The sequence below is a fragment of the Pleurodeles waltl genome, chromosome 5, assembly GCF_031143425.1.
Source record: "Pleurodeles waltl isolate 20211129_DDA chromosome 5, aPleWal1.hap1.20221129, whole genome shotgun sequence".
NCBI lineage: Eukaryota > Metazoa > Chordata > Amphibia > Caudata > Salamandridae > Pleurodeles > Pleurodeles waltl.
The window spans coordinates 716694839-716839017 of NC_090444.1; positions in this window are offsets into that span (position 1 = coordinate 716694839).

Genomic DNA, 144179 nt, shown 5'->3' on the forward strand with positions numbered 1-144179 from the left:
CCGTAAAAGATGGGAGGACATTCGCCGCTGGAGCAAGAAGACGGCGGAGGCTCAGCTGGGGATGGCCTCCCAACGTGGGAGGGGTGCCCGTCGCACCATGACCCCCCTGATGTTCCGAATCCTGGCGGTGGCGTACCCTGAGTTGGATGGGCGCTTGAGGGCATCACAGCAGACACAAGGGGGTGAGTACACTCTCATTCTGCGGACTTAGCGTGCAGTGGAGGGGTCTGGGTGGGGGAGGAGGGCTGTGGGTTTCCCTAGGCCAGGGCGAGTTCCATAGGCTAGGCCCCTTCGTAAGGCATGGCCCTGTGGCCCCCCACCCCACCTCTGTAGAGTGCCAAGTACAGGTATACATGCCCCTGTGTCATCTATGTAGACAGATGACACTTATAGCCATGTAGGCCATATCCCAGAAATTGCATCTGTAGAGGCCAAGAGCACGGCGTAGTGCAGGGGGCTGCTGTGTCTGTATTGTCCGCCAATGGTAGAGGTAAGCCATGCACTCAACCTGTTTTTCTTCTGTTTCCCCACCCCTTTTTGTGCTCTCCCTGTTCTTTTGTGCATCAGCATCATCAGGCGGAGGTACAGTGGCACCGGAGCACGAGGGAGCAGCATCCCACAAGGCCATGGAGGGCCAAACCACGGACTCCGAATACACCAGTGGGACGGAGGGCGAGGGGAGCTTCACGTCGGTCACCGGATCAGCAACCAGCCACACTGACTCGTTCGCCGATGGGGGCTCCCTTGTGGTGGCGGCACCATCTGTGCCCCCCACTTCTACAGGTACAGCCGCCACCTCCCCTACCAGCCCCGCCCTCCCAGCAGCCCCTCAGCATTTGCCCCGTGCCCGCTCACCCAGGAGGGTGGGTATCACCTTCGCCCCAGGCACCTCAGGCCCTGCCCCAGTCACCCCTGCTGCCCTCAGTGAGGAGGCCATTGACCTCCTCAGGTCACTCACTGTTGGGCAGTCTACCATTGTGAATGCCATCCAGGGTGTAGAACGAGAGTTGCAACACGGTAATGCATTCTTGGAGGGCATTCATTCTGGTCAGGCTGTCCTTCAGCGAACCCTGCAATCTCTGGTCTCAGCAGTGATGGCAGCCATTGTCCCTGTGTCTAGCCTCCCCCCTCCAACTTCCTCCACCCAGACCCAATCTCCTGTACCCCAGCCCATCCCAAGCACACCTACAGACCAGCATGCACACAAGTCAACACACACAAGTAGCTCAAGCAAACATAGGCACCACACACACCACAGGCACTCACGCAAGCCTCACCCACATACAGACACAGCAACATCAACTGCCTCCACTGTGTCCCCCTCCTCCTCTTCTCTCTCCTCCCTCCCAGTCTCGTCTACACACACACCTGCATGCACCACATCTACAGGCACCATGAATCGCACCAGGACACCCAGCACCACAAGCCGCTCACCTGCACTCACCACCTCCACTGCCATTTACACGTCCCCTGTGTCCTCTCCCAGTGTGTCTGTGACGCCCCCTCCCAAAGTACACAAACGCCGGCAATCACTCACCCAACATCCATCCACCTCACTACAGCCTCCAGTACCTGCACCCAAAACAGCTAAAGTGACACCTCTGACAACCACCTCCTCTTCCTCCACTCCCAGACCCCCTCCAGCTACCCATCCCAGTGTTAGTCAGAAACTGTCCCTCTGTAAAGTTGAACTTTTTGCCCCCCCCCTCCAATTCATCAGTCCCGTCGTAGCGCCTCAGCCAAAAAGCCTCCAATACCAATGGTGCCTGTTCAAGGTTTGTGGAGTGCAACGGCCACCTGGGCAGGCAGTAGGACCCGGAGCCAAGGCACTGGCAGCCCACCCCCTGTAAAGGCTCTAAAATTGGAGAGTGGACAACGGGACCGTGTTAAGACTCCTGGTGGGAAAACAACTCACATGGGTTCCAAGGGGATTGGAGAGTCAGCTGTGACTCCACCAAAGGTGGGGAAGGGCCAGAGGAAGTCTGCCCAGCCTGTTGTGAGTGTCACGGCGGAGAAGTGCGCCATCATTTCCGGCGGTCGAGACACAACCACCAGCACCGTTGTCACTGGTCCAGAGACCACCGCCAGAGTCACAGCCCAGGAGGGCCCAAGTATCATCACTGGTCCAGAGACCACCGCCAGAGTCACAGCCCAGAAGGGCCCAAGTATCTTCACTGGTCCAGAGACCACCGCCAGAGTCACAGCCCAGGAGGGCCCAAGTATCGTCACTGGTCAGGAGACCACCGCCGGAGTCAGTGCCCAGGAGGGCCCAAGTATCATCACTGGTCCAGAGACCACCGCCGGAGTCAGTGCCCAGGAGGGCACAAGTATTGTCACTGGTCCAGAGACCACCGCCGGAGTCAGTGCCCAGGAGGGCCCAAGAATCGTCACTGGTCAGGAGACCACCGCCACCGCCGGAGTCAGTGCCCAGGAGGGCCCAAGTATCGTCACTGGTCAGGAGACCACCGCCACCGCCGGAGTCAGTGCCCAGGAGGGCCCAAGTATCGTCACTGGTCGAGAGACCACCGCCAGAGTCACAGCCCAGGAGGGCCCAAGTATCGTCACTGGTCCAGAGACCACCACCAGAGTCACAGCCCAGGAGGGACCAAGTATCGTTACTGGTCCGGAGACCACCGCCGGAGTCACAGCCCAGGAGGGCCCAAGTATCGTCACTGGTCCGGAGACCACCGCCGGAGTCACAGCCCAGGAGTGCCCAAGTATCGTCACTAGTCAGGAGACCACCGCCAGAGTCAGTGCCCAGGAGGGCACAAGTATCGTCACTGGTCCAGAGACCACCGCCGGAGTCAGTGCCCACGAGGGCACAAGTATCCTCACTGGTCAGGAGACCACCGCCACTGCCGGATTCAGTGCCCTGGAGGGCCCCGCCTGCCACAGCCCCGCTGGGCAATGATGGAACGTCATGCCACACACCAATGTCCAGTGTTGAGAACGTCATGCCACACACCAATGTCCAGTGTAGAAGACGTCATGCCACACACCAATGTCCAGTGTAGAGAACCTCATGCCACACACCAATGTCCTTATCAGAACCGCCATGTCAAAGCACCGCTGAACAGGGTAAAGACCGCCATGGCAAAGCACCGCTGAACAGTCCTGAACAGCCATGTCAAAGCACCGCTGAACAGGGCAAAGACCGCCATGGCAAAGCACCGCTGAACAGTCCTGAACCGTTGTGTCAAAGCACCGCTGAACAGGGCAAAGACCGCCATGGCAAAGCATCGCTGAACAGTCCTGAACCGCCATGTCAAAGCACCGCTGAACAGGGCAAAGAGCGCCATGGCAAAGCACCTCTGAACAGGGCAAAGACCGCCATGGCAAAGCACCGCTGAACAGTCCTGAACTGCCATGTCAAAGCACCGCTGAACAGGGCAAAGACCGCCATGGCAAAGCACCGCTGAACAGTCCTGAACCGCCATGTCAAAGCACCGCTGAACAGGGTAAAGACCGCCATGGCAAAGCACCTCTGAACAGTCCTGAAACGCCATGTCAAAGCACCGCTGAACAGGGCAAAGACCGCCATGGCAAAGCACCGCTGAACAGTCCTGAACCGCCATGTCAAAGCACCGCTGAACAGGGCAAAGACCGCCATGGCAAAGCACCGCTGAACAGGGCAAGCACCGGGTAGGAATGAATGGACCGCCACATCAGGCATCCTTATCCCATTTGCAGCTGGGACAGTGACAGGACACGACCTTTCACGGGGAGACTCATCCAGTCTGGGCACCAGTCCCCCCCAGTACCTGTAGAGACCTGCATCAACTTGAGAGACTGTGGCTTTGCACTCCCCAGGATGGCACAGTGGGCAACCCACCCACTGTATAGACTTGAGAGACTGTGGCTTTGCACTCCCCAGGATGGCACAGTGGGCAAACCACCCACTGTAGAGACTTGAGAGACTGTGGCTTTGCATTCCCCAGGATGGCACAGTGGGCAAACCACCCACTGTAGAGACTTGAGAGACTGTGGCTTTGCACTCCCCAGGATGGCACAGTGGGCAAACCACCCACTGTAGAGACTTGAGAGACTGTGGCTTTGCACTCCCCAGGATAGCATAAATGGGCATGGAGCCCCGTCGTGGATCTGGCTTTGCAGTCATCCGGCTGACGTGCCCCCCCTTCCCTTCCCCCTGAGGTGCCTGTAGTATTTGGAGTTCCGGCTCCATGGAGTCCTCGTTTCTCGTGGGATATATTCAGGTGAGCGTTTTCCCATAGCAAAAGCTGTTTCCGCCGTGTTTTTATCCACAGTGAATTCGCCCCGGAAAAGGTGGCGGATTGGCGGGTTGTAATACTGTGGGCGGTACATTGTCTCCCGCCTGCCTGTTGGCGGTGACCGCCGCGCTGCTTGTCTGTACCGCCGTGGCGGGCGAAGTGTTAAAGTGGCTGTCTTTGTTGGCGGTTTCCGCCAGGGTCATAATTCCCTTTTTTTGTCCGCCTGCCTGTTTGCGGTATTTCCGCAGCTTTAACACCGTCCGCCAGGGTTGTAATGACCACCAATATGCCAAAAGTATCTCAGAGGATATACTCCCTTAGGAGGTAAGTAATATACACAAAATATACACACACAAACCAAACCAGGTAAGTAAACAGTTAGAAAAGTAGTGAAAACACTGTAGAACACGATAGAATGCAATAGGGAGAAAAAGGCCTAGGAGCAACACGAACCATATACTCCAAAAGTGGAATGCGAACCACGAATGGACCCCAGGCCTAGTGTAGTGTGTAGAGGGTCACCGGGAGTGTAAGAAAACCCTAAGGGTGTCCAAGATACCCCACCCCAAGACCCTGAAAAGTAGGAGTAAAGTTTCCCTACTACCCCAGAAAGACAGTAACGTTGAGGTAGGGGATTCTGCAAGGACAACGACTGACTGCAAAGCACTGAAGACGGATTCCTGGACCTGAGGACCTGTAAAGGAAGGGGACCAAGTCCAAGAGTCACGCAAGTGTCCGGGGGGGGGCAGGAGCCCACCAAACCCCAGATGAATGTGCAAAAGGGCTGCCTCCGGGTGGAAGAAGCCGAAGATTCTGCAACAACGGAAGGTGCCAGGAACTTCTCCTTTGGTCAGAAGATGTCCCACGGCGTGCTGGAGGATGCAGAGTTGTTTCCATGCAAAAATACCACAAAGAAGCCTTGCTAGCTGCAAGAGTCGAGGTTGAGGATTTTGGGTGCTGCCAGGGCCCAGGAAGGATCCGGAGGTTGCCCCTTGGAGGAGGAGACAGAGGGGGCGTTCAGCAACACAGAGAGCCCATGCAGAAGCAGGCAGCACCCGCAGAAGTACCTGAACAGGTGCTCAGAAGATCTGAGGACAATGGTCGACTCAGAACAACAAAAGATGGTCCCACGACATCAGAGTCCAACTAAGTGAGTTGGGCAATGCAGGACGGAGTGCTGGGGACCTGGGTTAGGCTGTGCACAAAGGAAGTCTTGCAAAAGTGCACAGAAGCCCGAGCAGCTGCAGTTCAAGCAGCACACAGGATTACTGTCTGGCGTGAGGAGGCAAGGACTTACCTCCACCAAATTTGGACAGAAGGGCCACTGGACTTTCGGGGACACTTGGATCCAGTTCCTGTGTTCCAGGGACCATGCTCGTCAAGATGAGAGGGGACCCAGAGGACCGGTGATGCAGAAGTTTGGTGCCTGCATTGGCAGGGGGAAGATTCCGTCAACCCACTGGAGATTTCTTCTTGGCTTCCAGTGCAGGGTGAAGGCAGACAGCCCTCAGAGCATGCACCACCAGGAAACAGTCGAGAAAGCCGGGAGGATGAGGCGCTATAATATTGCTGGTAGTCTTCTTGCTACTTTGTTGCGGTTTTGCAGGCATCCTGGAGCAGTCAGCGGTCGCCTCTTGGCAGAGGTCGAAAAGGGAAGTGCTCTTGCATTCGTTATCTGATGAGATACCCACAGGAGAGACCCTAAAAAGTCCTCAGAGGAGGATTGGCTACAGAGAAAGGTAAGCATCTATCAGGAGGGGTCTCTGACATCACTTGCTGGCACTGGCCACTCAGAGGTTTCCATTGTGCCCTCACACCTCTGCATCCAAGATGGCAGACGTCTGGGACACACTGGAGGAGCTCTGGGCACCTCCCCTGGGAGGTGCTGGTCAGGGGAGTGGTCACTCCCCTTTCCTTTGTCCAGTTTCGTGCCAGAGCAGGCTTGGGGGATTCCTGAACCAGTGTAGACTAGCTTATGCAAGGAAGTCGCCATCTGTGCCCTCCAAAGCATTTCCAGAGGCCAGGAGAGGCTACCCCTCTCAGACCCTTCACACCTATTTCCAAAGGGAGAGGGTGTAACACCCTCTCTCAGAGGAAATCCTTTGTTTTGCCTTCCTGTGACTAGGCTGCCCAGGCCCCAGGGGGGCAGAAACCTGTCTGAGGGTTGGCAGCAGCGGTAGCTGCAGAGAAAACCCCAGAAAGTTAGTTTGGCAGTACCCGGGCTCTATGCTGGAGACCCGGGAATGCATGGAATTCTCCCCCCCCCAATTCCAGAATGGTATTGGGGTGACAATTCCATGATCCTAGACATGTTACATGGCCATGTTCGGAGTTACCATGGTGACGCTACATATAGGTATTGACCTATATGTAGGGCACGCATGTAATGGTGTCCCCGCACTCACAAAGTCCGGGGAAATTGCCCTGAACAATGTGGGGATGCCTTGGCTAGTGCCAGGGTGCCCTCACACTAAGTAACTTTGCACCTAACCTTCACTAAGTGAGGGTTAGACACATAGGTGACTTATAAGTTACTTAAGTGCAGTGTAAAATGGCAGTGAAAAAACATGGACGTTATTTCACTCAGGCTGCAGTGGCAGTCCTGTGTAAGAATTGTCTGAGCTCCCTATGGGAGGCAAAAGAAATGCTGCAGCCCATAGGGATCTCCTGGAACCCCAATACCCTGGGTACCTAGGTACCATATACTAGGGAATTAGAAGGGTGTTCCAGTGTGCCAATCAAAATTGGTAAAATTCATCACTAGCCTGCAGTGACAATTTTAAAAGCAGAGAGAGCATAAACACTGATGTTCTGGTTAGCAGAGCCTCAGTGATACAGTTAGGCACCACACAGGGAACACATACAGGGCATACTTTATGAGCCCTCAGGTCCTGGATAACAGGATACCAGTGACACAGGCAAAAACAAACATACATACAGAAAAATGGGGGTAACATGCCAGGCACTGAAGCATCTGTTTGCACTAGAAACTCCTTGCTATAGTCAGGGGCCAGTAACACTGGCGCTGAAGACATAGCCTGTTTTGGGTGTCAAAAGCTTTCTGACACTCTGGGGTCCAAATGGCCTTCTTGGGCTGTTTCTTGGAGGTAAGCTCAGTCAGAGGGGCCACTATGGTCCCATAATTCTGAACAAACCTCCTATAGTACCGAGTCAGGCCAAGAAGGGCCCTGACCTGAGTTTGGGTTTTAGGAGCCTCCCAATCCAGGATAGTCTGGATCTTGGGCTGCAGAGGTTGTACATGGCCTCCACCAACAAGGTGGCCCAGGTACACAACTGAGCTTTGCCCTATCTGGCACTTACTTGCCTTGATAGTCAGGCCTGCTTGAAGCAGGCCCTGAAGCACTTCCTTCAGGTGGACCAGGTGGTCCTCCCAGGTGGAACTGAATACAGCCATTTCATCCAGATAAGCTGCACTGAAAGATTCTAACCCAGACAGGACTCTATTCACCAACGGTTGGAAGGTGGCAGGAGCATTTTTCAGGCCAAAGGGCATCACCTTGAACTGAAAGTGGCCCTCTGGTGTGGAAAATGCTGACCTCTCCTTAGGTCCTGGACTTAAGGCAACCTGCCAGTATCCTGAGGTCAGATCAAATGTGCTCAGGAATTTGGCAGTCCCCAACCTATCAATGAGCTCATCAGCTCTAGGTATGGGGTGAGCATGAGTCCTAGTGACTGCATTTAGACCTCTGTAGTCCACACATAATCTCAATTCCTTCTTAGCACCATGGGAATTAGGTTTGGGCACCAGTACCACTGGACTGGACCAAGGACTGTCAGAGGACTCAATTACCTTGAGCTCCAACATCTTAGCCACTTCAGCTTTGATATTGGCCTTGACCTGGTCAGACAGCGTGTACAGCTTGTTTTTGACAGGTGAGCTGTCACTAGTGTCAATGTCATGGACACACCAATTAGTGAGTCCAGGGGTCAGGGAGAACAGACTAGCAAACTGCTCCAAATCCTGTCTACAGTCTTTTTGTTGCTGGTCTGTCAACTTGGGAGAGAGTACCACTCACTCCACTGGCCCATCTTGTTCATTTGAGGACAGGAGGTCTGGCGGAGGTTCACTCTCCTCCTCCTTCCCTTCATCAGTGACCATCAGCATGGTCATGTCTGCCCTGTCCTGGTGGGGTTTCAACCTGTTGACATGCAAGATCCTATGAGGATTCCTGGAGGTGCCAAGGTCCACCAAGTAGGTGACCTCACCCTTTTTCTCCACAAAGACTCTCTCACCAAGCACAATGGGCCTCTTACAGGGTGCCCAAACAGCAACCCAAAGGGGCTGAATCCAACCCCTTTCTGTGGCACCTCTCTGTAGGCAAACAGCAGGCATGGGAGGAGAACATCCCTTCTCCTCCTGAGTTTGCCAGACAACCCATGATCATGCCCTTCATGGTCTTATTAAGTCTTTCCACCAGACCATTGGTCTGTGGATGATAGGGGGTGGTGAACTTAAAAGTAACACCACACACATCCCACATGGCTTTCAGATAGGCAGACATACAATTGGTGTCCCTATCTGAGACCACCTCCTTTGGGAATCCTACTCTGGTGAACACACCAAGTAGGGCCCTAGCCACTATGGGAGCAGTGACTGTCCGGAGGGGTATTGCCTCAGGGTACCTGGTGGCATGGTCCACAACCACCAAAATGTACCTGTTGCCTGAGGCAGTTGGTGGGTCTAGGGGACCAACAATGTCAATCCCCACCCTCTCAAAGGGAGTCCCAACAACTGGCAGTGGTATCAAGGGAGCCTTTGGCTTGCCCCCTGCCTTGCCACTGCCTTGGCAGGTAACATAGGAGCTGCAAAACTCATTGACTTTTTCTGACATTTGGGGCCAATAAAAGTGGTTGACCAGCCTGTTCCAGGTCTTGGTCTGTCCCAAATGTCCAGCTAAGGGGATATCATGGCTTAAGGTGAGGAGGAATTCTCTATACTTCTGGGGGACCACCACTGTCCTGGTTGCCCCTGGTTTGGGGTCTCTTGCCTCAGTGTAGAGAACTCCATTCTCCCAGTAAACCTTGTAGGTCCCACTGGTATCCCCTTGTTCTTGCCTGGCAGCAGTCTGCCTTAGGCCCTCAAGAGTGGGGCACTCTCTTTGTCCCTGGCACAACGTTTCTCTGGTGGGCCCACCTGCCCCTTGCAGTTCTGCCAAGTCAGGAAGAGCTTGCAGGGGAAGTGGCCCTCCCTCAGAGGTCAGATCCTCCCCCTCAGATTTGGATTCCTCCTGATCCTCTGTACTTGTGGGGGCTGGCAAGCCAGACCCTGTGCCCTTTCTCTTCTTCTTGGAGGCTTGGCCCATTGTTCCAGGGTCCAAGTGTCTAGCACTTCCCTGTGACACAGCATACACCCAGTCAGGAAGGTCCAGCATCTTTGCATGGACCTTTCTCTCCACCTCTGACCATTCAGATACTTCAAGATCATTTCCCAGCAGACACTCTACTTGGAGGGCAGCAGCTACAGTTATCTTCTTTGGGACAGTCACACCTCCCCATTCCAGGCTCACCGTGGCCATGGGATGGAGTTGGGTTCTGCTATCTGCATAAGTCACTTGGTGGAAGACACCAGGTAAGATCTGTTCTGGAGAAACCAGCCTCTCTGTGACCATTGTCACACTGGCCTCTGTATCTCTCAGAGCTTCCAACTCAGTCCCATTGACTTTAGGCCTCTGCCTATACCTCTCCATGCTGGGAGGGAAGGTGGCCATAGTTGCAATGTCCACCCCACCCACTGATACTAAGGTGACCTCTGTGTACCCTGATCCCAGCCCTGGGCCAACTTCTACCCCCATCCTTACACTAGCAATCCCCTGGGATTGCCCACAAGTGGGGGGCTTCTTCGAGCAGATACCATCTCCTCTTTTGTGTCCAGGTTGATGACACTCAAAACACTTGCCGGCCTTAGCAAGCTCCTGAAACTTTCCTGCTTTATCAGGATCATAATGCTTTCCCTGATACCCTTTCCCCTTAGAAGTGGAAGGGCTCGGGGCTCACCCACCCTGAGAAGTTTTTGGGGACTCTTGTGAGGACTCTTTGGGTTTTTTATCATATTTCCCTTGGATCTTCCCCTGAGAAGAACCATGTCCTCCCTTTTTCTGATCACCTCCTGGGGGTTTCTGATTAACCCTAGTTCTTAACCAGTCATCTGCTGCCTCCCCCAGCTCTCTGGGGTTGGTCAACTTAGAGTCAACTAGATACTGGCGGAGCTTCTTTTGGACACAGTTGGTTAGAAGGAGCTCCCTCATAATCAAATTGTCCAGCCCCTCAAAGGTACTTACCTTGTTGCCCTGTATCCAGCCCTCTAGTGCTTTAACTGAGATGTCAACAAAGTCCACCCAGGACTGGGTGCTTGTCTTTTGGGTGTCCCTAAACTTGAGCCTATACTGCTCTGGGGTCAGACCAAACTTTTTAATCAAACATCTCTTCATACTGGGTTATGAATCTGCCTCCTCCCCCCTCAAGGTTAGAAGCCTATCCCTCCCAGAGTTGGGGACCAACTCCCAAAGAAGTGAACCCCAGTAATGAGGTTTGACTCCTCGTCTGGAGGGCCCTCTCAAAGGCCCCCAGCCACTTATCTATGTCATCCCCCTCTACATAGGCAGGAACCACCCCCTTGGGGAATCTGGGGAAATAAAACACCCATGGACACCTCAGCTTCTCTGTCACTGCCACCATCCCCTTTCCCTTCCCTTGCCCACTTCATCTTTTCTAGGGCCAACTTCTCTGCCTCCAAAGCCATGAATGCTAGCTGGGCCTCCAGCTCTCTTTCCCTGAGGGACAGGTTCTCTCCTCCTGAAGGGACCCCCTTCCCCCAACTAGCTTTGGGTATGACCCTAGTGACTGTGTGTAGTGAGGACTGGTCTTCCTCCTCCTCACTTAGGCTCAGATGCCCTCCCTCCCGTAGTGGTTGTAGCTAGCATCCTCCCCTGCTTCTTTCTCCTCTGGAGCTTCCTCTGAGTCTACCTCTTGGGCCTCAGCCCATGCTGTCAAGGATTTAATCAGGACATGCTTCCTGAGGTCAATGGTTGCAGGCAACCCCCTTTCAGTACACAACCCCCTAAGCTGGACTACTGTTAGTGTGGGTAGGCTAGCCAGATCAAGCTCCATGGTTCCCTAGTTTTGTGTCAACAAATACTTTTTGCAAAAATTTGCACTAGGACAATTTAAAGGATTTTTTATTTGTTTTACTTAAAACTGTAACGTGATACTGAACACAAGTACAGGATCACACGACTGCACACCAAAAATGTTGGAAAATGTGTTATTGGTAAGGGCAGGTAAGTACCTACACTTAGCAATAGGCCACTAACCTCCACTTAGGTCCAGTTAGGTCTCAGTAAATTAAACCCAGCTCAACCCTTGGTATCTTGGCAACGAGTGACAAGGCTTAACTTAGGAGACAGAGTGTAAAGCATTCAAATACCACAAAAGAGTAATTAAATAAAACACAGGAAACAGTATAAAAATCCAAAACCAATTTATAAAAATAGATTATATTTTTATCTTTAAAATGACACAAAAATGAATAAAATCGGACCAGGGGAACTGTAGATATGACTTTTTAAAGGAATTATTGTTTTCTAGCGCCTAGAAACAAAAAGGCCAATCTGGTCATCTGGTCTCACCTCGACCGGGGCAAAGTCAAAGTTTAAGGCCGACCGCGATGGTGCCCTGCTCGGCTACAGCCCGCGGGAGGACCCGGTCAAAAGTTTACATTCGGACTTAGTTGTTTTTCTGAAGATTTTCTTCAGCGGGACGAACCTGCCAGTCCAATCGGAGCTCTTCTCCGGATACGCGTCGCCAGAGCCCTTGGTGGAGATTTTTACTTTTGGACTTAGTTGTTTTTTCAAGGTGAAAATCCTTCGACCGGGGTAAACCTGGATCTTGATCCGACGTCCTTGGAGCCCTCCTCGGATACACTGGCTGGGAGGTCCCGGTCAACTTTCTACGTTCGGACTTAGGGCCTGATTACAACTTTGGAGGAGGTGTTAATCCGTCCTAAAAGTGACGGTAAAGTGACGGATACACCACCAGCCATATTACGAGTCCATTATATCCTATGGAACTCATAATACGGCTGGTGGTATATACGTCACATTTGGGACGGATTAACACCTCCTCCAAAGTTGTAATCAGGCCCTTAGTCTCTTTTTTGGAGATTTTCTTCACCGAGACTAACCTGTTAATCAGGCCGGGTTGCGGGTGAGGCAAGCCAGCTAGAGTTGCCGCAGCGGATCGGTCCCTCTATGGAGCTTTTTTTTTCAAAAGTTCTCCAAACTTCTGGATCTTCTCCCAGATGTTGCTTTAAGGTTCTTTTGGGATCCACAGCTCACCCCAAGGTTCCAGAGGCTCTGAGATAATACTTGGGGGGGGGGGGTGGACTGCAACTCCCAGAATGCACCTGGCGCAAACTCCTTTTTGGCCACTGGACAGTGGTCAGCTGGTTGGTTTCTTCAGGAGTTGGTGCAGGGGACTCTGGTTAGCAATTTTTCACCTGTAGCAAACAGGGAGTCCCTCCTTGAACAAGTTGAAGCCAGGCAAAGTCCTTCTTGTGGTGAAGCCCAAGTGTGCAGCTGGTGTAGTCCTTCAGAGTGCAGGGTCCAGGTGCAGGCCAGGGGTCCAGCAGGGCAGTCCTTCTTCTCCTGTGGTTCTTCCTTGTTGGAATCTGATGGGCATCTGAGGTGTGGGTGCAGGTCTGCCCGTTTTATCCTTGCTCCTGGGTGAAGAACAGGGGGGTCCTGGTTCTCCAATCAGGTGCAGGGTCCTTCCCCCTGTGATGACCACTTCCTGGGAAGTGTGACACAAATCAATCCCAGGAGGCAACATTCCTCAAAAATCCATCATGGCTGATGTGGCTAAAAATCCTAAACACACCCCTCACCTGCCCTCTCCTAATCTAATCAAGGGGGCACCTAACTGTCTGGGTTTTCAGGATGTGGGGGTGTTGCCGGGTTGCTCTGAGTGTCCTTCTCTGCCTTTGAAGACCAGTTTGGCAGCCCTCTCCCTTCCTGCCTCACCATCTGCTGAGGGGAGATCTCCTCCCACAGGCACATCTCTTTGTGTGAAGCCAGGCCACTTCACACCTCATCAAGGCAGCCTGGCCAGGCTGCCAGAGGCTGGCCAATCAGAGCACAGCAGCAAAAACACTGCAGGGCTGAAGTTGGCAACTTTTTAGGTACAGTTTAAAACTCTTTACCTGAACAAGTTATATTAAATCCAACAACTGGAAGTTGTGGGATTTATTATAACAATTCATTTGATACCAAACTCCTTGTATCTCTCACTTAAGGGGACTTATAAAAATCAAAATAAAGTCTCCCCATTCTAGCCTATGGAGGCCATTCACTACAATGAGGGAAAAACTAATTTGGCTGTTTTACCTCACCAGGGCTTATAAAACTATTTTGATAAGGTCCCTGCTTATAATTACATGGCACCCAGCCCTAGGAGCACATAGGGCACACCTTAGGGGTGACTTATATGTAAAAATAAGGTAGTTTAAGACTTTGGAACTACTTTTAACTCCAAAGTCGAATTTGCATGTAACTTTAATTTAAAAGCAGCCAGCAAGGCAGGCCTGCCTTCAAAATGACACTGTACAAGACAAGGGGAAACCCTGTAACTCTACCCTGCCCAGGGTAAATATAGCTCAATCGAGAAAAAGGATGGCAGGTAGAGATCAATTAAATCTTAAATTTAATTAAAGTAACAGACCTATATTCTGTTGCTATTGAGTTTATTTCTTCCTCAAATTTATTATGAACAAATTTTAGCTTGCCAAAACGAATCTATGGTGGTATCTAACAAATGTGCATTTCAAAATGACACTGGGCACCTCAGCAGTGCACCTATGGGGGCACTACCTATGCTGGGGTCCCTAAACCTCCATGCCCTACCATATACTAGGGACTTATAGGTAGGTTAACTTTGCCAATTATAATTAGCCTAATTTGCATATCCACTTTACACAGAGCACTGGCCCTGGGATTGGTAAGCAGTACCCATGGCATAGACAAGAGTCAGTAACCACCAGTACTTGTCCAAAAAGTGTGGGGGTGACCAGGGCAAAAAGGAGGACTTTCCTACACATGCCTTGAGAGACCCCAGGGAGACCCCAGTCACCCAAGTACCAGCCTGGAGGGTCCAGAAAAGTCCCAGGAGAAGGAGAAGAGGAAGCGCAAGAGCATGACATCCTTGTCAGAGAGGTGACGGAGCACCTACATCAGCTCTTTCTCACTTCCAAATTGCCAGTCGGTAGAGAGACGCAATACGGCAGGCAATAGTAGACATAGTCAACAGCATGGCAGAGGTGAAGAGGACTGTCACTGAGTGTAAGAAGCACAGAACCAAGGAGAAACTGGCTAGGGACCGAAAGTCAGCACTGCAGACAGGAGGTGGAAGGCCCGCACCACACAAATACCTAGATGAGCTGGAGGAGATGGTTGCAGCGGTCATCCCGGAGGAGCTGGTCACTGGAATTGCAGGACAGGACAGCGCAGATTACCTAGAACTATCACAAATGCAGGGTAAGTTGCAGGGGGGAATATCCTGAATTTCACAAATTTCAGAAGGGTGAGGCACATAAGACACACTCAATGGATGCTTAAGGGTTGCATCCTGACACATAGGCCATGAATCAAGACATGCCATCCCCACCCAAGTCACACATGTACTGACACTTTAGTTGTGCAATGCACTCCAACATACACCCAACATGGACATAAGCCACCCACAATGCTATACTCCACCATGTGAATATGCAGCACATTGACTGGAAGGGATGTACAAATAGTGTGGCTGTGTGTGTGCCACGACAACACCCATTGCATATTGTGAAAGCCCCTGTACCTACACAACGTAGACATCAGAGAATAGGACTGAAGTCAATACCACCCCAGAGGTGGCGTCAGGGTGGTGTAACTGTCCAAAATGCTCTCCTTCCTCCTTGTTTTATTGCCCTTCTCAAGTGTGCCACATCTTGCAGCACACATTGAAATGCCACCTTAGCATAAATACCTTGTACCTGTGTAGGACGGGACACCTCCTTGCACATAAACAAATTATCCCCTCAAGGCAGACACCCCTTCACCATGCTGCAACAATGCCTGTGTGGGTGCAGGGAGAACAAATCTGTGCAGGCGCAAGGGGAATTTCAGGGCTGTACTGTATTCTGATAAAAAATGGCACATCCCTGCATTTCTAGACTGTGCAGTGTCATGCAACACATATTCCTGCCACATTGTGCTGTACCACTTGAAAATAAATCGGCCCTAAAGCGTGCAGCCTGTGGAACACAACCCCCAGAGGGTGAACCCACAACAACTCACATACAGCTCTCTGCACCATATGCGAATGACCACAAAATAAAACACATATAACACATGGAGCATGTCTGTGAACATCATGTGTGCAGCTGTACAAGTAGCTTCGATCTCACCATCTGACAAGATAGAGGTGGTCATTACAACACTGGCGGTCGGTGTTAAAGCGGCGGTAAAACCGGCAACAGGCCGGCGGTAAAAAAAATGGAATCACGACCGTGGCGGCAACCGCCAACATAGGCAGCCACTTTAACACTCCGAACGCCACGGCGATACAAACAAACACCGCAGAGCTAACCACCAACAGACAGGCGGAGGGCAATGTACCGCCCACAGTATTACAACTCACCAATCCGCCACCTTTTCCAGGGCGGATTCACCGCGAACAACAACATGGCGGAAACAGGACTTGGAAGGTAAAACGCTCACCTCTACACACCCCACGAGGAACCAGGACGCCATGGAACCGGAGCTCCAAATTCTGCCAGCCTTTCTCTTCCTGCTCCTCTACCAGGAGCACGAACGCCGGCGGCGAAGACAACGGTGAGTACTGCACCTACGACACAGGGGAGGGAAAAAACAGTAACACACACGCAACACGCAAAACCCCCACCCCCACCCTCACCCACTACAACACACACACAAGCACATGTTGATACATCACAGTTACACCCCCCAACCCCCTCTGGAAGAATGCAAGGACAAAAGGAAATGAGTCGAATAATTGTGATATATTCAAAGACATGAATCAAAAATATATACAAATATATACATTTATACTATATACAATTATATACACCAAGAACACAAGTCCAAGGGATTCCACCATCATAGTTCGTGGTTCACTGGGCCCAAAAGGCATGGCAAGGCCCACACAAGATATCCGAACAAGACGGAGAGAACACTGCAGGGGCATCAGTTGGAAATAAAACAGGCACCTCAGGGGAAAGGGAAGGGGGGGCACCTCAGCCAGTTGAGTGCACGACGCCAGATACACGAGGGGGCTCCATGCCCACAGTGCAATCCTGGGGAGTGCAAAGCCACAGTCTCTCAAGTCTCTACAGTGGGTGGTTTGCCCACTGTTCAATCCTGGGGAGTGCAAAGCAACAGTCTCTCAAGTCTTTTCAGCGAGTGGATTGCCCACTGTTCAATCCTGGGGAGTAGAAAGCCACAGTCTCTCAAGTCTCTACAGTGGGTGGTTTGCCCACTGTTCAATCCTGGGGAGTGCAAAGCCACAGTCTCTCAAGTTGATAATATTCTCCACTGGTTCTGGAGGGGGGCTTTGTGCCCAGAGTGCTTCAACCTGCCAAGGACAGAGGTAGTGGATGTAAATCTCCACTGGTTCCGGGGGGGGCTTTGCGCCCAGAGTGCTTCATCCTGCCAAGGACAGAGGTAGTGGATGCCTTTCTCCACTGGTTCTGGAGGGGGCTTTGTGCCCAGAGTGCTCCATCCTGCCAGGGACAGAGTTAGTGGATGTAAATCTCCACTGGTTCTGGAGGGGGCTTTATGCCCAGAGTGCTTCATCCTGCTTGTGGCGGTCTCAGTAGCGTCAGAGCTCTTGTCGCTCATTGTCCTGCAGTGCTGGTGGCGGCGGTGTCCTGTTTAGCAGTGCTTGTGGCGGTCTTGTCCTGTTCAGCGGTGCTTGTGGCGGTCTTGTCCTGTTCAGCAGTGCTGATGGCGGCGGTGTCCTTGGCAGCGGTGTCCTTGGCAGCGGTGCTTGTTGTGGCGGTGTCCTTGGCAGCAGTTCAGCTGGTGGCGTTCTTGTCCTGGCCTGTGCGGCTGCTGACGGTCTCCTCCTGGGCAGTGTGGCTGCTGCTGGTGGTCCTGTCTGTGGCAGCGGGGCTGCTGGCAGTCTTCTCCTGGGCAGTGTGGCTGCTGCTGGCGGTCCTGTCTGTGGCAGCGGGGCTGCTGGCGGTCTTCTCCTGGGCAGCGGGCTGCTGCTGCCGGTCCTGTCTATGGCAGCGGGGCTGCTGGCGGTCTTCTCCTGGGCTGCAGGACTACTGCTGGCGGTTCTGTCTGTGGCAGCGGGCTGCTGGCAGTCTTCTCTTGGGCAGTGTGGCTGCTGCTGGCGGTCCTGTCTGTGGCAGTGGGGCTGCTGGCGGTCTTCTCCTGGGCAGTGCGGCTGCTGCTGGCGGTCGCCTTCTGGGCTGCTGGGCTGCTGCCGATCTTCTCCGCTGTGCTGATCTTCCCAGACTTGCCGGTTTTACTGTGTCCCTTCTCCACCTTGGATGGTGTCGCAGCTGCCTTCACACTCTCAACTGTACCCCTGGGGGCAGCTTTGGTGGCTGACTTCTTTCCCCTCTCCCGCCGGGCACTGGCCAACTTTTGATGCTTGACAGGTGGGGGACTGTCCGTGCTCTGGCTCCTTGCCACACTGGCTGCCCTGCTGCCTGGTGCACTCCACAATCCGGTGACTACTGGCACCACTGGTCCCGCTGATGTTGTGGCTGAGGTGCTAGGTTGGGACCTGGAGAGTCGGACACTAGGAGACTGAAGGGGTGGGGGAGGCGAGGGAAAGAGGTCAAGGTTGGACAGGAAAAGTTTTTTGGGACACACTGGGATGGGTAGCTGGAGGGGATTTGGGAGTGGAGGAAGAGGTAGTGGTTGTAGGAGGTGTTCGTTTGGTGACTTTGGGTGAAGGTGCAAGGGCTGGAGGCTGTCGTGAGGTGGATGGCGGTTGGGTGGGTATGTGGCTGCGTTTGTGTACCTTGGGAGGTGGCCTCAGAGACACCCTGGGAGAGGACACAGGGGACGTGTGAATGGTAGTGGGGTGGTGACTGCATGTGAGCGGGGTGTGGTGGTGTGTGTGCTGGTGATGGACATAGTGGCTGAGGATGTAGTACATGCAGGTGTGAGTGGAGACGAGACTGGGAGGGAGGAGGGAGACAAGGAGGAGGGGGACACAGTGGAGGCAGTGGATGTTGGTGTGTCTGCGTGTGTGTGATGCTTGCGTGAGTGCCTGTGGGATGTGTGGTGCTTATGTTTGCCAGAGCTTCCCTTGTGTGTTGAGGTGTGTGCATGCTGGTCTGATGGTGTACTTGGGATAAGCTGAGGTACAGGGGTGTGGGTTTGGGTGGAGGAAGTTGGAGGGGGAGGACAGGGACAATGGCTGCCATCAGTGCGGAGGCCAGAGTCTGAAAAGCTCGCTGAAGGGCTGCCTGACCAGAGTGAATGCCCTCCAGGAATGCATTGGTTTGTTGCAACTGCCTCTCTACACCCTGGATGGCATTCAAAATGGTAGGCTGCCCAACAGTGAGGGACCTGAGGAGGTCAATGGCCTCCTCACTGAGGGCAGCAGGGGTGACTGGGGCAGAGCCTGAGGTGCATGGGGCGAAGGTGATGCCCACCCTCCTGGGTGAGCGGGCACAGCGCAAAAGCTGAGGGACTGCTGGGAGTGTGGTGCTGGTAGGGGGGGTGGCGGCTGTACCTGTAGTTGACACTGTACACAGGTGGGGTGGGGTGCCACAGGGTCTGGCCGGAGAATGGAACTTAACTACCAAACTCGCCCTGGCCTAAGGGAACCCACAGCCCACCTCCCTCACCCAGACACCTCCAATGCACGCTGAATCAGCAGAATGAGAGTGTACTCACCCCCTTGTGGCTGCTGTGATGCTCTCAAGCGCCCATCCAACTCCGGGTACGCCACCGCCAGGATCCTGAACATCAGGGGGGTAATGGTGCGACGGGCACCCCTCCCACGTTGGGAGGCCATCCCCAGCTGGGCCTCCGCCATCTTCTTGCTCCAGCGGCGAATGTCCTCCCATCTTTTCCGGCAGTGGGTGCTCCGTGGACCCCATCCACTAGTTTCTCCAACTCCTCCGTGCTGAAAGCAGGGGCCCTTTCCCCAGACACACGAGCCATTGTCTCTTCCAGACTGAGGTCACAGCAGCACTTGCAGTGTAGGTCGTCTCCTGTCGAAGATCAGGTATCGAGTGATTGAACAGAGAGAAAATGGCGGTCATGTCAGCGGCAGTACTTACCGTCACCAACGGCGTACATCGTCATTGGCTCCTGGGATCTATAGGCTCCAATGTTAACCAATGCAGGATTGCGCTGCGGTCTTCGACTGCCTACTGCGACGGTGTACAACGCCAGCGCAGTTACCTCATATCCCCTTGTCCCACCTTGCAGGTCAGGCAGCCGCCATTTCAGGGGCCCACATGGTTTTATTTTTTACTGCATCACACATACCTAGGCCTTGACTTACCACTCATACAGGCAAATTTCAATTTATGAATATGTTCAGAATAAGCTGTGTTTCCGTACCTCTGATTTGGTTGACTCTGTGCTCGCTGTTCTCCTCCATAGGCACCGTCCACTGGGGCATGTGAGGAGATGGCAGCATCCTCTGGTGTACACACCACTGGTGGACCTATCGACAATGGAGGAAAGACATGTGATCATCACCTACAGGCTTGATTGTGCCACAATCCAGGAATTGTGTGCCCAGTTGGAGCCAGACCTGATGTCAGCTATCTGCCATCCCACAGGAATCCTCCCCTCTAGTGCAGGTGCTGTCAGTACTCCATTTCCTAGCAAGTGGGTCTTTTCAAACAACAGTGGCCATAGCATCAGGGATGTCCCAGCCTATGTTCTCAAACGTGTTGTCCAGAGTGTTGTCTGCCCTGCTGAAACACATGCAGAGCTACATCGTTTTCCCTCAGGTGGAGGAATTGCCTACAGTGAAAGGTGACTTTTATGCCCTGGGACATATCCCCAACATCATAGGTGCAATTGATGGGACACATGTGGCCTTGGTACCCCCCGCAGGAGTGAACAGGTGTACAGAAACCAGAAGAGTTACCATTCCATGAATGTGCAGATGGTGTGTTTGGCAGACCAGTACATCTCCAATGTTAATGCCAAATTCCCTGCCTCAGTACATGACGCTTACATTCTGCGGAATAGCAGCATCCCTTATGTGATGGGACAACTCCAGAGGCACCGGGTGTGGCTATTAGGTGAGCACCTGGACCCAAATCTGTGGGAATAGTTGTATGGGTCTGTGGATGTCCCTATGAGTTAGTGTGTGTCTAACAGTTGTCCCTCGCCATTTGCAGGTGACTCTGGTTACCCCAACCTGTCATGGCTACTGACCCCAGTGAGGAATCCCAGGACAAGGGCAGAGGAACGCTACAATGAGGCCGATGGGTGAACTAGGAGGATTATAGAGCGGACCTTCGGCCTCCTGAAGGCCAGGTTCAGGTGCCTCCATATGACATGTGGTTCCCTATTCTACTCACCAAAGAAGGTGTGCCAGATCATCGTGGCCTGCTGTATGCTTCACAACTTGGCTTTGCGACGACAGGTGCCTTTTCTGCAGGAGGATGGTCCAGATGGAGGTGTTGTGGCAACTGTGGAGCCTGTGGACAGTGAAGACGAGGAAGCAGAAGAAGAGAACATCGCCAACAGGAACACGGTGATCCTGCAATACTTCCAGTGAGACACAGGTAAGAAGACAAACCTACCTGCTACATCTAATTTAAATCTACTACCTCTCTACTGTCTGTCATTTTCACCCAGTGTATGGTCACTGAGTTGACACTTTCCCTTACGATTTCACAGATGTGGGTCCCACTTGTTTCCTCATGGACTAGAGCTGTGTGACATAGGTATGTTGACATTACATTTGAAAGAGCATTTTGGCACTGTAACTGCGAATACAATATTTCGAAATCACAGACAGACTCCAGATTGTTTTATACTGTAAGGGTGTTTATTTAAGTGCTCAATATTGGAGGGGGTTGTAAAATGGTGAGGGGTGATGGTGGAGGAATGTCCATGGCAGAGTCCATTCTATTAGTCTCACAGGTGCATTGTCCAAAGGGGCATAGGGAGTGGAGCTGGGGCAGTTTAAGTGTGGACAGGGTGACAAGGTGGGACAGAAGGATGACAATCAGGGTGGTCTCATTTCTTGGAGCGGGTCTTGGCATCATTCTCTGTCTTTGTCCTGGATCTCAGGGACAACTTGCGGGGTGGTTCTCCCTCTGCAGGGGGTGGGGTGCTGGTGTGGTGGTCCTGTGGCGGTGCCTCCAGTCCACTAGCACCGGCGGAGGTGGTGGGCAGTTCATCGTCCAGGCTAGTGTCAGGGGCCCCTTGTAGTGCCACAGTGTCCACCCTGGTGTTCACGAGTTCCTTCAGCACCCCTACAATGGTGTCTAGGGTGGAATTGATGGATTTGAGTTCCTCCCTTAACCCCAAATACTGTTCCTCCTGCAGCCGCTGGGTCTCCTGAAACTTGGCCAGTACCGTTGCCATCGTCTCCTGGGAATGGTGGTAGGCTCCCATGATGTTGGAGAGGGCCTTGTGGAGAGTGGGTTCCCTGGGCCTGTCCTCCCCGTGTCGCACAGCAGCCCTCCCAGTTCCCCTGTGTTCCTGGGCCTCTGTCCCCTGAACCGTGTGCCCACTACCACTGCCCCCAGGTCCCTGGTGGTGTGTTAGCCTGGGTTACCTGTAGTGGTGGACACAGTGCTGCTTGACGTGTCCTGTGGACAGAGGTATGGGCCAGCTGTGTTGGTGATGTGTGGGGTGGTATGTGTTGTGATGTGTGGGGTGATATTTAGTAGTGTGTTGTGTGAGGTGCGTGGATGTTGTGTGAGTGATGGTGTTGAGTGCCTATGGATGCTGGTTTGTAGATGGTGGTGTTTCTCTGTGGCCTTCAGTCACAATTGTGGTCGTAGGGGTTTGTGGGTGATATGGGTGTGTGTTTTATATTGTATTGGGTGTGTTGGAGTGGTGTGTGTATGTGTCTCAGGTGTGTGTATTTTGAATTGTCCAATGTGATAGTGTTTTGTATATGTGTGTGTATTTTGAGCGCAGCGGTGTGTACCGCCAATGGAATACCGCGGTTGAAAGACCGCTGCGTGGATTCGTGGGTCATGATAGTGTGGGCATATTTCTGTTGGCGTGGCGGTGGAGGTTTTGTTATCGCCAGTTTATCACTGACCTTTGGTGTGGCGGACCTGTGTGGGGGTCTAGATTTTGGCGGATTGCGGCCTTTGGGTTATAATGACCGTGGCGGAATTCCGCGGTCGCGGCGGTGTTTTGGCAGTCTTCTGCATGGCGGTATACGGCTTTTACCGCCAATATTGGAATGATCCCCAGAGTGTCTTGTGTGAAAGGCTGGTATACTGCTTAATGGCACATTGAACATGCGTGATAACTGGCACAATTGGCATCAATGTTGCACTACTGGCACACCATCACTAGCATGTAATGCAACTGTATAATTATTCTAATAGTAGTCGATATGGAACCAAGCTGCACATTTCCCAGTGTCCAAAATTCAACATCCTTACACCAACACATGCCTTTTGCTGATATCTTGTGTGCAAGAAAATGTTACAAAGTTAGGGAGGGACAATCTAATAGGGCAGACAATCCATAATAGTTGCACTGTCACCTCCAATTAGCACATGTGTGGGGCCTGCTACAGGTAGTTGAAAATGTAACATGTATGCCATGGCTCTAACTATGCCATGCTGCACTAGTCCCATCATTTATGATTCCAATGCATCATTGCACCAAAAGAGTGACAACACTACTGTGGTAATGTCCATCATGGTGAATAGGAAGGCTAATTACATGCCACCATTGTGTCAGTGGCATGGACAAGGAGCCTGCAAGGAAGTAGGTGGTGTGGGATAAAATCACTAAAGCCCAGATGTAATAGGCAATTATGGTGTTCCATGCAACACCAAATGTGGCAGCGTTGCGCACCATAATTTTTAAAATTCACTGATGGCCACTAGTCAGTGGAGTATGGGGCACCCTGTGTCACTCCCTGTGCTGCAGTTAAATTAGATGACATGTGGCAGCGCAGCAACCCTTGCACCATAGTGTAAGGGTGTCTGCGTTGATGGATAGATTGCTTATGTGCCGGAAGGTGTCCTTCCTGCGCATAAACAATGGTCCATGGCATTTTACTTCTTCTATGTGTGCTGCAACAAAAAACGAGGAAGGATAAAGGCATTCCTCCTCATTTTGCCATGCTAGCGCCACCCCTGCGGTGGCATTCGTTTTTGGTGCTGCCTCAGGTTACGACAACCTGTAAATCTGAGGCAGTGTCAAAATCAATGGGTGTTGTGGTGGATCATCCACCGCAACACCCATTGCACACCTCTCTGATGCAGAAAACTGCATCAGAGGGGCCCATATTTACAAGGAGGCAGAAGCCCACAAAAAAGTGCAGTTACACCTCCTTATAAATATGGAGCAGTGCTTAGTGCCACCGAACGTCATGAAAAGTCACACTCTGGTGGTGCTAGGTGCTCTTAAATATGCCCCAACGTGATGTAGGTGAAGGGACCCTCCTACAAGATGGCCATAAGCCACAATAAGTGACTTAGCGCCACATTGTAACACCGTCACAGGGCATTGCGCCACCCGAGCGTTATGAAAAGTGACACTCAGGTGGCAATAGGGGCACCTAAATATGCCCCAAATACATTGTGAGCTATACCCATATGTGATGCACGATGCTACACATAATGTACAACTACAACTTTGGGTCAGTAACATGTCACTGACCCTCCAGTAGCAAATAAATGATGTGCCATGTCAACAGCCACAAGAATCTAACATTGACTTTACACTATCTCATTGCAGAGGATGATGGCCTACCTCCTGCCAACCTGCCTGTCCTGGATTTTACAGATGACATGGATGACCAGCTGCTGACCATCAATGAAGAGACTCTCCAGTATGTCCTAGGATCCCTCCAGACACCACCTCCAGTCACAGGGAGGACACACAGCATTGCAGGGTTTACACATGAACCACCCAGCTACCAACACACACCACCAGCCAGTACTGACACAGCCGTGGAATCTGAGAACCCAGAGATCACCTTTCAGAGGACAGTGGTAGGAGTCCAGTGGGAGATGGCTAAGCAGGTGCGCCGCGTGGGGATGGAAAGCATGGCAGAGGGAGTGCAGCGGTACCTCAGTCATATTAAGGACAACTCAGCTGCCATAAGAGGCACCCACTCCCTGCTATGTGGACTCCAGCAGGCCCTGGCTGACAAAGCTGCTATCATGAGTCAGCGGCTACAACAATTGCCCTCCCAAACTGGCAGCAGCATGACAGACAACAGGCTGGGTTCTATGCAGAATACCCTGGAGTCCATACAGTGGGAAGCGGCCTCCTTCAGGAAAACACGGTTGCCTACAACCGTGATGTTACTGTGGTGTTGAAAAATCAGCAGTTCCTTCTTGCTGCAATGATACCTTATGTGTTCCCTCAAATGGCAGTTGCTGGGACCTTTGACTCCACATCTCTATCCCCCGATGTGTGTGTGGCCCCCTCAACCTCTACAACTGTACCAGCCATGGCACAGGAGCCACCACACACATCAAAGGAAAAATATGTGGAAGGAATAAAATTCACAAGGTAAACCACTCGGAAGCACCAGTCTGTGCTCCATGGACAGTATCTCATTAGTTCTGGGCTTAAGATCATGTCAGTGTTGCGACAGTAGGAAATGCGCTCTCTTCACTCAACCACTGTTGACTTGTCTGCTATGTACTGTCATTGTCTCCATTCTTACCAATTGGCAATTTGAAACTTCCTAACTAATACACACTTCTCATAACCATGTCTCATGACATGTCTCTCACCCCTGGACTCTGATTGTGCTACATATGGCTAAAGTTCACTCATGGGGTGTGTGAACTGGACATTGTATAGCATTTGAAAAAACACTTGCACCTGTAAATAAAGCAACTCTTATACATGTAGCATTTCTATGTTTACTGTGATCCACCTACTCAGCTAAATTATTGCATTGTGTGAATCCATGTCAATAAGAACAGAACATCATTACATGAGTGCATTACTGTCAGAGACAAAGCCACACACTAAAAGGTGAATGATGGTGTTGTCAGATACAACCAGCTTACTGAGTATTTTATACAAATATTGAACAGATATCGTTTGAAGTTGAGATATGGCATGTCTCTGCTCAGAACCAAGTCAACAGTAATTTATCCAGATGGGAGTACCAGTACAACTAATTTGTGTGGTACAGAAGAGGCTAACCTTATCAGTGATGGGCACCTGTTGGTGTTGCAGGATACAGTTCAAAACATGCCTGTTGTCATCTGTGCTACACTTGCCAACAATGAAACTACAAGACCCCACCAATGACAGTTAGAGTGCCATACTTACCTGTCCAAGATACATTTTACATACACAATGTGAATGGCTGGAACAGTGGAAGGAAAATTTATGGACTAGTTGATGTCCTTTAGCAGTCAATCTGACAGCTCCTTGGTCATAGAGGATGCACATGGTAATCCATGGAAATCAAGACAGTAAGCATACCCTAGGCCATTCCTCTAACTTGGCCAGTGGACATATGAGAACCCTCAATTCTCAATCAACATGGAAAAAAAGTCTTAAACAAACAGGTTTTATTTTAAATAATTTAAAACTACATACTAAAAACTATCCTAAAAACTACCCACACTAAACTAACCTAAACTAACTTAACTTAACTGACAACTACACCTATCTAACCTATTCTAAACAAATCTTACACATGTTATACCACACTCTAAACATTGTCCCCCCACCCCCTTTAAGAAATAAGATACAAGTAGGACAACATAAACCATGACTACACATGTACTAACTTAACCTGTGGCCTAAACAAAAATATATAGGGGGTCATTCTGACCTCGGCGGTAAAAGCCGCTTACCGCCGGTCAGAAGGCCGCCACAATACCGCCGCGGTCAGCCGCCACGGACATTCTGACCCACAACTGCAAAACCTCCAAAAATCCGCCCTCCACTGCAGTCCGCCACATCAGCGGCCAGCGGTAAACTGGAGAAGACCAAACCTCCACCGCCACGCCAACAGAAATACGCCCATCCCATTATGACCCGCAAATCCACACAGCGGTCATTCAACCGCGGTATTCCATTGGCGGTACACACCGCCGCGGTCAAAATACACACACCTTTACAAACCCCTACCACATTGGATAATTTGAAAGGCACACACCTGAAACACATACACACACCACTCCCACACATCCAATACCATATAAAACACACACCCACATCACCCACAAACCCCTACCAACAAAAACCAGAGACGAAGGAGAGAGAGACACATCAGAGAATAGATAGCCAGACACACAGAGGCACACCACAACATCACACACACCACATAGAAGCACAAAGCACCACACACCAACACACACATCATCACATACACCACCCCACACCTCATACACACCACCCCATGGCACCACAAAGGCACCCACGCTTTTCGGACCAAGAACTCCGGGTCATGGTGGAGGAAATCATAAGAGTGGAACCCCAGCTCTTCGGCTCACAGGTTCAGCACACCACCATAGCAAGGAAGGCGGAGCTCTGGCAGCGGATCGTGGACAGGGTCAACGCGGTGGGACAGCATCCCAGAAATCGAGAGGACATCCGCAAACGATGGAACGACCTACGGGGGAAGGTGCGCTCGATGGTCTCGCGACACAACATCGCAGTGCAGAAGACTGGCGGGGGACCCCCACCCACCCCACCCGAATTCACAACATGGGAGCAAGAGGTACTAAACATCCTGCATCCTGATGGCCTCGCTGGAGTACACGGAGGAATGGACTCTGGTAAGTACAAGGCCAACCACTTCACCCCCCCCCAGCATGCTAACCCCCACCCTCACCCCCAACCCCCCAGCACACATCCTCCCTGAAAATGTCTCTCCAGCACAACCCACCCAACACCAACCCCTGCATGCCATCCCCAAACTATGGACACCCATCACCTAAGCATGACCACTGCACATACACACCCCCCCCCCCCACAAAACACCCTCACAACACCTCCCCCAAGGGAATGCCAGCACTGGGGGACAAGGGCACCCATAAAACGCAAGCTAATGCACACACAGAAACAATAACCATACCCTCTTACCCCATGCAGGACCCGAACGACAACACACCGGTCAGGAGGGACCAGAAATGTCCATCCAACCCCCGGAACAGGCCCCTAGTGATGACAGCAGCTCTGTCGACCTGGAACCTGATGACCAGCCCGGACCATCGGGGACCTCTGGGCAGTCGGTTCCCCTCACCCAGACACAGGCCACTGCAGACCCAACCCCCTCTGGGAACAACAGCACATCTCCCACCCAGCGGGCCCATGCCTCTGTCTCTAGGACAGGTCAAGCAGCGGTGTGTCTACCACTACAGGGCCCCCAGGGTAACCCACCAACCCAACAACAACAGGGACCTGGGGGCAGTGGGAGTGGGCACACCGTCCAGGGGACAGAGGCCCAGGGAAACAGGGCAACTTGGAGGGCTGCTGTGCGACAGGGGGGGGAGGAGAGGCCCAGGGAACCCACTCTCCAAGAGGCCCTCACCACCATCATGGCAGCCTACCACCACTCACAAGAGACGATGGCGACGGTACTGGCCAGGTTCCAGGAGATCCAGGCACAGCAGGAGCAACGCTACATGGGGTTCAGCGACCAACTCACCAACATCTCAACCGCTATGGGGAGCATAGTCCAGGCCCTGAACCGTATAGAGGACACATTTCGGGACCATGTGGCATCACACAGGGCCCCTGTCACTAGCCAGGAACAGGAACAGCCTACCACCTCCACCAGCGCTAGTGGACAGGAGGCCCCACCACAACGACAGCCCACCAGAACCCCACCTCCTGCTGAACAACAACCACCCCGCAAAAGGAGCCTGAGATAAAAAAAAACGACAGAGTAGGATGTCAAGACCCCCGCCAGCATCACATACCCCCTGAAGTCCTCCCACTGTTCCACATTGCCACCCTGTCAAACCTTGAACTGCCCCTGCTCCATCCTGCCACAGGCATATGGACAATGCACCTGTGAGACTGAGAACTGGACTCTGCCATGGACATTACTCCACCCCCACCCATCACTGTTTCACTATCATGTACCAATATCTATGCACTAATAATAAATCACACATTGCACTGAAATCAATCAGGACTCAGCCTGTCTTATTTACAAATGTATGACACATTACATATCAATTACGTATTATTAACATTGTGAATTACACATACCGAGGTAACTTAGCATTAGTCCATGGGCCAACCAAGCCGAGGTCACGCAGTGGCTCATACAGCACAGAAAAGGGAAGGGAAAATCAAACATCATGTTTATAGTTCTGGGGGGAAATCGACAAAGTGGAGATGCAGGAGGCTTTCAGGAAATGTAAAATGGCATGGGTGATTATTACCTGTGTGCTACTGGAAATACTGTTCTATTACTCTGTCCCTGTTGTCTGTGTCGTCCTCTGAGTCTTCCTCCTCTTCACTCTCCGCAGGCTCCACAGCTGCTTCAACACCACCATCTGCACCATCCTCCTGCAGGAAAGGAACCTGACGTCGCAATGCCAGATTGTGAAGCATACAGCAGGCCACGATGATGTGGCACACCTTCTTTGGTGAGTACATCAGGGATCCCCCTGTCATATGCAGGCACCTAAACCTGGCCTTCAGGAGGCCAAAGGTCCTTTCGATGATCCTCCTAGTTCGCCCATGGGCCTCATTGTACCGTTCCTCTGCCCTGGTCCGGGGATTCCTCACTGGGGTCAGTAGCCAAGGCAGGTTGGGGTAACCAGAGTCACCTATTAGCCACACACGTTGTCTCTGTAGCTGCTCCATCACATAGGGGATGCTGCTATTTCGCATAACATATGCGTCATGCACTGACCCTGGGAACTTGGCATTTACATGGGAGATGTACTGGTCAGCCAAACAGACCACCTGGACATTCATCGAATGATAACTTTTTCTGTTTCTGTACACCGGCTCATCGTCTTTTGGGGGTACCAAAGCCACATGGGTCCCATCAATGGCACCAATGATGTTGGGGATATGTCCAAGGGCATAGAAATCACCCTTCACTGTAGGCAAGTCACCCTCCTCTGGGAAAATGATGTAGCTCCGCATGAGTTTCATCAGGGCAGACAACACTCTGCTCAAAATCTTTGAAAACATAGGCTGAGACATTCCAGATGACATGGCCACTGTTGTCTGGAATGACCCAGTTGCCAAAAAATGGAGGACTGACAAAACCTGCACCAGAGGGGGAATCCCTGTGGGTTGGCGGATGGGGGACATCAGGGCTGGCTCCAGCTGGGCACACAGTTCATGGATAGTGGCACGGTCAAGTCTGTATCGAAGTATTATATGGCGTTCTTCCATTGTCGACAGGTCCACCAGCGGTCGGTACACGCGAGGATTCGTCCTTCTCCTCGCAAGTCCCAGCGGACGGTGCCTAGGAAGGACAACATGGAGCACAGAGTCAGGCAAACCACAGGTACGTACAGACAGCTTGCACAGTTAAAGAATGGCAATGGGTTGAAAGGCGTGTATGTGTGGCAATGCAAGGCCTAGGCCTGTGTGTCGCAGTCAAAATTAAGCCATTTAGGCCCTTGAAATGGCGGCTGCCTGACCTGTGAAGTGGGACAAATTGGATGTGAGGTCAATGCGCTTGCGGGGCACACTGTGGCGGTAGGCGGTCGAAGACCGCGGCGCAAAGCCGCATTGGTTAACATTGAACCCTATGGGTTTCAGGAGCCAATGACGATGTGCGCCGGCGGTCGCGGTACGCACCGCCGCGGTACGCACCGTCGCGGGCATGACCGCCATTTCCTAGCTGATTGATCACTCGAGACCTGATCATCCACAGGAGAAGACCTATACTGCAAGTGCTGCTGTGACCTCGTTCTGGAAGTGACAATGGCTGCTGCGACTGGGGAAAGGGCCCCTGCCTTCACGTCTGAAGAGTTGGAGAAGCTCGTGGATGGGGTCCTCCCCCAGTATGCGCTACTCTACGGTCCTCCAGACCAACAAGTGAGTACACCGGGTGCACATGGAATGGGCTATGCCTGTGTGGATTGGGGTGGATGTAAGTTGGTGGGGTGGGGGCGAATGAGGAGTGCAACGCACGACAGATGAGAGCATGTGCCATATGGCAAAGTTGGTGGGGGGGGGCAATCACATCTAACATGCAGGTCATTGATGATTTCCTCCTTTCCACCCTGTACATGTCAAATAGGTCAGCGCCCATCAGAAGATCGAGATTTGGCGTGCCATCGCCAAGGAAGTCCGGAACTTGGGGGTCCACAACAGACGGGGCACCCACTGCCGCAAGAGGTGGGAGGACATCTGCCGCGGAATAAGGAAGACCGCAGAAACACTGCTGGGGATGGCCTCCCAACCTAGGAGGGGTGCCAGTCGCACCATGACCCCCCTGATGTCCCGGATCCTGGCGGTGGCCTACCCTGAATTGGATGGGCGCTTTAAGACATCACAGCAGACACAAGGGGGTGAGTATCAGCACATTCTCCTATCTTTCTGCGCAGTGGAGGCGTCTGGGTGGGGGAGGAGGGCTGTGGGTGACATTAGGCCAGGGCGCTTTCTGTAGTGTAGTCCTCTCCCTTAGGCATGGCCCTGTGCCCCCGGCCCCCACCTCTGTAGGGTGACAAGTACAGCCATTGATGGTCCAGCATCACCCATGTGCGCGTTTGACGTCTCTTGGCCTGTTGTCCTAGTCAGTAGTACTGAGTAGTGTACCCCGAATGCGCGGCTTAGTGCATGAGGCTCCTGTGTCTGTCCTCTCCGCCAACGGTGTTGACATTGCATGCACTCAACCTGGTCTTCTTTTTTCTCCCCCCACCCTTTCTCTTCATCTTCTTGTGCATGTGTGCATTAGCATCATCAGGCGGAGGAGATTTGGCATCGGAGCACGAGGGAGCTGCAGGACACAAGGCCCCGGTGGGCCCAGGAACAGACACCGAGGGCACCAGTGATCCGGAGGGCGAGGGGAGCACCACGACGGGGACCGCTGGTGAGAGCAGCGACAGCGACACGTCCTCGGATGGGAGCTCCCTAGCGGTGGTGGCAACATCCGGGCCCCCTGCCTCTACAGGTACAGCCGCCACCCAGCGCACCAGCACCGCCCTCCCAGCAGCCCCTCAGCCTACGCTCCGTGCCCGCTCGCCCAGGAAGGCGCGCGTCTCCTTCGCCCCAGGCACCTCAGCCCCTGCCCCTGTTGCCCCTGCTGCCCTCAGTGAGGAGCTCATTGACATGGTGAGGACGCTCATTGTTGGGCAGACGACCCTTTTGAATGCCATCCAGGGTGTGCAAAGGGAGGTGCAACAGAGCAATGCGTACCTGGAGGGCATTCATTCGGGTCAGGCTGCCCATCAACGAGCGTTCACTGCTCTGGCCTCAGCACTGACGGCAGCCATTGTCCCTGTTTCCAGCCTCCCTCTTCTTACTGCCTCCAGCCTGTCTCTGTCTCCTGTTCCTCAGCCTATCCCATCCACACCATCAGACCAGCCTGCACACACCCAAGAGCAGCTCATCCAGACACAAGCACCACAGATCCCACAAACACTCACCCAAGCAACACCCAGATGCAGACATTCCAACAGTCACAACCACCTCTGTGTCCCCCTCCTCCTCGTCTCCCTCCTCCCTCCCTGTGACGTCTACACTCACACCTGCATGCACCCCAACATCAGCCAGTGCTTCCATCACCACCTCACCCTCCAGTACAGTCCACACTCGTGCAGTCACCACCCCCACTGCCATTTACACGTCCCCTGTGTCCTCTCCCACTGTGTCTGTCACCCCCTCTTCCAAGACACACAAACGCAGGCAGACACCCACCCAACAGCCATCCACCTCACGTCAGCCTACAGCACCAGCACCTTCACCCAATGACAGCACACCTGACTCTCCTACAACCACATCCTCTTCCTCCACTCCCATCACCACTTCTCCTACCCTTTACCTTGGACTTAAAAAGCTTTTCCTGGCTAGTCTTGACCTCTTTCCCTCCGATGAGCTCCCCCCTCCATCTGCAAAGAGTCCCAAGAGCACCGCAGCCACCACCAGCCCAGCTTCGAGTGTCACTGTTGTGCATGGGATCTGGAGTCCACCCTTTGCCAGCAGTGACACATCGATCAGCAGCAAGGACACGTCCAGCCCCCCCCCCCCGGCAAGAGGACCCGCAAAAACATGGGCCGCCGTGCGAGGACTGACAGGGCTGCCCCCAAGGAGCAATGTGCGGCCACTTCACCAGCCACACCATCTAGGGGAGGCAAGGGCCCGAGAGCCCCATCAAAGGAGCGGAAGGGCAGCAGGAGCGCGGAGAAGGTGGACCCCACATGTCACATCCCAGCTGGGAAGGAGGACACTAAAGAGGCCAGGAGTCCGTCCCCGAAGGGTCCAGAAACGTCACGGTCCGAGGGCGACTGAGCAGGGAGTCCAGGCAAGGTCTGGCTCCCTTGACCTGCTGGATGAGCACCGCTGAACAGGGCCCGCGGTGCAGAAGAGCACCGCTGAACAGGGCCCGCCGTGGAGAGGAGCACCGCTGAACAGGGCCCGCCGTGGAGAAGAGCACCGCTGAACAGGGCCCGCCGTGCAGAAGAGCACCGCTGAACAGGGCCCCGCCGTGAAGATAGGCACCGCTGAACAGGGCCCCGCCGTGAAGATAGGCACCGCTGAAGAGGGCCCGCCGTGCAGAAGAGCACAGCTGAACAGGGCCCGCCGTGCAGAAGAGCACCGCTGAACAGGGCCCCGCCGTGAAGATAGGCACCGCTGAAGAGGGCCCCGCCGTGAAGATAGGCACCGCTGAACAGGGCCCCGCCGTGAAGATAGGCACCGCTGAAGAGGGCCCGCCGTGAAGATAGGCACCGCTGAAGAGGGCCCCGCCATCTCAAGGACCGCTCCGCTGGGCCCTTCTTCTCAAGCACCGCTCCGCTGGGCCCTTCATCTCAAGCACCGCTCGGCTGGGCCCTTCTTCTCAAGCACCGCTCCGCTGGGCACCGCCGTCTCAAGCACCGCTCCGCTGGGCCCTTCATCTCAAGCACCGCTCCGCTGGGCACCGCCGTCTCAAGCACCGCTCCGCTGGGCCCTTCATCTCAAGCACCGCTCCGCTGGGCCCTTCTTCTCAAGCACCGCTCCGCTGGGCCCTTCTTCTCAAGCACCGCTCCGCTGGGCCCTTCATCTCAAGCACCGCTCCGCTGGGCACCGCCGTCTCAAGCACCGCTCCGCTGGGCCCTTCTTCTCAAGCACCGCTCCGCTGGGCCCTTCATCTCAAGCACCGCTCCGCTGGGCACCGCCGTCTCAAGCACCGCTCCGCTGGGCCCTTCTTCTCAAGCACCGCTCCGCTGGGCCCTTCATCTCAAGCACCGCTCCGCTGGGCACCGCCGTCTCAAGCACCGCTCCGCTGGGCCCTTCTTCTCAAGCACCGCTCCGCTGGGCCCTTCTTCTCAAGCACCGCTCCGCTGGGCCCTTCATCTCAAGCACCGCTCCGCTGGGCCCTTCTTCTCAAGCACGCTCCGCTGGGCCCTTCATCTCAAGCACCGCTCCGCTGGGCACCGCCGTCTCAAGCACCGCTCCGCTGGGCCCTTCATCTCAAGCACCGCTCCGCTGGGCCCTTCATCTCAAGCACCGCTCCGCTGGGCCCCGCCGTCTCAAGCACCGCTCCGCTGGGCCCTTCATCTCAAGCACCGCTCCGCTGGGCACCGCCGTCTCAAGCACCGCTCCGCTGGGCACCGCCGTCTCAAGCACCGCTCCGCTGGGCCCTTCATCTCAAGCACCGCTCCGCTGGGCCCTTCTTCTCAAGCACCGCTCCGCTGGGCCCTTCTTCTCAAGCACCGCTCCGCTGAGCCCTTCATCTCAAGCACCGCTCCGCTGGGCACCGCCGTCTCAAGCACCGCTCCGCTGGGCCCTTCTTCTCAAGCACCGCTCCGCTGGGCCCTTCATCTCAAGCACCGCTCCGCTGGGCACCGCCGTCTCAAGCACCGCTCCGCTGGGCCCTTCTTCTCAAGCACCGCTCCGCTGGGCCCTTCATCTCAAGCACCGCTCCACTGGGCACCGCCGTCTCAAGCACCGCTCCGCTGGGCCCTTCATCTCAAGCACCGCTCCGCTGGGCCCTTCATCTCAAGCACCGCTCCGCTGGGCCCCGCCGTCTCAAGCACCGCTCCGCTGGGCCCTTCATCTCAAGCACCGCTCCGCTGGGCACCGCCGTCTCAAGCACCGCTCCGCTGGGCCCTTCATCTCAAGCACCGCTCCGCTGGACCCTTCATCTCAAGCACCGCTCCGCTGGGCCCCGCCGTCTCAAGCACCGCTCCGCTGGGCCCTTCTTCTCAAGCACCGCTCCGCTGGGCCCTTCTTCTCAAGCACCGCTCCGCTGGGCACCGCCGTCTCAAGCACTGTTTATGGTTCACTGTGCCCACCATGCCTCCTCCTTGACCAGTGGAGACTGTCATCCACCTGATGGACTGTGGCTTTGCACTCCCCAGGATGGTACAGTGGGCAGCCCACCCACTGTAGAGACATTGAGAGACTGTGGTTTTGCACTCCCCAGGATGGTACAGTGGGCAGCCCACCCACTGTAGAGACATTGAGAGACTGTGGCTTTGCACTCCCCAGGATGGTACAGTGGGCATGGTGGCTCCTCGTGGATCTGGCGTCGTGGACTCATGTGGCTGTGGTGCCCCCCCCTTCCCTTCCCCCTGAGGTGCCTGTAGTTTTTACATCTGATGCCCCTGCAGTGTTCTCTCCAAAGGACTCAGGTCTCCTGTGTGGGCTTTGCCCTTGTTTCTCAAAACTTTGGCCCACGGACATGATGAATTCGTAGGATGTGCAGGACTTGTTACTTCAGTTATACACTGATGTGTATATCATTTGTTTTCTTGTAAATATCTTTCATGGTTGTACGATAATTTTCAGGAGCTTTTTGGTACATAAATATTTATTCCAAATTTGATTATGTCATAGCATTTTTCAGGGGTGTTTGAGTGGTGTCACTGTGACTTGTTGCTCTGCATTGGTGTGTACATAGTTGGGGGAGGGGGGTCGCATATGTGTGTGCCCGTAACCTTTCGTCCTCCCCCCTCCCGTGTGTCGTAGGTGCAGTACTCACCGTTGTCGTCTGCGCCGGACTTCGTACTCGTGGTAGATGAGAAGGTAGACGAGAGCAGGTAGGATGTTTAATTCGGGTTCCATGCTGTCCTCCTTCCTCCTGGAGTGCGTAGTGGTGTGCGTTTTCCCGTTCGTAGTCTGTTTCCACCGTGTTTTTATCGGCGGTGCTCCCGCCCCGAAAAAAGGTGGCGGATTGGTGAGTTGTGATAGTGTGGGCGGTACATTGTCTGCCGCCTGGCTGTTGCCGGTGACCGCCGCGCTGTTTGTTTGTACCGCCGTGGCGGTCGGAGTGTTAAAGTGGCTGTCTGTGTTGGCGGTTCCCGCCAGGGTCAGAATTCCATTGTTTTGACCGCCAGCCTGTTGGCGGGTTGGCCGCCGCTTTAACACCGACCGCCAGGGTTAGAATCACCCCCATATGTTTTTTTTTTTTTTTTTTACACATATACCCCAACATGACCCTCCACCCAACCCCCCAAATTAAAAAAGTACTGAAACCCACCCCCCAACTATACCTAATCTTACCCATGCCTACCCTACACTACTTTACTAACCTAACACTACCCATCTAAAACCCATTCTAAAACTATTTACAGCAGTAAAAGGGAGAGGGAAGGAGCTGGGAGGTTGTGCATGTGCTACAGCACATTGTTTTCAACTTTCCTTTGCAGCACTTCAACATTTTTCTATTTTAGCACTTTCCTGCTCCAGCCTGTCCAATCTGGCCATCATGGCAGTCTCATGTCACTTTCAAAGTTCGGGCTCAATACTGCCTGACTTGTGATAGGTGTGGCAGATGTGGATGTGGATGGTGTCAGACCATCAAAGGCCCCCTGGATCCCTGATGTCTTCCTCAATGTTGCAAGCTCTTTTGGTGGCTGCTATGGAGGTCCCCCATGTGGGAAGGCACGCCATGCCCCTGTGGCTTTTTCCTTCCGGAACCTTCTTGCCATCCTCTGGTACCTGCATACAAAATGTGACAGTACCTGTCTGCCCTTTTGTGGAAAGTATGACGTTCCTCAGGTGACATATTGGCAGCTGAAAAATGAGGAGAATCAAGCATTAAATACAGCATTGGATGGAGGTAGAACAGACATCTAATGTACACTGCATCCGCAGATGACACATGCAGTCCACCACACATTCCTCAACAATGACTTACTCCTAATCTATGACTTTTTCCTACCAGCCATCTATGGCATTATGTACATGTCACTGTGATGATGGCTAGCCATTGTTGATCATGAAGCCCAAGAGGTGAGTGGACCAATGCCTCCTTGCTCAACACATGTGTTGACAAACTTATGAGGATCACATAGCTCAACAAGTCTAGATTTCCAGTGTCCTTGTCAATATGGGGGGCTTTGTATGCAATCCACCTCTTTGACACCCCTGGTGCTACATCAAGGCTTGTCCAGGCATCATGGATGCAAGGTGGGCGTCATCAGATATGGGTGCTGATAACCTACCACCAGCTATTCTAAGGTTTGGTAAAGCTTCATTCAGATGTCCTGGTTAAAGACCTGGTCTGAGCATACTTTACATACTTTACATTGCTCATGATGTGCCCACATGTATAAATAATGCTATGTCCCCATTAAGTTTGGCTGAGGTATGACCGGCACATCAAAGTTGTCTACAGATTACATAACTAATGCCCCCTACCCTGTGCTATGTTGTCCTAAATGTGTAAAGCAGTACACATAAGGTGGCTGTAAGGGTGCCCCTAGTGCCACAGTGGGTACTGATACAGTATTCTTATAGATTTATGATCATGTGCACATGCATGTCAGACATCATCAAAGTACCAGGTATGTACTCAGCATTCACATTATATCCACATGTGATGTGAACAAGATCACTCACAAATATCATGATGGCAGGACCATGTTGGTAATTCTGCTGAGATATAGCTTGGGATGATCCATTGACATTTCCCACAACCACCTGTAGGAGGCTGGCCTGGCTTATAATGGGTACCTGATGGTACTTACACCTTGTGCCAGGTCCAGTTATCCCTTATTAGGAGATTAGCAGTGTTCTAGCAGCTTAGGCTGATAGAGGTAGCTATAGCAGAGCAGTTTAGGCTGAACTAGGAGACATGCAAAGCTCCCACTATACCACTTATTTCATAGAGCGCTTTATCATAAGAATCACAATACTCAGAGTTACTAAAAATAAAGGTACTTTACTTTAGTGACAATGTGTCAAAAATATCTCAGAGGATATACTCCCTTAGGAGGTAAGTTAAATTTACAAAATATACACACAAACTAAAATCAGGTAAGTAAGCAGTTAGGAAAGTAGTGCAAACACTGTAGAATACAATAGGTTGGAATAGGCCTAGGGGCAACACAAACCATATACTCCGAAAGTGGAATGCAAACCACTTAGGGACCCCAGGCCTAGTGTAGTGTGTAGAGGGGTCGCTGGGAGTGCAAGAAGGCACTAAAGGTGTCCAAGATACCCCACCCCAAGACCCTGAAAAGTAGGAGTAAAGTGACCCTACTTCCCCAGAAACACACAGTCGTGATAGGAGAATCTGCAAAGACAACAACTGACTGCGAAGCACTGAAGATGGATTACTGGACCTGAGGACCTGCAAAGGAAGGGGACCAAGTCCAAGAGTCACTAAAGTGTCCGGGGGGGCAGGAGCCCACTAAACCCCGGATGAAGGTGCAAAAAGGCTGCCTTTGGGGGGAAGAAGCTTAAGATTCTGCAACAACGGAAGATGGCAGGAACTTCTCCTTTGCACAGAAGATGTCCCATGGCATGCTGGAGGATGCAGAGTTGTTTCCATGCAGAAAGACTGCAAACAAGCCATGCTAGCTGCAAAGGTCATGGCTGAAGATAATTGGTGCTGCCTGGGCCCAGGAAGGACCAGGAGGTCGCCCCTTGGAGGAGGAGACAGAGGGGGCGCTCAGCAGCACACGCAGAAGCAGGCAGCACCCGCAGGAGTACCTGAACATGGGTTCAAGAAAACTGAGCACGGTGGTCGTCTCAACACTACAAAGGAGGGTCCCACGAAGCTGGTGGTCAACTCAGCGATTTGAGCAATGCAGGACGGAGTGCTGTGGTGCTGTGCGTGAAGGATTCCTTGCAAAAGTGCACAAAAGCCCTAGCAGCTGCAGTTCACGCAGTACACAGGATTACTGTTTGGCGTGGGGAGGCAAGGACTTACCTCCACCATATTCGACAGATGGACCACTGGATTGTTGGGGTCACTTGGATCCTGCTCCTGTGTTCCAGGGACCACTCTGGTCAAAATGAGAGGGGACCCAGAGAACCGGTGAAGCAGAAGTTTGGTACCTGCTGGAGCAGGGGGAAGATTCAGTCGGCCCACAGGAGATTTCTTCTTGGCTTCCAGTGCAGGGTGAAGGCAGACAGCCCTCAGAGCATGCACCACCAAGAAACAGTCGAGAAAGCCGGCAGGATTAGGCACTACAATGTTGCTGGTAGTCTTCTTGCTACTTTGTTGCGGTTTTGCAGACGTCATGGAGCAGTTAGCAGTCGATCCTTGGCAGAAGTAGAAGAGGGAGTTGTAGAGGAACTCTGGTGAGCTCTTGCATTTGTTATCTGATGAGAAGCCCACAGGAGAGACCCTAAAGAGCCCTCAGAGGAGGACTGGCCCCCTAGTCAGGTAAGGACCTATCAGGAGGGGTCTCTGACGTCACCTGCTGGCAATGGCCACTCAGAGGCCTCCATTGTGCCCTCACACCTCTGCATTCAAGATAGCAGAGGTCTGGGACACACTGGGGGAGCTCTGGGCACCACCCCTGGGGTGATGATGGAAAGGGGAGTGGTCACTCCCCTTTCCTTTGTCCAGTTTCGTTCCAGAGCAGGAGCTGTGGGATCCCTGAACCGGTGTAGACTGGCTTATGCAAGGAGGGCACCATCTGTGCCCTTCAAAGCATTTCCAGAGGCTGGGGGAGGCTGCACCTCCCCAGCCCTCAACACCTATTTCCAAAGGGAGAGGGTGTAACACCCTCTCTCAGAGGAAATTCTTTGTTCTGCCTTCCTGCGACTGGGCTGCCCAGACCTCAGGAGGGCAGAAGCCTGTCTGTGGGTCAGCAGCAGCGGTAGTTGCAGTGAAAACCCCAGAGAGCTGGTTAGGCAGTACACGGGGTCCATGCTGGAGCCCCAGGGATGCATGGGATTGCCACCACAATACCAGATTAGGCATGGGGGGACAATTCCATGATCCTAGTCATGTTACATGGCCATATTCGGATTTACCATTGTGAAGCTACATATATATATTGACCTATATGTAGTGCACGCCTGTAATGGTGTCCCCGCACTCACAAAGTCAGGGGAAATTGCCCTGAACTATGTGGGGACACCTTGGCTAGTGTCAGGGTGCCCTCACATTTAGTAACTTTGCACCTAACCTTTACCAAGTGAGGGTTAGATATATAGGTGACCTATAAGTTACTTAAGTGCAGTTTAAAACGGCTGTGAAATAACATGGACATTATTTAACTCAGGCTGCAGTGGCAGTCCTGTGTAAGAATGGTCTGAGCTCCCTATGGGTGGCAAAAGAAATGCTGCAGTCCATAGGGATCTCCTGGAACCCTAATACCCTGGGTACCTAGGTACCATATACTAGGAATTATAAGGGTTTTCCAGTGTGCCAATCAGAATTGGTAAAAATGGTCACTAGCCTACAGTGACAATTTTAAAGACAGAGAGAGCATAAGCAATGAGGTTCTGGTTAGCAGAGCCTCAGTGACACAGTTAGGCACCACACAGGGAACACATTCAGGCCACAACTATGAGTACTGGGGCCCTGGCTAGAAGGGTCCCAGTGAGACATATAAAACACATTGACAAATAGGATCTTCACTATGAGCACTGGGGTCCTGGCTAGCAGGATCCCTGTGAGACAGTAAAAACACACTGACATATACCCACAAACAGGCCAGAAGTGGTGGTAACAAGGCTAGAAAGAGGCTACCTTCCTACACAACCCCCCCAAACCAAGGACAATAAGGCTAACCTTGGCCAGTTGAGTCTTTATTGTCTAAGTGGTGATAAGTGGAGAGTAACTCTGCAATAGATTGGTTACTCCCTTTATCATCCACTGTATAGTTACGTCCCTGTGGGGATGTGAACCACCCTGTTTGGAGTTGTTTAGCTAGCCAACAATGTGAAGTTATATTCTCAGAGTTCCTATTAGTATGTTTTAGTTTAGAGCAGTGGGATTGATCCCCTGGGCCTATATCAAGTGATGGGAATGCCAGACAGGGATGCTGTCTCAATAAGTCCATAGCTGGGCAAACAGTTTGTCCATATGGCTGTAAGAGAGAACAGGGTTGCTGTTTCTCTTGAGTTGGAGCAGGGCAGGGCTGCTGTCCTATAAGCTCCACACTAGGGCAGGTCTGCTGTCCTAAGTGTTGTGAGGCAGTGCAGGGTTGTTGCACTAAAGTTTTTCTGGGAGTGTTTTAGGGATGCTCCCTGTTAACTAAACTGGTGCAATTTTTCACATCAGGATTAGTTATCCCACAGAGAGGTACTTTCACCTCAGGGAGTACAGCTGTAGTAGCTGATGGTTCCCTTGGTACAGGTTCCACCCCAGGAGAGGTTTCTCCCACCACAAGAATGGTATCCTTAATGACAGAGTGTGTAGGAGATACTTTGATGCCCTTTTTACCTGTTGTTGGAGAAGGATCCTGAGTTTTCAGGCCTTTTTCTCTTCTTTGCCTTTTCATTTCAGCTGAAATGAGAGGAAGCAAGTCCTCAGGGATACCCAGCATGGATGCATGGGTATTAAACTCTACCTCAGCCCAACCTGAGGTCTCTAGCTCATTACCTAAGAGACAGTCTACAGGTAAGCTAGGTGATACTACCACCTGCTTAGGGCCAGTAACTCCACCCCAACTAGGCTGAACTGTAGCTAAGGGGAGGAACTGAGTGGAGTTATGGACATCAATAATCTTGTACTGTTGTCCAATGAGGTGTTGTGCAAGAGACACCAGGTTTTCAGTCACCAAAGTGATACTGGCACCTGTGTCCCTTTAGGCTTGGGCTTCAACACCATTTATTGAAACTGACTGCCTGTACTTATCCATTGTAAGGGGACAAGCAGCCAGTGTGGCAAGGCCAATGCCACCAGGTGTGACAGAAACTCTCTTGGGACTGACTACCCCAGTTTCTAATATGAACCCAAAAGTGAACCCAACTATACCCTTATTTTGACTGTTGCCACCAGTCCCACCACTATTACCACTACTGCTAGGGGCAATAGAGTTTGATGTATTAGTGGTGGTAGGCTCAGGGGCTTTACCTGGGCAGGTCTTATCCCATGGCCAATGGCCTTTATTTTTACACACAGAGCACCAAGGCTTTTTAGTGTGTGTGGGTTGTGAAGAAGAAGAAGAAGATGATTTATCCCCACCCCCTGAAGAATGCTTATTATGTGAAGAAGGATCTTTAGTTTTACCTTTATCCCCATGCTCATCCTGAGATTTCTCACCATCTTTCTTCTTGCCCTCCTTGTCAACCACTCTATGAGCTTTTCTGCTCACTCTTGTTCTGACCCATTTGTCTGCCTTCTTTCCCAGTTCTTTTGGAGAGATCAGATCTGAGTCTACCAAGTAGTGGTGCAACAAGTCAGACACACAATTATTCAAATTATGCTCTCTCAGGATTAGATTATACAGGCTTTCATAGTCAGTCACCTTACTGCTGTGTAACCATACCCCCTTTTTCTGCCTGATGTCAGTGTGTTTAACTGTGTTCACTGGGATCCTGCTAACCAGGACCCCAGTGATTATGCTCTTTCTCCCAAAACTCTGTATTTCATCCCAAAATTGGCACACCGGTACCCCTTTATATGTCTCTAGTATATGGTACCTAGGTACCCAGGGCATTGGGGTTCCAGGGGATCCCTATAGGCTTCAGCATATATGTTGCCACCCATAGGGAGCCCAAGCAAAGGGTTCTGCAGGACTGCCATTGCAGCCTGCGTAAAAGGGTGCAAGCTCCCTTTCACTGCTACTTTTCACTGCACCAGGTCACTTATAAGTCATCCCTAGCCCAGAGGGCAGGGTGCAAACTACCTATGTTTGAGGGACTCCCTGCACTAGCAGAGGTGCCCCCATGAACTCCAGGTCCATTTTCCCGAACCTTGTGAGTGTGGGGACACCATTTTACGCTTGTCCTGGATGTAGGTCAATACTTATGTCCACCTACATATTGGTAACTCCAAGCATAGGCATGTTTGGCATCAAACATGTTGGAATCATACCCCAATGCTTTTGCAAGCATTGGTTGTATGATCCGATGCACTCTGGGGGCTCCTTAGAGGACCCCCAGTATTGCCGTTACAGCCTTCTGAGTGTTTCCGGGCAGCCAAAGCTGCTGTCACCTCCCAGACAGGTTTCTGCCCTACTGTTGCATAAGAAGCCCAAGCACAGGAAGGCAGAACAAAGGATTTCCTTTGGGAGAAGGGCGTTACACCGTCTCTTTTTGGAAATAGGAGGTGTTACAGGCTTGAGAGGGGTAGCCTCCCCAAACCACAGGCAATGCTTTGAAGGGCACATTTGGTGCCCTCCTCGCATAAAAATGTCTACAACAGTTCAGGGACCCGCAGTCCCTGCTCTGGTGCAAAACTGGACAAAGGAAAGGGGAGTGACCACTTCCTGGTCCATCACCACCCCAGGGGTGGTGCTCAGAGCTCCTCCAGAGGGTCCCTTGGTTTTGCCATCTTGGATTCAAGGTCAGCAGGGAACTCTGTGAGCATCTGAGTGGCTAGTACCAGTAGCTGACATTAGAGCCCCCTCCTGATAGGTGGTCACCCAGCTAGGTGACCAATCCCCCTTTGAGGGCTAATTAGGGTTTCTCTCTTGGGTGGGTCCTCACATTCAGATTGCAAGACTCCAGCAGGATTCCTCTGGAACCTCCACTATGACTTCTGACTAAAGAAATTGCATCTAGACGCTCCAGGGCCCGACAAGCTGCAACAAAGAAGCAAGACACCCCCTGCAACATTGTATCCATGGCTCCTTCCAGCACTGCAACATTTCCCCGGTTGTGCATCCTCTGAGGGCAGCCTGTCTTCAGCCTGCATCAAAAGAAAGAAGGAATCTCCCTTGGAGTGAAGGAATCACTCCCCTGCATCTGCAGGCACCAACTGCAACAAAACCTGCCTCATGGATCCCCTCTCCTGCTGGGCTGCATGTATCCTGCATCACAGGTGATAGACTGAAGCAGTTCCAACGGTCCTCTCTTCCAACTCTCCAACTTGGGTGGAGGTAAGCCCTTGTCTGCCCACACAGGACAGTACCCCCATGCACCATGTCCTTTGCAGCTGCCAAGGCTTTTTGGCATCTTTTCCACAAGATCTTCAGGCAACTTGAAGCTCCAGCCCCCAGCACTCCACCCTGTGAAGCACAACTCCCTGAGTGGTTCTCAACCGGCATGGGAACCTTTTTCATAGTGCTGCATGGGCCTCTTCTGCAACTGTTGTGTCCCTGTCCTGTGGGACTCCTGTGGGTGCTGCCTGGGCTTCTGTGGGCTCTCTGTGTTGCTGAGGCCCCCTCTGACTCTCCCTCCTGGGTAGAGTCCACCTGGTCTTTCTTGGTCCCTGGCAGCTCCACTTTCTGCTAACTGAGATTTTTGTATGTGCCAAGGCTTTTTGGCGGAATCCGAAGACGCATACCCAACTGCAATCCTCCTTCCGGCGTGAGGCATCACCTGCATCCTCCAGGAACACAACGTCTACTTCTTGGGGGCAGTGTTGACTCTCCTTCTTCATCGTCGACTCATCTCTTGCACTTTCAGATTGGTGGGTAGGGGCTCCTGCTCTTCCTTGACTCTGCTGTGCTTCTTGGTCTTGGTCCCCTTCTTCCACAGGTCATCTTCTCAAAAAATCCACTGTTGATGCCCTGCAGTCTCTTCTGGGTTTTGCATTTGTATTCTTTTCTTCTAAGTGGGTGTTCTAGGGAATTTACAGTGATTTACTCCTGCTTTCCTGGTTGCTGGGGTGGTTTGTGGTACTTACCTTTGGGCTTTCCTAGTACTCCTAGCTCCCCTCTACACACTCCGACTTTCGCATTCCACTTTTTTAGTATATGGCTTGCGCTCCCCCAGGGCTATTTGTCTCTTTTGTGATTTTCACTAATTGCACTGTTTTCTAACTGTTTTATGCCTCTATTCATACTAGTGTATATAATTTGTGTATTACTTACCTACTAAGGGAGTAGAGCCTCCATGGTATTTTTGGTATTTGTGTCATCAAAATAAAGTACCTTTATTTTTGTAGCAATGAGTGTTTGCTTCAGGTGTGTAAGTTCTAAGGGCCACATGTATGAATATGTGGGATTGCGATTCCCTAATTGCAAATACATGCAAATCGCAATTAGGGAATCGCAATTCCAAATGTAAGAAACTCCAATGAGTTTCTTTTGCAATTCCCAGTGGGTCACAAATAGACCTGCTTCATTAATACTAATAAATCACAAGGATGGTGGCCTTCTCGTGTCAGCAGACCACCATGCCTGTGATTGCTTTTAAATAAAGCAATCTTTTTTTTTTTTAAACGTAGCCCATTTTCCTTAAAGGAAAACAGGCTTCATTTAAAAAGAAAAAAAATAAACGTTTCAGTTTCATTTTTTAAGAGTAGGCAGGGGTCCGTGGGATGACTGCCTGCTCTTCAAAAATGTTTTTGTATGCATTCACAAAGGGGAAGGGGTCCCTTACGGAACCCTTCCCCTTTGTGAATGGGTTAGCACCAACTTGAAATTGCTGCTAACTGCGATTGTTTTGCAACTGCATTCATGGTCACAAAACAGTCATACATACCATTTAGATTCAGTATTAGGAAGGGACTCCCTGGACACACCCCTTCCTAATACTGAATCGCGAAACCCAAATTGCGATTTGGTAACAAGTTACCGAATGGCAGTTTGAAAGCATTTTTTGAGTTGCAAAAGTGCCGATTCTGCGATTCAGCCCGTTTGCGACTAGAAAAATGCTTTGTTCATCTGGCCCTAAGTGTGGCTACAGTGGCATTGCATGAGCTTTGCATATCTCCTAGATAAGCCTTGGCTGCTCATCCACAGTTAGCTCTAGAGAGCCTGGCTCCTAGACACTGACTACACTACACTCATAAGGGATACCTGGACCTGGTATAAGGTGTAAGTACCATAGGTACCTACCACACACCAGGCTAGCCTCCTACACCCATAATAACATGTGGCAGGCCTGTGGTACTACATCAGCACATGTGTGTGGGATAACAGACAACATTTGGGGCTTATGTGATACACAATGTGCAGGAAGAGGAAAGTGTTAGTAGTCTGGACCCAGTGCATAGTCAAGCTCCCTTAGATGGCCTTGGCTAATGACACAAAGGGACAGATCGAAAGAAAGTGGTTCTGCACCAAGTGCATCACTACAGTCCTTGTGGCCTTAAGTGCACACATTTCCCCACCAAGTGTGTGCCTAATGAGAACTAAGGCACAGCATGGTGCAGGTAGAGTCTAACAACATCTATTTATATGGAGGAAAATTATGTATTCAGCAGGAGGAGCAACAAAACAGATCATCACAACTTCTGCTGAGTACATAGGGGCCCATCATATACAATTATATGCCCCCTTATAACACCAGCTCTCAGCTGCCATTCAAAGTGCAGGAAATATGGCATTAAGTAATTTCTTATATTTTCCGTAGGGATGTACTTTTGCCCCCCCAACAGGTGTTGGGCTCCACTCCCATACATGATGCCTGGGGCAGGCCTCATGTTGTGCTGGTCAAAGCAGAGTGGCGTTATGCATGCATCACAACACTTTGTTATGATTGTGTAGGGAAAATGGAACTTCTGCCCTGTCTCTGCTTCATAATTGTATATTACAATGACAGTCCTAAGGTGGTGCTGGGGCTCTTAATACAGGGAGCATACTGCATGTCCAGATCCTTTGACAAAACATGATGAACTTAACCTTATCAGCACGTGCCATGCACATGCGAATAATGGTGTTGCTGTAGAAACAGGATACTTACCGATTGCTCCACCAATCTCAATGCCCGGGTGATCTAGTAGGTATCTTGCTCCCTTGCAATAAGGTCAACCCAACGGTATTTTAGTTGGTGATCATTGTGACCGTGCCAAATATTTGTGTCAGGTGGTGGAGCACCTTGTTCCAATGCTGCTTGCTGGCCTCTGTGGGGAAGTCCTGGATTACACAGCCACCAAGTAGAAGCATCATAGGGAGATAATGTTGCACAAGCTAAATGAAGGCCCTCAGCTCATCTGCAAACTTCTCGCCCATCCCCCCTTTCCCTGACATCATGTAGTGTATATTAACTGCAAATGCAGTTACAGGGAAAAATAAACATTTTAAACTACCCCAACTACCCAACAAACTATCCTACCCTCAGACAAACACCCCACAATAGAGTGACGGATACAGTACTGTGAAGTAAAAGTGAAAGTGAACTCAATGTACCATGTTTGCAGGCAGGATGTACTGTTTCATCATTTCTTGGGCGTGTGCGTCATGCTTTCAGTTATGCGCAGGTTTTGGGGCACATGGCAGTCATGCGTCTATTTTGTTCCATTGTGCATGAAATGGCCAGAGGACTTGCAACAGATGCTCACGGGCCAGGCGTCTTTTTGTTGCATAGAAAAGTGTGGTTAAGGTGTTTGCGTCTAAATTTTTGACGTATGACGGTCATGCGTCGAATCTGTCTCATTGTGCGTGAAAAGGCATGTGGGATATGCGCTCAGGGGCCAGGTGTCTTTTTGCTGCATAGAAAAGTATGAAGTTTAGGCATTTGCGTCTAAATTTTTGACACATGGCGGTCATGCGTCGATTTTGTCCCATTGTGCGTGAAAAGGCCTGTGGACTTGCGATAGACGCTCAGGGGCCAGGCATAATTTTTCTGGCGTGAACGGAGTATGGAAGTGAGCCATTTGCATCATAAATTTTAGATGCATGATGGAAATGTGTGAAATTTTGCTATATAGGCCTACAGTAGAGTGCACCCAGATTCAAATACCATTTAACATGAGCTATTCAATAATGTTGTCATAATGGTATAGCTACATGTGTGTGCCTATCCATTCATATGTTGATCGTGACATTGGAATGTTCAACCTATATGTTTGTTTATGTGTGTGATGCATGCAATGACTTATACCTTTTGCAAGCATGCATGTGTAGCTACACTGTGTCCACATACATGTTAGTACATGTGTACTATGAGTGGACATATGTATTAGAACACTCATCTGTGGGACATTGTTATATCTGATATACAAATGTACACATACCAACAACACAATATATATTATGGCCTATGTCCAATACACAGTAAGGCATGTGACAGCCATGACAATTTGTACTCAAAGGATGCAGTGGACTATGGCTGGGTTGAAATCATGTTACCCCTGGCAATTTGCATGTGCATGTGTGTGTGCACTCGGTGGAGTGTTGTTGGTTTAGCCTTCATGATGCTCTGTTACATGTGTGACATATAGTTCCCCATGCATCTTAGTTGCAGGAGATGGTAAAAACACATGTCAGTGAAGGTTGCTATATTCTGTGTGTGTGTAAAATTATGTGTAATGTCATTTCAGTAACATATTACCACAGTGGTGTGTTCATGGGATATGAAACCTCACATATTTATCTTCCTGCATGGACACATGTTGTACTTTGACAAATGTTTATGTAGTCATACCAGTGCCATCGATGTTTCCGTATGTCGGAACACATGTGAATGTTATTTTTTTTCTGTCAATGATCTTGTGATACATATACAATTACAATTGTGGTAAGTTTAATTTGTTCAGAGCCCAATAGACATTACCATGCCTGAGCCATTTATGTGTTACATGTGTACTGAGATATCTGGTATATGTGTGCATGCCACCAACTAGGCACTCACATTCACCCACATCATGGTTACTATGACTGTCACATACAATGGCATACCACTGTGTAGCAATGTTGCAGTCTGGCAAATATGGCAGCCTACTCTTCCTCACTACTGGAGTTTTTATACCTACACAAACCCATGGTTGTATGTGAAGGAGCATGTTTACAGAGCTCCCGATTACTCAGACCACTGTGCACATGCATCAATCTCCAGACAATGTAAAATGTTTTTGTAGCAAGAGTAGTGGTGTTCGGTTGTTTTGAGGGGGAATCTAGTCTCTTCATGATTGCTAATCAGCAGAGCAATGTACAGTCCCCTGAAAGCAGACATGCACAATTGTGATCAAACAGACTGGGCTATTACATTTTCCTCTGGGGTACTTGATGTCAGCCCTCTGAGGCCTGGCTACTTGCATGTGTTGGATATGTCCCATCAATTGATGTCCTTAGTAAATTTTCATGAGCAGCTTGGTTATGGGTTGTATCTCTGTGGTGACTTCTATTTTGGGAACATGCCAAGGGACAGATGGTGTTATCTGTCACTGCCTCCTATCATGTTGGCATGCAATGGCCAACTACCGGGTTACAGTAGTGGCAAACATGACTGGGTATGTACTGACCTAGCCACCCTCTCTGTACATATGTTGGGTGATCACATGTAGACATTGATGTGTTGCACAGTCAGTATTCATCAATGTGTGTTCTTTCTCCGTGTTTTACAGCATTACTTGCAAGGAATATTTTGTGCCCTACATTGCTGCCATTCTTTAGGCTGCTTACACTTTGCACACATCTTCTACAGCAACAGTGTCTGGTCATACATGGACAGGATGCAACTTGTGACTTGTGTAAATTGTAGATTCTACCACTGGCTACATGATAGTTACCGTCCCATTGCCGATATTTGCGAGATTTCATGAGTGCCACACACACATTACATCACACCTGCCACAGCACTTGTGGTGTCTCCAAGTGACCTCCCATGTTGTATTTGCAAGTATCTGTGGTTATCTCTGAGCTGTCTTTCCACATCCTTCGTTGAATATGGATATGAACTTATTCCTGCTTGCCACTACCTATGTAACTCTTACCATGACTGTATGAAATCATCACAGCGCTTCTCTTTTCATTAGCCAAATGCAACATATCTGTTTACGTCTACTTCCATTCATTTGAATTTGTCTCTGACATGTTTGGGCATTGCTGGACATAGTGGCACATCCCACACCTGATTGCCATGTTGGAGACCAAAACATCTTTGAGTTAATTCTACCTGTTGGTAGCTTGTTCTTGGTCTGGCATGTGTGTGACACAGAGAGGTGTGTATTGCTATGTGTTATGTGATATTGTTATACAGAGCATACTAGGTAACCACGCTGACACATGTCAACCATTGTTGGTACTTGCAAACCCTTTGCTACCTAGGACATACACCTGGACATAAGTCTTCACATGTATATCTAGAATATCTGTAGGCATGTGTCAAGACAGCATATTTGTGTTATGTGTGTATCAAGTGTACATAGGGAGTGAAACACACTCTGCCTACATTCCACCCAGACAATAAATTGGTGGTGCATTGTCCCATTTTATTCTAAGATGTTGACAATGGGTCATATGTTTGGATAGTGATTCAGTACCCATTGCTACTTCTTTTGTCAGGCAACCGCTAAAAGTGTGGGTGCTATAAGTGAGGTAAATTGCACCATGTGTCAGGGTTCTGCCCAATGGCAGTGACAGAACTTAATCCCAGGGATAGTCAGTGCAGGCTCTGCCTCTAACAATGGTTATAAACTCTGAACAGATACTGAAGGTCAATAGTTATCAATGATGTCCCCCCCCCTTGTCACACATGCACAGTGCAGGCACAACAGCAATTCCCCTGAGATGTGACACTGTTTGGTTCCTAAATTACTTAAACATCATTTGTTAACAGCCCCTTCCTTATGTATCCCTCCCTTGCATTCATCCTGGCAAGCGTGGTGGTGATGTGGGGAAAGGGGTAGGTATTAGCACATTGCCCGTTTGATGGCACGTTATATGTTGTGGTGCATGGATCTAGGCCTTTACGAGTCACATGCCCGCGAGTTACGTGTCACTGATATGTGACATGAAGGCACAGGACCCTCTTACATCACAAACTATGTTGCTACCATACTTGTAACTATTGTGTTTCTTTCCTACCCTCTGAGGTGTGAGTTATATTTCAATTGTATATGTAGTGGAGAATGGGTAGACCAAGGAAATTCAGGTGCAAAGTATTTTATTGGTGCTATTTACAAAGTGATAATGATTGTAAAAGTTCTGTACAATTTGTAGTCTCCTGCGAACTCCTGCGGCAGTGTTATATAGTTCCCTCTCTAACTGTGCTGTACCATTGTCATCATCCTCTTCGTTGGGGACATCTACCTTTTCATCCCAGGGCACATTTGTCCGTATACATACATTATGCAGGGTTGCACAGACAAGTATTATCTTACATAGCAGTGGTGGAGCATATAGCAGGCTTCCTCCTGTCAATGCTAGGCACCTAAACCTTGACTTCAGAAGCCGAAATGTCCTCTCCACCACATTGCAATAAAGGCCAGGCTTGTACATCATAATTAATGTGGGGCTGTGCCTATGTGTGACTTTCTTTACATTGACATGGCCTAGGCCATTCACATAGCTGAGCTATTCATCGTTTGGTGTAATGTGTGTGGGATCAGTATTTATATGTCAACCTGTGGACATTAGTAGTGGTTTAGGCTCAGCTTCAGTATTCAAAGGGGAAAAAGCTCCACCTGTCCTCAAGTGGCGCGCCAGTCAGGTTGTAGCTGTTTTCTGTACATGTGGATGTATATGTGTGTGTAATGTACAATGATTGTGGTGTAGTGTGAAATGTGGGATATGTGTTGTTGTCTATACATCTGTGTTCCCCTGGCCATGTGTGTTTAGTGTGGTGTATGTCTTGTTTCTTCTTCAAGGTTGGTGTGTTGTCTGTGTACTGATTGGTATGTTGTCTTACCTACGAGTAGGCCATTACCGTATTGGCCATCCTGGAACTGCTTGTTGATGGTGGAATGCTGGAATATGTACGCTGCTGGGGTATTTTGCAAGGATGTTTGTGAAGAGCCCACAGTGGTCCACAATGGCCTGCACATTTATAGAATGGGTGTGCTTGCTGTTCCTGTAGAGGTGTTTGGTTGCTACAGGTGTCACCATTTGGATATGGATACAGTCCATTGCACTCAGCACATGTGGGAACCCAGCAACTTGATAAAAACCTTATTTGGTTTCCTGCTGAGGTTGCAGGGTGTTTCGGAAGCATATGTGGTGGGGTGTGAAGCGTATGATTGTGTCCAGGGCCTTTGGAAGGAAGACTAAGAAGAATGGCTGGAAGATACCAGACACTTGTGCGCCCTTTGTCTGGAAAGATCCATATGTCAGCATATGGAGGACAGAGACGAGTTTGGCCATGGGTGGAATGGTTGTTGGTGTTTCCACCCTTGTAGTGTTGTCTGGCACAATGTGGTGCAGCAGGTGTACAATAGACTCCTGGTTCAGTCAGTAAGTCCTGATCACATCTTGTTCCCTGAGCCCAAGGATGGTTGTACGCTGTCCAATTATTCTCTCCTGCCTTCTGCTCTGCCTTTGTGACTGATGTGGTGGTGTTTGGTTCACTACAGTGGTGGTGGAAGGACCTTCTGTCTTCTCTGATGTCTGTGGCGTATGCCAAGCTGGACCAGTAACACTTCCATGTAGTCCTGGAGGTTGCAAATGCTCCTTCTGTGTGTTTCCTTAAGTGGTAGTTTGGGTAAAATTTGAAGCAAATAGGCCTTACCATCATTTTTTGGGTCCGCTTCCTTTGTGTGTGTCGTTTTAGCACTGGGATGTAAATATGGCACTGAAGGGCTAGCGTAATTTTTTGGAAGGGAACGCAATATGACGCAAGGTAGAGTGGCACTCCCAAAAAATGACGCTAACTCTGATATTTTGATGCTATACATTATACGGATCTAGCTTCAAAATATAAATATGTAGTTAAGTTAGCGCCACTTTCGCGGGAAAAAAATACGCAAAGGCGCCGCAAACTTACCATAAATATGGGCCTTACTTTTCTACTTTGAGTGAGAGTGGCATGTGTGAACCTCCCTTCATTGATCCAGGTACTGACCTCACAGACCCAATCCCCTGGGGCCTGAGCAAATTTATTTGTTTTTTTTATAAAAGTAATATATTGGGAAGTCAGGCCTCTTTTGGCCTGCTCCTTGAGCCAAGTATATGCTTGGGTGACCCCATACCCTGGGGCCGGCACAAGCATGATTGCTCCCACCTTGGGCACCAAAAGGAGCTCAAATGTACCTTCCTGCCTGTGAGAATGTGGGCAGAGAACAAACAGTGTGTTGCTCCTGCAGCAGCAGTAGAAAGTAAGGATGCTCCCAATAGACGGAACCATGGTCACTGTTGTCAGTTCCCACTGGTACCCTAGGATGGATGCTGGCTGTAGAGCTGGTGGGGCCACAGGGGCATTAAAGTTCCCCCATAGAACCCAGCAAAATAATGGATTGTGGGTACACCAGGTAGGACTAGTTCACAAACCAATAAAAGTGCGGCCAGCTCCTGCCAGCACCCAGGATGAGTGCTGGCTCTAGAGCCAGCAGTGCTACGGGGGCTTCAGGCCTCCCCCACAACCCCAACGTGAGAATAAGTTGTGGGTACCCCGGGTGTGCCAAGAGCAAACTAGTAAAATGACTGAGTTCAGCAAATCCAAAAAAATTTCATCCTTGCAACTAATGCACAGACACACCTGAAGCTGCTGCACCTTTCTGTCAAATTCCAGAAAGTCCTGCATAATTTCACATCACAGACCATTTGTTGGCAATCCTGTACTCAAGTTATATGGTGACTATGTGTAAGATGAGGCTAGCAGTGAAACCACACCTAAGACAGAAATATGTTCAAATGTTGGCAGCTGCAATCGCCACCTGAATTTCCAACAATATAATTGAGTGAGAATACAGACTAAGGCCCATATTTATACTTTTTTTGGCGCCGCATTTGCGCCACTTTTTGACACAAAAGCTGTAGTGAATCCTAGTTTGTTTTAACGGGATAACAGGAGTTAGCATAGCCGTAGGCTTGTAAACTCGTGCCCCCGTCACCAATTACTTTTAACCTACTTAGCTTGCTCTGTCTTAGTCCATTGAATTATTTATTTCCTTTAAAATGGCGGCCTTGTTTATAGTTAGGCCACTTGTTATGAGTTTTATTATCGGTGTCACTGCGCCAAGGCGTCAAGATCAAGCACGAAAGACAAACAAACAGTAGGAGTTCACACTTAGGGATTTTCCCTCTCTATACTTTCGAGGGATTGTTGATATTAATTGCCGTCCCAAGCATGCCTGTTATATATTGTTTTGAACTACACCTACGTCAGGGGACCTTGTAGATCTGTATAAATACATCACACTTTAGACAGATAATCAGAGGGATTCCGACCAGAGGTCATCGCCACCATCGCTGATACCGATGCTGCAGTCATCTTGACGCTGACCCAGTCTTCGTGTCCCTGCGGAGTTTGAGATACAGACCTCATTCCAAGGTAACAAGGGTTGGGGGCTCCTCTCATGGACACGGCTTTGGCAGATTAGGTTTAACGAACCCAGCTCTCCTTTAGGTAGGAGGTTAGGCCTATTCTCATTAGGGTATTAGGACATATTCCATCTTATACATACATATATATTTCTTTCATATATCGCAAAATGGTGGGGGTCGTCATAACAATGACTCTCTTCTTCACAATACTGTTGCTTGGTATATTCATTATCCTAATCATTGTAGTTCATGCAACTTATCGCAAATTGCAGTTATGTTGAATAAAAACTATTATAACTTCACTGCATCTGTGTTATTGCCTTTGTTTGTATGAGACATAATATATCTGTGAGAAAAGGGTAATTTCCGTTTAACCACGATAACCCTGAGAAATCTTACTTTGAGTCCATGCGTAAGCGACTGCTACAAATCACCTTTTACTACTGTGTTTCTGGTGAGGTACTGCTAGTGAGCCGGTAAGGTTTGGACAACAGTTACAACTAGTTATAGGAAAAGACTTAGGGGGTCATTCCGACCCTGGCGGTAAAATCCGCTAGGGCCGTGAACGACGGAAAGCACCGCCAACAGGCTGGCGGTGCTTTCCTGCCCATTCTGACCGTGGCGGCATAGCAGACAGTGAAAATTGCGACGGGTGCAACTGCACCCGTCGCACCCCTGCAACACCGCCGGCTCCATTCGGAGCCGGCTTCTGTGTTGCAGGGCCTTTCCCGCTGGGCCGGCGGGCGCTCCTTTGGCGGGCACCCGCCGGCCCAGCGGGAAAGCCAGAATGGCCTCCGCGGTCTTTTGACCGCGGAGCGGCCAAATGGCGGTGACCGCATGGCGGGCGGCTACCGGTGACCGCATGGCGGGCGGCTACCGCCGCCCGCCGCAGTCAGAATGACCGCCTTAGTCACCTACAAACGAAAGTACTGTCATCCTGAGACCAGCAGTCTTGCTCAGAGCAAGAGTCCAAACTACGACAAAATGGCTCACACTTACAAAATACAATTGTATTTTGTAAGTGTGTGCCGCTTTTGCGTCAAAACATGACATAAATGCAGCGCCAAAAAAGTATAAATACGGGCCTAAGGGGCCAAATTGGAGTTGACCAGGTTTCCACACATACAAGGTAAGTACAGGAATATGGGATGCAGGACATTTAAAACTTGATGCCAAAGAAAGGAAGCCATCAATGTTTGTAATAAGCAAAACTAGTATGAAAAGTTACATAGAAGAAAAAGTTACTTACCTTTGATAACTAATACTATATTTTTTCAGCACATTCCTCACCATATAAATACTCTCAGTGCCAGAATGGACATGGATATCTTAACTGGTAGCTCAACAGCGTCACCAGGTGCCATCATGCAGCATCAGCTGCAACTATGCTTGCCCCAGATGTAGTGACATTGGGACATAAATGGTACCAATAAATGTGCAAGCATCAGTTCCTGGTATTTTTATCGTACACCATCAAGGCATTTAGAGAGAACATCAACAACAGCGATGATACTGCATAAGGTATGATTCTTTTTAATCAATGCACTAATTCTGAGGGGTAAAGGAGGGTAGTGAGGAGGTGTTCTGCCCTAATACAGTTTCAGAAATATTTTTGATATATAATACTGTTGCAGAGAAGGTGATGATGTACAGAATATCACAAAGCATATGCATGTATTGGGTCTTCCTATAGCGTGAACCTAGCCAAAAGGCAGCGGAGCTCTGTACAATCAGTCAAAGACAAGTTTCTGATCTGTTAGTCCATTATGATATAGTGATCTTAAAACAGGTATCACAGGTATGAATATCACTTGTGCTAATAAGATGCATTTAATATTGTTTTCTTTAACACTATAGTATATATTATCTAATTGTGATTATTTGTAATCTTTTATTAGTTGTAGTGTTATATGTTATTATGTGATTGTACATTTTTTATCATTTTATTTAGTATAGACTCTATATTTCTTCTTTGCAACATATTTCAAAAATGTAATTTCATTTCAAATGAAATTTCATTTTTTTGCAGTTTGGTGGATCTGGAGAAGTGCAAGGTGGGAAGACTTTTTATGAATAGTTTATTTATTTATAATTAGTTTATTTATGGATTATTTTGTATTTGATAATTATCCATTTAATAAATAAATTGATTTTATATGCATTGTTTTGTGCAACTGTTAGTTATTATTGCTTATCTTCATTTCTGATGAATATGAGGAGTATATTGTTTAGGAAATTAGTTTTTTTATTGTTATGTGCATGTATTTTATACATGACACATTTTGTTATATAATGTGTCTTATATTTTTGACAAGTTGTATTTATGGGGGAGTAGTGTAGAAAATGCTTTAAAAATATTTTTATTGATTTTTAATTGGATAATTTCTCTATTGATTATGTAAAGTATTTAAATTAGTCTAGTTCAGATATATGAATCTTAGGTTATTTTGATAACTTTCACCATTTATATTTTATTTTATGTTTTCAGTATTCATTATGTTCTGTTTATAATGTCTGAAAAATTATTGAAAAAGCTACTCTTATTTCAATTATTTTTGATGGGTTCTGATTTGTAGAAAAGTAGGAGGGGTGTTTAAATTATAGCTTTATTATTTTTAGATATTAAATGGTAAACTTTTTTATTAGTTAAGTAAATTGTGTTTTTAATATTTCATACTGTCTGTAATTATATCTTCATTTGGTTGTATTATTGTTTTAAAAAAGTAGTAACTTTAAATGCATTACTTATTCAAATGTTTTGTATGGTTAATTATAATTGCTTTACTTGTATTTTCTTGTGTTTTTCAATTAGTTAATTTGACCACTCTAAGACCCACCACATCCCTCAGTAAAAACAGCAAGGGGAGAACTGACTATGATATATTAGGGAACTAAAAGAATCACCAAATTCCTCACCTATCCATCCCAATATGCAGTGCATGTGCTGGAATATTTATGCAATAAAAGAACAATTAGCACTACCATATATCCAACCAAGATAAGGATCCTCAAATACATGTGTGCCCTTGACAATGGGGATGCCCACTGTCCCATGGCAAGACCTTTCAGGGAAAAACATTTTAGTGACAAAAATGCATTGGTGTATTATGTCATTAAGCAAGCCTCTAAACACATCACAGGAGGCAATAGGCTACAGGCCCTTAGAAGGATAGAGTCCAAGTATATCATTGACTTGGAAACAAAGGGTTTGTGTCAACACCAGGGCAGTGCGCTCTCTATTGGCAACTAGAATGCAAAAACCCAGCACTCTCAAAACAACGTAATTTATGCATTGTGCTGATAAGTTGTTGTTTAACCTTTTGCATTGCAGAGTTCAATCCTGAAGACTTATTTTTAATGTGCTTACAAATACTGTTCATTTGCAATGTATTGCTGCAGGTTTTCAGAGTGTGTTAGGGCGTGGTCCCTTTCCAGGGCCTTCTAGAGACTTTCCCTGCAGCATGCCTGGGTGTGGTTGTGGGCTGGGCCAAGACTCTATAAAAAGGAGCCAGCCCAGCTCCAAGTGCTCACTATTCAGAGGTCCCGGTGCAGAGCAGCAGCAACTTCCTGAGCTCCTGTCCCGGTGGCCTATTTTAATCTTCCAGACCTCTGCCCTTCATTCTTCATCGGTGATCCTTGTTCAGGGCGGTAAGATGGAGGTTCAGCTGGGCCCCCGACTTCGTTATTCTGGGGCACTCGACTTCTTGGGCCTAATTCTTTCATAATTAATAAGATTACTTTGTGTGTGTGAAAGGGGCGCTTGAGCGTTTGAGTAATTTACATGCTGTATCTAGAATCGACAAGATGCGCTATTCTCTCTTAGAGTTTAATTCTTGGTATTCACTGCGCGCTATCATTTCATGACTTTTACATTGTGACTTATGAATCAGCAAGTCGCGCGATTCGATTAATGAAGATTTAACCCTTGGTGTTGACTACACGCTACCGTTTCTTGACTTTTACATGGTGGCATGGTGGCTTACGAATCGGCAAATAACGCGATTCGTTTAATGGTGTTTTAATCCTAGGCATTCATTAAGCGCTACCTTTTATGACTTTCACATGGTGGCTTACGAATCGGCAAGTCGCGCGATTCGTGTAATGGTGATTTAACCCTTGGTGTTTATTATACTCTACCATTTCTTGACTTTACATGGTGGCTACAAATTGGCAAATAGCGCGATTCATTTAATGGTGATTTAATCCTTGGTATACATTGCACGTTACGGTTCCTAAACATTTACATGTTGGAACTCGAATCGGCAAGACGCACGATTCTCTCCTCGTATTTAATTCATGACATTTATTGCACGCTGTCATTTCTTGGCATTTACACGGTGGTATTTGAACCGGCAAGACGCGCGATTCTTTCCCCACGCTTAATTCATGTTGTTTATTGTATACCATCATTCTAAGACATTTAGGGGGTCATTCTGACCTTGGCGGTCCATGACCGCCATGGCGGAGGGCGGCGGAAGCACCGCCAACAGGCTGGCGGTGCTTCCTTGGCGATTCTGACCGCGGCGGTAAAGCCGCGGTCAGAAAAGGGGAGCCGGCGGTTTCCCGCCAGTTTCCCGCTGGCCCAGGAAATCCACAATGGCGGCGCTGCTTGCAGCCCCGCCATGGGGATTCCGACCGCCTTCCCGCCAGCCTGTTTCTGGCGGTGTCCACCGCCAGAACCAGGATGGCGGGAACGGGTGCCGTGGGGCCCCTGGGGGCCCCTGCACTGCCCATGCCACTGGCATGGGCAGTGCAGGGGCCCCCTAACAGGGCCCCACAAAGATTTTCACTGTCTGCTTGGCAGACAGTGAAAATTGAAACGGGTGCCACTACACCCGTCGCACCCCTTCAACTCCGCCGGCTCCATTCCGAGCCGGCTTCATTGTTGAAGGGGCTGTCCCGCTGGGCCGGCCGGCGGTCTTCTGGCGGTCACCCGCCGGCCCAGCGGGAAAGCCGGAATGGCCGCTGCGGTCTTTTGACCGCGGAGCGGTCTATCGGCGGGAAACGCTTGGCGGGCGGCGACTGCCGACCGCCGCAGTCAGAATGACCGCCTTAATTGGTACTATTCGAGTTAACCAGTCGTGTGATTTTATTTTTGGAATCCAGATTGTGGTATTCTTGGTGCACAATCATTCCATGGTGTTCATTATATATGTGAAAATCTGCAAAGTGCACAATTCATGTTCCAACATTTCAAGAGAACACACAAAGGCCACGGGTTTTAAGATGCAACATTGTATGATCCTAATATGTATTCTCGAAAAAGATTTCTATGATTGGTTTAGAACTTATTCAGAATGTTTTTCTGATTCTCATGCAAAGGAAAGTACTTGAATTTAAAAGTTTTGTTTAATCTATCTTGATTCCCTCACAGATATCCGGCCATCTTAAAGCCTAGTCATTTTAAGTCTAATTCTTAGGTTGTTCATGTTTTCAGAATAACAATGCACAGCTGGTGTTGGCTGAAGGGCCTGGCATGAGGCCAGTCCCTGCAACCAATCCTTATAACTGCAAAACCCTGCAGGCCCCGGTAGGAAAGTACCCTCTCGCTTGGCATGGTTACCCTCATTACTGCCTTATGTCAGTGTGCTTGACTGTGTTCACTAGGATCCTGCTAGCCAGGACTCCACTGATTATGCTCTCTCTCCCAAAGCTCTGTATTTCACCCACAACTGGCATACTGGTGCCCCCTTATGAGTCCCTAGTATATGGTACCTAGGTACCCAGGGCATTGCAGTTCCAGGGGATCCCTATGGGCTGCAGCATATGTTTTGCCACCCATTGGGAGCCCATGGAAAGGCTTCTGCAGGGCTGTCATTGTAGCCTGCCTAAAAAGGTGCAAGCACCCTTTCACTGCCATTTTCATTGCACCAGGTCACTTATAAGTCACCCTTATAGCAGGCCCTCGAGCCCTGAAGGGAGGGTGCAAAGTACCTGTGTGTGAGGGCACCCCTGAACTAGCAGAGGTGCCCCCACAAACTCCAGGACCATTTTCCCAGACTTAATGAGTGCGGGGACGCCATTTTACGCGTGTACTGGACATAGGTCACTACCTATGTCCAGCAACATAATGGTAACTCTGAACATAGGCCTGTTTGGCATCAAACATGTACAATCACACACCAAGGCTTTTGCAGGCATTGGTTGTATGATTCCATGCACTCTGGGGGCTCCTTAGAGGATTTCAGCCTACTGAGGTTTTCCAGGCAGCCCCAGCTGCTGCCACCTCAAAGAGGGGTTTCTGCCCTCCTGTTGCTTGAAAAGCTTGAGCCCAGGAAGGCAGAACAAAGGATTTTCTTTGGGAGAGGGGTATTACACCCTCTCACTTTAGAAATAGGTGTTCCAAGCTTGGGAGGGGTAGCCTCCCCAAGCCATTGGAAATGCTTTGAAGGGCACATTTGGTGCCCTCCTTGCAAGAACCAGTCTACACCAGTTCAGGGACCCGAGTCCCTGCTCTGGCATGAAACTGGACAAAGGAAAGGGGAGTGACCACTCCCCTGTCCATCACCACCACAAGGGTGGTGCCCAGAGCCCCTCCAGAGGGTCCCTTGGTTTTGCCATCTTGCATTCAAGTTTGTCAGGGAACAATGGGAGCATCTGAGAGGCCAGTGCCAGCAGGTGACGTAAGAGACCTCCCCTGAGAGGTGCTTACCTGGTTAGGTGATCAATCCCTCTTTCAGGGCTATTTAGGGCTCTTCTTTGGGTGGTTCCTCAGATTCGGATTGCCAGACTCCAGCAGGAATCCTCTCCATCCTCCACTTTGACTTCTCACTGAAGAACCTGCATCTGGACCCTCCAGGAACTCTACAAGCTGCAACAGAGAAGCAAGATGCCTCCTGCAACATTGTATCTCCGGCTACTGCCAGCAACTGCAAAAAGTTTCCCGGCTGCGCATCCTCTGAGGAAAGCCTGCACCAGAAGAGCAAAAGAATCTTTCTTGCAGTGAAGAGGTCACTCCCCTACTTCAGCAGACACCAACTGCGACGATGACCGGCTGCGTGGATCCCCTCTCCTGCAGAGCTGTGTGGATTCTGCATCACGGGTGGTTGACTGAAGTGGTCCAGACGGTCCTCTCTTCCAGCTGTCCCACTTTGGGTGGAGGTAAGACCTAGCCTCCCTATGCAAGACAATACCCCCTTGCACCACGTCTTTTGCAGCTTCCAAGGCTTGTTGGCATCCTTCCTCCAAGTCCTTCCATCAGCTTGTAGCTCCAGCCCCCAGCACTCTATCCTGTGACGCACAGCTTCCGGTTTGGTTCTCCAGCAGGGTGGGAGCCTTTTTTGTAGTGTTGCATGGGCCTCTTCTGCAACCTTCTAGTCCCCATGCTGTGGGACTCCTGTGTGCACTGCCTAGTCTTCAGTGGGCTCTCTGAGTTGCTGAGGGCCCCTTCTGACTCCTTGGTAGAGTCCACCTGGTCCTTCCTGGTCCCGGGCAGTACCGATTTCAGCTAACCGCAAGCTTTGCGTGTGGCAAGGCTTGTTGGCAGACCCCGACAAAGCAAACCTGACTGCAATCCTCCATCCAGCGAGCGACATCAATTGTACCATCCAGGAACCCAACTTCATCTTCTTGGGTGCAGTGCTGACTTTTCTTCTTCACCGGTGGTTCTCTTCATCTGGGTTTGCAGGGGCTTCTGCTCTTCCTGGACTCTTCTTTTCTTCTTGGACTTAGTCCCCTTCTTCCACAGGTCTTCTTGTCTAGGAATCCACTGTTGGTTTCTTGCAGTCACTTATGGGTTTTGCATAATTCTTCTTCTCGTTTCTGTGTGTGTTCTGGAAAGGTTACTGTGATTTATTCCTGCTTTCCTGGTCACTGGGGTGAGTTGTAGTAGTTACCTCTGGGCTTTCTAAGTACTCCCAGCTCCCCTCTACACACTACACTTGCCTAGTTTGGAGACCAATGTGAGAAAGTAGCCTCTTTCTAGCATGGTTACCCCCACTTTTCGCCTGCTTGTGAATGTGTGTCTGTGTGTTTTACTGTGTCACTGGGATCCTGCTAGCGAGGACCCCAGTGCTCATAGATAAAAACCTATATGTCAGTGTTTTTTGCCTGCCTCACTGGGATCCTGTTAGCCAGGACCTCAGTGCTCATAGTTTGTGGCCTAATGTGTGAGTTGTCAGTAGTGCTTAACTCTGTCACTGAGGCTCTGCTGATCAGAACCTCAGTGCTTATGCTCTCTCTACTTTTGAATTTGTCACTATAGGCTAGTGACTTCATTTACCAGATTCAATTGGCACACTGGATCACCCTTATAAGTCCCTGGTATATGGTACCTACGTACTCAGGGCATTGGGGTTCCAGGAGATCCTTATGGACTACAGCATTTAGTTTCCCACCCATGAGGAGCTCAGAAAAACCTTTCACAGGACTGTCACTGCAGCCTGCATGAAATAGTGCACACATTATTTCACAGCCATTTTCACTGCACTTAAGTAACTTATAAGTCACCTATGTGTCTAACCTTCATTTACTGAAGGTTAGGTGCAAAGTTACTATGTGTGAGGGCACCCTTCCACTAGTAAAAGTGCCCCCACATAGTTCAGGGCCAATTCCTGGGACTTTGTGAGTGCGGGACGCCATTACACGCGTGCACTACATATAGGTCAATTTCTATATGTAGTTTCACAATGGTAACTCCGAATATGGCCATGCAAGGTGTCTAAGATCATGGAATTGTCCTCCCATTCTAAATCTGGTATTGGGGAGCCAATTCCATGCTTCCATGGACCCCCAGTACTGCCAAACCAGCTCTCTAAGGCTTGCAATGCAGCTCCAGCTGCTGCCACCTCAGACAGGGTTCTGCCCTGTTGGGGTCTGAGCAGCTCAGTCCCAGGGAGGAAGAACAAAGCATTTCCTTTGGGAGCAGGGTGTTACACCCTCTCCCTTTGGAAATAGGTGTTACAGGCTGGGGAGGGGTAGGCTCTCCCAGCCTCTGGAAATGCTTTGAAGGGCACAGATGGTGCCCTCCTTGCATAAGCCAGTCTACACTGGTTCAGGGACCCCAGTCCCTGCTCTGGCGCGAAACTAGACAAAGGCAAGGGGAGTGACCCCTCCTCTGTCCATCACCCCCCGAGGGTGGTGCCCAGAGTTCCTCCGGTGTGTCCCAGAAATCAGCCAGCTTGTTTTCCAAGGTGTGGGTACACTCTGGAGATCTCTGAGTGGCCAGTGCCAGCAGGTGACGTCAGGGGCCCCTACTGATAGGTCCATACCTGATACCTCTCAGGTCTATTTAGGTTCTCTCTGTGGGTTCTCTTCAGATTGTACTTGCGAGTTTCCAGCAGGAAGCCTCTGCAACTACTACTTCATCCTCTGACCTCAGATCGAACGCAGACTGCTCCAGGAACCGCTGTAACAGCAACAAAGTATCCAGAACGGCTACTTTTCCTCTGCAACTTTAGCTCCAGCCAGCAACTGCAACAGTTTCCACAGTGTGCACGCTATGGTGACCCCCTGTCTTCACCCTGCACCAGAAGGACTGAAGAAATGTCCTGTGAAGTGACAGAGTCACTTCCCTGCTCCAGCAGGCACCTTCTAAGATGACGACCGGTTCTCTTGGACTCCTCTCCTGGCGACAATTGTGCTCCTTGGAGCGCAGGTGGTAGACCCTTTTGACACAGACTGTCCTAAGGTCCTGCTGTCCAAATTTAGAGGAGGTAAGAGCTTGCCTTCCCCATGTGCGACAGTACCCCTGTGCAAAGCATCATCTTCACCTCCTGAGGCCTCTGTGCACTATTTGCAAGAATCCTTCATGCACAACCTGGCCCAGGTCCCCAGCACTCTGTCCTGTGATGCTCAACTTGCTGAGTTGTTCTCCGGCGGTGTGGGACCTTCTTTTGTACTGCTGGAACAACCGCAATTTGCACCTTCTTTGTCCTCATGTCCTGGGGCCTCCGTTGGTGCTGCCTGGTCATCTGTGGGTTCCCTCTGCCTCCTCAGTCTGAGTTGAGGCTACCAGGTCCCCATGGGGCCAGGCAGCGCCACTTTGACTCAATCCACGACATTGCTTGAACCAAGGCTTGTTGGACGAATCCAGCGCCAAAACTTGCCTGCATCTAACATCTCCATGTGGGACATCTATTGCATCATGCAGGAACCCGCAGCCATCTTCCCTTGGTGCATTTCTGGGGTCTTCGTCCAACTGGAGACTCTTCTTTTGCACCCTCTTCTAGGTTGGCAGGGGCTCCTGTCCTTCCTGGAATCTTCTGCAACATCTGGACTTTGTCTCCTCTCTTTACAGTTCTTCAGGTCCAGGAATCCACCATTTGTTGTTTGCAGTCTTGCTTGGTTCTTGCAATAACTCTAATCACGACTTATAGTGTGTCCTAAGGAAAATTGCAGTACTTTACTCCTACTTTCCTGGGCTCTGGGGTGGGGTATTTTACTCACCTTTGTGGTATTCTAACTCTCCCAGCGATTCTCTACACATTACACTTGTCTAGGGGGGGATTTGTGATTCACATTCCACTTTCTTAGTATATGGTTTGTGTTGCCCCTAGACCTATTTTCTCCCATTGCATTCAATAGCATTTCCTATTGTTTGCACTATCTTATGTCTAATTACTTACCTTATTTTGGTGTCTAGTGTATGTATTGTGTATAATACTTACCTCTAGAAGGAGTATTGCCTCAAAGATATTTTTGGCCTTGTGTCACCTAAACAAACTACCTTTATTTTTGGTAACACTGAGTATTGTCTTTACTTGTGTATAAGTACTGTGCAGCTATAGTGGTATTGCAGGAGCTTTGCATGTCTCCTAGTTCAGCCTAAACTGCTCTGCTACAGCTATCTCTTTCAGCTTAAGCTGCTAGAACATTACTACATTTCACTAATATAGGATAACTGGACTTGGTATAAGGAGTAAGTACCCAAGGTACCCACTACAAACCAGGCCAGACTTCTACACGTGTGTGCACAGTCTCCACCAGACAGGGAACATATAAATAAAAACATTTAGGGGTTAGGGTAGTGCCCTGTGGGATGCTTCAGTAGGGTGAATGGTTGAGAGGAAGGTTTCATCTCAGACTTGGAAGGTAGGGAGATGGCTTTATAACTTTCTGCCAGGAAAAGATTGGCCATTGGCTTCTTCTACAGGGGTTTAACTATGGCACGTTTCCATTTGGGAGGGACATTACCACTGACCAAGGCCTAATGGAGGATGTCCGTTAGAGTCGACAGGATGATGTTCCTGCCTTTAATCAGAATATCTGGGGGATCTGGATCTAACGGTGAGCCTGACTTTATGGAGGTTAGGATTCCTTCTATGTCTTCCTTATTTAGGGTGGGAAATGGGTTTAGTTTTGCTGTGGCTACTAACTTTACGTGTGAGGTGGGACTAAAGATCACCCTTCTGGTAGGGAACTTAAGTTATTTTTTACTTTATTAATAACATTGTTTGCAAACATGTTACAGCAGTCCACAAAAGGAGGGGGGTCCTGCAGTACTGGTGGGTGGGTTCATGAGACTGTTTACCACCTTAAACAGTACCTTGGAAGATTTTGGGATATTCCATGTTTGTATTCAGGTAGGAGAATCTAGCATGTCTTATGACATGTTGGTACTTTTTTGTGGCTTTCTTATAGGTTTCTTTACTAAGATTGTCATAAGCTTTCCTTCATTTAGTTTCAATTCTTTTGGTCTCTTTTTTTAAGTTCCATCAGCTCAGGTGTATACCAAACGGCCTGGCCGTTAGTTTGCTTGGACTTTTGATGTGTACATGGAATTAAGGGATTCAAAATGTCATTTATCCAGCTCTCAAAATTTCAGTACATTTCTGTGGCATCCGCCCTTCATGGTGGGAGTGGAGTCATTAAGGGGCATATTTATACTCCGTTTGCGCCAAATTTGCGTCGTTTTTTTAGACGCAAATTCAGCGCAAAACTAACGCCATATTTATACTTTGGCGTTAGACGCGTCTAGCGCCAAAGTATGAGGAATGAGCGTCATTTTTTTGCGTGAACGCCTTCCTTGCGTTAATGAGATGCAAGGTAGGCGTTCCCGTCTAAAAAAATGACTGCGACGCAAATGCGTCGTATTTATACTCCCGGGCAAAAATCACGCCCGGGAGTGGGCGGGGCAAAAAACCCTGCATTTGCGCCTCTTTTTAACGCCTGGGTCAGGGCAGGCGTTAAGGGACCTGTGGGCTCAAAATGAGCCCACAGCTGCCCTCCCATGCCCTCAGGGACCCCCCCGCCACCCTTGCCCACCCCAGGAGGACACCCAAGGATGGAGGGACCCATCCCAGGGACATTCAGGTAAGTATAATTTTTTTATTATTTTTATTTATTTTTGGCATAGGGGTGCCTGATTTGTGCCCCCCTACATGCCACAATGCCCAATGACCATGCCCAGGGGACATAAGTCCCCTGGGCATGGCCATTGGGCAAGGGGGAATGACTCCTGTCTTTACTAAGACAGGAGTCATGTAAATGGCGTCTGGGCGTCGTTAAAAATGGCGCAAATCGGGTGGAGGCGATTTTTTTGCCTCTACCTGATTTGCCCCATTTTCAGACGCCCTAACGCCATTTTCCCCAACGCCGGCGCTGCCTGGTGTACGTGTTTTTTTTCCACGCACACCAGGCAGCGCCGGTCTGCTAGCGCCGGCTAACGCCATTCAATAAATACGGCGCCCGCATGGCGCTTCAGAATGGCGTTAGCCGGCGCTAATCTTTTTGGCGCAAAACTGCGATAGCGCAGTTTTGCGTCAAAAAGTATAAATATGGCCCTAAGAACGTGTGTCCATTTGCCAACATTTAGTTTGGACCATGACCATCTGGGTCTCAGGAGAAGAGCTGTTTGTGTACAATGCTAGGAATGTCAAGCCAGAAAGGGACCTAAGTAATGGTCCGATGACAGAATGGGGATTGCCTCCTCAGTGACTATGTTTGCATTGTTAGTGAAGGCAGGGTCAAGGAGGTGACCGCGACAATATGTAGGCGTCTTAATGATTTGTTTTAACTGTAGTGCTGCCAGATCTTGCACTGGCACACTGCTTTCCTCAACGTGCAGGTTAAGGTCTCCTAGCAGTGTAAAATTTGCTTTCTGCATTGATCAGCTCTTTCAGCTATTTCAGGTAGTGCTTGGACAGATTGTGTGGCAACGCCCGAGGGCTAATACATAAGCATCCCTAAAAAAGTGAAGGAGGGGGAGAGCACATGCAAGATTTGAAGGCTCTCCCTGTTCATGATCTTGATCGATGCAAACGTTCCCTCCAGTTATTATTTGAAGATAATGGTTATGCCACCACCACCACATCTATTCTTTTGATCACATTTGGAATTGGAATAACCTGGGGGAGGGATATCACTATGTCTGGTGTTGACTCCTGTCTGAGCCATGTTTAGGTAAGAAACATCCCCTCAGGTTTCATATCAACAAAGATGAACAGCTCTGAGAAATGTTTGGGCAGTGATATGCTATTAAGTAGATACATGTGGACCCTGTAGGCGTGGTGTGCACTTTTTAATGGTTCCTTGTTTCTGAAATGGGGTTTTGTAGAAGGCTGGCCTGGTTTGTAGTGGGTACCAAAGGTACTTACACCTTATACCAGGTCCAGATATCCCTTATTAGTGAACTGTAGTCAGTGTCTAGAAGCCAGGCTGACAAGAGGTAGTTGTAGCCAGAGCAGCCAAGGCTGAACTAGGGGACATGCAAAGCTCCTACAATACCACGGTAGTCACAAAGTACTTATACACATGAAAGACAATACTCGGTGTTACAAAAATAAAGGTACTTTATTTTAGTCACACAATGCCAGAAATACTTTGGAGGCTATACTCCTTTAGGAGGTAAGTAAATTACACAATATATACACTAGTAACCAGAAATAGGCAAGTACACAGTAGGAAAACAGTGCAAATAGTGAAAATCACAATAGGTTGCAATTGGTCTAGGGGGAACACAGACCATATACTAAAATAGTTGAATGCAAAAGTCGGTTTCCCACCTAGGCAAGTGTAGTGTGTGGAGGGGCGCTGGGAGTGTAAGAAAACACCAAAGGTAAATAATGTACCCCACCGAGAACCCAGGAAAGCAGGAGTAAAACACAGCACGTTTCCTAGAATACACTAGAAGTCATGATAGAAGATAATGCAAGAACCAGAAGAGACTGCAAGACATCAGCTATGGATTCCTGGACCTGAAAACCTGTGGAAGAAGGGAACCAAGTCCAAGAAGCACTGAAGAGTCCAGGGAGAACAGGCGCCTTTGCTAACTCGGATGAAGGTGCAAAAGAAGAACCACTGGTGAGAATACAAAGTCAGAATGGCACCAAAGAAGACAGATGCAGGTTCCTGGTTGGTGCAGAAGATGTCCCATGCTGGATGTATGAATGCAGTCTGGTTTGCATCGCTGGATTCCACCAACACGCCTTGACACACGCAAAGCTTGCGGCTAGTGGAAAATGGCGCTGCCCAGGACCAGGAGGGACCTAGTGGCCTCTACCCAGGAGGGGTAGACCGAGGGGGCTCTCATCATCTCGGAGAGCCCGCAGAATGCCAGGCAGCGTGCACAGGAGCACGACACAAAGGATTCCCACGCCGCCAGAGAACCACTAAGTAAGCTGTGCATGTAGGATGGAGTGCTGGGGGCCTAAGCTGTCCTGTGCCTGAAGAACTTCTTGGAAGGTCGCACACAATCCTTCGCAACTGCAAGTCATGAGGTGCATGGGGTACTGTCTTGCGTGGGGAGGCAAGCCCTTGCCTCCACCAAAGTTGTACAACTTGACACTGGAACTACTGGAGTCACTTTAGTCCACCACCCGTGTTGATGGATCCACGCCTGTCGCCTGGAGACGGAGTCCAAAACACTGTTCGTTGCTGGAGAGAGGTGCGTGCAGAAGCAGGGAAGTGACTCCATCACTCCACAGGAGATTCCTTCTGTTCTTCTGGTGCAGGCTGAAGACAGCCTGTCTTCGGAGGATGCGCAACCTGGAAACTGTTGCAGTTGCTGGCAGGAGCTGAAGATACAATGTTTCAGAAGTTGTCTGAACTTCTTTGATGTGGTTTTGTAGAGATCCTGGAGCAGTCAGCGGTTGATCCTTCGGTAGAAGATGAAGTAAAGGATGCTGAGGATTCCTGCTGTAGTCTTGCAATCCGAATCTGAAGAAACACCCAAAGGAGAGACCCTAAATAGCCTTGAGAGGGGGATTGGTCACCTAACCAGGTAAGCACCTATCAGAAGGGATCCCGTGAGTCACCTGCTGGCACTGGCTACTCAGATGCTCCCAGAGTGCCCCACCACCTTAGAGTCCAAGATGGCATAACCCAGGGACACTCTGGAGGAGCTCTGGGCACCACCCCTGGGGTGGTGATGGGCAGGGGAGTGATCACTCCCCTTTCCTTTGTCCAGTTTTGTGCTAGAGCAGGGACTGGGGGTCTCTGAACCGGTATAGACTGGATTATGCAAGGAGGGCACCATCTGTGCCTTTCAAAGTATTTTCAGAGGCTCTGGGAGGATACTCCTCCCATGCCTGTAACACCTATTTCCAAATGGAGAGGGGGGTAACACCCCTGTCACAAAATAAATGCTTTGTTCTGCCTTTCTTGGACTGAGCTGCTCAAGCCCCAGGAGGGCAGAAGCCAGTCTGTGAGGTGGCAGCAACTGGGGCTGCCTGAAAAACTCAGAAGGCTGGTATGGCAGTACTGGGGGTCCACTGTGGAGCCCCCAGAGGGCATGGAATTCTGCAACCAATACTGGAATCAGCACTGGGGTACAATTCCCATTTGTTAGACACCTTACATGGCCATATTTTGAGTTACCATTGTGAAGCTGTGCATAGGTATAGACCTGTGTACAGTGCACATTTAAAATGGGATCCCCGCACCCACCAAGTCCAGAAAATGGGCCTGGGCAACATGGGGGCACCTCTGCTGGTGTAGGAGTGCCTTCACACACAGCTACTCTGGACCCAGCCTTCAGGGTCTGAAGGCCTGACATATAGGTCACTTATAAGTGACCTGGTGCAGTGAAAATAGATGTGAAAAAGTGCATGCACTATTTCACACAGGCTGCAATGGCAGTCCTGTAGAATCCTTTGTATGGGCTCCCTATGAGTGGCAAAAGAAATGCTGCAGCCCATAAGCATTCCCTGGAGCCCCAATGCCCTGGGTACCTAGGTACCATATACTAGGGACTTATAATGGGGGCCAGTATGCCAATGTGGAGTGAAATACTGGGTTACCAGTATGTAAGGACAAATTTGGAAGCAGAGAGAGCATAATCACTGGAGTTCTGGCTAGCAGGACTCCAGTGACACAGTCACGCATACTGACAAAAACAGTGAAACAGACTGACAAGTAGACTACAAACCATGAGCACTGGGTTCCTGGCTAGCAGGATCCCAGTGACACAGTTAAAACACACTGACAAACAGGCCAAAAATGGAGGTAACCATGCTAGAAAGAGGCTACTTTCACATAGGTTTACAATTCCTCAGTCTGATGCTGCAGTCTTTGCAGAGACAGGGGAAGCTATGCAATGCTAAGGTGTGCATGCAGTTTTTACTCTATACCTTATTGAGTTGTCTCAGCTCCTCGGAAGAGTACATGGTGTATGTCAGAGTCACCAGATCCTCAGGGTCTGTGCACGTTCCCAACACTTCCACCACAAGACAGCTCCAATACTCTGATTAGAATTGTCACAGAGTCTAAGAGAGTCCAAGTGGGGAAAAGGGGATTAGGAAAGGAACAGCTGGGAAGGATACCTGTAGGAAGCAAAAAGGTTAAAACACACAATATCACGATTTTATCATATGAATCAATACTAGACTATGACTAAACATTGTCATTCTGAAAACATGGACAACCTAAGCATAGACTTAAAATGACTAGGCTTCAAGATGATTGGGTACCTGTGAGGGAATCAAGAAAGGTTAAATGCAACTTTCAAATTCAAGTACCATCCTTTGCCTGAGGATCAGGAAACAATCTGAATGATTTCTAAACCATCATATGAATCAGGTTTTGAGAAAACATGTTAGGAACACACAACATTACTTCTTGAACTCTGACTTTTTATTCCCTCAAATTGCCGGAACATGAATTGCGCACATTACAGATTTTCACATAGGTAGAAAATACCATTGAATGAATTGTGCACCATGAATAACACAAATTAAAAACTCTGGAAATAAATCATGCGACTTGCCAACTCGAAAACCACCAAGTAAATGCCTTAGAATGGAAGCGCATAATGAACACCGTGATTTTTTAACACAGAAAAGGAATTGCGTTCCTTTTCCGATTCGAAGGTCACCAAACGAATGTCAGGAAATGGTAGCGTACAATGAATAACATGAATTACACACAGGAAAAGAATTGCGCGTCTTGCCAATTCGAGTACCACCATATAAATGCTTAGGAATGGTAGCGCATAATGAATATCAAAGGTTAAAGCACAAGAAAATGAATTGCGCGTCTTGCTGATTTGAAGGCCACCATGTAACTGCCAAGGAATGGTAGCGCACAATGAATATCAAGGGTTGAAGTACAAGAAAACGAATCACGCGTCTTGCCGATTCGAAGGCCACCATGTAACTGCCAAGGAATGGTAGCGCACAATGAATATCAAGGGTTGAAGTACAAGAAAACGAATAACGCGTCCTGCCGATTCGAAGGCCACCATGTAACTGCCAAGGAATGGTAGCGCACAATGAATAACATGAATTAAGCACGAGAAAAGAATTGCGCGTCTTGCCAATTCGAATGCCACCATGTAACTGCCTTAGGAATGGTAGCGCACAATGAATATCAAGGGTTGAAGTACAAGAAAACGAATCACGCGTCTTGCCGATTCGTATGCCACCATATGACTTCCAAGGAATGGTAGCGCACAATGAATAACATGAATTAAGCACGAGAAAAGAATCTCGCGTCTTGCCGATTCGAGTATCGACATGTAAATGTCATGAAACGACCAAGCACACATTCACACGCGCAAGAGTCAAATCGCTTATCATGCAAAGATTAGGCCCAAGAACTCGAGCGGCTTTGATAACGGAGTCGGGGGCCCAGCCCGACCTCTGTCTTACCGCCCTGATCTAGGATCACCAAATGAATTGAAAAAAGGGCGAGGCCTGGAGGATCAAATTAGGCCGCCGGAACAGGAGCTCAGGAAGTTGCTGCTGCTCTGCACCGGACCTCTGAATAGTGAGCACGTGGAGCTGGGCTGGCTCCCTTATATAGAATCTTGGCCCAGCCCACAAACCACACCCAGGCATGCTGCAGGGAAAGCTTCTAGAAGGCCCTGGAAGGGGACCACACCCTGACACAGTCTGAAAGCCTGCAGCAGTACATCACATGTGAACAGTATTTATATGTATGCTGAACATGAGTCTTCAAGATTAAACTCTGCAATGCAAAAGGTTAAGTTACATCATATCAGCACAATGCATAAATTGTGTTAGCTTGAAGCTGTTAGGTTTTTGCATTCTAGTCGCCCGTAGAGCGCGTACTGCCCTGATGTTGACAGTGTAAAACGGGCCGGGTCTCTGACCGCTGGCCACGGTCAGATGCAAACAGGTGCAGATGGGCTTGCCTACTGTCCCCAGAGTGCCTTAAGTGGTGGGGCTAGACTAAAAACTTTAACCACTAGACCACAACTTCTGAAATGATACCTTTAATCAAGTGGTAGCAAATAGGAAGTGGCACTAGACATGGCCACTGAACACAGTAAACAGTACACACAAAGTAAAAATGGCCCCTGCCCCCACCAACAAAACAAATTAAATCGGTTTAGTTGATTTGGGGATAATCTCAGCAGAATCTAAGACTCCTTTAAAAAGAGAAGTACCTTGAAGAACCAATACTATCTGGGTCACCATGGAGCGATCCGAATGAGGAGACATAGCTCCCTCTTCATTTTTGTCACAACCCTCAGGATCAAAAGAAGCCAAGGAAAAGTGTGTGCATGAGCTCCTGACCAAATGATTAAAAAACATATTTCCCTGCCACTTGGGGCAAGTGTGCTTGCTGGCATAGTATCAGAAATTCTAGTTCCAATAGGTTGCAAATAAATCCAGATTTCGCTTGCCACAGCAGTGAAATGCGTGGTCCGATTGCCCTTGATTTAATTTTCATTCATGAAATGTATGGTGGTGCTTTGTTGAGAGTGTTGCCCCAAGAGTTCACTTTCCCTGGCACATGCTGCTATTTAAATAAGGATTCATATGGCCCAGTCCCACATGATTTCTGTTTCTTTCGAAACAAGGCATGAATGTGTTCATTCCTGTATGCTGATGCAATAATATTTCTGTTGGTTGTGTACACCAACACTGAGTTCTTTATTCTTGGAAGAAAGGAGTGTAAGCCTAGAGCTACGGCTCTTGGTTTGAGGAAATTGATATGCAGTTGTCTCTTTGGGTGACCACTTGTCACTGATTCTGCAACTGTGAACCTCAGCCTTCTAGGGAGGCGCTGAACATCATAATGTCTATGTTCTCCTGGAGAAAATTCAATACCAGCGTGGTATTCCAGTGTTATATCCACCAAGGTGTAACAATTTATGGGGATATGTAAAAATATTGGCCCTCCGCCACCCACCAAACTCGTCTCGCCTTCTGACTGCCTATTCGGCCAGAACACTGCCAGCCTTAATACAAGTTTCATGCTAGGCGGGCGGGCGGAAGCAGCCTTTCCGCCTGACAGTCCAGTGGGAAACAGGGCTTAACATTGACACCGACTCGTAATGGAGCTGGCGGCAATGTGGAGGTGTGGCAGGTGCCTGTAATTCAGGCAGTGGAAAGCACAACAGAGCTGTCAATGGGGGGCCCTGCACAGCACAGCACAGGCCAAGTGATTGGGGAGTCGTAATTCCCAGGCGCCACCCTGGTGGATTACAAATCGCCAAGACCGCCAGGATGGCGGCAACTTGGCAGTGTCGGCTGCTTTCACGGCGGTCCGACCTCCACCACGGGCCTGGCAGTTTCATGACCGCCAGGGTCATAATGAGGCCAATTGTGTTTTAAGCTTGCATAATAGTAAATCATCCTCTTCGTTGGATGGTACATTACATATTGCCTCTCTCCTGCATATTTATACTCTGACATGGTGACAGTTGGACCGTTGAGACAGTTGAGGTTTTTGAGTGGTGGAGTAGAGTATAATTACTGTTTCCCATTTTACTTAAGTGTGCCTCACTAGAGACGAGGACAGCCTGCTTGATAGGGGAAAGTTCATGTCTACCCCCCTCGTGCTAACTCTCCTCCTACGCAGAATTTATATTACTTCAACTTTGCAGGTTATATTAGTAATATGACTCTTGTGTTGTCCTTACTGTATGTGGCTAGTTCAGTGCATGACCTCTTGTTTTCTTCAGCAGTGTCAGCTTATGTACCTCCTTCTCATGATAGTTTGTCACCCCATCAACGATTCGTATGTGTGCTCCTGTGACCAAGTGACCCAGAAGAGTGCTGGTAGACACAAGTAAACTTCCTGTGGACATCTACCTCCTAGCAGGAGATGGGGTATAACCGGAGTTAGAGGGGACAGTGACCCTGAGATTCTCCTGCCATTCAGCGGGAGGGCAGACTATTCGCCCAACTGCCGGAAAGACGTTTCGAGGAAAAGCAAAGACTGTGAGAAAATGAAAAAGAAAGGTTGGTTAAAATATGACCAAAATAATTTTCTGTAAAAGAAAATCTGAATCAAAAAATAAAGAAAGGCTCCTGCTCCTAAAAAAAACTGTAAAAAACATAGCATAACCGTCACATAATATACACATCAAAAATATACCAATGTAAAATGGACTCACAACTTATAGTCACATCATAACAAGAACTGATAAAATGAATTACAGTGCACGCAGTATAATAAGGTCTATTTCACTTCACTACTTAACAACCAAACTCAATCTAACAAAAACTAAACTACCATAATAGACCAATGCACTGTTTTACACTGCTTACTCGTAGCCACATTCCTCCACCCCCAAAACCCTGAATAATAATTTAAATGTAGTCTGATCTTATCTGTGGGTCAGCAGAAGATAAAAGCAACTGAACTTGTCAACAATTATGTTAATAGAGTAAAAAATATAGAAAGCATTTGTAATGACCACTAAATAACAATAAAAAATATTGTTGCAATAGAAATGAATGAACTGTTTAAATTAATAATAAACATAAAATGTCTGTTTTGAAAAAAAAGTTGTTAAAATGTTAAAAAATATGGAAAAAATAAATTGAACATGCAAAATTATTTGTAAAACCTATTTTAAATGTAAATAGTATTATAAAATTAATATATTAAACTAGTACTAATTATTGTATAGTTTGATAATATGTTAACCTGAACATTTTCAAAGAAAAATTAATATGATTAAAAAAACTTTAAAGTGTGTAAAACAACATGTAATGATAATGTGAACTATATATGTATGGGTCTCTTGGAAAATTGTACCATATATTAACATCAGACATCAAATATATCAAATGTATTGTACAAAAACTGCAAACAACTATGCATTTTGCTATAGTTTGTGCTAGACCTGACAGCCTTAAGGTGGTCTTCTCTCCAATTTTTTGCCTCCCTCCCCTCCATTTTTTGACCTCTTGCTTACTGGTTTTAGGACTCTGTGAACTTTACCACTGCTAACCTGTGCTGAAGTGCTTGTCCTCTCTCCCCTAAATCATGTTAACGTTTGCCTAATCCCAATTGGCATTTTTAGTTTACTTCTAACGCCCTAGTAAAGTGCATTACATGTGCCCTGTAAATTAAATACTACTAGTGGCCTGCAGCACTCATTGTGCCACCCACTCCAGTAGCCCCCTAACCATGGCTCAGGCCTGTCCTTACAGAGCCTGTGTGCAGTTTTACTGCCACCGCATATTGGCATTTTAAACCCTTTGCCAAGCCTTAAACACCCCTTTTATTACACATAAGTCAGCCCTAAGGTAAGCACGTGGTAACCCATAGGGTAAGGTGCTGTGTAAGTAAAAGGTAGGCCATGTACTTTAAAGTTTTGCATGTCCTGGTAGTGATAAACTGTCAAATTCATTTTTCACTACTGTGAGGCCTACCCCTCTCATAGGTTAACATTGGGAATTCGTCATTATACTTTTAAGCTGTAATACCTGATTATACAGTATGATGGCTCTTTCTGGGAAAGAAGGGAATGGAGGGCTGACCTGATTCTTACACCTAAATAGGCATTACCTGTCACCACGCAAAGGGTTAAGTAACCCCTTCTTACAGTCTGGAGCCAGGGCTGGGGCAAAAGGACCTCTGTGCACTTCAAAAGTGTCCCTCACTTCAAAGACATGACTGGGTATACATACTGGGTTTCACCAAATCACTACACTTCTGGACCTGTAAAAACTTTGCCAGGAAGAAGGACTGCTGTGAGGTTTAAAGGACTGCTACTCTTCTGGACTGCTGGTATGCTGAACTCTGCCTTCTGTGCTCTTGCCCCGCTGAGCTGCCCTGCTGCCTGCTATTCTCCTGCCTGGGTGAGAAGGACTGGACCAGCATCACTTGAACCCAGAGTGAGCCCAAGAGCTTGCTGGCTTGCCACCTGTTGCTGAAGTCTCTGGGACACAAAAGACTTCCAACAACCCTGCTACATCCTGTGGACTCTGCCAACTGTGACTCCTGCCCTCCCAAGTGGTGCCAACCCAGTCCTGGCCCCTTAAAAGTGGATTTTCCTAGCTGCTCCTGCAAAGAACTGCACATTAACCTCATTGCTCTGATCGGAACTGACGCATTACAAGGCGGTTGACGCTTCACTACTGCATCAATGCTGCTGCGAGGATCAAGGACACCGCATCGCCATAGACGCACCCGTGCTGCAAGAATCAGAGCACAAAATTGCTGACTGCGCACCACATCATCCTCTCTGCGTGGCCCGGAATCGATTAATCAACTTTATCGTCCGGATTGATGCCAACGCAATGCTTCATTGCTTTCTTCAGTGCAGGCCCAAAACTGACGTATGAGCATTGTTGCACCTAACTGCACTGATCTCAAGGATCAAGGTACTCTTGCTCAACGTGCAATACATGGGTCTTTTAGCCAGTCCACGTTCCATTGCGTTTGGCTTGAAGCTTTGACTTTGACCTGATCTAGGACAACTAGATAGCCCTGGTTGGAGCTTTCTGTTTCTAAGCACTACAGTTATCATTTATTCTTAGAAGTTCATATGTCAACTTTTACTTATTGGATTTTTGAAGTTTTGGTCTTTTTTTATTCATAAAAATTACATTATTTTTCTAACCTGTGTGTATTGTTTTTGTGATGTCTTCACTTTGTCAATGCTTGTGTGTTGCAGAAATATTGTACACATTGCCTTTTAAGTTAAGCCTGACTGCTCAGTGCCTAGCTACCAGAGGGTGAGCACAGGATAATTTAGAGCGTGTTGTGACTCACTCTGACTAGGATTGTGGTTCCTACTTGAACAGGGTGCATAGCTCTGCTAATTAGATCCCCACTTTCTAACTGTTTGTAATTACAATTTAATGTAAACAATAAATGACATACACTTATGTCTGGTAAAAAAAATGTGAAAAGCAAAAGTTATGTGTTGTGGAGCCAGACGGTATGAATCCAGACTGATACAGCACCCCTAAATTAAGGAGAAGAGGCTGCAGTCAGGTCTCTAATATTTTAGATAGTATCTTTGCATCAGTATTGAAAAGGGATAGGGGTCAGTAGGATTCACAAATAGAGCTCACTGATGATCATGTCCAGACCCAGCGCCTTACCACTGGGGAGAGCGTTGATAGCCACTTTAATGTCATCCACCGTAATAGGGTGGGAATGATATTCCTATTGACCCGCAGAGAGCCATGACAGAGCGATATCACTCAAATAGTCTGGCAGATCATCTGCTGAAGCAGGGCCACTCATGTCATGGAGACTTGTGTAAAAGTCAGGGAAGCATTCTAAACTGGTAGGTGTATCATAGGTCATCCAACCAGCATAAGATGTGATTTTGATGATCTGATAATGTGCCCAGAGTACCTGCAATTTAGTCGCCAAAAAACATCACAGGCACCCCTCCACATGCCCTTGCCACATAGTGCCTGGCCATGTGGCTTATCTTTTAAAAAATAAAAAAGGATGATGGATAGAATGCTAAAACGTTTCAAACACTCATCCCCAGTCACAGATCTGGGTTGAATCCATCATTCTTTTTCTCACCATGCCATCCCAGTTTGGAGTCAGCCATATGCAAATCTGTTATGACTCTGCTCACCATGGGAACAGACCAGCCCTAACTGCTAGGTCAGGTCCTCCCTGGACCAGAAACAAGTGTCCTGGAACCAGTTTTGGGATATCACCCTGCATGAGCCAGGCTAGCTTGAATACAGTGGCACAGTGAGCAAGGGACCCACATGTGGGCATACCCTGGTCAACTTACGGCAACTTTAATACCATAAAAAGATGATGAAAGGTGTGCTGAAACTTTTAAAACACTCACCCCAAGTCACAGATCTGGGTTGAATACATCATTCTTTTGATCAACATGCCACCCCAGTTTGGACTCAGCCATGTGCAATTCAGTCTTGATCCTTGTCCACATGGGAACAGCCAAGCCCAAACTGCCAGGGCAGGTCCTCATCCTCCCTGGACCAGAAACAAGACAGTTTCAAAGTATCACCCCTCATCAGCCAGGCTAGCCGTGAGGAATCCACAGGTAGTTACTGTATCCACCAGAAAAAGCGTTACCGAAGGTAAGTAACTTAGGCCCTCATTCCGACCTTGGCGGGCGACTACCGCCGCCCGCCAGGCGGGAACCGCCAAGTGGCCGCCATGCGGCCACTTTACCGCGGCCCACATTCCGACATTCCCGCTGGGCCGGCGAGCGCTAACATGCCCAGCGGGAATGAGGCCGCAACACAGGAGGTGTTGCGGCTGTGCGACGGGTGCAGTTGCACCCGTCGCGCTTTTCACTGTCTGCCATGCAGACGGTGAAAAGCAGGCCGGGGCCCTGTTAGGGGGCCCCTGCACTGCCCATTCCAGTGGCATGGGCAGTGCAGGGGCCCCTGGACACCCGTTACCGCCAGCCTCTTCCTGGCGGTGTACACCGGCAAAAACAGGCTGGCGGTAAGGGGGTCATAATCCCCAGCGCAGCGCTGCCCTGGCGGATTATCACCGCCGGGGGAAAATCTGTGGGACACCGCCGTCCCCGGTGGTGCGACCGCAGCTTTACTGCCGCGGTCGGAATGGGGTTTGAAGCACCACCAGCCTGTTGCCGGTGCTTCCGTCATTCTTGCCCTGGCGGTCGAAGACCACCAGGGTCAGAATGACCCCCTTATTCTTCTGATGGATGCACCTACCTGTGGATTCCTCACCAAAAGAATAGAGTCCACAAGCAGTATAAACTCCGTGGTGGGTGCCCGAATGGTCAAACCAAGAAATCTTGCAGCACCGAGCGAGCAAAATGGCCATCCCTCCTGACCTCAGAGTCCAAACAGTAATGCTGGGCAAAAGTATGGAGGGATGCTCAGGTCGCTGCCCTGCAGATGTCAGCCACAGGAACACCTCTAGCCAAAGCCGATGAAGCTGCTTTGGCCCTGGTGGAATGGGCACGAAGCCCCACAGGTGGATCTCTCTTCGCCAAAGAATAGCAGATCTTAATACATAGAATGACCCACCTGGACAGCGTTCTCTTGTGGACCGCTCTTCCTTTCCTCTTCCCCACGTATCCCACGAAGAACTGTTCATCCTGTCTGAACTCTTTCGTCCTGGCGACGTAGAAGCTCAGTGCTCTTCGCGGATCCAGCCGGTGGAGTCTCTCTTCCTCCTTGGATGGGTGAGGTGGAGGGTAAAAGGAAGAGAGAGTAATTGACTGCCCCAGGTGAAAGGGTGTAACAACCTTCGGTAGGAAAACCGCCTTGGTCCTCAACACCACTTTGTCCTTGAAGAAGGAAAGGAATGGGGTTTCTACAGTTAGAGCCTGAAGCTCACTAACCCTTCTGGCAGATGTTATTGCCACCAGGAAAACAGTTTAAAATACTAGAAACCATCAAGAACAAGAGTGCATGGGTTCAAACGGGCCCCCATTAGAAAAGTTAAAACCAAGTTAAGGTCCCACTGATGCATAACGAATGGCGTGGGCGGATACTTATTAGTGAGTCCCTTTAGAAACTTTAAAACAATTGGTGATTTAAAGAAGGATGGTTGATCAGGAAGGCACAGAAAAGCAGATAGTGCAGACAGATAACCCTTAACAGTGGCAACTGAAAAACCTTTCTGTGCCAAATAGAGCGCAAATGACAAAATGTCAGATAAACCAGCTCTTAAAGGATCGAAACTGTTCTCTCCACACCAGCTTGTAAACTTAGCCCAACGATTTGCATAGATTGACTTGGTGGAGTGTCGCCTGGCCGATAGAATAACTTCCACCACATCTGGATGGAGAGAAAAGGAACTCAGATTGCCCTGTTCAATCTCCAGGCATGGAGATGCAGGCTCTGGAGGTGGGGGTGTAGAATCTGCCCCTGCGACTGCAAGAGGAGGTCCACCCTGCAAGGGAGACGGAGCGGAGGGCACTGAGAGATTTGGAGTAGGTCCGAATACCACACCTTTCTCGGCCAATCCGGAGCTATTAAGATGACTTGAGCTCGGTCCTGGCGGATTTTCCTGAGAACTCGAGGAATCAAGGGTATGGGGGGAAATGCGTAAAGCAACTGACCCTTCCAGGACATCTGAAACGCGTCCCCCAGAGCTCCTTGCAGCGGATACTGGAGGCTGCAAAACAGTGGGCACTGCGCATTCTCTCGAGTTGCAAACAGATCTATTTGTGGATATCCCCACATCTGGAAGATATACAGAACTAGATCTGGAGGAAGACGCCACTCAGGACTCCGGCCAAATGATGTGCAATCAAGCAGATTTTGTGGTCCTGAAGCCAGGACCAGAGTCGAAGAGCTTCTCTGCAGAGAAGATATGACCCCACTCCTCCCTGTTTGTTTATATATCACATCGCGGTCGTGTTGTCCGTTAGAACCTGGACTGACTGACCGCGAATGGAAGGGAGGAAGGCCCTGAGTGCCAGCCGTACTGCCCGCAATTCTAACAGATTGATGTGTAATTTCTGTTCTACTGGAGACCAAAGGCCTTTGAATTCCAGGTCCCCCAGATGAGCTCCCCACCCTAGAGTGGAAGCATCCGTTACCACTGAGGCCACTGGTGGGGGTAGCGAGAACGGCCTTCCTTGAGACAGGTTGTCGACCGCTGCCCACCATTGAAGATCCACTGCAGTGTCTCTGGAGATCTTTATTGAGTCCTCGAGATCCCCTTTGTGCTGAAACCACTGCCTGCGGACGCACCACTGGAGAGCCCTCATGTGCCAGCGTGCATGATTGACCAACAGTATGCAAGAAGCAAACAGACCGAGCAGACCAAGGACTTTGAGGATTCGAACTACCGCTCCATTTCGAAACATTGGAACCAAAGCCTGTATGTCCTAAACCCGGTGTGGCGGAGGAAAGGCCCGATTCAATGTCGTGTCCAATACTGCCCCTATGAACAGGAGGCGTCGAGAGGGCTCCAGGTGAGACTTGGGTGAGATAGCACCGCACGAGCTCTGGAGTACTGGCTTTGATCAACCAATCGTCCAGATAGGGAAACACAGCGATCCCTTTTCTTCTGAGCTCTGCCGCTACCACCGCCATCACCTTCGTGAAGACTCGAGGTGCTGAAGTAAGACCAAACGGGAGGACCGCAAACTGATAATGTTGTGATCCCACCACAAAACGGAGATACTTCCTGTGCGATCTGAGGATCGGAATATGAAAATACGCGTCCTGCAAATCGACAGACACCATCCAGTCTCCTTCGTTCAACGTCAAAAGAACCTGTGAGAGGGTCAGCATTTTGAACTTTTCCTGCTTGAGGAACCAATTCAAAATCCTCAAGTCCAAAATCGGTCTCAGCCGACCATCCTTCTTGGGAATCAGAAAGTATCTTGAATAGCACCCCTGACCCTTCTCTTGCTCGGGAACCAACTGTATTGCACCTTTTTGTAATAGGGATAATACCTCCTGCTGCAACAGGAGAAAATGGTCTTCCGAACAGAAGGATGGGCGGGGAGGGAGGGTGGGAGGAAATTCCCGAAAGGGAAAAGCGTACCCCCTCTTCACAATCTCGATGACCCAGGAGTCTGATGTTATGACCTCCCACATTGGAAAAAAAAGGGTAAGTCTCCCCCCTACTGGAGAAGAATGGACAGGGAATGGTGGAGGACTATGGCTGCTTTCCTTGCTGCACCCTTCCCGAGGAAGAGGAAGAGGCAGAGTGCTGCAAGGTAGCTCCTCTCGTACGGACTCTGCCCCTGCCCCTGAAGGACCTGTAAGGCAGGGTAGAAACAGTTTGTTGTGGTCCTTGCAGTCTTCCTCGAAAGGAACCACGACCAAATCCTTTAAATCTCCGAAAGCCTCTAAAGGTGGATGAGGCCGACGACTGGAGTCCCAAGGATCTAGCTGTCGCTCTGCTCTCTTTAAAACGTTCTAAGGCTGAGTGAGCGTTAGAACCGAAGAGCTTTTCCCCATCAAACGGAAGATCAAGGAGCGTAGCCTGCACGTCCGTCGAGAAGCCCGATGATCTAAGCCAAGACTGCCTCCTAGAGACTATGGTCGTGCCCATAGCCCTAGCCACCGAGTCCGAAGTGTCTAAACCAGACTGGATTACTTGCGTCGCAGCCGCTTGAGCATCCGAAAAGAGTTGCAGCATCTCCTGTGACACATTAGGATGGCCCTTTGCGTCTTCCATAAGGGCATGTATTTAACGTCCCAATATGCATGTGGCATTGGAAGATTTCAGGGCCATACTGCACGATGAAAATGTCTTCTTAGCAGTATGGTCCATCTTTTTCGACTCTCTATCAGCAGGAACCCCAGGAAACGAGCCAGGCGAGGATCTGGAGGAACATGAAGCTTGGACCACAAGGCTCCCGGAGATGGTTGCCTGGAAAGAAACACCGGATCCCCAGGCGCCGTCCTGTAATGCCGAGCCACCGCTCTGTTGACCGCAGCGGTGGATACAGGTTTCATCCAAATATCCTTAATAGGGTCCAGCAGAGCCACATTGAATGGAAGAAGAGGCTCAGCAGAAGCAGATGTCGGATGGAGGACCTCTGTCAATACATTTCTCTTAACCTCCGCGGTAGGAAGAGTAATATCCAAAAAGTCCGCAGCCTTACGATTGACCTTATGGAAAGAAGCTGCTTCCTCTGTAATCTCTCCCGGAGAAGCCAGATCCCATTCCTGGGTAGTGTCAAGGCCACTAGCCGAGTCCAGACCCTGGAAGTCACCTGAGGGCTCTACAACTTCTCCTTCCTCCAGGTGTTGCCTGGCGTACTCCTCCTCTTTCAAGAGACGAAGGGCCAGGTGCCTTGATCTAAGTCTGGACTCCAAGCCTGGAGTCGACAAGGCGTCGGCCGACGCCGAAGATCTCCATCGGCGCCGAACCCTGGATTCGTCCGAAGCCGGAGGCTCCGGCTCCACAGCGTTCTTGGACGTCGATGGGATCCTAGGCGAATCCGAAGGCGCCGTAACAGGTGTAGCCATCCTGATCGACGTCGTAGGCATCAGCGCCGCTTCAGACGCAGCAGATATAAACGGGGTGAACGGCGCCAACTTGAAAGACGCCGGAACACCTAAGTCGTAGGCTAAAGGACCAGACGGACCTGCATGACTTCCACCCGGCGCCATGGAAGCAAAGATGTTAAACATAGCGTTCAAAAACGCTGCAGGATCCGATCCCGGAGTCGGGAAAGCCAGGTACTGTTGCTGCTCCACCGGCACCGGCAAAGCTGCCAAAGAGGGTCCATGTAACTCCTGGCCAGGAGAACCTTCAGGCCTCTGGAGAGTCTCGACCTCAAAGACCGACCCAGGTGATGTCGGGGTCGCCGGAGGTGGAGGGGTGACGGTCGGGCTTATCTCCCACGTCGGACGACGCCAAGTCGACGGAGAAGCCGATCTAGACCTGGACCGTCCTTTGCTCGATCGGCGCCGAGATCCATGACGGCGCCGAGAGCCACTATGGTGATGACGAGACCTAGAGGATCTCGACGAAGACTCCCTCCTATGATGCCTCTCTTTCTTCTTCTTGGACCGGGCCAAGAATAACTTTGCCTCTCTTTCTTTGAGTGCCTTAGGGTTCATGCACTGGCACGAACCGCACGCCTCGACCTCATGATCAGAGCTAAGGCACCAGAGGCAGTTTTCGTGGGGGTCGGTAACCGACATCCGACCCCCACATTGGTTACAAGGCTTAAAGCCGGATTTTCTAGGCTGCGACATCGTAACCATCCGTTGGTAACAGTAGCTCCCTGTGAGCCTCGAAGAAACAACCGTTATTCGGGCACGGAAAAAAGGGAACTGACTTCTGCACGTCGACGTTGCCTTCTTATTGCCTAGATGACGTCATGTGGCGTCACATGGAGTCGGGCGATTGTGACGTCATCGTCATTCGTCATTGTGACGAATTCTTTTGGTGAGAAATCCACAGGTAGGTGTATCCATCAGAAAATGAATTTACTCAACAAAAGAGATGTCAACATGTTGAGTGCAATATTTTTTATAAAACAAAATATTTAAGGGGTATGAAAAACACATGAGGTGTTCAGACTTCCTGCCTGAAGGAGCCTGAAAAAAAAAGTGACACTCACAGGCAAACTGCCACTACAGTGCTTTGTGAGAAAGGGTGTGTAGGAAAGTTTCATCCTTCTTAGCATGTTACCCCCAATTTCTACCTGTTTGTCAGTGTGGTTTTACTGTTACACTGGGATCCTGCTAGTCAGGACCCCAGTGCTCATAGTTTGTGGCCTACATGGCAGTATATTTTACTGTGTTTTCAGTATCCTTGATTGAGTCTCTGGAGTCCTGCTAACCAGAACTCCAGTGCTTATGCTCTCTCTGTTTCCAGATTTGTCACTATAGTCTAGTGACTCCATATTCCATTCCAGATTGGCACACTGGACCCCCCTTATAATTCCCTAGTATATGGTACCTAGGTACCCAGGGCATTGGGGTTCCAGCAGATCCTTATGGGCTGCAGCATTTCTTTTTCCACCTATAAGGAGCTCATACAAACATTCCTTTGGGACTGCCATTGCAGCCTGAGTGAAATACTGCAAACACAGCCATTTTCTCTGCACCAGGTAACTTATAAGTCACCTATATGTCTAACGTTCAGTTATTGAAGGCAAGGTGCAAAGTTACTGTGTGTGAGGGCACCCCTGCACTAGCAGAGGTGCCCCACATTGTCCAGGACCAATTTCCTGGACTTCGTGAGTGCAGGGACACCATTATAAGGGTGCTCTACATATATGTCAATACAAAATGTAGCTTCACAATCGTAACTCCAAATATGGCCATGTGAGGTGTCTAAGATTGAGAAATTGAACCCCCAATCTGATTCTGGTATTGGGGGGCCCAATTCCATGCACCCTGGGGACTCGATCATGGACCCCCAGTACTGCCAAACCAGCTCTCTGAGGTTTCCACTGCAGCCCTAGCTGCTGCCACCTCACAGACAGGTTTCTGCCCTCCTGGGTATTGAGCAGAACAATGCATTTCCTTTAGGCGTGGGGTATTACACTCTCTTCATTGGAAATAGGAGGCATGTGGGCTATCCTCCCAGAGCCTCTGGAAATGCTTTGATGGGCACAAACAGTGCCCTCCTTGCATAATCCAGTCTAAACCAGTTCAGGGACCCCCAGTCCCTGCTCTGGTGTGAAACTGGACAAAGGAAGGGGTGACCACTCCCCTGTCCATCACCACCCCAGGGGTGGTGCCCAGAGCTCCTCCAGAGTGTCACTGGGTTCTGCCATCTTGTTTTCAGGATGGTCAGGGAGCATCTGAGTGGCCAGTGCCAGCAGGTGGCGTTGGAGACCCCTTCTGATAGGAGCTTACCTGGTTAGATGACCAATCTCCCTCTGAGGGCTATTTAGGATCTCTACTCTTGGTGTTTCCTCAGATTCGGTTTTGCAAGATTCCATCAGGACTCCGCGGCAACATCTGCTTCACCTTCTACCGTCGGATCAACCGCAGAACTTCTCCAGGAACCAAGAAGGCTACTGCAACTCTGTAACTTCAGCTCCTGCCAGCAACTGCAACAGTTTCCAGGTTGTGCACGCTCTGAGGACTGTCTCTCTTCATCCCGCACCAGAAGGACCAAAGGAATGTCCCATTGAGTCACTTCCCAGCTTCAGCAGGCACCCTCTGCAGTGACAACCGGTCCTCTGGGACTCTTCTGTTGACAAGAGTGATCCCTGGACCATAGGTGGTGGACCGAACTGATCCTGACTGTCCAAAGGACCAGCTGTCTAAATTTGGTGGAGATAAGGGCTTGCCTCGCCAAGCCAGACAGTACCCCTGTGCACCGCGTGCTTTTCAGCTGCTAGGGCTCCTGTGTATTTCTCCAAGAAATACTTCGTGCATCCCAAACCCAGGTCCCCAGGACTCCATCCTGCGACGCTCAGCTCCCTGAGTTGTTCTCCAGCAGCATGGGATCCCTTTGTGTAGTGCTGCAATGACTGTGATTTGCAACTCCCTTGTCCCCATGTCCTGGTACTCCTGTGGGTGCTGCCTGGTCTTCTGAGGGCTCTCTGAAGTGCTAAGAGCCCTCTCTGTCTCCTCAGTCCGAGTTGAGACCCCCAGCTCCCTCCTGAGCCCAGGTAGCGCCTTTTCCTGCCAACCAAAACAATTGCGTGAGCCAAGGCTTGTTGGAACGAAAACCAGTCTGCATCCAATGACTTGACGTGGAACATCTCTTGCACCAAGCAGGAACCCACAGCTGTCTTCTTTGGTGCATTTCTGACTTTTTTTTTCTAACCGGAGATTCCACTTTTGCACCTTCATCCGGGTTAGCAGGGGCTCCTGTTCTTCATCTGTTCTTGGACTTGGTCTCCTCTCTCCACAGGTCTTCAAGTCCAGGAATATATTGTTGGTGTCTTGCAGTATTGCTTGGTTTTTGCATAATCCTTTACCACAACTCCTACTGTGTTCTGAGGAAACTTGCTGTACTTTACGCCTGTTTTCCTGGGCTCTGGGATAGGGTACTTTACTTACCTTTGGTGTTTTCTTACACTCCCAGCACCCCTCTACCCACTACTCTTGCCTAGGTGGGGAACCAACTTTTGCATTCCACTATTTAGTATTTGGTTTGTGTTCCCCTAGACACATTTTAGCCTATGGTGATTTGCACTATTTTGTGACTGTGTACTTACCTGATTTTGGTTACTACTGTATGTTTTATGTGTTACTTACCTCCTATGGGAGTATAGCCTCTAAGACGTCTTTGGCCTTCTGTCACTGAAATAAAGTACCTTTGGTTTTGGTAACACTGAGTATTGTTTTTCTTGTGTGTAAGTACTGTGTTACTACAGTGGTATAGCAAGAGCTTTGCATGTCTCCTAGTTCTACCTTGGCTGCTCTGCCTACAGCTACCTCTAGACAGCCTGGCTTCTAGACACTGCCTACATTTCACTAATAAAGGATAACTGGACCTGGTATAAGGTGTAAGTACCTTAGGTTCCCAGTACAAACCAGGCCAGCCTCCTACAGGGTGCTTCTGAAGTCCTTAAAGGTACAGACTTCTTTTTTAGCTCCTTTCAGTGGTAGCCTATCAGACTGCATTTTCTCTTCATGCTGTTTGCACATGGGCATTCTTTTTTCCATGACAAAGGGTTGAGCATTCAAAGGCTATAGCAGTGTTTTTCAGTAATCCTTCTACAGCATTGAGAAGGAAAATACATTGCTGACAGACTACACTGAGACTTCAGGGAAAATAATTTTCAATTATGAACATTCTTCAATTTCATTTTTCTAAAGTGTAAATATATATTAAAGAAGGCATTCTGTAGTCCGTGCAGGCTGTGGGGAATTATTCAACGTTTATGACTATCAATGAAGATCCTAAGATGCAGAAGGTTAGATTTACTATTCCTACTCCAATGTAAACCATTTTAGGCAAGGTATTGGTCACTGAAGGGGCAGTTCACTAGTCCCACTCCAGTATGTTTCACTGTTTTTGTCAGTATGCTTTACTGTATCACTGGGATCCTGCTAACCAGGACCCCAGTGCTTATTCTCTCTCGTTCCAAATTTTTCCTTACATACTGGTAACCCAGTATTTCACTCCACATTGGCATACTGGACCCCTATTATAAGTCCCTAGTATATGGTACCTAGATACCCAGGGCATTGGCGTTCCAGGGGATCCATGTGGGCTACAGCATTTCTTTTGCCACCCATAGGGAGCCGATGCAAAAGCTTCTACAGGACTACCATTGCAGCCTGTGTGAAATAGTGCATGCACTTTTTCACAGCCATTTTCACTGCACCCGGTCACTTATAAGTCACCTGTATGCCAGACCTTCAGACCCTGAAGGCTGGGTGCAAAGTACCTGTGTGGGAAGGAACCCCTGCACTAGCAGAGGTGCCCCTACATCGTCCAGGCCCATTTTCCTGGACTTCGTGAGTGTGGGGACGCCATTTTAAGTGTGCACTGGACATAGGTCAATACCTATGTCCAGCTTCACAATGGTAACTCCGAATATGGCCATGTAAGGTGTCTAACAACTGGGAATTGTACCCCATTCCTGATTCCAGTATTGGTTGCATAATCCCATGCACTCTGGGGTCTCCACAGTGGACCCCCAGTACTGCCATAACAGCCTTCAAAGGGTTTCACTGCAGCACCAGCTGCTGATACCTCAAACACAGGCCTCTGCCCTCTGAGGCTTGAGCAGCTCAATCCCAGGAAGGTAGAACAATTAATTTCCCTTTGGAAATAGGTGTTACAGGCATGGGAGGAGTATCCTCCCAGAGCCTCTGGAAATGCTTTGAAGGGCACAGATGGTGCCCTCCTTGCATAATCCAGTCTATACCGGTTCAGGGACCCCTTCTTTCCTGCTCTGGCGGGAAACTGGACAAAGGAAAGTGGAGTGACCACCCCCCTGTCCATCACCACCCCAGGGGTGGTGCCCAGAGCTCCTCCAGAGTGTCCCTGGTTTTTGCCATCTTGGATTCTAAGGTGGTGGGGCACTCTGGGAGCATCTGAGTGGCCAGTGCCAGCAGGTGACGTCAGAGACCTCTCCTGATAGGTGCTTACCTGGTTAGGTGACAAATCTCCCCCTCTCAGGGCTATTTAGGGTCTCTCCTCTGGGTGTTTCTTCAGATTAGGATTGCAAGACTCCAGCAGGAATCCTCTGCATCCTTTACTTCATCTTCTACCGACGGATCAACCACTGACTGCTCCAGGAACTCTACAGAACTGCAACAAAGAAGATAAGACGACTTCTGCAACATTGTAACTTCAGCTCCTACCAGCAACTGCAACAGTTTCCTGGTCGTGCATCTTCCAAGGGCTGCCTGTCTTCAGCTTGCACCAGAAGAATCAAAGGAATCTCCTGTGCAGTGACGGAGCCACTTCTCTGCTTCAGCAGGCACCTCTCTGTAGCAACGATCGATGGCTTGGGTCCCCTCTCCAGACGACAGCCATGGATCCAGTGACACAGGTGGTGGACTAAAGTGACTCCAACAGGCCCAACGTCCAGTTGTCCAAATTTGGTGGAGGTAAGAGCTTGCCTCCCCACTCAAGACAGTACCCCCGTGCACCACATGACTTGAAGTTGCCAAGGCTTCTGTGCGTCCTTCCAAGAAGTTCTTCATGCACAGCACAGCTTAGGCCCCCAGCACTCCATCCTGCGATGCACAGCATCCTGAGTGATTCTCTGGCTGTGTTGGAATCCTTTGTGTCGTGCTGCGTGGGCCTCCATTTGCACCTCCTTTGTCCCCATGCTGTGGGACTCCTGTGCACGCTGCCTGGTTTTCTGAGGGCTCTCTGAGTTGCTGAGAGTCCCCTCTGTCTCTCCCTCCTGGGTAAAGGACACCAGGTCTCTCATGGTCCCGGGCAGCACCATTTTCCACCAACCGCGTGTTTTGCGTGAGCCAAGGCTTGTTGGCAGATTCCAGCGACGTAAACCAGACTGTATTCATCCATCCAGCGTGGGACACCTTCTGCACCAACCAGGAACCCGCATCTGTCTTCTTTGGTGCAATAATGACTTTGTCTTTTTCACCAGTGGTTCTTCTTTTGCACCTTCATTCGGGTTAGCATGGGCTCCTGTTCTCCCTGGACTCTTCAGTGCCTCTTGGACTTGGTCCCCTTCTTCCACAGGTTTTCAGGTCCAGGAATACATTGTTGGTGTCTTGCAGTCTCTTTTGGGTCTTCCTCACAACTTCTAGTGTGTTTTAGGAAACTTGCTGTGTTTTACTCCTGCTTTCCTGGGCTCTGGGGTGGGGTATTTTACTTACCTTTGGTGTTTTCTTACACTCCCAGCGCCCCTCTACACACTACACTTGTCTAGGTGGGAAACCGACTTTTGCATTCCACTATTTTAGTATATGGTTTGTGTTCCCCTAGGCCCATTGCAACCTGTTCTGATTTTCACTGTTTGCACTGTTTTCTGACTATTTACTTTCCTGTTTTGATTACTAGTGTATATATGTGTAAATTACTTACCTCCTAATGGATTATAGACTCCAAAGTATTTTTGGCATTGTGTGACTAAAATAAAGTACCTTTATTTTTGTAACACTGGCTATTGTCCTTCATGTGTGTGAGTACTGTGTGACTACAGTGGTATTGCAAGAGTTTTGCATGTCTCCTAGTTCAGCCTTTCCTGCTCTGCCTACAGCTACCTTGAGACAGCCTGGCTTCTAGACACTGACTACATTTCACTAATAAGGAATAACTGGACCTGGTATAAGGTGTAAGTACCTTTGGTACCCACTACAAACCAGGCCAGTCTCCTACAAATTTGTGGTATTTTGACATTAAAAATGCCATCTTTATTTGACAAATGTCCTGCTTGTGGGATAATGAAAGCCAACACACATCCCCAGGATGTCTGTATTATTTGTCTTTCAATACGTCATGTTCCTGAAGGTTGTCATCAGTGCAGGAAGTTTTTCCAGGTGAACCCTGAGGAAAAGGGAGATTTTCCTTCATGGCAGGGTAGAGCGGTGCAGGCAGCAGACACAGTCTGAAGGTGGGCCTCCAGATCGAGGAGAGGGTCAGTCCTCTACCAGGGCTCTGTCATCTACTTCTAGTGGACATGGAATGTCCAAAAAGAGGTTTCCAGTCCAGGAACAACATAATTCCCCATTGATATCAAGGTCATCAATGTCGAGACAAGGTACGGAACCAACCTTCTCACCGTCAGGGGCTGAATCAATGTAGAGAAGGAGGAAATCGGCGTCAAGACAGGATAGGTTGACATCGAAGACTCACATGCCATCGACACATAGGCAGAGATCAATGTCAAGGAGCAGGTCATGTTGAGACACACAGAGGGTCATTCTGACCCTGGTGGGCGGCGGACGCCGCCCGCCTGGCGGGAACCGCCAAATGGCTGCTCTGCGGTCAGAAGACCGCAGAGGCCATTTCGACTTTCCCGCTGGGCCGGCGGGCGACCGCCAAAAGAGCGCCCGCCGGCCCAGCGGGAAAGGCCCTGCAACATTGAAGCCGGCTCCAAATGGAGCCGGCGGTGTTGCAGGGGTGCGACGGGTGCTGTTAGGAGGCCCCTGCACTGCCCATGCCAGTGGCATGGGCAGTGCAGGGACCCCCAGGGGCCCCACGACACCCGTTCCCGCCATAACCGCCAGGAACAGGATGGCGGGAAGGGGGTCGGAATCCCCATGGCGGCGCTGCAAGCAGCGCCGCCATGGAAGATTCTCCCAGCCGGGGGAAATCCGGCGGGAAACCGCCGGACCCGGCTGGGCGACCGCGGCTTTACAGCCGCGGTCGGAATTGCAAAGGAAGCACCGCCAGCCTGTTGGCGGTGCTTCCGTGACCGCCAGGGTCAGAATTACCCCCACAATCTTATCAATGTCGAGGAGTGAATCAGCGTCAAGGAGCAGATCTATGTCTAGACATCATAGGAAGTCAATTTCGAGGAACATCTCGACATCTAGGACATGTTAGAGGAAAAAGAGACGCATTTCTTTGGCCACAGGATCTGAGTAATCTAGGATATACTCTCCATCTTCACCTATAGTCTTTCCAGATTGTCCTTCACCACCTCCTCCACCTCCACTGCCTGTGCGTTCACCACTATCACCACCTCCTCCGCTTCCTTCAGTGCCAATCCCACCAGTGTCAATACATCCTACGGAACCACCTAGTCCAAGCCCGAGATCATGTTCCAGAATGCACTATTGTTCACACGCACCGTAGACCACAGCCTTCACCGTCAAGGCAATCTCATCATTGCCATCAATCATTTAGATCAGGGTCACAATCACGGTTGAGACATGATTCCAGGCACGCATCCTCCACTTCTAAAGAACGCTATTCACTTACCCTTACAGACTCTCCACAACTTAGAATCTCCCCAGTGGATGATATTACCACCTTACAAGAGGTCTTAGTGAGAGGAGCGGTAAAATTAAATATCCAAATGTCAGTACCTACACCTTCGACATCAGTGATATTCAAGATGCTTCACCAACACACAGTGTCCAGACCACTCTTTCTTTTATTACCGAGCCTCTGGAACCGGCAATGGAACTCTTTTTAACATCGGCTTCAGCCAAGTCTGGACCAGTACTACGGTGGGAAATGATGCAACAGTGCACATGTGGATCTTACAGAACAATACAACTGTAAACAGTACATTATTCAAAGTGGTGAGGACATGTGATCATATTGTCGTGGGACATAGATACATGCATGTCTATACATTTAGGTGCCACACTGTTGGAGGACTATGTTATGAGGAGTTAAGTGTCTGTATGTTCGTGCAACACCACGTTGGAGGAATATGCCACAGGAGGAGGGCATAATGAATGTAAAATATAAACTGTAGGGAAGAATTTGATAACCTTGGTAACAATCTTGAGGAATGCCATGAACGGCCAGCCTATAGAGGATATAACTCCAAAAACATGACCAAAACAGTTCATGAAATAAAACTATAACCAAATTTATCTTTGAGGGATATTTGATTTGTTCTGTTGGTTCTATGATGATTTTAGAGGTACTGCCTAATAGGCGAATGATATCTAATTGGTTATTCTACAGCGAGCAAAACTCTCACTCATTCTGAAATTCATATGCTTTTCCTCGCTAAGCCCATACCTGGGCCCACCTATTCTGGCAAATCTTGCTTCAGACCAACAAAACAGAAGTTAACACTTTTCGAAATCATTTTTGTGACAACTGTAAAAATCTGAACAGAATTTTCTCTACTTAGGCTCATATTTATACTTTCTTTGCCCCGGATTTGCATAATTTTTTTAAGCAAATCTGGCGCAAACTTAACTCCATATTTATATTTTGGCGCTAGACATGTCTAGCGCTAAAATAGTTAAAGTCAGTTTTTGCCTGCGTAAAACTACTTTGCGTCAATGAAATGCAAGGTAGGTGTTCCCGGGCAAAAAATGACTCAAAGGCTCTAGCACCTTATTTATCCTCCCATGCAAAAATCACGCATGGGAGGAGGAGGACCTTAAATATTATTTAACGCCTGGGTATGGGCAGGCGTTAGGAGACATGTGGGCCTTTTTCCATGGTCTGAGACCATGGAAACCGCCCACAGGTGCCTCTCCCTGCCCCCAGGGGCACCCCCACACACCCGCACCCACACCTGGAGGACACCTAAGGATGAGGGGACCAATCCCAGGTAAGTCCAAGTAGATATTTTTAATTTTTTTCAAAGTGCCATGGGAGGGCCTAACTTGGGCCCCCATACATGGCACTGTGCCCATTGGCCATGCCCAGGGGACATAAGTCCCCTGGGCATGGCCATTGGGCTGGGGGTCATGACTCCTGTCTTTACTGTCATTACTGTCATTTTTTTTACTCTAACCTGACTAGCGCCATTCTTTCACGCACAAGCTCCAATTTTCCCTACGCCTCCCCTACCCGGTTAGCGTCATGTATTTTCACGCTAACCGGGCCTTAGAACCAGCTAGCGCCATTCCAAAAATATGATGCCCGGCTAGCGTCTTGGAATGGCGCTAGCTGGCGCTATACTTTTTCACTCACAACTGCGCTAATGCAGGTTTGCATGAAAAATTATAAATCTGGGCCTAAGAACCTTTACACAAGAATTAACGTTTTCATTTTTTCCTAATACAAAATACAAAAATGCGCTTTTAAACAAAGGACAGTTTGTGTCACCACCCAGTTACCAAATGTACATGTAATAGGAGCACTTTGAAGTCCCTCTTAGTATTTGAACATTCAGTTCAGTTCTTACTGCTGACAATCATGCACTGCGAGCTTCAGGGCAGACTCTATAGTTGACTTATTTCATGTCAGAAGTAAACCTAAGCTTATCAAACCAGATTGATTTTGACTTGTCAATACTGTATATTTGTCCGCAATGTTCTATGTCAGCCTTTGTGTGCTTTAATTCACACGTGGGTGCTGTAAGGATTCAATGCATCCCACACTGGCTATTTAACTTTTATGCCAATTGCACAGCTTTCATGCACTATACTTGGGAACTTAAGCAAATACACCAATTGGTATTTTTCCAGTAGTGAAATCTTTAGCGGGGAAAAGCATATATAGTCTGAGATTCCTCTGCAGTCTCTTACTGCCCTGAGATTCAATATACCAGGGATCCTGATAAACAAAATGGGGGAATCACAAAAAAAGATGGTAATTGAAAGTATGCATCACTTCTAAAGAATACTTGTACATTACCTGAAGGAAGAAATAACGTAGCATAGCTTATGGAAACCACATGACTCAATGTACGAAATAAGGAGGACACATACTGATGGTCCATTGAGGTATTCTAAAAGAAATGTGACATTCACAGAAGATTATTAGCATTTACAGTATCATAAACTAGTTTTTACCATTTACATGTTCAAATGTATATTTATCAAAGTTTTATAGCGATTGTTTTTATATAGCACAAACATGTTATCTTGTGGTCATATTTCTAGATAATACATAATGGGTAGCACAACAGGTGACCTTTGGTCTTTCCATGGTTAACAGTATAAACGGATGTATCAAAATGCAATTGTGTTGGCAGCCTTGGGTGTAAGGAAGTTACTGCTGATGGCAGTATGTTGATTGAAGGTGTAAACGATAACAATACATTCATAGTAGACTGGATCAAACACATAGAGGGTCATTTTGACCCTGGCAGGAACCGCCAAATGGCCGCTCCGCGGTCAGAAGACCGCGGATGCCATTCTGGCTTTCCCGCTGGGCCGGCGGGCGACCGCCAAAAGGGTGCCCGCCGGCCCAGCGGGAAAGACCCTGCAACAATGAAGCCGGCTCCGAATGGAGCCGGCGGAGTTGCAGGGGTGCGACGGGTGCAGTTGCACCCGTCACGATTTTCACTGTCTGCTAAGCAGACAGTGAAAATCTTTATGGGGCCCTGTTAGGGGGCCCCTGCACTGCCCATGCCAGAGGCATGGGCAGTGCAGGGGCCCCCAGGGGCCCCATGACACCTGTTCCCGCCATCCTGTTTCTGGCGGTGAAAACCGCCAGAAACAGGCTGGCGGGAAGGGGGTCAGAATCCCCAAGGCGGTGCTGCAAGCAGCGCCGCCATGGAGGATTCCCCCAGCCGGGGGAAATCCGACGGAAAACCGCCGGACCCGGCTGGGCGACCGCGGCTGTGGAATTCAAAATGAAGCACCGCCAGCCTGTTGGCGGTGCTTCAGCCGGCCTCCACCCTGGCGGTCATAGACCGCCAGGTTCAGAATGAGGCCCATAGTAATGTGGAGCTCTTTTTTCTGATGACCGTTGCAAATGTAAGGTTGCTTACAGAGAGAAAACAATTTAGGTTCTGTTCACCATATTTCCTTGTTATTATTGACAGAGTTTGGTTGCAGATTGTACGGATAAGGGTCTTCCCAACACCAATATTTTTTCAGTGGAAGTTCCTTCGTCAACATCATTACATTATAATACTTTCTGTCTAAGATGATAAATCTAAGAAACATTTACATTCTTAATTTTAAAATGTGATCTCCTCTCTAAAAAAGGCTGATCACCTGTGCACATGTTGCCAGTACTAAGTAGTTATTTCCTACTCAAGGCGAGTGTAGTAGGGTCTTACACCAAAAGGGTCATCCATTCCATCTAGCATTGATGGCAAATTCAGCTGATGGCATGAAGGCACTTTTCAATCGAGATAGAGGTTGCCATTAAAGAAAAACACACTGATATTGCTGGACATTGTGGAGCTCCTCAAGGCAGACTCACCAAGACTAAGATTTCGGCTTGGCTCTGGTGCTGTTGCATATGTGGGCAAGTACAGTTCAAGTTGCTCTTTGGTCAAATGCCTTCCTGGGCAACACAAAATTTGGGAACTGCATATCTTCATGAAGACCATGCAGTTTCTTCGTCGAGAAGGGCGGGCCAGTTTTTTTTTAGAACAGATGGACCTTACTGATAATACCCAATCACAGGAAAGTGGAGAGGGAGTCAAACCAGACATAGGTGGTCATTATGACATTGGCAGTCAGCTGACCGCTACACCAGTGATGGAGGTAGTACCGTTGCCAGGCCGGTTGTAATGATCCCTGTTAAACTTGACAGCCTTAGGGTGGTCACCCCTAACTTTTTGCCTGCCTCCTACCACTTTTGTGATTTTTTTTTGTGCTGGTTTTAGGATTCTGCTTATTTTACCACTGCTAACAAGTGTTAGAGTGCATATGCTCTCTTTCTTAAAACATAGTGACATTGGCTCATACCCAATTGGCTTATTTAATGTACTTATAAGTCCCCAATAAAGTGCACTACATCTACCCAGGGCCTGTAGATTAAATGCTACTAGTGGGCCTGCAGCACTGGTTGTGCCACCCACCTAAGTAGCCCCTGAACCATGCCTCAGGCCTGCCACTGCAAGGCCTATGTGTGCAGTTTCACTGCCACTTCGACTTGGCATTTAAAAGCACTTGCCAAACCGTGAACTCCCCTTTTTCTATGTATAAGTCACCCCTAAGGTAGGCCCTAGGTAACCCATAGGGCAGGGTGCTATGTAGATAAAGGCAGGACATATACCTGTGTACTTTATATGTCCTGGTAGTGTAAAACTCCTACATTATTTTTTCACTGCTGTGAGGCCTGATCGTTTTATAGGCTCACATTAGGTTCTACCCTCATATCCTGTTTGAGTGGTAGATTCTGATCTGGAAGGAGTAACAGGATCATATTTAGTATGGCCAGAATGGTAATCCAAAATCCTACTGACTGGTGAAGTTGGATTTAATATTACTATCTGAGAAATGCCGCTTTTAGAAAGTGAGCCTTTCTCTGCACTTAAATCCTTCTGTGCTTTTCAATCCATGTCTGGCTAGGTTAGTTGACAGCTCCCTTGTGCATTTCACTCAGACAACCCCAAACACAGGATACTCAGTCACACCTGCACACATCTGCATACTGAATGGGTCTTCCTGGGCTGGGAGGGTGGAGAGCCTGAACTTACATTTGAAAGGACAGTGGGCGGCGATCACACACTGAACTGCCAAACCCCCTACTGGGACCGTGGCAGACAGGATGCAATTGAAAGGGGACCATGTGCACTTCTAAGCCACTAATTGAAGTCTCCCCCACTTCAAAGGCACATTTGGGTATTTAAACCGGGTCTCTGACCCTATCAACTCAGACACTTTTTGACAAGATACCTACTGGGGAAGGAACTCTGAACCAGAACCTACAACCTGTTAAGAGAAGCTGCCTGGCTGCCCAAAGGACTCACATGACTGCTTTGCTGAAAAGGACTGCTGCCTTGCTGTTGCCCTGCTGCTGTGCTGCCTTCTGGCTCTGCTGAGAAGTTCTCTCCAAGGGCTTGGATGGAGCTTGCCTCCTGTTTCTTGAAGTCTCAGGGACAAAAAGACAGTGAAAATCGACACACAGCCTGCCGGAATCAAAGTACAGCCTGCCTTGCAGTGAAAAAATCACCCCAACGCTGAACCAGAACAACGCAGCCCAGCTCCCCGAGTGGAGATCGATGCAACGCCAACGTTGTGACCAGAACTTCGACGCACGGCCAACTAGATGGACGCATAGCCGAGCCAGAACGACACAGCCCAACTTCCTGGGAAAGGAATTGTAGCAAAGTACCATCTTTCTTGGCATGTTACCCCCAATTTCTGCCTATCTTTCAGTTTGTTTTTACTGTCTCACTGGGATCCTGCTAGTCAGGATCCCAATGCTCATAGTTTGTGGCCTATATGGGTTGTCAGTATGCTTGACTGTGTCACTGGAGTTCTGCTAACCAGAACTCCAGTCCTTATGCACTCTCTGTGTAGCAAATATGGCACTATAGTTTATTGACTCCATATTCCAGTTCTGATTGGCACACTAGACCCCCACCTTATAAGTCCCTAGTATATGATACCTAGGTACCCAGGGCAATGGGGTTCCAGGAGATCCTTATGGGCTGCAGCATTTCTTTTGCCATCCATAAGGAGCTCATACAAACCTTTCTTCAGGACTGTCATTGCACCTGAGTGAAATAGTGCACACACTATTTCACAGCCATTTTTCACTGCACAAGGTAACTTATAAGTCACCTATATGTCTAACCTTCAATTGCTGAAGGTTAGGTACAAAGTTACTAAGTGCGAGGGCATTCTTGCACTAGCAAAGGTGCCCCCACATAGTTCAGGGCCATTTCCCCGGACTTTGTGAGTGCGGGGACGCCATTAGAAGTGTGCACTACATATAGGTCAATACCTATATGTAGCTTCACAATGGTAACTCTGAATATAGCCATGTAAGGTGTCTAATATCATGGAATTGTCCTCCCATTCCAAATCTGGTATTGGGGAGCCGATTCCATGCTTCCTGGGAGCTCCACTATGGACCCCAAGTACTGCCAAACCAGCTCTCTGAGGCTTGCACTGCAGCTACAGCTGCTGCCACCTCAAAGACAGGGTTCTGCACTCCTGGGGTCTGAGCAGCTCAGTCCTAGGAAGGCAGAACAAAGCATTTCCTCTGAGAACAGGGTGTTACACCCTCTCCCTTTGGAAATAGGTGTTACAGGTAGCCTCCCCCAGCCTCTGAAAATGCTTTGAAGAGCACAGATGGTGCCCTCCTTGCATAAATAAGTCTCCACCGGTTCAGGGACCCCTTGTTCCCTGCTCTGGCACAAAACAGGACAAAGGAAAGGGGAGTGACCATTCCCCTGTCGATCACCACCCAAGGGGTGGTGCCCAGAGCTCCTCCAGTGTGTCCCAGACTTCAGCCATCTTGCTTTGCAAGGTGTGGGGGCCCTCTGGAGGGCTCTGAGTGGCCCCTGCCAGCAGGTGACGTCAGAGACCCCTCCTGATAGGTCCTTACCTGATAAGGTAGCCAATCCTCCTCTCAGGGCTATTTAAGGTCTCTCCTGTGGGTTCTCTTCAGATTCTCTTTGCACGTTTTCTTCAGGAATCCTCTGCAACTATTACTTCATCCTCTGACCTCGGATCAACTGCAGCCTGCTCCAGGAACCGCTGTAAGAGCATAAAAGTATCTACAAGGGATATTTTTCCTCTGCAACTCAGCTCTAGCCAGCAACTGCAACAGTTTCCACGGTGTGCACACTCTGAGGACTCCCTGTCTTCATCCTGCACCAGAAGGACCAAAGAAATCTCCAGTGGGGTGACAGAGTCACTCCCCTGCTCATGCAGGCACCTTCCAAGATGACATCAGTGCCCTTGGAGTCCTCTCACAGCAATGAGCTTGCTCCTAAGGGCACAGAGGGTGGACCCCATCGACATAGACTGTCTGGAGGTCCTTCTGACGGAGGAGGTAAGACCTTGTCTTCCGTGAGAGTGACGTTACCCCTGTGTACTGCATCTTCTTCACCTCCTGAGGCCTCTGTGCACTATTTGCAAAATTCCTTCATGCACAGCCTGGCCCAGGTCCTTAGCACTCCATCATGCGATTCTCAAATCACTGAGTTGTTCCCCGGCGGAGTGGGACCTTCCTTTGTTGTGCTGCACTAACCACATTTTGCACCTCCTTTGTCCCCATGTCCTGGGACTCCCGTGGGCTCTCTGAAGTGCTGAGAGCCACATCTTCCTCCTCACACAGAGATGAGGCCCCCAGGTCCCTCCTGGGTCCAGCCACTGCAATTTTTAGGCAAAACGCATATTTGTCATAACCAAGGCTTGTTGGCGACTTTCAACACAAAATCATGTCTGTATCCATCTTCACGTCGTGGGACATCCTTTGCATCATGCAAGAACCCACTGGTATCTTCCTAGAGTGCATTCCTGCAGTCTTCGTCCAACCGGGGACTCTTCTTTTGCACCCTCTTCTGGGAGGGCAGGGGCTCCAGCCCTTCCTGGAACCTCTTTCGACTTCTGGACTTGGTCCCCTTCTTTTGCAGGTCTTCAGGTCCAAGAATCCAGCAGTTGTTGTTTGCAGACTTGTTTGGTTACTGCAATATCCCAATCACAAGGTGTAGTGTGTCCTAAGGAAACTTGCAGTACTTTACTCCTGCTTTTCTGGGCTCTGGGGTTGGGTAATTTGCTTATTTTTACTATATTATTACTCTCCCAGTGATTCTGCACACACAACACTTGTCTAGGGGGGAATCGTGATTCACATTCCACTTTCTTAGTATATGGTTTGTGTTGCCACTAGACCTATTTTCTCCCATTGCATTCTATAGCATTTCCTATTGTTTGCACTATCCTATGTCTAATTACTTACCTTATTTTAGTGTCTAGTGTATAATACTTACCTCCAGAAGGAGTATTGCATCTAAGATATTTTTGGTATTGTGTCACCCAAATAAACTACCTTTGTTTTTGGTAACACTGAGTATTGTCTTTACTTGCGTATAAGTACTGTGTTACTATAAGTGGTATTGCATGAGCTTTGCATGTCTCCTAGTTCAGCCTAAGCTGCTCTGCTATAGTTAGCCCTATCAGCCTAAACGGCTAGAACACTACTACTTCACTAATAAGGGATAACTGGACCTGGTATAAGGTGTAAGTACCCAAGGTACCCACTACAAGCCAGGCCAGCCTCCCACAGGGATGTACTGGTCCGCAAGGCACAATATCTGTACATTCATAGAGTGGAAACTCTTACGATTTCTGAACACCTGTTCATTCTGGCAGGCATGGGGGAACAAATGCAATATGTGTTCCATCAATCGCCCCAATTATGTTGGGGATATGTCCCATTGCATAGAACTCGGCCTTCACTGTGGCCAAATCTTCAACCTGGGGGAAAACAATGTAGCTGCACATGTGTTTAATCAGGGCAGACAACACTCTTATCAGCACGTTGGAGAACATTGGCTGGCCAAGCCCACAGTCACTTGGAAAGAACCAGTTGCCAGGAAATGGAGCACTGATAGCACTTGCACGAGAGTGGGGATCCCAGTGGGCTGACGGATAGCAGATATCAGGTCAAGCTCCAATTGGGCATACAGCTCTGTGATAGTGGCCCCCCCAGGGGTGGTGCCCAGAGCTCCTCCAGTGTGTCCCAGACCTCTGCCATCTTGAATGTCAGAGACCCCTCCTGATAGGCTCTTACCTGGTTAGGTAGCCAATCGTCCTCTGAGGGCTATTTAGGGTCTCTCCTGTGGGTTTCTCTTCAGATAACGAATGCAAGAGCTCACCAGAGTTCCTCTGCATCTCCCTCTTCGACTTCTGCCAAGGTTCGACAGCTGACTGCTCCAGGACTCCTGCAAAACCGCAACAAAGTAGCAAGATGACTACCAGCAGCATTGTAGCGCCTAATCCTGCTGAATTTCCCGACTGTTTCCTGGTGGTGCATGCTCTGAGGGCTGTCTCCCTTCACACTGCACTGGAAGCCAAGTAGAAATCTTCTGTGGGTCCACAGAATCTTCCCCCTGCTAATGCAGGCACCAAACCTCTGCATCACCGGTCCTCTGGGTCCCCTCTCATCTTGATGAGTGTGGTCCCTGGAACACAGGAGCTGGATTCAAGTGACCCCGACAGTCCAATGCTCCTTCTGTCTAAATTTGGTGGAGGTAAGTCCTTGCCTCCCCACGCCAGATAGTAATCCTGTGCATTGCGTGATCTGCAGCTGCTGGGGCTTCTGTGAACTTTTGCAAGGATTCCTTTGTGCACAGCACAGCCCAGATCCCCAGCACTCTGTCCCACATTGCTCAACTCGCTGAGTTGACCACCGGCTTCGTGGGACCCTCTTTTGCTGTGTTGAGATGACCGCTGTGCTCAGATTTCTTGAACGCCTGTTCAAGTGCTTCTGTGGGTGCTGCCTCCTTTTGCGTGGGCTCTCTCTGTTGCTGAGTGCCCCCTCTGTCTCCTCCTCCAAGGGGTGATCTCCTGATCCTTCCTGGGCTCGGGCAGCACCCATTATCTTCAACTGCGACACTTGCAGCTAACAAGGCTTGTTTGCGGTCTTTCTGCGTAGAAACAACTCTGCATCCTCCAGCACGCCGTGGGACATCTTCTGACCAAAGGAGAAGCTCCTGCCACCTTCCGTTGTTGCAGAATCTTTGGCTTCTTCCACCCAGAGGCAGCCCTTTTGCACCTTCATCTGGGGTTTAGTGGGCTCCTGCCCCCCCGGACACTTGCGTGACTCTTGGACTTGGTCCCGTTTCTTTGCAGGTCCTCTGGTCCACGAATCTGTCTTCAGTGCTTTGTAGTCAGTTGTTGCCTCTGCAGAATTCCCTATCTCGACTTTACTGTCTTTCTGGGGTAGTAGGGTAACTTTACTCCTACTTTTCAGGGTCTTGGGGTGGGGTATCTTGGACACCCTTAGGGTTTTCTTACACTCACAGCGACCCTTTATACACTACACTAGGCCAGGGGTCCCTAAGTGGTTCGCATTCCACCTTTGGAGTAAAATGGTTTGTGTTGCCCCTAGGCCTATTGTGTCCTATTGCATCCTATTGTATTCTACAGTGTTTGCACTACTTTTCTAACTGTTTACCCTGCTGCCCTGAGTGAGGAGGCTATTGACCTCCTGAGATCCATCTCTGTAGGGCAGTCAACCATTGTGAATGCCATCCAGGGGGTGGCAGCCCAGATGCAACAATCTAATGCATTCCTGGAGGGCATTCACACCAGCCCCAGCAGAGATCAATTCAAGCTCTGGCCTCTTCTCTGATGGTAGCCATTGTCCCTGTTTCTACCCTCCCCCCTCCAACTTCAACTGCCCAGTCCCATTCTCCTCAACCCCAACCCATCCCAAGCACACAGCCAGACGAGCATGCACACAAGACAACACCGAAGAATGTCACAGGCAAACACAGGCACCACACTTCATCCCACAGGCACTCACACAAACACCATCCAGTTGCAGACACAACAACATCCACTATTTCCACTGTCTCCCCCTCCTCCTCGCACCTCCCACCCAGTTCCGTCCACACTCACACTTGCATGCACTACATCATCATCCACTACCAGCATCACCACACCAAGCAGAACACACACCTCCCTGGCATGCACACCTCCCCTGTGTCCTCTCTCACTGTGTCTATCCCCCCACTACAAAAGTACACAACCCCAAGCACTCAGACACCCAACAGCCATCCACCTCACAACAGCATACAGCCCATGCACCTGCACCCAAAGGCAGCAGACAGACACCTCCAACAACCACTCCCTCATCCTCCACTCCCATTCCTCCTCCCTCTTCCCGCCCCAATGTCCCTAAAATACTGTTCCTATCCACCATTGACCTCTTCCCTACCCCTCTCTCCTGTCCTGCATGTATGGGCAGGGTAGTAAGAACCCAGCCAAGCACCTCAGTCACACAGTCCACGGGCCAAGTCGTCACCACAGCCACTCATGGTGGAAAGGGATCCAGGCCACATGTCTGAAGGTGAAGAAGCCTGCACCAGGCAGCCTCAAGGGATCCCTCTCCACCAACAGGTAAAAAGGACATCAAAGTATCCCTTCCACACCTTGCCACCAAGGATACCATTCCTGTGGTGAGAAAAATGTCTCCTGTGGTGGAACCTGTACCAAAGGAACCCTCGGCTACCACAGCTGGACTCCTAGAGCAAAAAGTACCTCTCTGTGGAACCACTAAAGCAGATGTGCAAGATTGCACCAGTTTAGTAAACATGGAGCAACCCTTGTAGGAGGCTGACCTGGTTTGTAATGGGTACCTTGGCTACTTACACCTTATACCAGGTCCCATTATCCCTTATTAATGAAATGTAGTAGTGTTTTAGCAGCTTAGGCTGAGAGAGGTAGCTATAGCAGAGCAGCTTAGGCTGAACTAGGACACATGCAAAGCTCATGCAATACCACTTATAGTTACACAGTTCTTATACACAACTAAAGACAATGCTCAGTGTTACCAAAAATAAAGGTCGTCTATTTGGGTGACACAGTACCAAAAATATCTTAGAGGCAATACTCCTTCTGGAGGTAAGTATTATCCACAATACATACACTAGGCACCAAAATAAGGTAAGTAATTAGACATAGGATAGTGCAAACAATAGGAATTGCTATAGAATGCAATGGAAAAAAATAGGTCTAGGGGCAACACAAACCATATACTAAGAAAGTGGAATGTGAATCACAAATTCCCCCCTAGACAAGTGTAGTGTGTGCAGAATCACTGGGAGAGTAAGAATACAGTAAAGGTAAGTAAATTACCCCACCCCAGAGCCCAGAAAAACAGGAGTAGAGTACTGCAAGTTTCCTTAGAACACACTACACCTCCTGATTGGGATATGGCAGTAACCAACCAAGTCTACAAACAGCAACTGCTGGATTCTTGGACCTGAAGACCTGCAAAAGAAGGGGACCAAGTCCAGAAGTCGAAAGAAGTTCCAGGAAGGGAAGGAGCCCCTGGCAAACCATAAGTGGGTGCAAAATAAGAGTCCCCGGTTTAACGAAGACTGCAGGAATGCACCTTAGGGAGATGCCAGCAGGTTCCTGCATGATGCAGAAGATGTCCCACAACGTGAAGATGGATGCAGACGTAATTTCATGTCAGAAGATGTCCCACGACGTGAAGATGGATGCAGACGTAATTTCATGTTGGAAGTCACCAACAAGCCTTGGTTACGACAAATATGAGTTTTGCTTAAAAATGGTGCTGGCTGGACCCAGGAGGGACCTGGGAGCCTCAACTATGTGTGAGGAGGAAGAGGGGGCTCTCAGCACTTTAGAGAGTCCTCAGGATGCCAGACAGCGCCCACAGGAGTCCCAGGACACGGGGACAAAGGAGGTGCAAAACGTGGTTGGTGCAGCACAACAAAGGAAGGTCCCACACCGCCGGAGAACAACTCAGTGAGTTGAGCGTCGCACAATGGAGTGCTGGGGATCTGGGCCAGGCTGTGCATGAAGGAATTTAGCAAGTAGTGCATAGAGGCCACAGGAGGTGAAGAAGACACAGTACACAGGGGTACCCTCGCTCTCAGGGAAGGCAAGGTCTTACGTCCTCCAAATTGCGTCAGCAGGACCTCAGGACAGTTTATGTCGATGGAGTCCACCATCTGTGTCCTTAGGTGCACGCTTGTTGCTGTGAGAGGAGTCCAAGGGTACCAGTCGTCATCTTGGAAGTTGCCTGCGTGAGCAGAAGAGTGACTCCGTCACCCCACAGGAGATTTCTTCAGTCCTTCTGGTGCAGGATGAAGACAGGGAGTCCTCAGAGCGTGCACACCATGGATATTGTTGCAGTTGCTGGTTGGAGCTGAAATTGCAGAAGAAAAGTATCCCTTGTGGATACTTTGTTGCTGTTACAGCTGTTCCTGGAGAAGGCTGTGGTTAATCCGAGGTCAGAGGGTGAAGTAGTAGTTGCAGAGGATTCCTGAAGGAAACTTGCATGCAGAATCTCAAGAGAACCCACAGGAGAGACCCTAAATAGCCCTGAGAGGGGGATTGGTTACCTTATCAGGTAAGAACCTATCAGGAGGGGTCTCTGACGTCACCTGCTGTCACTGGCCACTCGGAGCCCTCCAGAGTGCCCCCACACCTTGCAAAGCAAGATGGCTGGATTCTGGGACACACTGGAGGAGCTCTGGGCACCACCCCTAGGGTGGTGATGTACAGGGGAGTGGTCACTCCCTTTTCCTTTGTCCAGTTTCGCACCAGAGCAGGGGACAAGGGGTCCCTGAACCGGTCTAGACTGGCTTATGCAAGGAGGGCACCATCTGTGCCCTTCAAAGCATTTCCAGAGCCTGGGAGAGGCTACCCCTCCCCAGCCTATAACACCTATTTCCAAAGGGAGAGGGGGTAACACCCTGCTCTCAGAGGAAATGCTTTGTTCTTCCTTCCTGGGACTGGGCTGCCCAGACCTCAAGAGGGAAGAACCCTGTCTGTGAGGTGGAAGGAGCTGTAGCTGCAGTGCAAGCCTCAGAGAGCTGATTTGGCAGTACTGGGGGTCCATAGTGGAGCCCCCAGGATGCATGGAATTGGCTCCCCAATACCAGATTTGGAATGGGGGACAATTCCATGATCTTAGACATATTACATGGCCATAGTCAGAGTTACCATTGTGAAGCTACACATAGGTATTGACTTATATGTAGTGAACGCATGTAATGGTGTCCCTGCACTCACAAAGTCCCAGGAAATGGCCCTGAACTATGTGGGGGCACCTTTGCTAGTGCACAAGTCTGTAGGTAAGGATAATGTATTTGTCCTCCATAGTCGCCAGGTCCACCAGGGGTCTGTACACAGGGGGATGTCTCCATCTCCTATTCATCCTCAGCGGTTGAACACTAGGGTGGAAAACAGTGAGCAGAGGGTCATATTTACACATATGTGACAATAAAAATGCTTTTCTTCCTTTACAGAAACAGTATGTGAAGTCCAAAGTCAGTTGATGTGCCAATGTCTGCTGTGACGCAGTTAGGTGCCCTGGCCTGTGCCCCCCTCAAATGGCGGCTGCCTGACCTGTGAGGAGAGACAAGTGGAAATGAGGTGATTTTGCTGTCGTTGTGCGCCGTTGCGGTTGGCGGCCGACGACCGCCGCCCAACTTCGTATTGGTTATCATTGGTGTAGGAAAGTACCATCTTGCCTGGCATGTTACCCCCATTTTTCACATGTATGTAAGTTTGTTTTTGCCTGTCTCACTAGGTTCCTGCTAGCCAGGACCCCAGTGCTCATAGCTTGTGGCCTGAATGTGTGTGTCTGTGTAGTGACTAACTGTGTCACTGAGGCTCTGCTAACCAGAACCTCAGTGCTTATGCTCTCTGTGCCTTTAAAATTGTCGCTATAGGCTAGTGACCATTTCCACCAATTCTAATTGGCACACTGGAACACCCTTATAATTCCCTAGTATATGGTACCTAGGTACCCAGGGTATTGGGTTTCCAGGAGATCCCTATGGGCTGCAGCATTTCTTTTGCCACCCATAGGGAGCTCAGACAAATCTTACACAGGACTGCCACTGCAGCCTGAGTGAAATAACGCACGTGTTATTTCACAGCCATTTTACACTGCACTTAAGTAACTTATAAGTCACCTTTATGTCTAACCCTCACTTAGTGAAGGTTGGGTGCAAAGTTACTGAATGTGAGGGCACCCTGGCATAGTTCAGGGCAATTTCCCCAGACTTTTTAAGTGCGGGGAGACCATTACACGCGTGCACTACATATAGGTCAATACCTATATGTAGCTTCACAATGGTAACTCCGAATATGGCCATGTAACATGTCCAAGATCATGGAATTATCCCCCCATGCCAAATCTGGTCTTGGGGTGCCAATCCCATGCTTCCCCGGGGCTCCACTATGGACCCCGGGTACTGCCAAACCAGCTCTCCGGGGTTTTCTCTGCAGCTTCCGCTGCTGCCAACCCACAGACAGGTTTCTGCCCTCCTGGGGTCTGGGCAGCCCAGTCCCAGGGAGGCAGAACAAAGAATTTCCTCTGAGAGAGGGTGTCACACCCTCTCCCTTTGGAAATAGGTGTTAAGGGCTGGGGAGGAGTAGCCTTCTGCTCCAGGACGCCTGCAAAACTGCAAGAAGACTACCAGTGACATTGTAGCGCCTAATCCTGAAGGCTTTCTCAACTGTTTCCTGGTGGTGCATGCTCTGGGGGCTGTCTGCCTTCACCCTGCACTGGATGCAAAGAAGAAATCTCCTGTGGGTCGACCGAATCTTCCCCCTGCTCCAGCAGGCACAAAATATCAGTGTCACCAGTACTCTGGGACCCCTCTCATCCTGACGAGCATGGTCCCTGGAACCCAGGTGGTGGACCCAAGTGACCCAGACTGACCAGAGGTCCAACTGTCCAAATTTGGAGGAGGTAAGTCCTTGCCTCCCCTCTCCAGACAGTAATCCTGTGTACTGCATGAACTGCAGCTGCTAGGGCTTCTGTGCACTTTTGCAAGGAATCTTTCATGCACAGCATAGCCCAGGTCCCCAGCACTCTGTCCTGCATTGCTCAACTCGCTGTGTTGACCACCGGCTTCGTGGGACCCTCTTTTGTAGTGTTGAGATGACCACTGTGCTCAGTTTTGTTGAACCCGTGTTCAAGTACTTCTGCGGGTGCTGCCTTCTTGTGTGTGGGCACTCTGTGTTGCTGAGGGCCCCCTCTGTCTCCTCTTCCAAGTGGCAACCTTCTGGTCCTTCCTGGGCCAGGGCAGCACCCTTTTTCTTCAGCTGCAACCTTTGCAGCTAACAAGGCTTGCTTGCGGTCTTTCTCCAAAGAAATAGCTCTGCATACTCCAGCACTCTGTGGGACATCTTCTGCACAAAGGAGAAGTTACTGCCATCTTTCGTTGTTGCAGAATCTTCAGCGTCTTCCATCCAGAGGCAGCCATTTTGCACCTTCATCCTGGGTGTAGTGGGCTCCTGCCCCCCTGGACACTTTCGTGACTCTTGGACTTGGTCCCCTTCCTTTACAGGTCCTCAGGTCCAGGAATCCATCTTCAGTGCTTTGCAGTCTGTTGTAGTCTTTGCAGAATCTCCTATCACGACTTTAGTGTGTTTCTGGGGAAGTAGTATCACTTTACTCCTACTTTTCAGGGTCTTGGGATGGGGTATCTTGGACACCCTTAGTGTTTTCTTATACTCCCAGTGACCCTCTACACACTACACTAGGCCACGGGTCCCTAAGTGGTTTGCATTCCACTTTCTTAGTATATGGTTTGTGTTGCCCCTAGGCCTATTGTATCCTATTGTGTTCTAGAGTGTTTGCACTACTTGTTTAACTGTTTACTTCCCTGATTCTGGTTTGTGTGTATATTTTGTGTATTTTACTTACCTTCTAAGGGAGTATATCCTCTGAGATATTTTGGGCACATTGTCACTAAAATAAAGTACCTTTATTTTTAGTTACTCTGAGTATTGTGATTCTTATGATATAGTGCTATATGATATAAGTGGTATAGTAGGAGCTTTGCATGTCTCCTAGTTCAGACCAAGCTGCTCTGCTATAGCTACCTCTATCAGTCTAAGCTGCTGGAACACTACTAGTCTACTAATAAGGTATAACTGGACCTGGCACAAGGTGTACGTACCCTCAGGTTCCCACTGTAAGCCAGGCCATCCTCCTACAATTGGGGTCTATGGGTTCCAGGAGCCAATGGCGATGTACGCCAGGGGTGACGGTACGCAGCGCCGCAGACACGACCGCGATTTTCTATCTATTCAATCACTTGCTACCTAACCTTCGACAAGAGAGGACCTATACTGCAAGTGCTGCTGTGACCTGTGTCTGGAAGTGACAATGGATCGAGTGTCTGGGGAAAGGGCACCCGCCTTCACTTCGGAGGAGTTGGAGAGACTGGTGGATGGGGTCCTACCCCAGTATACTTCACTCTGTGGTCCTCCAGATGAACAGGTGAGTACACTGTGAGCATGATGTGTGGGCGATGAATGTATGGATTGCTGTGACTTTAAGCCTCGGGTAGTGAGTGCTGAGGGGTCCTGGGCAGAGCGCTGCATGTCTGGTGGTCAATGTCTGTGTGTAAGGGGATGGGAGGGATATTGTGGGACATGAGTGTAACAGTCCGGATGGTATAACTAATCCCTTTGTCCTATGCATTTTTTCCTGCAGGTCAGCGCCCATCAGAAAAAGGGTATTTGGCGTGCCATCGCCAAGGAGGTGCGGACCCTGGTGGTCTTTGACAGGCAGAGCACCCACTGCCGCAAACAGTGGGAGGACATGCGCCGTTGGGCAAGGAAGATGGCGGAGGCCCAGCTGGGGCAGGCCTCAAAACGAGGAAGGGGCGCCTGTCGCACCCTGACCCCCCTGGTGTTCCACATCCTGCCGGTGGCCTATCCGGAGTTGGATGGGCGCTTGAAGGCATCACAGCAGCCACAAGGGGGTGAGGTACAGATTCAGATTCATTACTTTGCGCACGTTAAGGTTGTACCTGGGTGGGGGATGTGAGCTGTGGGTGCCCCTAGGCCAGGACGAACTGGCAGGGTTAGGTCCCTTGTTGGTCCGGCTCTGAAGCACTCCAACCCCAATAGTGTTAGTGGACATCTACTACTGGGCAGGGTCCTGTTGGTTTCAGGTGTGCAGCTAATGGCGTTGGGCAATGTATCCCATGGGCTGGTGACTAGCATTGTAACTTGTAGTGCATGGCCTAGTGCGTAGGGCTGCTCCCTGTGTGTTGTTGCTGGCATTGACCAAGTGTATCCTCTGTCACTCCCTCCCTCTTTTTGTTTTGTCACCCTGTCCTTGTATGTATTAACATCATCTGGCGGAGGAGCAGAGACACCAGTGACGGAGGGAGCTGCATCCCACATGGGCCTGGAGGCCGAATCAACCGACGGTGAGGGCACCAGTGGGACAGAGGGCGAGGGGAGCACCATGACGGAGACAGCAGGGGACACTACAGATAGCAACTCCTCCTCTGATGGAAGCTCCCTTGTGGTGGCGGACACTTCTGTGCCCACCCCAACAACAGGTATAGCCGCCACCCCCATACCAGCACCGCCCTGCCAGCAGCCTCTCAGCGTGTTTCCCGCGCCCGCTTACCCACAAGGGTGGGCATTTCCTTCGCCCCAGGCACGTCAGTCCCTGCCCCAGTCAGCCCTGCTGCCCTCAGTGAGGAGGCCATTGACCTCCTGAGATCCCTCACTGTTGGGCAGTCAACCATACTGAATGCCATCCAGGGTGTCGAGAGGCATTCGCAACAAACAAATGCATACCAGGAGGGTATTCACTCTGGCGTGGTGCCCCAACAGAGTGCATTTCAGGCTCTGGCCTCAGCACTGATGACAGCCATTGTCCCTGTCTGCAGCCTCCCCCCTCCAACTTTGTCTACCCAGTCCCTATCCCCTCAACCCCAGCCTATCCCAAGCACACTTTCAGACCACCATTCACCCAAATCAACACACAGGAGTGGCTCAGGCAAACACAAGCACTACACATCATCCCACAGGCACTTACACAAACACCATCCAGAAGCAGACACACCAACATCCACTGCCTCCACTGTGTCCCCCTCCATCTAGTCGTCCACCTCCCTCCAAGTAGCATCTCCACTCACACTTGCATGCACTACATCCTCATCCACTATCTCCATCACCGGCACACCTATCACCACACGCCCCTCACTGGCAGTCACCACCCCCACATCCATGCACATGTCCCCTATGTCCTTTCCCACTGTGTCTGTGAACCCTCCTCCCATAGTACACAAACGCAAGCACACACCCACCCAAAAGCCATCCACCTCACAACAGCATCCAGCTCATGCACCTGCACCCAAACACAGCAGACTGACCCCTCCTACAACCACTCCCTCTTCCTCCACTCCCAAACCTTCACCCTCTTCTTGCCCCAGTGTCCCTAAGAAGCTTTTCCTCGCCACCCTTGGCCTCTTCCCTACCTCTCGCCCCCGTCCTTCACCTCGGGCTAGGGTGGCCAGAACCCAGCCCAGCACCTTAGCCCACCAAGTCCACGTCCACTGTGGTTTCTGCAGCTCTGAGAGGCTCTAAGGAGGCACCCGTCAGCCCAGCCAGTGTGCCACCAACACCTGCCAAGACCAAGAAGGTTCCGCCACCAGGAAAGGGGAAAAAGCGGAGAGCATCCAGCAAGGAAAAGACGACACAACCAGACAGCAAGGCCAAGGCAGAGACTACAGCTTGCAGAAGCAAGGAGGCACCACCATCTGCCAAAGGCAGGAAGGGGCACAGAACACCAGCCAGGGCACTTCAGCTGTTCGAGGCTGCAGGGAAAGGGCCTCCCTGCTCCAATGGCAGCACTGCCACCTTCACCGCTGCCAGCACTGCCACCTTCACCGCTGCCAGCACCGCCACCTGCACCGCGGCCAGCAGCACCGCAAGCACCGCCGGAAGCACCGCCGCAAGCAGCACCACCACCAGCAGCAGCAGCTCCAGTGGGTAGCCATCCGAGGCTGCAGGGGAAGGGCTGGAGCCTCCCCCCTCCACTGGCAGTCCCGCCACCTGCACCACAGTCGGCCCGCCACCTGCACCACGGCCAGCAGCTGCCGCAAGCAGCACCGCTACCAGCAGCAGTAGCCCCAGTGGGCAGCCGTCTGAGGCTGCAGGGGAAGGGCTGGAGCATCCCCCCCCCTCACTGGCAGCACTGACAGCTACACCGGCACTGCAACCACTGTACATCCGTCCCCGCCGGCGGATGGACTGTACTCCTGCATCCATGGTGTGTCATGCACCCTGCCCACAGAAACTCTTGTGGACCTGACACCCAGGTGAGTGACTTTGACCTTGCACACCCCATGTGCTGCATCACTGGGCACAATGCCCCCCCCCAGAACCAGTGGAAGAAGGCATCCACTCACCCTATCTTTGGAAGGAAGAAGCACACTGGGCACAAAGCCCCCTCCAGAACCAGTGGAAGAAGGCATCCTCTCACCCTATCCTTGGCAGGATGAAGCACACTGGGCACAAAGCCCCCTCCAGAACCAGTGGAAGAAGGCATCCACTCATCCTATCCTTGGCAGGATGAAGCAGACTGGGCACAAAGCCCCCTCCAGAACCAGTGGGTAACCCACCCACTTGAGAGACTGTGGCTTTGCACTCCCCAGGAGCAAGCAGTGGGCAAACCACCCACTTGAGAGACTGTGGCCTTGCACTCCCCAGGACCAAACAGTAGGCAAACCACCCACTTGAGAGACTGTGGCTTTGCACTCCCCAGGACCAAGCAGTGGGCAAACCACCCACTTTAGAGATTTGAGACACTGTGGCTTTGCACTCCCCAGGACCAAGCAGTGGGCAAACCACCCACTTGAGGGACTTGAGAGACTGTGGCTTTGCACTCCCCAGGAGCACGCAGTGGGTAAACCACCCACTTGAGAGACTTGAGAGACTGTGGCTTTGCACTCCCCAGGACCAAGCAGTGGGCAAACCACCCACTTGAGAGACTGTGGCTATGCACACCCCAGGAGCAAGCAGTGGGCTAACCACACTCTTGAGAGACTGTGGCTTTGCACTCCCCAGGACCAAGAAGTGGGCAAACCACCCACTTGAGAGACTTGAGAGACTGTGGCTTTGCACTCCCCAGGAGCAAGAAGTGGTCAAACCACCCACTTGAGAGACAGTGGCTTTGCACTCCCGAGGACCAAGCAGTGGGCAATCTACTTACTTGAGAGACTGTGGCCTTGCTCTCCCCAGGACCAAGCAGCAGGAATGGAGCCCCCTCCAGGAGCAGTGGTGTTGTACCATCTTCCGAATGAGGTGCCCCGCTCTTCCCTGTCCCCCTGAGGTACCTGTGTGTTTTTGACCTGATGCAACTGCAGTGCAGTGTTCTCTCTGTATTGAGACAGGAGTCAAGTGTGGGCTTGGCCTATGTGTTTTGGCCCAGTGGACCACGGACATTTTGAGTGGACATTGTCTCGCCTTTTGTAAATATTGTATATTTTGTAAATACTGTTTTTGAATTATAAACGTATTTCTAACTATTTGTAATATAACAATCATTTGACTCCATTCCTTTTGCCCTTGCGTTATTCCAGAGGGTTACGGGGTGTATATGTAATGTTGTTGCATGTGTTTGTGTGTATGGTGTTGGGGGTGGGGGTATTGCGTGTTGTGTGTCACTCTCTTTTTCCTCCCCCCCTCCCCTGTGTGCTAGGTGCAGTACTCACCATGGTCATTGTTGCCGGCATTGGTACTCCTGGTATATAAGCAGATACACCAGCATGGGAAAGACGTGCAGCTCGGGCTCCATGGCGTCCTGGTTCTTCCTTGAGTGTCGAGAGATGAGTCGTTTCCCTTCAAACCACTGTTTGCGCCGTGCTTTTGATGGCGTTGGTATCGCCCCGGAAAAGGTGGCGGATAGGCCTCTTCTAATACAGTGGGCGGGACCTTGTCTTCCGCCTGACTGTTGGCGGTTACCGCTGCGGTGTTTGTTGCTACGGCTGTGGCCGTCGGAGTGTTAAAGTGGCTGTCTGTGTTGGTGGTTTCTGCCGTGGTCATGATTCAATTTTTTTCACCTCCGGCCTTTAGGTGGTATTACCGCCGCTTAACCACCGACTTCCAGGGTTGTAATGAGGCCCTTTGTTTTTTGTGTGCAGTACTGACTGTTCTTCACTGGTGGTTCTTGTTTTGCACCGTCATCCGGGTTAGCAGTGGCTCCTGTTCTTCCTGGACTGTTCTGTGCTTCTTAGACTTGGTCCCCTTCTTCCACAGGTCCCCTGGTCCAGGAAATCACTATTGGTGTCTTGCAGTCTCTTCTGGTTCTTGCATAATTCTTTTCGTTTCAGTGTCTGTTCTGGGAAAGTTATTGTGATTTACTCCTGCTTTCCTGGGCACTAGGGTAGGTTCTAGTACTTACCTTTGGGCTTTTCTAGTACTCCCAGCTCCCCTCTACACACTACATGTTCGTAGGTGGGAGACCGACTTTTGCATTCCACTTTCTTAGTATTTGGTTTGTGCTCCCCCTAGGCCCCTAATTGCACTGTTTTCTAACTATTTTTACACATGTTTCTGCATACTAGTGTATATAAATTGTGTATTAATTACTTCCGAAGAGAATATAGTCTCTATGGTATTTTTGGAATATGTGTCACCAAAATAAAGTACCTTTATTTTTGTAACACTCAGTATTTTCTTTCATTTGACTACTGTGGTATTGCATGAGCTTTGCATGTCTTCTAGATAAGCCTTGGCTGCTCATCCACAGCTCCCTTTAGAAAGCCTGGCTTACAGACACTGCCTACACGTTACTAATAAAGGATACCTGGTATAAGGTGTAAGTACCATAGGTACCCACTACAAACCAAGCCAGCCTCCTACACCGTCTCCTTGGCCTACCGATGCTGATGCTGAGAAACAGAGAGAGAGGTAGGGTCATCACCTTCTTTTCATAAATTTACATCACAACATCATATATAGGTGTGATAAACCCCCAGCCAACATCATGTCACAACAACATACCTTCCACAACCCTACATGACAACAATATCACTCACCACATAAGTCACCTATCTGACAACAAAATCACCATCCCATCAGTACAGCTATGACACAAACAATTCCTGCACAGGATGAATTGACAACATGAAAATGGGTCCATATGCACAGTACCACTGTCAAACAACAAACCAGCAATTGGAATCACTTTGAACAATGATTTCCACATTACACATACTCCAAATCTACACATGCTCAGTACTTTACCATATGTCCTCTTACATGAAAGTTAGCTCATCAAACGCCATGTTGCATAGAAATCACATACATCACATGTAACTGTGTTGATCACCTTCATAAGGGAAAATAGTTTAGATGCAGCTACTTCAATTTGCCATATCCAAATATGGAGTACAATAGACTCCAAACCCACCTCATCACCACATGTATACCCTGTGGTGTTGCAAAGGTTGATACAGACTTTGCGGACCGACTCATCTCAGTCATTTCTCACCTAACAAACAAAGTCAAGCACACTTATGGGGCCTACTTTGCACAAAGGAATTAGCCACAGACAGATGCAGACACAACTGCCACATACAGGACCATCACCGCTGGCGGATGTTGCCATAGGCCCAAGTCCGCCAAAGCCAACTATGTATTCCAATGGCAATGTTCACAGCAGTTGTAACCGCCTACCACCATGAGGACAGTTAAGTCACTTCCTCATGTCAAGTAAAGTAGGTCAGGCAGCTGCCATTTTGTGGCAATTATGTGAATGGAAAAGTAATAGAAGGTGTGTCATTTACTTTTAACTAGTCTCTATGAACACGTTTTAAGTGCTGCCTTCATGTTTACTCAATGTGCATGTGAGTTGTAAAGGCTGTGTAAATGAGGTATGGCTGGTTATGGACATGAATATCTCTTGTCATCATCCTATTGTCTATCCAAATGGAGCATTGGTGCAACAACTACGTCTCACGTGTAAACTAGGTAGATATGTAAATCCCTGCCTGTCCCATATTTATGCATGTAAAGTACATTTGAGGGTTTAGGGGATCTGATTCAAGGAAACAGTCATGAAATGCATAGCCATGTTCTTTAACTCAAATTTCATATGTTTCATCTGACATCATATTGAGATATGTGTGATGTGTATGTGAATATAGTAATGATGTATATATAGAATCCTTCACCTAGCATATATTTATGTTCCACGTAGTTACCCTGGCATGAGGAGAGAAAGACAATCTCTAGTGTACTGCCCACTAGCAGACCTGCACAACATGGAGGAGAGACACATAATACATATCTATCAGTTGAATAGGCATACAATCATGGATCTATGTTGTCAGTTGGAGCCCGATCTGATGCCTGCCATTCGCAATCGAAATAGCAAACCTCCCATCAGCCAAGTCCTATCAGTGCTAAACTTCCTGGTCACTCGTTCCTTTCAGAATACAGTGGCCCTAACTGCACGGATGTCTCAGCCCATGTTCAGTCTGGTTTTGAAGGCTGTACTCTCTGCGTATTTGAAACACATGGACAGCTACATCAGGTTTCCCCAATGTGACAATTTGCCCTATGTGAAGGCAGATTATTATACTTTAGGACACATTCCACATGTGGTTGGAGTATCCTGGATCAGTCCATGATTTCTGAATCATGTGGAACAGCAATATCCCACAGAGAGGGTCTGGCTGGTTGGTAAGGCATAGATGCCATGTGTGTCTGTAAAGTTTTTCTCATGCTATCACAAACATGCATGTGCAAGATATATGTTTGTGTGGTTGCACCTATTCCTTACATGTGACTCTGGCTATCCAAACCATCCTCGGTTGTTGACACCAGTGATGTACCCAACCACACCAGGGGAAGTCCACTTCAATGTGGGCCATGGAAGAACAAGGCGTTGTGGAGCAGACGTTTGGGCTCCTGATAGCAAGATTTCGCAGCCTCAACAAATCTGGAGGAGCCCTCTTCTACTCACCCAACAAAGTATGTCAAATTATTGTTGCCTGCTGCATGTTCCATGATCTTGCCCTCACACATCAGATACCATTCATACCAAACGAGGGGAAGCCAGCAGATCCTTTGGCTGGAAATGCAGATTTACCAAGTGAGGATGCACATGATGAAGATGCAGCTATAGACATCAGGGCAGATCTCATCAATCAGCACTTCAAACGACTAAAGGCATATTATGTGTTTTTACAAATGAGAGTCCATGGTATACTGTATGACGTATGCCTGTCATTTCATCCCCTATTTACCACCATCTGAGTTCTTAGGTTGCTCCAATGCCAATGACTCTGATATGCATGCAGATTGTTACTTGGTAATGGGTAAAGAACACTTAGGTATATAGTACAATGATTTGTAAAAGCACAAGCAAAGTCACGCTTGTCCTAATGAACTATCAAAGTGATGTATGTGTACAAATCTAAACTATCCCTTATCTTTGTCAATCACAGATTAGCTGAGTTCCTGTTTGGCTCATCCTCATTTAGAGATCTCAGACAGTGTCACAGGCAGATGGTATTTGCAGCAGATAGGAGAAGTGGACATGGATGAAACCAAGTACTGTTCATCATGAGTTTGTGGAGAGTGACTTATATGGCCAGACTGTCAGGGCAGTGGGATGGCAATGTGCTTTTCCACCAAGAAGACCTGTATGCTGCTGGAGGTGGACAAATGGTGCCATGTGTGTCCACTTGTATACAACACATGTCATGTGGAATCCTGGGCCTCTTCCATCACATTAATACCTTTTGTATGTGACCTACCTTGTACATAGCTGTCAGTGTGTTACTACTTTGCAGAACAATGTGCATGTCTCAAAGGACAGACATAGGTGAGTGGTAAGCCTACAGTTACCTGACCATGGTAAGTGAAAGGTTCCAACACTGGAGACATCAGTACTGATCTCTGCCTGTATCATTGGATATGGTTATTAGGAAGCAAAGGTTGGGTATGTGATATGGCTTTACCTGGTAATACATAGAACCTATCTATTTGCCTCCTGGATTGTAGTAAGATTAACATGTCCCTTACTCCAGTATCCTGTGGGTAAGTAGTGTATGACACCTGAGCTGCCATTCTGGAGTCACTGGAGCTCCTCTATCTGCTGTTTGGAAATCTACAAATAAATAAATTACGGCTGAATTTTGTCATGTTTATGTTAAAATCCCAATGTCAAATGTATCCTGGTCATACAGTACACGTTTGATGACCCTAACAAAAGTTGTATATTAGAGTTGAAAATGGTGGTACAAGAGTTGTCATACATGACAGTTGTACATGGTTGATACATCACTTACAAAGGACCAGTGTCTAAGCGGAATTTTTGGGAGACTGTACAGCTATATGAGTGATTGAAAAACAAAATAACACAATGAAAACAGTGAAGGGGTCTGTCATGGTGGATTAAATATTCTGAGTAGGTGCTACACCTTTTGGAGGCACATGTCCAGTGTCCATGAACCATTGGAAAACGGAGTTCGGTTTCAGATCAGTCAACAGGGTGTATCTGTTGCACACAAGGGGAACCAATCAGGAGAGGTTCACTTCCTGATTGTGGGTTTGGTCTTGGCATCTGCTCCTCCTGGATATCTGGGTGGATGTCCACATTTGTGAGAGGTTCTTCAGCTACAGAGGGTGGGGTGTCTGAGGCATGTCCTTCCCCAGGCAGGGCCTCCATTCCATTAGCAGCTGTAGATGTTGACAGGACTGATGAATCATTGCTAGTGGAAGAGGCCTGATGTTGGGTGCCAGACCTACTCAGGCTGGTGTTGATGTCCCTGAGCACCCCAGTAATGGAAGTCAGAATCACATTTTGGGCCTGCCACTGCTGCATGGCTTCCTGGTGGTTGTCCCTCTGCAGCTGTTGGATATCCCCCATCATGTTGAATACCTGGCCCATCATGTTTTGGGAAGATTGGTAGGCTCCCAAAACTTTGGAGATAGTGTCCTGGTCAGTACTGTCCCTTTCAGCCCCCATCATCTGGCCCGCACAATCCCTCCCACACTCCCTATGTCTAAGTGTCTGTGCCCCTGACACAGAGTTGCCCACTCCCACTGGTGGCAGTACCATCATTGTCAGGGGTGAGAAGAGGTGACTCAGTTACCTGTACTGGTGGGCACACAATAGCAGTGACTGTCCTAGGGACACAGGTTTGGGGGTGATTGGTTGCCTGTGATGTTGATGCAACAGGGCTGGGTAAGGTTTACAGTTGTAGGTGTCCAGGATGGACCAGCTTTGTCATCAGTGCCCAAACATTCAGGGGTGCTGTCCTCACCCAGGCCTTCATCCAGAGTGGTTATAGCAGTCTCTGGCATCCTCTCCATGGTGACATTGGCAAGGTTACCTATGGGAAAAGTGGAACACACAGTTTGTGTGAATGATGTAACAAATGATGTTTAAGTTTGAGTACTAGTGATGTTGTGTGAGATACACAAACTGCCTTTATATGCTTCCCTGAAACGACAATGACAGCTGCTACCATTTCTTAGTTAGAAAAAAGTGATTTTCTCAATTCCGTGACCATGCTCAAAGCTGTTTGACTATGTTGGTAGTTCGATGACTGCTGATACCCACTTATGTTGTCTGACTAATGACATGAGTGATTACATTTGTTGCCTAGTAAATTATATGCCATCATATATGCAAATGAAAATTGAACAATGCACAATGGTGTCAGAGTTGGTACACAGTATAAGAGTTAGCAATTGACTGTGGTAGATATCTGGATGTACTGCAAGTGCATCCAGTTTGGCATCTAGTTCTCCACCACAGGTGAGTTCTGGTCAAACTTAGGAGACTTTCTCCAAGTGCAGTTTGATAGGGCACTCAGCTGTAGCTGTGTTTTGCTATTAATGGTAGTGGAAGTGGGCAATTGCATTGCTGTCATTGTCATACACTGTTTAATAGTGGAACATTCATGATGTGTTACATTACTTGTTAGTTTCACATTAAAGACTTTTCAAATTTAGTGCACTGTACTGGTTTTCTTTATGGTGGAATAGTGCCTTCTGGGAGTTGTAATGCTGTCAGTTCCAAGTACTTCAGATGCCATTTCCGTAGACTGTGGACCCAGGTGAGTTTAGTAGACATGTTGCATGCCAGAGAGTGGTATTTGTACATTTGGCACAGAGAGGTTGTGTGTGGTTTGGTAACTGAGGAGGGGAAAGGTGGTGCAGGAGCATGCAAGACAAACCTTTATGATTATATGAATGTTGTGAGAACTTACCAGACTCCACTCCCCAGGTATCCCCGTCAAGCTCTCAGGATGCAGTGTCAAAGACCTTCTTCTCCCATGAAGTGAACTGTGGGGGAGGAAGTGTGGGGCCCACCACCAGTTGTGGGTACCGCCAGCTGGTGCGTGGATGCCATGGAACGTACTTTCCCCCTAAGGTCATTCCACCTCTTCCTGATCTCCTCCCTTGTGCATTGATAGCTGCCTACAGAATTCACCCTGTTGACTGTTGTTTGCCACAACTACATTTTCCTGTCTATTGATGTTTGTTTGACCTGTGGTCTGGAAAGGTGTGGCTCTACTCTGACTATTTCGTCCAACATGACCCTTAGCTCATCGTCAGTGAAACGTGGGTGTTTTGTTTTTCCCTAAGGAAACTTGCAGTACATTACTCCTGCTTTTCTGGGCTCTGGGGTGGGGTAATGTACTTACCTTTACTGTATTCTTACTCTCCCAGCGATTCTGCACACACTACATGTGTCTAGGGGGAAATTTGTGATTCGCATTCCACTTTTTTAGTATATGGTTTGTGTTGCCCCTAGACCCTATTTCTCCCATTGCATAACTGGACCTAGTATATGGTGTAAGTACCCAAGGTACCCACTACAAAACAGGCCAGCCCCCTACAGTTGAACTCCACAACGTGAAACCAGTGAAGGTGGGGACCAGCCCAGCTTTTCTACTTAACCAAATTGTGGGATACTAGAACAATGATAGGGATAACTGGACCTGGTGTAACGTGTAAGTACCCAAGGTACCCACTACAAACCAGGCCAGCCTCCTACAGATCCTAACTGCCACTCCAAGTACCAGTCCAGCAAACACCTTACAAAATACAATTTGTCTGGAAATTCACACATGAAGTGCACTGACCTGGGGGGATGACACATAACAAGTGAGTGAGGAACAGGGATCACATGATTGCTAATACAGGAGGCTAGGTCTACCCAATGCAATACACCAGCCCACTGTGCATATGCTCAAGTACCCATGTAGGTTAACTTGCAATGGATGTGTACTTACCTCAGAGTATGAATCATACATACTGGATTTAGTACTTGGAGAAACATCAATGAAAATCCTTCGAGGGCAAGTTCATGTAACTCCTATTGCCAGTCTAGTGGCAATGTGACATTGCACATCTGTTTGTGAACTCACTAATGAAGTTTACTCACCTGGGAGGGACCAAGGTACAGGTCATAGTATACCCTGTGATGTAGCTACACACCCAGAACCATCTTGAGCAGCTATGCCAAGATGAAATGTTGTGGACAGGAAGGACAGCTCAAAATGTGGACTATAAACCTTTCTAATAGCTCAAAGGCCCCAAATGCCCGAAGATGCATCATCTGAATGGTATTGGCAGTAGATATATCCACTATGCACTGACCACATGGTGACAACTATCACATATACTGCAAGGTATTGGGTCTGCCTGCATAACAGCAGTAATGGCATAACTGGGTCCTAAGATGAACCAAAGTACATCTTGCCCAGCCACTGTTTTGCCTGCACTGCTGGCAAGATATAGGTCTATGAGCATCCTTCCAAGTGAGTAGGTACAGACATTCTGAAGGCAATTGACTGAAAGGAATAGGTATGTTACTTTAATCTCAGGTCATTACAAAGGATAGCATGTGAACCTGCCACATAAAGGAAAGCTGCTAACCGCATTGTGTACATGGCCCTAGCCAAATGTCACTGTCACCTATTGGCGGTAGATTTCACAAAACAACCTGTTACATTGTATTTCTCATATCAACAGGTTGAGCAGCCACTGCGAATACTGACACCACTGATGAGACTGCCACAACCCCCATGGATGAAGCCCTCAGTGAGGATACCACTCCTGGGCATGTGGACATTGAGGATGGTTATGGCTCATCACGGTAACCTGGTCAGACGACACCAGTGAGCCTCACCCTGACCACACCGACTCCTCCCAGCCCCATGGCCTCAACAGCTCAGGCAGCCAGTCACCCTCAAACCTGTGTCCTGAAGACAGTCACTAATATCCTATGCCCCTCAGTCCAGAATCACAGCAAACCAACTCAGACAATGAAGGACCTGGAACCAGAGGAAGGGGGCAGGGGTGAAGGCACGTGGGGTAGGGTGCATGAGAGGGATGGTTTGGCCCAGCAGCAAGAAGCTGCTGGTGATGCTTCTAGCCGGGACACAATCAGCCAAGTCCTGGGAGCCTACCAACAATCACAAGGTGTGATGGGCCAGGTACTCAGGGAGATGAAGCAGCTGCAGAGGGACTTCCAACGAGAAGCCATAGAAAAGTGGGGGCCTTCAACCCCATCTTGGCTTCCCTAACAGGGGTGTTCAAGGAGATCAGCAGTACCTTGATCATAGACCGTGAAAAACAACATACCCCTTCCTTTGGCCCAGCAACACTAGCTCCTTCAACATCTTTGGCAGCCACTGGAAGGGAGGCCCTGTCAGAGGAAGCACCCGCCTCAGATAGCCCTGCCTCTGTAACTACTGAATCCCCCCCTGCAAGTGGGAACATCCACCCAAGACTACAGGAGGTGTTAATAGCAAAACACCAACCACTGCCAGGAAGTGATCTCTTTCTGATGCAACTCCTTTGTGTGCCACAGATTCACACTGTTGACTGGCCTCTTACCACTTTCCATTTGCCAATAGACTTTGGACTTCAAATGTTGTGGCACCTACTCTATAGATTACATCCATCATGTCTGATCACTTCACCTTACTTTTTTCAGTTACACAATTATTCCATGTACATATGTTAATAAACACACCTATCACAAAAACACTGCCTACTACTAATGTTGAAATGTTGAAAGTTAAACCCATGTAATGCACACAAGGAAGACATATGATGGTAATGGAAGGCTGGAGAGGTCTCAGGTAGTATGATACTGAGTATGTCTAGCAACACAATTTCACAAGGGTCTGGTCACACCAAACATTTTGTTGCACTGTACTGCACATAGGCTGTTAAAGGGTCTGGACAGCAATAGACAAGAACATCTGACCCACATTGAGTAAAGCCAGACATCACAACGGGACTGTCCCCCAGGCCACAGTAGAATGTGTTTTGTAAGACATTTTCCCATAGAATAGGCCAACAGATGAGTGGATTTTGTCACCAGCTTGAGCCTTATCACATACCAAATCAGGTCTGCCAACTCTATTTACACCAGAGCACAGCTAGAGGGCAGTACATCATTTCCTGATCCTAGGTCCATCCTATGACAATGACCGAGCATCTGGTGGTATGATGCTAACCTGTGTCAGTATTGTGGCACATGCACTCTGGCCTGCTATGGGGAAACACATTGACAGCCACAAAAATATCATACTGCATCACTGTACATACAATGTGAAGGGAGAATGCATGGGTTGTACAGGATGTACATGTAGCAAGGCCACATTGTCACACACATGAAACTATTGGCCCATCACACCACAAATCACAAGGGTATTGTGCACTTCAGATCTCCCCCTACCTAGTAGAAAGGCTCCTTTGACACAGGACCCATGCACCCCAAATCTGTGACCTCCATTACCTGGATCAATCCACGTCCACTTCACATGTTAGAACAGCTACCTGTCACTGTCACAATTCTGAAATGTCCACACAAGGATGGCATGATGAAGATTGCTGGGTGAAAAATTGTAATATGTGGAGTTAAGGCATGAAAATTCATACACCTGACCCACACTGCATCTCCAAGTACTGTAGATCCACTTACATTGCAATGAAACTGACACAAACACGGCAGATCATTAAGGTAGTTACGTGTCCTAGTCTGACTTAGGCAGCAAAGCTTGGCTGTATAGTGCATAGCATGGGATCCCCTGTCTTTAGTGGGAAATAGGTCCACTCAACACACCCGGATCCTGACGATTCCCCAGACAGTCACAGAAATCACATCACCTGAAATACTTACATTCAAGTGAAGTAGTGATTGATGAGATCTGCCTGTAAGTCTTCAGCTTCCTTTCATCACTGTCATCCTCACTTGGCATTTCAGAGGGCTCACTCGGTGACACTTCTAGCTCCCCCTCATATGGTATATATAGGATGTTCCTCCTCAGGGCAATATTGTGTGGCACGCAGCAGGCCACAATGATCTTACAATCTTATTCGGGTGAGTAGAGGAGAGGAGCGCTCCACCTTTCTTCTCCAGACAGTGAAATCTGGCTTTCAGGAGTCCAAAAGCCACTCCACGACACACTGTGTTCTTCTGTGGGCATCACTGAAGAGGACGTCCCCTGGCATAGTTGAGTTCATACTGGTGTCAACAACCATGGACGGTTTGGGTATGTAGAGTCTCCTGTAAGGGAATGCGACAAATGTGCAACTACGAGTCCCTCTCATCATTTTTATAGCAACAGACATTGCCTGAGAACATTTACATTACATAAGTGACCTAACAACCAGCTAGGCCCTCTATGGGTACTGTTGTGACATCAGCTGTGGAATTGCGCTGTTCTGCATGATGAAGGCATCATGGACTAACCCATATAACAGGCACAGACTTGTGAAATGTAGATATCCGCCAAACATACAACCTGGACATTGATGGACTTGTTCATTGCCATGGGGTGGAACAAGGCTACATGTGTACCATCAATGGCTCCCATCACATGTGGGATGTGTGCCAAATCATAGAAGTCAGCCTTTACTTGGCAAAATCCTCTTGTTGAGGAAATCAGATGTAGCTGTCCAGGTGTTTCAACAATGCTGAGAGTACATTTTTCAATACTAGACTGAACATAGGCTGGGATATCCCAGCAGATAGTGCCACTGTATTCTGGAAGGATCCCGCGGCCAGGAAGTGCAACACTGCCATGACTTGTGCAATGGGTGGCATGCTATTTGGATTACTAATGACAGGCATCAGAACTGGCTCCAACTGACGACAGAGATCCACGATTGTTTGCCTATTCAGGCGGTACATCTGGATGATGTGTCTGTCTTCCATGGCCTGGAGATCTGCCAGTTGACGCTACACAGGAGGATGTCTGATCCTTCCCTTCCCTGGGTACCTATGTGGGACAAAAAATTAATATAGGCATCATTCAATGTGTCCCTTGCAACATACATATATGCATGTCATTCACAAACTGTGACAACGCATGTCAGAGGTTGAGGACATGATATACAGGACACATCACTACTGTCAGTCACACAGAAGTAACATGCTTCCCCCTTGCCTTTTCACAACTGTGTACACATCATCAACCCGGACAGCAGTTATTTGTGAATGATATCTGCTACTCGGACTGTGAGTTTATGTCACATAACATAATGTTTGCGGGGCTGTGTCCCAGAGCAAGTAGCGATATGTGCATAGGGTATGGCCAAAATAGTGTACAAGTCAAAGAACCTACATGCCAGGACAAGACCAGCACTCACCAACAGCATTTTATCCCCCTAAAATGGTGGCTGCCTGACCCACTCCACTGGACAATATGAATCACCTCCGACCGTCGGCAAAAGTCGTTACAGCGGTAGGCGGGTGCTACCATGGCAGACTCTGCCATTGGCTAACATTGCCAGTGTCGCTCTTGGGCCAATAGATGTGTCTGCCTGCGATGAAGCCTGTGGTACATCCCTCATTTGACTCCCGACGTAGCTGCCAGCAAGACCTCCACTACCTGAGCTGTTGTTTACCGCCTCTGGGAGCAATCATGCCATGTCAAGCAGGTAATAGGGCCCCAGCCTTCTCCCTGGAGGAGCTTGAGAATCTTGTGGAGGAGGTCCTACCTATGAACAGCTTTACGGTACACCAGAGGAACAGGTAAGTGCCTCATGTACACTATTTTGCCGTGTGCTTCCGGTTGCCATATGGTTATCACATGGTAAATGGCTGTTGGCTACATGATGTTCTGTCATACATGGAATGGATGTGAATCAATTATCATGCAGGTTCTGTCTTCTCTGCCTGCAGAGACCAGTGTCTGTCAACTGTATCTCACTGTATGGCTCTAAGTCTTGGACTGAATTGAGTCATTTTGACTATGCAACTGTGACACTGTGTCCTCTACCTGTCTCACAGGACAACTGGCCTGTGGACGTCTCTGTGTTAAGATGCAGATTCCTGAGGTTCTTTCACTGACGAGGATGTAGATATTATTGGATGAAGAGTCAAATGTGTTCAATGTGCACTAAGCATCACTGTCAATGCGTGTCTCTGACCCTTGACAGGTCTCTTACTCCCACAGCCCTGTTGTAATCATTACACAGGTCAAATTTGTCCAGTGCAGGCGTATAGCGTAGATGTCAGTCTCACAGTGCAGACAGTGAGATGAACCCTGTGATGTAATGATATCTGGCCCAGTTGTTGTGTTACATGGCTGACAATGGACAAAGCACTCCTTTGTTTGTTAAATGCCATCACTGTAGGATGGTAAGATGATATTTCGAGCAGCATATTCTGTGTCACAGGAAGATGACAAATTACCCTACCCCGTGAGGTGGAATTAGTATGCATCTGTGAGTCCACTTGTCCACACATGAACAAGTTTTGACTCTCCTGTACCCATCATGCCAGTCCCTTCATTCTTACCCATATGTGGTGCTGGGTCTTGTGCCCTGGCACTAGGCTGGAGTAAATGTTGGTGGATAACCATCCTCACAGAGTGTAAGTGAATTGAAACCTTTGTGCCTTTGAAATCCACCTCTCAGAAGTCAAAGCGTTGTCATGTGTCAGATTGTGCTTCTGAGCTCACTCTAAATGTTTGGGCATGTCCCACAAGATGTCAGCTGACCTACCTGGTCAGCGGAGAGCCTGAGTAGGGTGGTGGGTTGGTCTGATGATTAGGAAGTGTTTGTTGTCATGTCCCCGTACTTAACAACTGGTATGTGCCACACTTGGCCAGTCTGGGCAATACATGATGTCCTTAGCTTAGTGTACAGACATGTATGTGATTCTACCATTTTGGATGGAACACTTTTTGACATTATTTCCTGTCTTGTCTTGTGCATCCATGCAGGTCAACATCCATCAGAAGTAGGGGATTTGGATAGCCATCACCAAAAAGGTGCCGACCCTAGAGATCCACAGCCGGCGGGGTGCACATTGTCATGAAATGTGGAAGACCTGGGATGGTGGGCCCGGAAGATCGCGGAGGCTCAGCTGGGGCTGTCCTCCAAACCTGGGCAGGGTGCCCACTTGATTGTGACTCCCCTAACGGGTCGCATTTTGGCAGTGGCCTACCTGGAGCTGGATGGGTTTTTGAGGGCAGCACAGCAGGCAAAAGGGGGTGAGCACACAGCAAATTCCTGCCTGTTCCATTGCGAGGTGAATGAGTGGGGTACAGACTGCTCCCCCTGACAATGAGGGCTGAGCCATGTGTCACAGGTAATGGGAGATTGTTTGTGTTGACATGTGATGTGTAACAAACTGGGGTGCCTTGTCTGCTGAACCTGGAACCTAATACAACCCTGTTGCGATTTCCCTAGCCAATTCCTCTGCAGGGTCAACAAATGGCTGTGTGCAGTGTACAATCATGTACTATTTCTTGCTGGGATGGATGTGATTTCTGACCCACTGATCACTACCCCTGAATGTCACAGACAATAAGTAAGTGGGTAAGGGATCACTGTCCTTTGCTATGTGTCAGGGAATATGCGTATGCAGACATCTGCCATCCAGAAGCAAGTTGTCTGCCTTGTATGATTGATGCTGGTGCCTCACTGCAGTCTGTGATAAGTTAGTGTCCAGCATAGATGTGACATGGTGTACATGGCAAAAGGGTTGCAGGAAAGTAAACTACTATCAAGACTGACAAGAATTATGTCCCATGACTGTAGTCAGCATTCTATTGTGCCCACATGTCAGCATGTGTCCTTTACTCTTAGGGATGCATCCCTTTCTGCAATGTCATGCATGTTCTACCAGGGTAGATGGGAAGATGTATGTAGTCACACATATATTAGTGCATGGAAACAGTTGATGTATTAGTATAATTACAAATGTGGTCCATTTCATGTTGTGACACAGACAGGAGTGTGCCACCTTTGGTTATCATCTGACTCATACCTTCTTGCGTCACAGTATGTCATTTGGTATGTAGGACTGCAGTTACCCTGGGGAACATGGCAGGTAGACCAAGATTGTGGAACAACTCTGTGTTTCACATGTCCTTGATATGGCATCATGTTAATTAGTCCACTTCATCTGCGTAGTGATTGGAGATTGTGCCCTGAGTGCAGGAATGCAAATGGAGTGAATTGCAGTGATGTTGACATCACATGTGTTTGGGTACAGGCATTCATCCACAGACAGATGGCAGGCTTGCTATTTCTGATATGTGGGTAGTGGTGTGGCTTTACATTGGACAACGGGTTGGGGTCCTTCGATTGGTCATTGCAGGTTCTGTAATTCTCCAACATGCAATGAACAGATGTTTATTACAGACACACTCAGATGATGTAATTGTGATTGGTGTCAGACATTAGTGGTGGCTATACAGTGGCTTGCTGATTCACTGTTGGGTGCTTTCTCAATACATCTCTCCCAGACATATTAGACCTGATGTCAATGTTGGTCCTTTTCATGCCACATGTGAGGCCTGTCTGGATGACCTTTCTACCACCTCCTTGACTCAGTTGGGACAGGTGTAACTTATTGAGCTGGACATTGTTGTATGTGTTCATTGTGATATGGGTATTTCCATGTCACCTACACCAGGATATTGCAGATAGGAATCTGAGTTAGCTGGTTTTCAATGGCATCATCTCTAATTGTTGGTACATCATGTAACTGCAAGTTAGATGTGTGCATTTGCTTGTGTTTATAGGGGGATACCATTGTTGGCTACAAGTTGACTGGAGTCTGCTGCATGTGGCACATCTTGGAGGTTGGAGAGGACACCTACTTGTAGGTATGTTTTGTGGTTGCTAGACTTCATCCATTCAGTTTAAGTTGTCTGAGATCCAGATTTTCTTGTGGGTGACTTTGCTAAGTTCAGTTATGGAAGCATGCATATGTGCTGGAACATGAATGTGCCACTTAGTTGTAGGTTTGGCTGGGGGCTAGTTGACATGATGGTATTGTCTGTCCCTCAGAGTTGTGGTTGAAGGGTAGTCACATACTTGTTATGACCCTATTTCTCTTTGTATTTGCAGCATCAGCTCAGGTGGGTGAAGGAGACGGGGTCAAGACAAGTGGGGCAGCATCCAGCCATGGGACCTCGGGTCAAGATACAGCTGACACAGGGGGGCCCAGTGGCCTGGAGGGTGTGTGGGGAGTGCCACAGTGGAGACTGGGACCACGTCATCATCTTCGGATTCCTCCTCCAGTGGCCATGCCCTAGTGGTGGCGGACCCATGAGGGACCCCGTACCATCCTTGTCCACCATCCCCTGTTCTATTACCACCCTCCCTGTTGCTCCCAACCCAGTTGGCCATGCCAAGAGGGTGGGTGTCTCCTTTGCCACAGACACCTCCGCCCTTGTTACCCCTGTTGCCCTCAGTGAGCAGGTTATTGACCACCTGCGGACGATCTCTGTGGGTAAGTCAGCCATTGTGAATACCATCCAGGGACTGGCGACACAACTCCAACAGATAAACGCGTTCCTGGTGGGCATTCACAATGTAATATCCTGCCTACAGAGATCCTTTCAGGTTCTGACCTCCACACTGACGCAGGCAGTCAGCCCCCCACCTTCGATTCCCCCTCCAACCCCCTTTTCCCATTCCAAATCCCCCCTTTTCAGACCTACCCAAAGCACACAGACACTCAAGCATCCACCTCAACACACAAACAGAAGCACCACAAGACACACCAGCACAGACAACACTCACCCACCCACAGACACAGCAACAGTCACAACTTCCCCTGACACCACCCCCAGCATCACACACATGACATCAAGCATACCTTCAGGCACCACATCAACAGTCACTCATATAGCCACCACACCCCCCACCCACAGACACCACCCCAGCAGACCCTCAGACATCCATTTCAATCCCCACACCTGCAGACACCACAAGTACAGACACACCTACATCCAGCACATCAACCACACCTGCAGGCCCCACCCCCAATAGACAGCCATCCACCCACCACGGCATCCCCCATCATCTCCACCCCCCCAAGACCAAGAGACATAAACACTCGCACTCACCCACCCAACAGACACCCACCACACACAAGAATTCCTCGCACAAGCATGCACCCACGACATGCACATCTACACGTCATAGGTCCACTCCCTCAACTTCCAAATCCTGTCCCCCTTTTGATGACCACCCCATGGGTCTAAGAAGTTTTTCCATTGTGACCTTGGCCCTACCCATGTCCTCCCCTGTACCACACCCTAAAGGCCCTCTGTGTTATCCTAGCACAACCGTTCCACCTCCAAGGCCTTCCAGCCTCCCCTTCAAGCACCCATACCCTCCAAGAAGAAGCCCATCCCTCCCAAGAAGAAGCCCCCTTCCAAGCCCAACCACCCCTCCCCAAGCCTGACCCCCCCACCCCCGGCTAATCCCTGAGGTGCCTGTCCCCTTGATGCCCCTTCCTGTGAAGGCTACATGACAGTCAGGAGTCAAGTAGGGAAACAACGCTGTGCCATTTAGGCAGCATTGATAGACTGGCCTATGACCTTGGGCTTTCTGAGTTTTTGCACTAAATAAACCCACACCGTTTTTATTTCGGGGTACATCTTTGTCCTGCACTTCCTTTTCTAGCTTTATGTATGTCTTGTGTGACTTTAGTAGTGTGCCTGCAGGTATGTATGTTTTGTGCCTGCTTGCTGCTCAATCTGGTGTTGTTTGCAGTATATGTGATTGTTGTCAGTGCTGCTGTACCCCAAGAGGAGGTTATGTGTTGTGTGTGTAGGTGTATGTGTTTAACTGCAATGTTGGTATTGTGACATTGTGTAGTGTTTGTTGTGGTATGTATTTCTCATTGTATTGAGCAATGTGGGCATGTATGGTGTTGGACATGTCCCCATGATTTGGCTTTTGTACTGATGTTATGTGTATCATCTTGAGTTTCGTATGTGCAGTCATGTGGTCTGTTCAGTTGTGCAAGCTGTGTTTGCATTTGCCTGTGCATATGTCCATTTAGGCGTGTGTCCCTTGCAGCTGGTTCCTGTATATGTCTGTCCCATGCAATAGGAATTGTGGCGCTTTGTTGACTTGCCCTTCCCCCCTGGTTAGATGTGCATGACAAATGTTTTAAGTATTGTTTGTCCCTGTGACCCATGTTGGGCCATGTCCTGTGGACAGGTTGATTGAGGGTCCTGTTGGGAGTGTGATATGTGCCAGTGCAGTCTCCTTCCCTGGGTGTCCCCGTTGGCCTGATCCCAAATACGTAGGTATAGTTGTGAAGTTGTTCCTGGTGTATTTGTCCCTCTGTGTTTTGTGCATTGCATTGTTCTTGCATTGTAGTGCGATGTGTGTTGTATGTGTTCATTGCAGGGTTGTTTACTGGTGGTGTTGTGTTCCATGCCACAGAGATTGAGATGTGTGTTATATGTGTGGACAATCCCTGGACAGTGCTGGATGTGAGCATGTGAGTTGTATTTGTATATGTGCTGTAGGTGTGGTGTTGTTGCTGTGTGTGACAATGTTATGTAGCCTTCAGTGTCCCGATGGCAGACCTGTGTGGCTGTGTGTATTTGAGTGGTGTTGCCATGCAGTGTGTGTGTGTGCTGTGTTTCAGTAAGTATGTCCTGTGTAAAACATGTACCTGCTCCCCGTGGCACCCACCCCTTATGATGTGTTTGTCGGCGCTACATGCAGTTTTTCATGGTTAATGACACAGGTAGGTCTCCCACATCAATGTTGATTTAGTTGTCTCTGGATGAGCCAGAACAGTGGCAGGATGTACGCAAGGTGCTCCACGGTGGCTCCAGACGTGTGAGGCTGCCTGCAGGTGAGTGTCTTCCTGTTTAATGTCTGTTTCCGCCAGCTTTTCCCTTGTGGTTGGACTGCCACGGTCACATTGGCGGTGTGCAACCTTGTAATGGGTCAGGCAGAAACACAGGCTCTGTTTGTGCTTGCTTGTGATTGTGGCAGTCTGTGCTGCCTGGCGATTGGTGGCGGATCTCTGCCGTTCTTCTGTAGGTACGACTGCCAAACTCGTAGTACAGCGGTCCACTCCGCCAGACAGTTTGGCGTTCGGACCTCTACCGCCAACATGGCGGTCACAGGATCGCCAAAGTTGTAATCAGTCCTTTAGTCCCTAGAATGAAAGCCAAAAATCCTCAGCAGGGCAAAGCAGCAAGATGTGGCAATGACTTTTGGCAGGAAAGCTCTGAAAGGGAGAAATCTAAATTTCTTGCCCAGAGAAGGCACCTCTCCATCCAGATACTTTTTGCGCCGTTGACCAGTGAAGATTTCAACCTTCAGACTTAATCAGTTTTTTTTAGCTCAGTTTCTTCATACCATCTCCATGAGGTCCAGCTAAATCAGATTTGCTGCTGTGGAAATGCTCCAAGTGTGAGCAACCTGAATCTTTGGCTGAGCGACAACGCACCTTTGTGGGATAGGCTTTTCAGAGTACTCCTGAGGTATTTGGAGCAAGAAAGTCTCTTAAGTCGCAGCATTTGCTAGGAGGAGCACACTTTGACACCTGCCAAGGTTCCAGGACCTTGGGGACAGCACTATGAAGGCTAAAACTCACTTCAGCAGAGGCCAAAAGCAGGGTCCAGGGAAGGTCTAGATGGTACTAGTCAGCTGAGAAATTGCAGGAAAAGCCTCTTATGGCTTGCTGTGTCCCTGTGGCTAGAATGGGAGGTCAGCCAACTGACTCTCAGAGTCCACTTCTTTGTCCTGGGTACAAAAGGAAGAGAAAGTCCAGTCCTTACCCTATTCTTAGATAACAGAAAACAGGTCCAGTCCTCTTCTTTTCTTCCACTGTTCTAGAGAGTATTCTGAGAAGGGTAATGTGGGTACAACATTTAAGCTTGCAAATAATTAGCCTATGGCTCCTGGCCTCTCTTAAAGTAATGTGGTAAACATTGCCAGTGGCAACCCTACCCACTTTTGCAACCACTTCCAGTTTGCATAACTGCAAACAATTCCACAGTGCCCCCTCAGCCTAAACCCAATATGGCAGAACCTTCTTTTCCCTGTGCGGAAGCTCCTGTACCCACTCAGTAGGTGAAGCTTGGAAAATGAGCAACCCCTCCTCCCTGGCCCCTCCTAACCAGTTCTGGGGACAGCTCCTCTCCCACTGGTCCTAGTGCCTGACTCGCTAGTGGGACCAAAGAAGGAGGCAGGCCAGGTGTTACCTGCATCTGGCGCTAACGGGGCAGGCATGTTTGAAGTTAATCAAGTGCCTGGGCACAGCCCAGATGGTCAGCCTGCCCGGGGAACAGAACACCTCCAAGGCCTCTGTCTCAGCTCTGGGAGACAGTTCACATCGTAGTAAAGGGGCTATTGAACTCCTTGGTGAGAGCTGGAAGTTCATGCAAATATGCTTCTGGAGGCTTTAGGCGGGTAACAGGTAACTTTCTAAAAGTACCTGTTCTAAAATATGTATTACAAATCTGACTTTATCCATGAATTGGACCTGTAATGAATATTTTAAGAAATCCAAGAACTAACTTTGTAGCTACTTCCTAGGTGGAGATAACATTATTTAATTGTAATATTGTATCTAAATGCTTTCCAATGGAATGGCTAATCCTGCTACTCTGGAAATAGCATTGAGGGCTTTCTACATTTCTACATGTACAACTATTAAATACCATGCACCTTGCCTTCTGGGCAGTAAGGCATACATAGAGGTGACTTATCAGTATAATAAAGGTAGGCCACTCAAAATGGGTAATTTGGATAGGTCAAATTTGCAGTTAAAACCTGCATAGACAGGCTACATATGGCAGGCCCACAGCCATGTTTACATTGTCACTTCAGTGGGTGGCTTAATGGGTGTAGCAGACCACTGGTGACATTTAACTTACAGGCCTTGGGTACACTCTGTACCATATACTAGGGACTTATAGATACGTTAATACTTGATAATTAGAGAAATGCCAATTTAATCATGTTGAAAGGGAGAGCACCGGCACTATACCACTGGTTACAGAATTCTAGAGGCAGCAAAAAAAACGGTTTCTGCAAAATCCAAAAATCTGGATTGACCCTGTAGAAGGGACAAACTTCCAACACACAGCCACTTAGAGACCATAGTATTTTCTCTCCTGTTCTTCCAAGTGTTGTGACAGGTATACTTACCTGGGATGGGGTCCCCATCCTGTGGTGTCCCTCTGGTGTGTGTGGGAGTGTTCCTAGCGCTTGGGGATGGCACCTGTGGCCTCTTTCCATGGTGTCTGACCATGGAAATGGGTCCACAGGTCCCCTAACACCTGCCCTGATGCAGGCGTTAAATAATGGGGCTAAGCAGGCTTAGGGCCATTATTTAGGCCCGCCTCCCTCCCGTACACCACTAATGTACGGGAGGATGAATAAGGCACTAGGGTCTTAGATTAATTTTTTGGATGAGAACGCCCATATCATTGACACAAGGTGGGTTCACGCATCGAAAAAATGACTCTAACTCCAATATTTTGACGTTAGACTATCTAGCATCAAAATATAAATATGGAGTTAAGTTTGCGCTGAATTAGCATTAAAAAAATGATGCTAATTCAGCGCAACCAGAGTATAAATCTGGGCCTAATTACGCCTTTCAGAACTCCGGCCTTAAATCAATTTCAGGGGGGTTTAGATCTGGTAACTATCAAGAACTGTTATCTTTTGCCCTATCATTTCTGATACTCTGGAGAGTGTCCAAAGGGCTACAGTATTGACTAAATATGATTTGAGAGGAGCCCATCACCTGATCCGGATCTGTTCTGGTGATGAGTGGAAGACAGCATTCAGAACACCTTTTGGGCATAACAAATATCCTGTGATGCCATTCTGCCTCTGTAATGCCCCTTCTGTCTTCAGGCACTTTATGAACACAGGTGCATAGTTACACTATTTTGCATGAATTTGCGTCATTTTTTTTACACAAATTCAGTTACAAACTAACTCCATATTTATACTTTGGCGCTAGACCCGTCTAACGCCAAATTTATGGAGTTGAAGTCATTTTTGGGACGTCAAAACCTACTTTGCGTCAATGAGATGCAAAAAATGACTCTATGGCCTTAGCGTCATATTTATCCCCCTGTCCTAAAATCACGCCCAGGGGAGAGGAAGGGTAAATAAAGTTGCAAAGCTTGCTTTGCACCATTATTTAACGCCTAGGTCAGAGCAGACGCTAGGGGGACTGTGGGCCTATTTCCATGGTGGGACACAATGGAATAAGCCAACAGGTGCCCTCCCCAGGGACACCCCCACCCACACCAGGGGGACAGTGGAGGATGGGGGGCCCAATCCCAGGTAAGTATAGGTAAGTACAGAGAAGTATTCTTTTTTTAAGTGCCATTGGGGGCCCTGAAGTGGGTCCCCTGTGCTGGCCATTAGGGTGGTGGGCATGTCTCCTGTCTTTCTAATGCATGAGTCATGTGGTATAGATGGTTTTGCGTCGAAAAATGACATTAGGCTGGTTAGAGTCATTTTTTTTATACTTTAACCTGCCTGACATAATTTTTTTGTGCAAACCCCCCTTCTTCCACACGGCCGGCTACCGTCATTTTTTTTACGCTAGCCTACCCTTTACACCAGCTTGCACCATTCCATGAATATGGTGCCAGGCTGGTGCTCAGAAATGGTGCAAGCCAGTGCTAAACGTTTTGGTGCAAAACGTTTTGGTGCAGTTTTGCACCTAAAAGTATAAATCAGGGCCATTGATTCTCAAGGCAATGGTCATCTACATAGATGACATCTTTAGTTTTTTTGAAAACCCAGCAGACTATCCTTTAAGAAAATAAATTACTGCTTAATCATGCCTTTTTGGGAAGGATTCAGGGGCATATTTATAATGCCCTAGTGTGAGAAAGTAGCCTCTTTCTAGCATGGTTACTCCCACTTTTGGCCTGTTTGTGAGTGTGTGTCAGTGTGTTTTTACTGTGTCACTGGGACCCTGCTAGCCAGGACCTCAGTGCTCATAGTGAAAACCCTATTTGTCAGTGTGTGTTTGCCTGTCTCACTGGGATCCTGCTAGCCAGGACCACAGTGCTCAAGGTTTGTGGCCTAATGTGTGTGTTGTCAGTAGAGCTTAACTGTGTCACTGAAGTTCTGATAACCAGAACTTCAGTGCCTATGCTCTCCCTGCTTCCAAATTCATCACTGTAGTTTAGTGACTTCATATACCAATTCCAATTGACAGACTGGACCCCCCTTATAAGTCCCTAGTATATGGTACCTAGTTACCCAGAGCATTGGGGTTCCAGGAGATCCATATGGGCTGCAGCATTTCTTTTGCCACCCATAAGGAGCTCAGACAAACCCTCTCACAGGACTGCCATTGCAGCCTGCGTGAAATAGTGCACACACTATTTCACATCCATTTTCACTGCACTTAAGTAACTTATAAGTCACCTATATGTCTAATGTTCATTTACTGAAGGCTAGGTGCAAAGTTACTAAGTGTGAGGGCACCCTTGCACTAGGAAAGGTGTCCCCACGCTGTCCAAGGCCAATTCCTCGGACTTCGTGAGTGTGAGGATGCTATTACACTCGTGCACTACATACAGGTCAATACCTATATGTAGCTTCACAATGGTAACTCCGAATATGGCCATGTAAGGTTTCTAAGATCATGGAATTGTCCCCCATTCCAAATCTGGTAATGTGGGGGCAAACCCATGCATCCTGGGGGCTCCACCATGGACCCCCAGTACTGCCAAACCAACTCTCTGAGGCTTGCACTGCAGCTACAGCTGCTGCTACCTCACAGACAGGGTTCTTGCCTCCTGGAGTCTGAGCAGCTCAGTCCCAGGAAGGCAGAACAAAGCATTTCCTTTGGTAGTAGGGTGTCATACTCTCTCCCTTTGGAAATAGGTGTCACAGGCTTGGGAGGGTAGCTTACAGAGCCTCTGGAAATGATTTGAAGGGCACAGATGGTGCCCTCCTTGCATAAGCCAGTCTACACCGGTTCAGGGACCCCCAGTCCCTGCTCTGGCACGAAACTGGACATAGGAAAGGGGTGTGACCACTCCCCTGTCCATCACCACCCCAGGGGTGGTGCCCAGAGCTCCTCCAGTGTGTCCCAGGCATTAGCCATCTTGTTTGCAAAGGTATGGGGACACTCTGGAGATCCCTGAGTGGCCAGTGCCAGTAGGTGATGTCAGAGACCCCTCCTGATAGGTACAGACCGGGTTAGGTAGAAAATCCCCCTCTCAGGGCTATTTAGGGTCTCTCCTGTGGGTTCCTCTTCAGATTCAGCTTGCAAGTTTCCTCCAGGAATCCTCAGCTTCTGACTGTCGGATCAACAGCAGACTGCTCCAGGAACCTCTGTAGCTGCAACAAAGTATCCAGAAAGGCTACTGTCACCCTGCTACTTCAGCTCCAGCCAGAAACTGCAACCGTTTCCAAGGTGTGCATACTCTGAGGACTCCCTGCCTTCATCCTGCACCAGAAGAACCGATGGAATCTCCCGTGGAGTGATGGAGTCACTTCCCTGGTCCAGCAGGCACCTTCTAAGATGACAACCGGTTCTCTGGGACTCCTTTCCTGGTAACAAGCATGCTCCCTGGAAGACAGATGGTGGACCCCTTCATCTCAGACTGTCCTGAGGTCCAGCTGTCCAAATTTGGTGGAGGTAAGAGCTTGCTTTCCCAGTTTGCGACAGTACCCCTGTGCACCACATCATCTCTAGCTCCTGATGCCTCTGTACACTATTTTAAAGAATTCTTCATGCACGGTGTGGCCCAGGTCCCCAGCACTCCATCCTGTGACGCACAACTCCCTGAGTTGTTCTCCGGCGGCTTGGGACCTTCTTTTGTAGTGCTGCAGCAACCGCAATGTGCACCTTCTTTGTCCCCGTGTCTTGGGTCTCCCGTGGGTGCTGCATGGTCATCTGTGGGTTCCCTCCAGTGTTGGGAGCCCCCTCTGCCTCCTCAGTCTGAGTTGAGGCCCCCAGGTCCCTCCTGGGTCCAGGCATCACCATTTTGACACAAAGCGTGACATTGCTTGAACAAAGGCTTGTTGGACGAATCCAGCGCTGCAACTTGCCTGCATCCAACATCTCGACGTGGGACATCTCTTGCATCATGCAGGATCCTGCAGCCATCTTCTTTGGTGCTCTTCTGCAGACTTCTTCTAACCAGAGAATCCTCTTTTGCACCATCTTCTAGGTTGGCAGGGGCTCCTGTCCTTCCTGGAATCTACAGCGACTTCTGGACGTGGTCTCCTCTCTTCACAGGTCTTCAGGTCCATAAATCCACCATTTGTTGCTTGCAGTCTTGCTTGGTTCTTGCAATAACTCTTATCATGACCTGTAGTGTGTCCTGAGAAAACTTGCAGTACTTCACTCCTACTTTCCGGGGCTCTGGGGTGGGGTATTTTACTCACCTTTGTGGTTTTCCTATACTCCCAGTGCCACTCTACACACTACACCTGCCTAAGGGGGAATTTGTGGTTTGCATTCCACTTTCTTAGGATATGGTTTGTGTTGCCCCTAGGCCAATTTTCTCCTATTGAATTCTATAGTGTTTTCTATTGTTTGCACTATTCTGTGACTAATTACTTACATTATTCTGGTGTCTAGTGTATATATTGTGTATAATACTTACCTCCAGAAGGGGTATTGCCTCTAAGATATTTTTGGCTTTTTGTCACTAAAATAAAGTACCTTTATTTTTGGTAACACTGAGTATTGTCTTTTATTGTGTATAAGTATTGTGTAATTATAGTGGTATTGCAGGAGCTTTGCATGTCTCCTAGTTCAGCCAAAGCCGCTCTGCAACAGCTACCTCTTTCAACCTAAGCTGCTAGAGCACTACTACATTTCAATAATAAGGGATAACTGGACCTGGTATAAGGTGTAAGTACCCAAGGTACCCACTACAAACCAGGCCAGCCTCATACACTGTGCACCACATGATTTGCAGTTGCCAAGGCTTGTGTGCGACCTTTGTGAGAAAGTAGCCTGTTTCTAGCATGGTTACCCCCATTTGTGGCCTGTTTGTGAGTGTTTGTCAGTGTGTTTTTACTGTCTCACTGGGATCCTGCTAGCCAGGACCCCAGTGCTCATAGTTAAAACCTTATTTGTCAGTGTGTTTTGTCTGTTCACCGGGATCCTGCTAGCCAGGATCCCAATGATCATAGTTTGTGGCCTATGTGTTGTCAGTATGCTTGACTGTGTCACTGAAGTTCTGCTAACCAGAACTCCATTGCTTATGTTCTCTCTACTTATCAAGTTTGTCACTATAGTTTAGTGACTCCATATTCCAATTCCTATTGGCACACTGCCCCCCCCCCCTTATAAGTCCCTAGTATATGGTACCTAGGTACCCAGGGCATGCAGGTTCTAGGAGATCCGTATGGGCTGCAGCATTTTTTTGGCCACCCATTAGGAGGTCATACAAACCTTTCATCAGGACTGCCACTGCAACCTGAGTGAAATAGTGCAGATACTACTTCACACCCGTTTTACACTGCACTAAGTAATTTATACATCACCAATATGTCTAATCTTCATTTACTGAAGGCTAGGTGTAAAGTTGCTATGTGTGAGTGCACCCTTGCACTAGCAAAGGTGACCCCACTTTGTCCAGGGCCAATTCCCCAGACTTCGTGAGTGCGGGGACACCATTATGAGCGTGCACTACATATATGTCAATACATATATGTCGCTTCACAATGGTAACTCCGAATATGGTCAGGTGAGGTGTCTAAGATCATGGAATTGTCCCCCCAATCCAAATCTGGTATTGGGGGGCCAATCCCATGCACCCTGGGGGTTCATCATGGACCCCCAATACTGCCAAAACCAGCTCTCTGAGGTTTCCACTGCAGCTCCAGATGCTGCCACCTCACAGACAGGTTTCTGCCCTCCTGGGGATTGAGCAGCTCCATCCCCGGAAGGCAGAACAATGCATTTCCTTCAGGAGGGGTGTTACACCCTCTCCCATTGGAAATAGGTGTTACGGGCATGGGAGGGGCAGCCTCCCAGAGCCTCTGGAAATGCTTTGAAGGGCACAAACGATGCCCTCCTTGCATAATCCAGTCTCCACCAGTTCAGGGACCACCAGTCCCTGCTCTGGTGCGAAACTGGAAATAGGAGTGACCACTCCCCTGCACATCACCACCCCAGGGGTGGTACCCAGAGCTCCTCCAAAGTGTCCCTGGGTTTTGCCATCTTGGATTCCAAGGTGGTGGGGCACTCTGGGAGCATCTGAGTGGTCAGTGCCAGCAGGTGACGTCAGAGTCCTCCTCTGATAGGTGCTTACCTGTGTAGCTGACCAATCCCCCTCGCAGGGCTATTTAGGGTCTCTCCTCTAGGTGTTTCCTCAGATTTGGTTTGCAAGAGTCCTCCAGGAATCCTCTGCATCCTCTGCTTCAGCTTCTCACCATTGGATCAACCGCAGACTGCTCCAGGAACCACCGTAACTGCAACAAAGTATCCAGGACGACTCCTGTGACCTGCAACTTCAGCTCCAGCCAGCATTTGCAACAGTTTCTAAGGTGTGCACGCTTTGATGACTGCCTGTCTTCTCCCTGCACCAAAAGAAGCGAAGGAATCTCCTGTGGAGTGATGGAGTCACTTCACTGCTTCAGCAGGCACCCTTCTGCGACAACAACTGGTACTCTGGGACTCCTCTCCTGATGATGAGCCTGCTCCCTGGAACACAGGTGGTGGACTGAAGAAACCCATATTTCCCAGAGGTCCAGCTGTCCAAATTTGGTGGAGGTAAGAGCTTTCCTCCCAGTGCTGCGACAGTACCACTATGCACCGCAACTTCTGCAGCTCCTTGGGCTTCGGTGCACTTCTTCCAAAAGATCTTCATGCACAGCATAGCCCAGATGCCCAGCACTCCATCCTGTGACACACAGCTCCCTGAGTTGTTCTTCGGTGGTTTGGGACCTTCCAGTGTAGTGCTGCGGCAACTGTACTTTGCATCTTCTTTGCCCCCATGTTCTGTGACTCCCGTGGGTGCTGCCTGGTCTTCAGAGGACTCTCTGGAGTGATGAGAGCCCCCTCAGTCTCCTCGGTCCAAGTTGAGACCCCCAGGTCCCCCTGGGTCCTGGCAGCTCCTTTTCGATGCAAACCATGTACTTGCTTGAACCAAGGCTTGTTGGATGAATCCAGCGACGCAAACAGCCTGCATCCAGCAACTCGACGTGGGACATCTCCTGTACCAAGCAGGAACCTGCAGCCACCTTCCTTGGTGCCCTTCTGTACTTTTCTTCTGACCGGAGAATTCACTTTTGCACCTTCTTCTAGGTTGGCAGGGGCTCCTGTCCTTCCTGGACTCTTCTTAGACTTCTGGACCTGGTCTCCTCTCTCTCCACAGGTCTTCAGGTCCAGGAATCCATCAGTTGTTGCTTGCACTCTTGCTTGGTTGTTGTAAAATCCTTTATCACGACTTGTAGTGTGTCCTGAGGAAACTTGCTGTACTTTACTCCTGCTTTCCTGGGCTCTGGGGTGGGGTACTTTACTAACATTGGTGTTTTCCTACACTCCCAGTGCCGCTCTACACACTACACACTACACTTTCCTAGGAGGAAATTCCAACCACGTCCCACTCCCTGACTTAATCAAAACACAATGAGGTGCGTGTGGTAGAATTACTAGGTGTATATCTGTATTCAGAAAAAAAATATTCTTATTTAGTACAAGAAACCTCACTCACCCTAGAGTGGCATACCTCATGACAGAGTCCCTCCTCTCACCAGAACCAATGTTACCTGGTGTGGGCTACAACTCTCTTCTATAGAGTGGAGCTCTTGAGGTGTTTTGTTGACAATAATCACCAGGAACCGTAGTGAGAATACTGGTATGAATAAGGGGTACAGAGTGCTCAACATTTGTAAGTCAAGTGAGTTAAAACGTCCTCTTGGCAAGCTAAATCTAAATTTTATTCTGGTGCCTCTTAGGGATAGAGTATAATCAATAAAATATGGAGTCAAGAAAGGACCTTCCCTGGTGAAAAAGGTCAACATGTTTCTGCTCTGTCTTTGACCTAATTGTGAGGTTCTTAGGCATTCTTAAGGACCATCAAACAAAAGTCACTTTGTGGTGCACATAGACAGTTCCATACAAACTCGCATAGATGTAAAGACTGCCGGTTGGTGCTTCTCCACCTGATATAGAAGGTGGCCCACAACTTGGTGTTTGCAGAATCCACTGTCATTCTACCCTAGAAGAATACATACATTTTTAAATATACACAAACAGTGATTACTGCACAAATGAAATCTAGTAAACCATGTTCATCAAGTAAAAATGTTGACATGTATGGGTGAATGTGCTAGTCAGCAGTGACATTCCAAAAATGGGTAGCATATGACAATGAGGTACGTCTTAACCTACAGTCGTATTGTGCTTTACTTCAACTAAAGCCTAAATAAAGGCCGCCTAGGAAACAGTGGTACATACAGTGTCAGAAATAAAAAAGAAAGAATTAGTAGATATCGTAAGTATCATAATAAATATCATTACAGTTATTATCTTCCTCATCTGTTCTGGTACTTGAAATGTGGCTATAGTAATATACAAGAACAAACTCCTATTCTTAACTCGAGTATAGATACTGAGGGGCATATTTATACTTCATTTGTGCCAAATTTGTGTAATTTTTTTAAACGCAAATTCAGTGCAAAAGTAAATCCATATTTATATTTTTACGTTAGACCCGTCTAACGTCAAAATTTTTGAGTTTGCACCAATTTATAGACGCGGGAACCTACCTTGCGTCTATGAGATGCAAGGTAGGCATTCCCATCTAAATAATGGGGCTAACCCCATAGCCCAATATTTATCCTCCCATGCATAAATGACGCACAGGTGGGAGGAGGGGCTAAATAATGGTGCAAAGCTTGATTTGCACCATTATTTAATGCCTTGGTCAGACCAGGCATTAGGGGACCTGTGGAGCCATTTCCTTGGTTGAACACCATTGAATGGGTCCACAGGTGCCCTCCTCAAGCCCCAGGAACACCACTACCCACACTAGAGGGACACCGGAGGATGGGGGACCCCATCCCAGGTAAGTAGGGTGAGTATTGGTAAGTATATATTTTTTTAATTAAAGTGCCATTGGGGCCCAACTTGGGGCCCCCTGCATGGCACTGGGTGCAGTGCCTATGCCCAGAGGTCCCTTGTCCCCTGTGCTGGCCATCGGGGTGGTGGGCATGACTCCTGTCTTTTCTAAGACAGGAGTCATGTGGTATGGTAGGTTTTGCGTCAAGAAATGATGCTAGGCTGGTTAGAGTCATCTTTTTTTACTCTAACAAGCCTAACGTCATTTTTTGGTGCAAAACACCAATCTCCCATACCGCCACCCCCACCCAGCAAATGTAGGGGGTCATTCTGACTCCCGCCGGACGCGGTCACTGCGCGCCCGGCGGGAGCCGCCAAAATACCGTACCGCGGTCGGAAGACCGCGGTGGGTATTTTGAGGTTTCCCCTGGGCTGGCGGGCGGTCGCCAAAAGACCGCCCGCCAGCCCAGGGAAAAACTCCCTTCCCACGAGGATGCCGGCTCGTAATCGAGCCGGCGGAGTGGGAAGGTGCGACGGGTGCTGTTGCACCCGTCGCGTATTTCACTGTCTGCCAAGCAGACAGTGAAATACTTGTAGGGGCCCTCTTACGGGGGCCCCTGCAGTGCCCATGCCAGTGGCATGGGCACTGCAGGGGCCCCCCTACCGCCATCCGGTTCCCGGCGGGCGGACCGCCGGGAACTGGATGGCGGTAGGGG